Consider the following 127,418-nt stretch of genomic DNA (forward strand, 5'->3'; position numbering starts at 1 on the left):
CCAATAGGCCATCATGATAGGTCAATTCTGAAGAAAGTTATAGTCATAAATAACATCGCCGCCCATGGTTGCAGGTACAGGGTATTTAAGCGAGCTCGCTCGACTTTAGCATTCCTTTCTTGTTTCACATATACGATGCCGACTTTAAGCACGCCATTAAAACCAAATCAGTATAATGTAATCTGCATCATTCTATATATGGAAGTGTTCTTGAGAAATATTAACTTCAGAGCTTTCGCAAGAAATACAATTATAATAAAAAAAAAAGGCACCATCGATATTTATCAAAAAAGAAAACCACTCACAGGAAATGGTCGACATAAATCCCTTCAAATGTAATATACTATATAGCCTGGGAGTAAAGTAGCGCCAGATTTCGGAGTCTTTGAGTCACAGCATTATTAGCAAATATAATTCCAAGTCCTTATTAGCGGTCCAACTCCAACTAATAATATTTGAAATAAATGCAAACCACTTTGATTTATTTGTAGTTAATTAGTTCATATTTTTATTTTCATTAGCTTAAAAAAGTCAAAACAAAATATTAACATAGGATTCAAAACATTCACATTGACGAAAAATTCCTTAAGTTGTTCTTCACACACACATCAAACTAAATAAACCGCCTTTTATTGCTGCTGTTTACATTTTTTGCGCTTGTTTGTTGGTTTTTTTTTTGCATTCGTTAAAATAGACATTTAAAATGATTTATAAAACCCTTCAAATATAAAAATCCCTTATCTCTAATGCTTAGCGTGTTCACATCCATCCATACACGCACTGTCCCCGACCAGTACGTACCGTCGCCCTATTACTGCCATCCGGCTGACGGGCGATCTGAGGGTGCGGGTGGACGTGGACCCACACAGCGACTGCAGTTGGCCATACACAAAAAATGGATAAAAATTCAAGCGTTGCTTCAACTATTTACAAAAATACATATGTATGTATGCATGATTTACGTTTGTTGTTTTCGATTTAGTTTTAGTTGGTTGTTTTTTGTTTTGTTTCTTGGTTTCTTAAAGAGAACATCGAAAACTGGTTGAAGAGACAGTGTGGAACATCGGTAACACGTTAGAGTTTTCACAAACAGAATAAGCGAAAGGGGTTTTTGGGGCCAGGATGGGGACGAAACAGTAAAGTGTTTGAGCCTAACAATTGCAAAATAAAATATTTAAGCAATTAATCAAATAAATGCGAGAGATAAAATCATGAGTTACTATTGGGGTATGTTTACACTATCCTTTAAGCAAATATTAGACACTAATAATAATCGAAAATGGGACAGAATTTTGTCTCAAAGATGATATATGATGGCTTCGATTTGTATTTTTTCCGATATTTGCTATAAATATTGGTCTCCAACACAGTACTATCTTATAAATCCGACTCGTCTGTTGTTTTCTGTTGTAGACGACTATCAGACCTTTCACTTTCCGATATTCTTTGATTTCTACGTGAATTTGCGTATTTTGATATTATTTTGAAGATATGATCTTTCTTATGAGATTGTTGAATTTATGGATATTATGTTTTTATAATGGTGTTGTAAACAGAAAAAGTACCTGAAATAAAAACAATACTTTATGAAAATAGTTTAAAATGAATCTAGTTTTTCAAAAACCTATAAATTTATCACTGATAATTAAAATGTATTAAAAACGAATACACATCGGAAGTTCGCTAATAACACTTGTTAATTATTCTTCGGTCATTCGAACAGGGTCTTGTTTTTTAACTGTCGGAATTATATAGATAATACTGTATTTGCTTTAAAAATATGGTGTAAACACAACATAGCTTTTAAATGAACTGATTATGGAGGGGAGCTTGGCTTAATTTTTTTCGATTTTGTTAAAGAATATTGTTTGCAGTTTTGTTGTTAGTTTTGCTTTGTTTTATTCTGTTGTGTGGTTTTAAAATGCATTCTTGCGTTAATCGTTAGTTTTATTATTATTTAATTATTATTACATATTTACTTTTTAAAAGCTGACAACAAATTGAAATACTTATTTAAGAGAGGTACACTCAAAAAAATATGTTAGTTATCGGCTGCAACTGTTGCAACTGCTACGATTTGTTTTGTTGTTTTATCAATTCATGCACTCCAACATACAAATTACTTCTTCTTTGTTTTTTTTTCTTGCTTATTGATTTGTCTTGCCCCGGGCGCCTCAAATCTGTGCACGTGCCTACCCGCCCGTCCCCTGCTAAGTGCTGGAGTGCATGTTTCCGTTACCGTTTGCACTTCTTCTTCTATTTCTGTTACTATTTCTGCTTGGATTTTATGAGCTGGTTGAGTTCCGGTTTTGTTTGTGAGTTTGTCTTTTTGTCTTTTGTCTGGGTACGCCCCTAGCTGTCGTCTGCCGTCTGCTCTTCGAGTTTATATAATTTATGTTTATATATATAACTATATATTTGAAATATACATGTAGTACTTAAAAAGTAACTCTTATGTTCTTCTTAATTCTCGTTTTGTGTGCTCACCATCCTCTCTTCATATTTCCAGATCAAGTCATTGCACATGCGCTCAATCCTCACTCTCCCGCTCTCTGCCTTTCTCTCTTTTGCTAGCTAGCAGTACAGTTACAGTTACATACATTTGCATAAACGCTTTCAATTTAGTTGCTCAATTCGCACATCATTCGCTATTTACAGTGATTTTATTTTTGTGGGAACTCAAATGTTTCAAAGCTTCAAAAATTTCGACTAATTTTATTGAAAATGATTTACTTTTTATTCCTCTTACTTTGTCTACTCCTTGATGCAATTTTTTGCCTTTGCATATTACATGACGAGCTTGACATTTCTATTTAATACATTATTTAGTTTTCTCTTCATTGTGTTTAGTTTTGTTTGGTTTTGTGGGGAGTGGAGGGTTGGAAAAATGCTATTTTGTGTAATCCTTTGGATTCTCGCATACGGGTCTGGGTCTCCTTAATTGCAATTTCAATTTTAATTTTCCATTTAACTGGCCTACGAGTACAACTAAGCTGCAATATATGCTGTTGTTTTTCTTGTTCTTGTGGTTGTTGCTGTTGCTGTTCCTTTCCGCTGCATGTTGTTATTGCTGTTGTTGTGCTGCTGTTCATAAGAGTTCTACACAGTTGTTGTTGTTTATTCTAGACCTATATCACCGCTTAATTGTCTTAAACAATCTAATTATTATGCCATTTTGTTTCGTTTGTTTGTTTGTTTTGTTTAAATATTATGCAGCATTGTTGCGCAATTTGTTTTTGTTGTTGCCACTGGTTGTTGTGTTTAAAGAAAATGATTGATTCGATTACACAATATACATACATATGCATACATATATTGCGATGTCTTTGTGTGTGTGTGCTACTAATTAGATTTGCTCAAATGTTTTGCTCTGCTTTATTATTTTTACTTAATCTTTTTACGCTGTTTTGTTTTTATTAAATTATTATTATAACTATAATGATTTTTCGTACATATGTATGTGTGTGTGTGTTGGTGTTCATTTTGCAAGGTATTAATTATTATGAAACCAATGCGATCCTATGCAAAACATTATTTATATATACTATATATTCATACAATATATATATATGTATTTGTTGTTTAAATCTATGTACTATTTTGCATTTTGTACATAAAAATATATGTATATATGTATATGCCATGTATATATATATATATATATATATATATATATATAGCTTGAACGCATACATCTATTTAACATTGAAAACAGCGCCAAGTTTATTTTCTCTTTTTTTAGCTGCGTGCTTTGTAAGTTTTGTACATTTCAAAAAAAAAAAATATTTAATAAAATAAACAAAAAAATCGATAAACAATTCCAAAAACAAGCACAGAGTTTAATGTTTAAAATGTATAGTTGCTAAAAAACGTTTATAGTATTTGTGTGTAGGAAACATTTTGGAAATGATAAATATAGAAAAATAAATGCATTTAGTTATCGTAGACTTACACGAAAAATATTTTAATAAAAACAAACACCTTTTTCTTTCACTAAAAGTTGCATTTAAAACGAAAAAAGCTTATAGCTTATATTCGTATAGTTGGTTGTTTGTGTGTGTGTTTGCTTTTGCCTTACATTGTTATAAATAAATAGCATTTTTCCCATACATACTAGTATGCTTTCTTCTTTACACTAAATATATAACTGACGCGTTTCACTAAGTAGGCCTAAATACAAACAGCGCTTGCTCTAAGGCTTTATTGCAAACCATTTTCCTTCCATATTGTGAATGTATTTGTTATTCTCTCTTTTTCTTTGCATTTTACTTACACATATATATATTAATATATAAATCTCAAGTTTTATATTTAAGCACTTAAAACTAAACAAAATCGTTAAAGTAAAAGTGTGTTCTCACAATAAACAATAAATTATATACAGCAAAACAAAATAAATGTGTGTTGGTTGGTTGATTTCTTGGTTGGTTTCTTTCCTCCTTACATATACATATGCAATATACAATAAGTCTTAAATGTGTCTTGTATACATGTTCATCGTCTTTTGGGGGCTAGTGTAGCATTAAGAGTAGGGCTTGTTTGGCTCGCCAAGGGACGCTTTTGCAGCATTTATGTTTAGTTTATATATGAATTGTTGTTGTGCAGTCAAAAGTGTTAGCAGCGGCCAATTAAAGCAACCTCATCCATTTGCCCACTCAGCTGCGCAACGCCCTCCATGTCCCCAGACTGGCAACAGTCGCCATGACCAGCCAATTAGCCAAGTCTAAGTGCGTTTTTATGGCTCCCGAGCCCGTTTCACCGCATTTGCCTGTTGGGAAGCACAAGAATTCCAATTAGTGGCCAATTTTTTGCGCAATTGCAATCATTACTATACTTACCAAACACAGACAGATTGGCCACCAGATGGTGATCCGGCGGCTTTTGTGAGCCGCGGTAACAGGCATCGCCAACGACCAGCTTGGCGGCTGTACCCTCCGTGGGCCTATAACTGATGCACACCCCGTGCTTGGTGCTCTTGTGCCGTGCAATTATGTAGGTGGTGCCGTTCTCAGTCCAAGAACCGTGACAGGAATACTCTGAAACAAAGAATAACAAATTAATTAGTATTAGATTTATCGTTAAAACCGATTAGTCGTTCTCTTAAAACCGGCACGAATTTGTTACCAAATTTAAATGCCGTTAGAGGCGACACTATTTTTGTTATGAAAGAAGTGTCTAAAGTGTCATATACTTGGGAATTCATTTGCGGTTAAAAATCAGGAAGACATATTTAGTCTGATCGGAATTGTAATTTAAAAAATTAATATAAAAGTTAATGTTTTTTTAAATGCTTAAAATCTTCACCACTTTCTTTATATTCCGCAAACAACAATAGGAGATTGTTAGGCCCTAGACTAAGCCTAGGTATCATTTAATTGAATTGCTTACCTTCCTCACCATCTTCATTGCACTGCGGACGCACATCTATTAAATTTGGGGCGGTGCAGCCCACCCAGAGTTGGCGTTGCGCCTTATAGTTAGTCACACAGCCGGGCACGTCCCGTCTGTTGCGCGTGGCCACAAGGTCCACGTTCGTCTCGTTGACGGGACTCAGCAGAAGCGTCTGCTGAGTTGTATTGGCGGTGGATGCGGCTGAGGCGGGCACATTGCGTCGACTACGGACGGGCAGGCCTCTGGTGTTGGCACGCCAGGAGCCACGTTCGATGTGTTCGGCATTGCGAAAGCTTAAAGAGCTGTGCCTGCAACGAGAAAGGAGAAATGCTCGTTATTCGACAAAGGGGGGGCTTGAAAGTGGTCGCTATACCCTTTGTGGCCAAAACCGCCAGCATCTGCGCTCTCATGATGATGGTGTCCATGGCCCAGATGCGTTTTGCCATTGTGATTACGTTTGTGGCGTGTGGCCTGATAGGGTGGCCCAATGGCGCCGCGTAAATTGTACAAACCCTCCATGGGGCATATTTGTGGATCCGGATTGCTCGCTGTTGAATGAGAGAAATTGTTTCAATCATAGCTTCATAATACCCATAATAACTAGCATTATCAAATCTTTAGCTGCACAATGTAAAATTTTTCTTAGAAACTTGTACCTAATTATACCATTGCCATGATGAAAATAAATATAATATCTTATCAACTTTTATACTAGGTTTCAATTGTAAAAATCTGTAAAAATCTCCTGTTCCTTGACAAAATAAATATAAAAACTCGAACCGTAGAATCTTTATGGTGGGGAAACAAAACAGTCTTAATTTCAAGTTAATCTAATAATAACAAAAGCATAACATAACAATCAGAAAACTATATTTAAGAGCCGCAAACATATCCAATAAAAAGAACAATTAATAAGAAATTACTGCTTCATCAGACTTCCTACATATTCTCTTTTTTCTGTAATACTAATCATCTTTCAATTAATCCCATTAAGATTAACTCCACGTAAGTTTTATCTGATGTGTAAAAGATTTAAAATATATGTTATTGCTTTATTTGCGTTGAATATTTTAAACAGTTATTTAAGTCGCCAATTTGCTCAACTTAGCCCAAAACCTATCAGGACTTATACATTTCTTAGAGCTAAGTCGGAAATCAAATACACCATAAAATTATTTAAGTACTATATACGACTATCTATTTCTGGGAGTGAAATCATTTATTTTATGTACCATAAAATGGTTTAAGTATACTAAAAAAGCAAAAACATAAAACCGAATGTAGTTACCCTAAACGGTACTTGTAAACCGTCCGACATCGTCGATCCTAACATATTATCTGTGCCCTACAAATATAATTTTCGCTGTCAAAGTAAAACCGTGGGAAGAGTAGTGATCGAAACAAGTAAGTTTCGAAAACTGAATGCAAGACCTTTTTTATAGCAGAAAAGTCTACTAAAGTATAGAACTCGTATTGGTTTTAATTGAGTTAACATCATCTTCATAATATATGTGTGAACTTTGAGAAAATAGTTAGCTCTTTACTTTTAAATGCGGGGTCAAAATGTACGCACCTAACAACGTTATGTAGGCCATCTTATTGATATCAAAGTGATCCGGGGCACAGGCATCCTCCAAGCGTATGGCCGGTTTGCCCGTTTGTATCTCAATGACGTGCGTGTCACGACGATAGAACATCATGCACATGAAACCAGATTGACTGCAAAATTGAGTTTTGTTTAGATGTGAAATGTGGACCCATTTCAATTTCAGGCCACTTACCAGCCCGTTGTGTAGTGCACCACAGCCATCATTTCGGTTGCGGTCTGTTTGTTTATTTGCTCGCAGAACGCACGTGTCTCCATATAGCCGTTGGGCTTAATAATGTGCACGGACCCATCACTGCGGAAATCAAAAACAGGAGACAGGGAAGAGAATTAGAACAATTTTGTTAGCTGACAGTCTGGCCGGCGGCGACGGCAACGGCAACGGCAGCGACGAGTTGAGACGAAAGTGACGCGCTTACTCACTTGGAATGAAAATTGTAGACAGGATTGCCCATGAGAGCATGCCAGTGCCGTGGACCCTTAAACCAGGCTGGAAAATCACATCGTTCTGGGACCGGTGGTTTGCGCAGCGACATTATACGTGAGCCGACCTGCGCGATTCGCGATGCGAAAGGGCGAGAAAAAAGAGAGGGTTGGGGTCAGAAGTTAAGTGAAAATGATTTGGCCGGAAGGCGCGGATGGTTTGTCAGACAAAGTGCTTACATCGGCGCTGTCTAAGCCATTGCAAGTGGCGTCGCCGGATTGTGCGAGCTTATATTCGGCATCCTTGGAGGTTAGCATGCTGGGACCGCCTGCAAGTGCAAAGGATAAAAGGATGTTTAAAGTGTAAACAATACGCGGTTTGTTTGCAGCACTTGTTTCGCTCACTTACCCATCAAGGCGGATATTTTCTCGTAGACAAAGCAACGATAGCGCTCCTCATTCGAGATGGCATGATGATGCGAAACCAGGCCAACCAAATAGCGTGAGTTGCCATCCTTCCAAGTGGCCAGACAGGTTAATTCCTCGACTGCAAAAGGAAATAAAAAGATATGAGGGCGAGTGGTACAGAAAAATCATACGTTATTGTCAGGAAAGCAAAAGCAATAAAAAGTACAAACTTCAGAAATTCTTACTTATGGTACCATTATTTATGCTCTCATATAATTATAGTATAGAGTTTTAACTTACCGGTACTCTCGGTGGCCAGCACATCGGGACAGGCCTGAAAACTGAGCAGCAAGCGACTGTCTTCGGTGCAGCTCTCAATGTTGGATACAGGGAATTTGCACTCGCCATGACCACGATTGTAGGTGAAGATGAAGGGACCTAGAACAAATAAGCAGAACAGTTTGAAATTTTGGTCTTAAGATGAGGAGCTGAGAGTTATACGCACCTTTCAGAGGACATTTGACCGGTTCGGCGCTCTCTCGAAACAACGAGTATAGGAGCGCATCGCCCGGTATTTGATCGCAGAGATTCTGTAAAGTCTCACGGCCCTTGCAAAAGTCTGGGGGACATGATTATTTTAAAAGCACAAACAAAAATTCAATTAATGCAAATAGCAAATGATATGTCGTCGACAAACACATAGAAGTAGGAAGGAATAGTAGCAGTAGTAGAGTAGTATTGGTAGTAGTAGAAGTTGTGGTGGTAATAGTAGTAGTACAAGTACTAGTTGAAAAGGAAAGTAGTAGTAGTAATAGGCATTGGTTAGGTTAGTAGCAACACATTAAAGAAAGTTAGTCAAAGATTTCAACTAAAAGAAAATTGTAAGTAAACAATGTCTACAAAGGAGCTAAAAGATTTCCCTAGCATAGCAACCAAAGCTGCCGCTTTGAGGCACGGTTAGGCGGGCACAGTCGTGGTGCACAGTTCTGTGGCACAGTCGTGGTTTATTGACGACAATGCTGACCGCAAAGCATGCCACTGCAATTTAGCAGAGAAATTTGTTTAATTAAGTGGCGGCGGCTGCTTGTTGATGTGAAGAGAGAAAATTGCGGAAAATAAATGGCAATGTGCAGCTCTTTAAATCAGCAAAAATGTCGCGCGCACTTTGCCCGAACCGAGGTTACGGCCCCCAACGGCAGCTTCGAGTGCTACACAGGAGGAGAAACAACAACAATTTCTGTTGAATGTAATATAGTAGTAGTAGTAGTAAGTAAGTAAGTATGTTTAAAGCAGCGTTAAGAAATGAATCAAAAACAAAAGTTCAGTCTTTTCTTTTCATTTTTTTTTTTTTGTATGTATAGAAATATTTTTGTTGTATTTGGTTTGCCTTTACACGCAATGCCAAACTTTGTAGCCTTTTGAGTCGTCAGGGACTTTGGCAGCATTGTTTGGCCAACTTTAGAACTTAACTGAAAAGCACAACACGTTAAAAACTAAGAATGAGAATAACACAAATACATGGATTTTGACTGCTTGCTGCAGCCAAAAACAAAATGAGCATACCAGTTGAATAAAACAGAAATATTTTAAATTAAATTATGTTGTAAAGGAATAACTAGTATATTATACTTCTTTTTTTTTGCTTTCAAAGCAAACGCGCGCGTGGCACATATATATTATCGTACTTTTTTTTTCTGGTAAAGGGTCCTCTCTTTGTTTTCATACTTTTAAATGTAGAGTTGTGGTAAAAGTTAATTGTAACTAAAATGTTTTTATTTTCAAAATTTTTATAAACACATAACAACAACATACAGGCATATAATTGTAGTACAAAATGTGTACAGCTAAAAGGCACAACAAATAGGTTTTTCTTTTTTTTTTTTTTTTTTGGTTTCAACTACTAAATTAAAAAACAGGCGCCAAAATGTACAACAAACACGCGCAGATTTAAAGCGTTTGGGTGCGTTCAAAATAAATAACAACAACAAAAAAGTAAAGAGACTAAAATGAAAATGATGTACTGTGGAGAGTAGTTGTGGTGGTGGTAGTGTGTGTGGCCAAATGGCAGGAGAAGGACTCGCCAGGGAGTGGGAGTGTGGGTGGTAGTGGTAGTGGAGGGATAGGTGGTCAGGTTTTTGAATAATGGTTGTAATTAAGTAGCAACTACGCTTTATGAGTTGTACAAAGCATATCGCAAACATAGGTGTACTTAGCTGAGAGTGTATATGTATGTGTGTGTGTGTGTCTATGATGGATGGAGTTGTGTGTGTGTGTGTGGTCAGTTTGCAACTATTAAGCATTTGGAGCATATAGTAGTACGAGTACATATATCATGACAACAACAAAAAACGACACATATAAAAAGTAAATTATAATACTTTGTAGTTGGGGTTACATTTTTTTTTGTTTCTGTGTTTTCTGATATCAGTGCGCGCACACACACACACACACACACACACACACACATGTACATATATATATATATAAAACAGGCTATGTAAGATTAGTTGTAGCCCAAAACACACACAACATTTAGAACAGAGTATGAAAAATGACAGAGCTATATAAAAAGGAGTTAGAGAGCTTGTAAGTTAACCCGAAAACGACAAAATGAAAAAATACAACTGAGAGCAGAAATTGTTGAGTTTCATGTTTAAATTACATTAATTAAATTACACACACGTTAAAAGGTAACTCAAGAAACGGAAGAATGAAAAAATATGAACACGTAGGTACACACACACACACATATATACATATATACGTATATATATATATTTATTTATTTAAACGAAATGTAATGAGAAATGAAGAACATACAACATTGAAGTGAACATATACAGCAAATAGTAGTAGTAGTAGTAGAAGAGTAGTAGAAGTACGAATAGAGAGTAGTAGTAGTAGTAGGGTAGTAAGTTAAGTAAGTTAAGTAAAGTAGTAGTAGTGGTTAGGCAGTTGGGGTTAGGCAGTAAGTAGTAGTATTAAGAAGAAAGTACATAAGAGTAATTGTTAAATGAGACAATTATACTAGCGGTCACCGGGCAGCCCATCCCAACATTTCATCATCATATACAAATATGTATACAAAATATATATATATATATATATTTAAATCTTTTTTTGTAGTTGTTTTCATTTCAAATTCTCATTTGGCATGGCATAGCACTGCTTGTGCTGATGTACATTTAACATTTAACAAAATGTTGCTGATTTCCTTTGCATCTATTTTGTTTCTGTTATGTTTTTTTCTTGCTTTTTTTCGAAATTGAATTAGAAAAACAAAGTGTGACAGAGTAAGTAAAAAAGAAGTAATGAGCGTTCTGCTGTTTTTATTATTATACAAAATGTGTTGAATTTTGTTTTCAGGCTTTATACAAACAAATTAAATCTGTGTCTCGTTAATTAAAAGGAAAAATGTAAGGAAACAGGGATTGGGGGATTTGCTGGCGGACGACAAGCAATGGAAACTCAACAAACCGTTACGAGGATTTTAAGCCATTATGAAGTTTGATGGGCAAGAATACACTTTCCAAGATTTGCAAATGCATGGAGCTGACACCATAACACTTAATATAAAAATTGAGATCATAAACAATCCACGGAAAACGTTTACTTAAACGCCTACTCAGCCTAGAACTGCTGACATAAATGAGGTCTAGTCTATATTTGAGAAGTTTTCATTAATAAATAAATAAAGAAAAAAAATTATTATATTATTATTTTTATGAAAGAGTAAAATTTCTCATTAAAAATTCAAATTTCTAATTATTTATGAATTGAGGTTGAGGCTTTTATATCAGAAGAATAATAGTTATATTATTATTATAATAATAATAAATATTCTCCTACCAACAAATGGAGTGGCCATTTATGGTAAAAAATTGTACTGACAAAAATAGTGTTGCATACCCGCAAGGCGCACGAAACTGATTTCGAATTGGCAGGCACACATCAAGGCAATGCAATCTCTAATCAAACATTGTGGAACTCATTTAATGAACTAAAATTTTAACCTCGCACTACAAATGCATTAAAAATTTACTTTGTTTCATAATTAAATCAGTTTAAATATCACACTTGTATATTTTTAATACTCCACACATGCATTTTGGAAATTGTATTTTATCTTTCGACTATGCCGAAACATTGATTTTCACTCGCTGCTCGATTTACTGTACAAAATGTTCATTAATTTGTCTTTTTTTATGTTTGCTTTGGTATAATGATTTTGTTAGCATTTGAATTAATAAACATTGATAATCATCATAATCATGTACAAGAGGGTTATATTATGGAGAAATTTAAATTCAACTTAAACGATTCAATTGGTGACAACAGTAGTAAAGTTAAACAAAAGGTCAATGTATATGTAGGTATGTACTAACAAACAAACAAACAAACGAATACAATTAAGTTATTTTTGTTTTGTACAAGGAGTAGAAAAGAGTTATTTACAGCGTGTGTGGATAAATGAACTTACTTAGTTGAATTTTCATAATTTTAATATACAATTCATTAATGTTGTTTTTCTTTTCTGTACAATTTGTTAGACAAGAGAGGAAATGGATTGAACATAAACATAAATGTAATCATAAAAAAATAATAATATTAATATTATTATTATTATGTACGTGTATAAGTATACGAAACGACAAATGAAGGGAACAATGAAAACAAGGCATAAAAATCAAGACGAACGAGGTTTATGGCACACAACTTTTATGTACAATTGACAATCGCACTGAGCCGCAACAGCGCCAACAAATTAATAGAACAACCAACCGAATATAACAACAAGAACAACAATAACGAAATATCAACAAAAACAGCACATAAAATACTGCATAAATAAATGAAATAAATTGAAATGAAAATGGCAATGTGAAAATATATGCATACATATACCTATGTATAGCGAAAACATCAACAACAACAACAACAGAAAATCGAAAATAAAAGAAAACAACATCAGTAACAGAGACACGCAAAATTGGTTGACACCGAGCGAAATAAACCAAGCGCCGACATAAGGCCAGCTCAATATTTTTTCTTCCTCCTTTTTTCACGCTAGGTAAATACGCTTTTATATACCGACAGCACACAAAACTGTACCGTCACACGCAGCCCCCGAAAAAAAAAAAAAATAGTAAGTAGAATGGAAAAAGGGCATGAAAATGCCCAAAAACTATATAAAATAAAAGTGGAGTTGGCGGACTAACTGGCTGGATGGCTGGTTGGCTGGTTGGCTGACTGTCTGACACGTTGTTGGTACGACTAACAAATTACCCAGTCAACGTACCAAAAGCAGGTTGAACCTCACACACTCCCGCATCCCCACGCCCACACCCGCACATACAGCAAAGCACACACACACCCACACTTGCACGAAACGCCCACGCATGTACCCAGTAGGACCAAATACAATATTTATTTGTTTCTGCCAAAATAATTCGGTCTTTAAAAAGCCCTTTTTACAAAATGAAATATGCAAATATTACTTGAAAGAAGCTCTTTTTTCAGTAGCTACTGATTTTTGAGCCTTGAAAACTACTGAAAATTGAATCGTTTAGGCTTTTAATCTCATGACAAGCCTTTTCAAAAAGTATAATTGAATTATAAGCTCAAAGCTAAGCAGCTTCGTGTAAAACTACTAGCTAGAGAATATGATGGAAAAACAGAAAGTGTATATTAAGAAATTGCTGGAATTTCTGGGGTTGCGTTTGAAATTCGTTTGTGTGTCAGAAAAGTTTGAAGAAAGTAAATTGTAGAAAAAGCGCAGATAAGAAAAGTGACTTTTTCATCAAATGCCGATTTTTTTACCCTTAAAACTCGTTATGTGTTTCTTTTTCCCCATTTTCTTTTCTGAAATAAGTTTAGTAAAAGTAAAGATTTGAATCCTCACATCATTCTAAATTACAAATTAAAGGAACCTGTAGCAACCGAACAATTTGTTTTGGAAAACCAACTCCCTTTTCTTTGTACATATTTAGAAAAATATATACCATAACTACAATTTAAAGCTCAATTCTTTAAAAAGTGAGTAGTTAGGAAGTAATGTTTCTAAAACGACAAACAATCCATCACAGAATGCAGTTTTAAATCACTAAAACGTTTTATTTTTTTAAGCAATCAAAACCTTTTTTCTTGAAAATAGAGACGATATTTTAGATTTAGTCTCCTAAGAAAAGTGAGAACTACTGAAAATATAACTTGAAAATGTAACAAGTTACAGAAGTAACTTCCTTCCCAAAAGGAGCAAACAAATGACAAATTAAAATCCCTATGCAGTATTTAAAAAAAAAACAATCGTTACACGATCCTTTTTGCGTTTCTCCCTTTAAAAGAAGTATTTGCCTATTCAAAAATTGTTCAAGAGCATATGGACATTGTTTTCTTATAGAAATCAGCGTGGAAAAGGTCAGTTGGTGCTACTGGGTTGGGTCACTTGGGGATCTCAGGCAAACACCTACAACAACAACCAACACCCAACCATACATTACGCCCCAATGGAATTTTCGTAACGTTGCGTTGCTCGTGCTTGGTGTGTAGGAGTGGGTGAGTGTGTGTGTGTGGATTCGTATGTTTGTGGGTGTATGGATGGGTGTGTGGTTGTGCGCGCGTGTAGTTGGCAGGCATAAAAGGCATGGCAAACATTTTTACAGACATTTGATTAAATTTAAATATCCTTGTACCTAAATTGGCTAAGGTATGTTTGTTACGTTGCCAAAAAAAGGAAATAAAAATACAAGGTAATACAAGAAAAAAGAGAACAAAACGGGCATAAAAAAGAAGCCCAAGTGCTGTAGTAATAAAATATAAAGTCAGGACGCGTCTCAAAATTAACGCCAAAATTGCAATTGAAAAGAAAAGTGAACGGAACGAGCCGAACTATACTGAACTGAACAGAACGGAATAAAATGAAAATCAAATAAACGAATGAACGAAACATAAAAGCCAACGACGTAGTTTTGCTTAATTATTTTAATTATTTTAAATTCTACTTCCCAAAGCCAGCCCCCACTCCCACTCCCACTTCATTCCCACTTCCCAATTTTCTACAAAACACTCTATATTTCTGCACAGGTAGAGATTGCAATTAAAATGATGGCAGGGTTGCCATCATCATCTTCTTCATTGAATGCATCAGCATTCTCATCATCATTATCGCCATCATCCTCATCATCATCATCTTCATGGACATTGACTGCCTTTGCTTCTGGTTCTGACTCTGGCTCTGATGGCTCGACTGATGTTTTTCTGCTTTTTATGCAAAATGCAAATAAAAACCCGTCGTCGTCTCAGAAGCAATACGCAAAATGCTGGCGCTAAAGAGCGAACACAAAAAACTATACTATATACTCTAATATAATTAAGTAAGCAAGTAAATTCGCATATAAAAGGGTGAAAACTAGGGTTCGGTGGTGTCAAGTACATAGCAATGGCTAAAAGCAAAGTAAATGCCACCTAGCAAGTACTTACGGGTATGTACGCGTGTATGTATGTCCGTCTGTCTGTCTGTCTGTATGCATATCTGTACGTATGTGTGAAATTGAATTCTGCTGCTCTGTTTTTGTTGGAACATTGCAAATTATACGAAATGTTTAAGCGCAGTTCTGTGTTTTTTGGCTAATGTTCTTTTTTTTAGATTCTATTTTTGTTTGGAAGTTGTTTGTTTGTTTTGTTTTTATAAAGCATAACTTGGGATTTGATTCATTTTTAGTAGCTTTTTAGAAGTTGCGCTCTGGAGTAATTCTGAATTTTTAACATGGTGAATACCTGAATTAGTGAGATATTCGAAAGATTAGAAGCTGAGTTATAATCGTCAGTTCGGTTTGCTCTAATTTTTGATATAAAATATAATTTTATCATATGTCGACTATATTTTTATATTTGCAAGCATTATTTTATCACATTTGGAATGCTTTTATGGACATTCAAAAGATATGTAAAGATAAATAATGATGATCAGCAGTTGACAAAACTTACGAGTTATCTGCCCGAACTTACCAACTGAAGACTGGTCAGGCATGATTAAATGCTTCCAATCCGATAAAGAAACAAAGCGCAAAAATGATCTGATTATTAGATCTAAGTAATTAGAAGGTAACAATAAAAGCATGTTCGAGCTATCATGGTTCGGTTCAGATGGTGCCTAAAAAAGGGTTTATTAAGAGCCACTGAGTACGCTTCTATATTGCCTCTGTCTGTCTCTAATTAAATAAAAGACTTATAATGAAAAGTATATGTCTGTAGGCTCTGTTGAACCTATTCAAAATTAATAATATTGGTTTACAAAGGCCGAGTTACTCATCAGCAATAAAATGAATTTTATAAAGTTATTAAATTGTCAGTATATTTCGATTAGAAGCTTTTGTTGAAAATTGTGTTTGCTTGTATATTCCTAGTGTGTAATCGAGCTTCAGTGCATACGCCCATTACACACATTCTAAACATATTGTCAAGTCTGTAACACCATTAGAAAGCTCTTTTGTAATATATGCCGCCTAAATACCACCACCTAACACTAAAGCAGACATTGATCCTTTTTCTTGTTCCACACAAGTGAAAACGACACTCTGCATTAGACAAACAATTAACAAGGATTTAGTTGTTAATCCTATTCAAGTTTTAGTAATTTAAACTGTCTGCTGCCTAAGTCCAATTATGGGCAACCAATTTCTTTGCTTGGCATATGTGTGTGTGTGTGTGTGTCTGTCAGTGTATTTGACAGGACTTTGTGGCATTTAAACAAATAAAGTGTAAAATATAAAAGAGAAAAATATACTAATTTCATTGATTTCGCCACATTCGAGTATGTAGCTCAAAAATTCAATGCAAAGACTATTTAAAGAGCTATAAAATGTTTGCTTGCCTTTTCATGTCATACACACACACATACATAAACACACACACCAACACCCAACACCAACACGCACTTGTGTACTTGTGCGTATGACATTTGAATCAAATAATGACATAAACTATAATGCTTTTGTGCTATTGGAGCTTTTGTTTTACGGGCTGGTAATCAAAATAAACTGCCGCCCACCTCACGCCTGAAAGGCCCAGCCTTTTGAATAATGCATAAGACCTAAAACTCTCGTTTAATATTTAAACAAAATCAAATCAAAAAACAAGCAACGCACACAGCCAGCGCTGGAGATGAGCAAATGTCGTGAAATTCGATATTCTTGGAGTGAACAATCATCCTTGGTTGGCAGTTTTTAAAGTAATTTTGCTAAATATTTGGAATGTGAATCATTCTTAAATTATGAGATACAATCTCGAAGAATAATAGCACTTTAGGCGCTGCGGATTAAGCCCTAGAAATTTTGTGAGGGCTTGACATTTCACCGAAAACAAATACATTTTGGTTGATATCTATATTATTTTTAAATGGGTATCATTCTAAAGCTTCAAGCTTGTAAACAATTTTCAATCTACAATTTAATTAAAATATCCATGCTGCGCTAAAATCTTTTATTTAGATTTGGTTGGTTGACACCTACGTATTCGCCATTTCAAGCGACCAGCATTAACTTTAGGAATTGTCTACTTTATTCATATCAATGAGCATTATATTTAGGAAAGTGGCTCTTTCTTTATTTCCCAAATGCTATTAGTATTTATAATTTAGTGCATGATAACGGATTTACTTGTAATTACAAAGAGCCAAGCTGCGTTAACGTTAGAAAATATATTTAAAAGTCAATCGGAAACACCATATGTATAATAAGCATTTGATAAAGCTCATGTTAAACTGTTCGTTAAATAGCTGTCTTTGATCTCCAAAATTCGTCTCTTAGCTTATCAGAAATATTTTATTATACATACGAGTATTATAAAATTGATTAAATTTTGTAATCGCAGCTATTTGTGGCTCCCATCATGAAAAAAATGAAACCAACATCAACATTTGATTTTTCATCTATTCGGTACATGTAGCTTTTGAATTTTTAAAAGCTAACTATGCTCATCTCTATATCCAGTCACACAGCCAGTATGGCTCAAGTCGGAAATATCAAATTGGAGCAGAGTGGAGGGAGGCGCAAGGCTGTGGGGCGTACCACAAGCCGTCGCTCAGCCATGAGTTGGCATTCTATGGAGGCAAGTTGACTAGCTAACTGCCTGACTGACTGCCTGACTGACTGACTGACTGGCTGGTTGGCTAAGTGGGCGGCGGCTGATGGGCGGTATGTTGGCATACAATACTGTGCCACACCACTTAAACTAATTTGATTTCTATTGAAGTAAACAAATAATAAATAATGAATTTACATTTCTATACGTGCTTTAAAAGCAACGCCCCACAGACATGACGTTTGCAACGCGTATTGCCTCCGCTCCGGGTCCTTCTCTGACTGCACCTTTCCCAACATCCAAGTGGATACATCTGTCTGATATGCGGTTTAAATTCATGTATGCCTCTTAGTCTGTGCTACTTATATTACGTGCCATGTGAGATCATCATCGTCATCATCCTCACCAGCAGCATCATCATCGTCATCTACTTGTATGCAGTTGTTCTTGGCTTTAATTGCACTTGCCTCTCTGCGACTCTATAGTTCTATAGCTCTACGGCTCTATTGCTCTATGCTTCTGCTTATAATTAGGCAGAAATGAAAAGAAAATAACTCGACACTTCAGCGAAATGAAGAAATAAACGAACTAAAGCAACTGGTACTCAAAGAATGTGTTTGAAAATGAAATAGCGACGCCTCGCACTGTCCAACTCGCGACTTGAAAGCTATTTTTATATACCTACATACTACCCGTACATAGGTAAGTATATACACAAGTATGTACGCGCCCGACGCGCTTTATTTTTAGGCACAAGGATTGAACGATTCGGCAAGACACACAGGATACGAGCAGCTCACAGAATGAGACAAATTGTAATTCGAAAATAAAATGCATGAATACATACATACTTTCCATTTGAGAAATTATGCTCAAAAAATACTAAAAATATATATATTTTTAAACAAAGACTTAAACATTTTAGTCATTGCTGTTACTGCCGCCGTTGTTGCTTGAATTCTTATAAATAAATCATTATTAAAATGGCAAACAACCAAAAATTGTTGGGTAAAACAAACTAAAGAGCCTTAGGCGTGCAAATCAAACGTAAAGCTTAACATCATATTTCGTTAGTGCTTTTGGTCATTTTTCGGTTTATGGGTTTCGGGCTATAGCGAGAAGGAAATAAATATACATATAGTATGTATACAATATATATATACATTTATATCATTTACATGTTTGCTAACAAATTTTTAGTTTAATTCAATTTCAAAACGTCTCTGCGAAACAAAATGCTATTTACAGTGAGACCTCCATAGAAGTACGATGCTACTAATATCTTAGGTGCGGCATAATGCTAGGGGATGTGTTGCTGAAGCAATGATATAGAACATAGATTTCTTTCTCCAATCATGAGATAAATATGGTTTATTTTATTGCTAGAATCGCTCTAATGTTCTAATAAAAAGAACATAATATCCAGTGCATTGTAGTATTAGTTTTTTATAAACAGAACAATATTATTGTTCGTTAAATATCGAAATATACTTTTCTATATTGTGTCAGGGACACAAATGTAAAGCATTTTGTTTTCCATGTTGCAATACAAGTTTACAATTAATTAAGTCATTCATGCTTGTCAAAATCAATTTCAATACTCTTATAGTCTCTGACCTATAAATGTTTGTTCTTCTTACAAAATTTTACGTTATATTGTTTTCTTCGAATTCTCAGAGTAAAGTAACCCACCCTGCAATCCATTTCAAACGTTCAAATACGAATTCGTTCGATACTTTAAAAAAAATAGTCATTTAATTTCTTGAAATTCTCAAAGATCTAGTACCCAATTGAAGTATAGATGTTCTACATATAAATACAAATCGACCCTTTTCATACTTCTAAAATAAAATGGTTTTGGTACCTTTAAATACAAATAGATTTTATGGAAAAATATATTTGATTTAAATTGGTTGATATGAAATCTCGAGAGCCCTTTGATGGTATTTGATTGCGAGTGTATTTCTCAAGTTCGAAATTGCGAAATCGTAAATTTTATACTGACATCGATAGGTTATGCACATGACCGGATCTAACAAGAGGTGGCTAAATGCGCGTAAAATCGAAACATACTGATCTTGTTTTTGTGGATTCACATTAATTTGGTTGGGAATTAGAACTTTTTCTTTTTAATATTTTCCTTAAGGTAATGTTGATGTTGAAGAAATATCCTAATACCCATGAACGACTGGACAGATTCATAAACTTCTGTACGAAAACAGAATTTTATAAAACAAGGAAATTTGCGACAGCTTTCACAACTACATTTATTATCGTTATCGAAAACTTAATAACGAGGCCTCTTTCGTCGTTCTTTAATCAACTATCGCCTCCTTCATCTTACCAAAAACGTTTGTTGTATTTGTATACAGCTGTGGTAAAGCTAACTGCTATGTAACTTGAATAAGTACGGCAATTCTTTGGTAATCTAATTAGACAGGTCAACTATCGCTCCTCCATCTTCTCAAAGTTGTTGTTATATACAAGTACAGCTGTGGTAAAGCTTACTACTTTAATAACTTTAATAAGTACAGCAATTCTTCGTTAGGAATCTAATTGGACAGGTCAGTAAGTCTTAAATCCCTTACCTTTTAGTTGAAATTATTGTGTTACCGATATGATGTGTTGTCCAACTTAGTAGGGATTTCACTGTACATAAGCATTTGTTTGCAGTTGATATTCGTATCGTTGTACCGATTTATATTGTTGCTGTTCTTGTTGGTATTATTGTTGTTCTTTTTGTTCTGTTGTTGGCTATTAGTTTGTGTGTGTTATGCTATTATTATTATAGTGCGTGTGTCGGTCGTCGATGGTTTTGATTTCGCATGAATTTGGATGAATTTTATTTACAAATGAGTCGAAACGACGACATGAGCGACAACCACGCCCCGCCCAGCACCAAACCCCAATTATATGTATTTGTATGTTTCTATATTTATGGATAAAGTTGAATGTAAATACAAAAATGTTGGTTGGTGCGTATTATTTGTACACAAGAGAAAAAAAACATTGAAAATAATCAAAAAACTATACAAATTGAAACGCGTAGTGTAGAAAATTTGCTGCATGTGGCGGCCATTTGAAAAATGTACAAAATTTCATATGCAAATTTCAAAACCCAATCAAACTTATTTATACACGAGTGTTGTATATGTGTATGTATGTACATATGTATGCGATTCAACTGTACATAACACACACACACGGACACACATAAATATATATATAGATATAGTAGATGGGGAAACAAATATGGATATGCGTTGGTTTTGATTTGTTTTTTTTTTTTGTTGTTGTTGTTGTAGTAGTTGTAGTTGTTATTAATATTTATTATTGTTGTTGCTGTTGCTGTTGATGATGTGGAGTTGGAGTTGTTTAAAAATATTGAAGTAAAGAAAATATACATATCATATAAATATTGAATAGAGATTGCAAATATATAGATATATATATAAATGTTTCATAATAAAAATATATATGAACAAACAATTGGTTTTTTGTTAAGGAACATTGGTTTTATATATTTACAAAATTTGTTTTCATATTGTTGCTGTTGCTGTTAATTATTTACAGTTAAAGTGAAACGCAAAACGTTCGGTCGTTGGAACCAACAAATCAAAAATCAAACCAATAATCAAACCAAATACAAATAAAAATATGGATTATTGGTTTCTTCTTCTGCTTCTTCTTTTAATTCGTATTTATTTGGTTGGGTTTGCAATTCAAAATAGTTGTTTAATTTTTTTTTACTAACGCGCGCTATTTCGATTGTTAATTAAATATTTTTCCTTTTTCTTTGGCTCTAAAATTTTTGCTGATGTTTTTTTTGTTGCTGCTGTTGTGCTTGTTGTTGTTGTTGTTGTTGTTGGGACGGGTTAATCTGCTATTCCGCTAATACGTTTGAAAATCGCAACTAAGTAGCTTAATTGGATTGACACTAAGTTGATAATTTGATAGTAGTTTGTAGTTTGTTGTATCTTTTGGATAAATTGCAACGTGTGTATGTTGTTGTTGTTGTTGTTGAGAAAAATATACAATTTGTTTGTTATATATGCATATATTTTTGTTATTTAGTTGTATATATATACGTTTTGTTTGATTTTATTTGGATTTATTCATTTATTATCAAAGTAAGTGAGTTCAAGATATACATATATATATATATATATATATATATAGAGAGAGAGAGAGAGGACCCTTGCCATGACAAACGTAAACAAGTTTGTTTGTTTTTGTTTCGTATGCAGAGTATTTGTTGCTGTTGTTGAGACTATTTACAAGTTTGGTTTGGTTTTAATTTTTTTTTTTTTTTTTTTTTTTTAATATCAAAAAATTTGCATTAACGCCAACGCAAGTTGAAGAAATAACGAAATGAAATTAATTTGAAAATTAAATTATATTGAAAAAAATGATAAATGTAAGTTAACAAATTATAGATAATAATTAAATTTATAATAATAATGGGTAATTCAAATATAACCTGCTGTTTATGTGTTTTGAGTTTAAAACGTGTTGATTTACTTTTCAGTTTTTCAAAAGCATAAACTTTTGTTTTTTGTTTTGTTTTAATTAAAATAATTAGCGCTTAAATGATGAGTTAGAATGTTAGTCATGTTTGTTTAACTAAAGAGAGCATAAGATGTTAAATGTTAAAGAGGGAAAATGAATATGAATAACTGGTATTGTTGAAAATAGCGAGTTAAGAGAGATAGTTTCTTTGTATATTGCTTAGGGTTTTATGTTTTTTATAAATATATTGTATGTATAAAGTAAAAAATATAAAGTTAATGCTTACAATCATTCATATCGTCATTGGATCTCATTATGTACTGATCCGATGATGATAGTCTTGAATGCCCGTTCGTATTGGGATGAGCTCCCCCCCTATGATCACTTTGTTTTACAGAGCTACGCATCGCCAGTGCAGATGGATTCGACTGATGCATATACATACTATCACCTTCGCACTCACTTTCTTTATACTGGAGCACATTTTTATGCTTCTCATAGATAACCAGGCACCGATGACATCCTTTCCTAAAAAAGTTTTTGGTTGCAACGAAAAGTTTTGGTTGGTTGTATTGTATTTTGTATTTTGGTTTTGTATATATGGTATGGGTATGGATTTTCTTTTTCAGATTTATTTTTTTTTTAGTTTCGATTGGTTAGTTTTGTTCAGTGTACGTTGGCTTTTTTGCGAGGTTTTGCGATTTGAAGTCAAAACAAGAGGCTTGAAAATTAAAGATGTTTTTTTTTTTTTTGTTGTTTTTTAAGGCTTCTTAACTATAGTAGTAGTAGAGTAGAGTATTGGAAATGTTGCTAAATGTGGGCGTTGCTGATGTTTATTGTTAATTGGTTCGATAGATAATGACATGTATTGAAAATCAAAGACATAGTGCAAAATAACTGAAGAACACAAGGGGGCTCCCCCACGATTATGTCGCTCCGGTTCTTTTGGAACAAAAAAAAAAAACTAACAAACAAACAAATGTTTTGTTGATATGTAGTAGTAGTAGTTGGGTTCACTTTATAAGCGTAAAGTATATGCAAAAATCCCAAACTCAACTGAACAAACATGTAAGGCTATGAGGTACCACTTTGAACTCTGGTTTCGATATCATGTCTCATGAATCCAGTAGCATTAAATGAGCACATTTTTAATAAGCACTATCTATAGATACTATATTATCTAAAACCAGTTTCATGTGACACCGCAATTACTCCTTGAAGTTTAGCTTTATCTTTCAAAAATTAAAACTAAGTTTCTGTTATATATTTAGAGTAGAAGTAATTGAAAAAAAATATATTGGAACGAACTCAAAGGACGTTACACTCAATAAAGAACTGAAATTGTACAAACACAAGATATATATTATATTGATATATATTCTTTAAAAGTGATGTTAAAGAATGTTTAATAGACGAACGCAAGAGTTTAAATCAAAAAGTAATTTTGTTTTTTGTTTGTAGTTGTTGTTTTTTTTTTAAAGGGTTAGGCAAAATGTTAGGGTTTTGTTAGTTTCCTAGGCACATACGTTCATGTAGTACGATACTTGGACTCGTTTTGTTTTTAATAGTATGTTACGATATTTAATTAAAATGAGCGGAATACGACAAAAATTTGTACAAAAATAATTCATTATAAGCACATATGTAGGTACAAAAATGTATTTGAAAAAAGGTGGCAAGCGTCATTGAAAGTAAAATGGAATCAGAGCGCATTTATAATTAGCCATTGTTGTTGTTAAACAATTTTATCCATTTTACAATCAATTTCGTTATAGGTATAGAGTATTAGATTTAAAAAACAGTCTTCCTTTTGTTAGAAAGTAAATGAAAATCAAAAAGCATTTTCACATTTCAGCTACAAATCAAAAATCGTATCACTTAGCTTAATAGGCATAGGATTGATTATTCATAATATGTAATATACTTATAGATATAGTATATAAATATGTATATATTGTATGGAGGAACATGACAGAACGTAAAAGTTTACGGCACAAAAAACAAAAATTAAAACTGCACTTTGGTTAAATATTCGTTTGGTTTCATTTTTTTTATTTGATATTATTTGAGTTTTAGTAAAAAGCAGTCGAGTTTCATAAAACAGTTTTCGTTTTCTTTTGTTAACATTAAAAAACATTCATAGCACAAAAAAGTTTTTTTTTAGACTGCGAGTCTAAAATGAAACTGAAAAAAAAAATGGAACTATTTTTTGTATTTGTATTTCTTTTCTGTATATAGCACAAAAAAGCAAGTATTGTTAAAATTCTTTGGTTTAGTTTCTCGTAGACAACAAAAAACAAGAAATGTTGAAAAGGCACTCTGGAAAAATGGGTAACAATAAGCGGCGCGACAGAGAGGCGCGCGCGCGGCTGCGGAGTAGAGAGGCAGTTTAAATTATAAGTAGGTAGTAGAAGTTAAATAAAAAAAAAACACGAAAAAAAGTTTGATTTAGTTTGCAGTTTAGTTGTAGTTGTAAACTCTAGTCGAGCATGTAGTACAATGGACGTGTACATACACACAAGCATATAGATATTTATAGAGATGTTAGGTATAGTTGGAGGTATAGTTGTATTTTATAGTACACGACTGACTGTTGTCAAACATCAAAATTAACTTGCACACACACACACAGACACATATACACGTATATATGCATGTATATAGACAAGACAGAGTCACTGTTCTGGACAGACGGGCAGACAGATAGACAAACAAACTTGTTTCAAAGGCAGCTGGCAGACGACAACGTTGTCGACAGGTTTTGACTGCAACATCGCGTTCCACAGCTCGTAGCAAGCATACTATACTACAAGTATATATCTATCTATCTGTCTATCTGTCTATATATAACTATGTATGTGTTTGTGTTTGTGTGCGCAGTAAGTTGCGCCCAATCATCAAGTAACTTTGCCACGCTCATTTTAATGAGGTTAGTGCTTCATTTTCTCGCCGCTTGACACTTCCTTGCCTCTTTTTGGATTCTTGCCTTGCCATTCGACCTACCTTACCTTAAACATTACTCACACCTTTCACACTTTAGCCAACAGAAAAAAAAAACAAAACAAACTGCACACTTAATTAATTGCAAGTTTATGAGTAAGTTAAAAATAAAAAACAACATACGAGTACATAAAGTATGTTTCGGCCGAAGTGGAAAGGCTTCTCGAGTACTAAGTTCAAATTGTTAGCATATTGTTAGGCGCGGATTAACGGTAAACAATTTGAATACTTACTCATCCACTATCAAGAATTTGTTACCGTCCGAGGCGGTACACCTGCCCCGGTAGCTAAATTGTGAACCCTTGATGTGTATGGATTGTTGATAGCCCGATAGAAACCATGAGCCCTCCCAGCGTGCCGGAAACGAGCAATTTGTGGGCGCTGCAAAAAATATACAAAATGCAATAAGAAAATTTTTTATTAATAAAATTGTTAGCTGGCACGCATTATAGGTTAAGTATTATATACATATAATGTATGAAAAGAGCCACCAAAGCACGAGGCAACACTTAAATTGCAACTCAATTGCCCGCAGGGTGTCTCTGTCTGCCACAATACTCTCCCAGCCTGCCTGCCTGAATGCCTGCCTGCCTGCCAGCCTATAGATGTATGTATGTAGATATGTATACGAGTATGTGTGGATGCGACCTCAATTGCGGGCATTGTTCATTTAACGACAACAGCCAAAAATAAATAAAATACAAAATAAAGAACAAGAAATACAAGCGATATGATAAAAAGAGCAACAATAAACAGTCTCTTTACTTTTCCTCAATGAAAAATGCGCCCAAATATATATTCGTATACATTTTTTTTTTTTTTTTTTTTTTGTGAACTTTTCTTGCCTTGCTTGCCTCTTCTAATTGTGATGTCAATTTTTATGCCAAGATTTGTGGCTTTTTAATTTATAAATTGTTTCAATTATTATTATGATTGTATTTAAGTGTGCATGCACATAAGTGAGTATTTGTGAGTCTGTACGAGTATTGTATGTATGTATGTATGTATGTATTGGTGTGCGTCTATGGCGTACGACCAACAACAAAAATTTACGACCCTCTTCAGTAAGGGCGCATAAATAAGTTGAACAAGCAGCCCAACCAAAAACTGCTCGTAATAATAATAATGTCGCACACAAACACACACACACACGGACACACACACACACACAGACAGAAGCAAACACTCATGCTCGATGGCATAAAAACTACCGAAATGGCAATTGTGAATATTAAAAAAATAAAAAAGGCAGACAAGGCAAGGCAGGCAGGCAGGCAGGCAGGCAAGCAGCAAAAATTGCCAAAGTATAGAGAAAGAATGAACGTAATGGAACGAACGAATAACATAGCAAAAAAGAATGAGAGAAAGAAAGAAGGAAAAGCGCACAAACGCAATGGCAAAATGTTGAAATGTTAGAACACAAGCTAAAGGCACGCCAAGTCAGCCCAAGCCAGGACACGACAGGATGGGACGGCACGGGAAGACCCGAGCCGAGTCGAGCTGGGCTGGGCTGTGAAGGGCAGGGCAGCCAGCGGGCGCACATACAACAAAATATACAAAATGGTAAAACCACCCTCAGAAACATTCGTACACACACACATACATACTCATACTTAATGTTTGGGCACGATTGGCAGGGAGTTGGGCGTCCTGCGTCCTGAGTCCTGGCCCATAAGCAGCAAAGGCAACCAAGGCAGTAGTAAGCAAGGAGTAGGGGTAGGTAGGGTTCGCCAGCGCCCGCTGCGCTACGCATTCAAATATACAAAAGTCTCCAGTAAGTACAAGAGCATATCGTACAGTGGGACAGCATCCCAAAGAAATACTCGCTATCTAAGCATCCAGAAGAATTATTCTTTCAGCTTTAACCAAAATTCTTCGCCTTTTGTTTATATACATATCAGATGAATATTAAAGACAACTCCAAATCGCTGTTTGTCAAATTTTATACAATTTGGTACTAGTCTGCCCCATTTTTTCTCTCAAATCACTTCCAATTGCCTCACTTTGGAGGCCAATTTTCTATCGAAAGTTTTTCTCCCTAACTCGTGAGTAATGCAAATGAGAACAAATAGTTCATTAGTTGAGATCTAAACAAATTAATAGTATTTCGTAGTGACATTTTCATCCCAATTCAAGAAAAATGCAAATTTTTGGCTCCTTTTTAATGTACTTATTAGCAGCAGAAAAGGGTCATACAAAAATATTTTTTTAAAAGGAAAAGCGATTTTAAAGTTATTTAAGGTATTTGAAGTACCGGTCGCTTGGGAAAATTAATTTTTTGGTGGCCATTTAAGTTGTCATGGAATTACATACTACAGTAAATAATTTTTAAAAATATATTCTAAAATATCATTTTAAATGTTCTTCAATTTTCTTAAGTATTTGTGTATTTTCTTTAAGATTATTTGTGGATCTTTGAAGCAAAGAGTCATATAACAAATATTTCTATCAAATATTTAAGTACATTTTTAAATAACTGTGGAATTAATTTTATATTGCTCTAAGTAGAATTGCAGAATAGTTAATAGGACTGCTCTCACTCCATTTCATTTCATTTCGAATTTTGTCCGCTAAAGCAAATATTTGGGAACCACTGTACAGCGTAGAGACGAATGTTCACACGAACAGCGGCGGCAATGGCTGCACCGTGTGCTGTCTACTTCATGCACACAAACACACAGATACATATACACACGTACATATGTATATTTTATTATATTATTCCTTTCTCTTGCTTTTACATTTATTTTTTGTTTTTACATTTGTGGCAAACAAAAGGTACTCATGCGCAGGATCAGCGCGACGCAGCGGCAAGCTCTGAACTCTGAGCTGTTCATGACTTGTATTTTTTTTGTATTTTCGTTGGCTTGCTGCTGCTGCTGCCAATGCTGTTGTCATAATGCACACACATATATATATACACACACACACACACACACACACATAATCGCACGCACAGCGGGCGATGCGCAAAATGTAGCATACTTTGTGGCACTGCTGTATGAGTAAGCCGGCCATTGCCGTTGTTGTTCCTGCGCGTTATAATTGTTTCGCCAATTTCAAGTACCGTGCATAATTTTTCAACATGATTCAATACTTTTGCGTGAGTGCCGCGACCGCTGTCTGTACAACAAAAGCGTCCTTTCGTCCTTTTTTCGCTACCCCCGAAATGTGCAGCACAAAACACCCAACACACAAAACATACACAACTACAAGCTAAAAGCAAATATACTCGTACAACTACACACACATTTAAACAGGCAGACAGACAGGCAGACCGACAGACTAGGAGGCGAACGGGCAGATAGACAACCGTACAAATACGTATGACAGTTGAAATGATGGGCTTTATGGTTATTTTCGGTTTACGGATTAGAGTGGCTCAAATTTATAGAACTAAGCAGACAACAAAACAACTCAGTTATGATGAATATGCTACGATAAGCCTAAAAAGCATTGGCCATTCGTCCTCAACACATATAACAGCCACAACTCAACCATTACAGATAACTCTTCACAACATAATTGTGCAACTGCTGATATCCAACTTAACTGGAAACTTATAAACACAGATAGCCATTGTATTTCCATAATGATTCAGTGATTCATTTCTAGCATATTTTTATATTCCAGTGTGTTCAAAAGAAAATAATTTATTTTAAAACATTCTCTTAACTTACACTGCACATTGCATCCTAAAGTTGAAACATCCCTAAACAACTTATAAAGCGACGAATGAAAACTGTATATTTATATTTTACTTTTGTGGCAAAAATATTCGGCGTAGTATTCAAATTCTATATTGATTTCAATCTCTACAATTAAATTGATTTGAAAAATATGTAACTAAGTAATTGCAAATTAATTCTTATCTTTTGTGTGAGATTTATTTTGTATCAATTTTGTATTATTTGAAATCTACCTAATCTTATGTATAAAAGCATTAAAAGAGGAGAGAGGCTTTAGACAAGATTTAATAATATTAATCTTTTTGCTTGAGAGTCATTTAATCAGAAAATTCATTTTTAAAAACCGCATAAGTAATTCAAAGAAAAAAGTGTGTTTTTATGAAACAAAAAAATAAAATCTGCTCAGAAATATTGGCCCAACTACTAACAATTTTTTAAAGCTACTTGCAATATCATTTTAATCGGTCATTTAGAAATATTGGTTTTCAAACTTCATTTAATGTTGGTTCAGCTCAAGCATAAAGAATAAAGATTACGACTAAAAGTATGCCTTAGGGGCAGACAACACCACTAGCTTCTGATATTGAAAGAACATGTTGGAGCGGGGGAATTAAGTTGGGGAGCACAAATAGTTCAGTAGTATTCGTAGTTCGTAGTTACTGTCCAATTAGGCAAAGGTTTTCTCAACTTAATTATCAACCCATTACCGAGAAATATGCCAAATGAGAAACCGAAAATTGTTGACACTTTGACAAAAGAAATAGAAATAATAATTATGTACGATTTGTGTGAGAACTGGCTGCTTAAATTTGAATAATAATAATAAGTCGGAATATAATTGACATTCAATCGGCTTTTCTGGAGTTCTAGAGTTTGACCGAGGGACAGCCATTATCATTAATCTTTCTACAGCATTGGCAAGTGCTGTTGAGGTAAATAAGGCGTTTATCTGGCTAATGGCTACTTTCAACAGTGCGCCTTAACATAATTATAATGCACACTTAAGTGCTTATGGCAGGAACAGCAACCCTACACAGGACCACCCTTATCGATGTCCATACTCGTACTATACTATATACTGGTCGTATAGCTCAAAGAGCATGACGTACGTATCGCTTCAGACTCATTTGCGTTCGCGTTTGGATTTCCCGCTTGGACTTGTTTTTGGGTGCCCAGAATGCTTTTGTCTAACTTGAGTGAATTATGGCTGTTGGGATGGACGGTCCGGGACGGAAGGGACGCATGGTTGGTCGGCGGCGCTTAGTAGCATTCGGTGGCCGCTCGTTTCGGGCAATTTCAGAACAATTTGCCTTTGCCTTTGCCAGCGCTACAGTAGCGGCTGTTGCTGTTGTTATTTTCGCTTTCCTGCTCTGCTCGCTGCTTTTTTTGTTTTTTGGTGGAAATTTGGCTCTTGGAAAAACAGTTGAAACGCATTATTTGAACGCAGATCTGCGGTCACAAACTACTTATGGATTCAATTGAGCGTGACCGAGGGACGAAAGCAACAGACAAACAAACTGACAGCCTGCCGCCTGCCGCATGCCTCATCCCTCGCTGCTGATGGTGGAGATGGAGATGGAGGCGAAGGCGGAGGCGGAGGCGTCAGCAGCTGGCGCAACTTTCGCCACGGCCTACAGAAAAATTATGCTTAAAATTAAATGAAAACGCCGCAACAAAAACAAGCGCGAGAAAACCAACAGAATGAAAAATAATTATCTTTTGCCTCACCGAAGCTACTGTACCCTTCGTGGTAGCTTTGTGTTAGAACTGCATATAGAAACGAGGCGAGTTGGTTTAAATCAAATGTTTACAAATGGCTTTACGAGACTAGACTAGAAACAGGCCTTGAAGGCATATTTAAAAGTATATCTATTCAGCTGTCTACTCTCACGTTTTACCAATATCTTTTTCACAATCAAGCAACAGTTCTTGCCTAGAGTTTAGTAAAGTGTTGAAAGCAGTTGTTACTATTTTAAAATAAAATTTGAAGAAAACTAATTCTAAGAGTTATACTTTTAAGGATATTTGTACAGGTCCACACTTTGAAAATCATAATATATTCAAAATATGCTAAGTAAAGAAAAATGCGAACTATTTTCCTATTTGCTATATCAAAGTATGTATCAGGAGTAATTTTTTTTATTATCTAGTTATCCCTAAATTGAACTCATTTCATTTAGTGTAAGGTTTATCTGTAAATACAACTTATAAAGTTATATAAATTGAAAAGTCTATTTTATACTTATGCTTATTTTTTTGAAAAACCTTTTAGATACCTTATTACTGATATATCTTTCAAATTATAACTGAGGATAATTTTTCTCTATAAATACTTCAATTAAAAAAGTAATATAAATTGAAAGGTCTATTTTATAATTATGCCTACTTTGATGAAAACCCTTTTAGAGACCTTATTACTGATATATCTTTCAAATTATAACTGAGGATAATTTTTCTCTATAAAGACTTCATTTAAAAAAGTAATATAAATTGAAATTATAAAATAGACTTATATCCTTACTGACCTTATTACTGATATATCTTTCAAATTATAACTGAGGATAATTTTTCTCTATAAATACTTCAATTAAAAAAGTAATATAAATTGAAAGGTCTATTTTATACTTATGCCCATTTTGATGAAAAACCTTTTAGAGCCCTTATTACTTCATTTAAAATCGGGGCATTTACTTTGTCTTGCCTCTCTAAGATTTTATAGTAAGAGAAAATCTATTCTATTACTTTAAAATCTATAAGATCTTTCATTCTAATAATTTTCTCTATATATGTATATTTGTTCCTAAATGCCTTTTTTTAATGAAAATTCCTAGAGTTTTACTAGTATTACTCATACAAGTCTATTCTTCATATCTTTCAATTACTATTTTTAATGTTTTTCCTCAAAAATGAGGTGAAAATCGATTCATTCGGTTTCCAAAAACAACCTCCATAATTAGGAAAAACCAAAAATGTAACTTAACCTGTTCGGCCAAATTTTAAAATACTCTACTCCCATGTTAAAATATTCTCGTCCTTCTAATGCTTACTAACATTCAGGATACTTATACTCGCAGTATTTAAGAATCTTATCCAATGGGAAATCATGTTTTTTGGTAAGGGTATTAGATGTTGTGGCTGTTGTTTGGACACAACAAATTATAAATTCTTATCATAGCGCTACTTATCAGCATGCGTTGTGCCGAGACTTTTGTACTCACCATCTTGCCGGCCGCCCCAGCAGCTAACGGACGTGGTTAGCAGGAGCATCAGCAACAAGCCAAGCCAACTTTTTGTCGACGTCATTCTCAGTGTCGCGGCGTTGTTGTAGCTGGCATGTGTGGTTGTTGTTGTTGTTGTTTTTGTTTTCGTTGTCGCATTGGCGTTGGTGTTGGTGTTGGCGGAAAAATTGGAGTCGGAGCTAAAGTTGAAGCAATTGCCCTGAAGCAACAGCAGCTGCTGCCAGAATTTTAGCCACGTAATGTTGCCGCCATCGTTGCGGATGCGTCTAGGAAGCTGTTGTTGCTGTTGCTGATGTTGCTGATGTTGCTGCTTTTGTTGCTGTTCGTCGTCGACGTCTTTGGGCCAGGCCAATGTACTAATATCACCGTTATAGTTAAAGCACCTACATTCATCATCATTCTGATTCAGCAGCGGGACAGTTGTGAGCATTGCTCTTGCTGTTGCTGTTGCTGTTACTGTTGTTGTTGTAGTTGTCGTTGTTTGCGAATTGTTTATGGTTGCGCCGACATTGCTGATTGGATTTGCTGCGGCATTGTTTGGCGTCACTGACGCATGACTTGGTCGTCGCTCCCGTTCCCGTTCCCGCTCTCGTCGCACACGTCGCTGCCGCCGCTGGCATTCCATTCCACCGACAGCACCCTCTACAACAATTGGCATAACTAATTGTGCTCCATGAGGTGGCAATGGCTTCCTCGTCGCCGTCGTCGTATGCTGTTGCTGCTGCTGTCTGAGATCACTGCAAGTGCTGATGTTGCACGTGGAACTATGCGTTGTGCTGGCCAACATGGGTAACTGAATAATTCGTTGCAGGAAATTCTGCGCCATCGCATTCTCATCAGCGTGGCCGGGGACAACACCATCGCCAGCTCGGCTGACATTCGGTGTAATTCTATTTAACATTGTTCTTACTGTATTTGTTGTTTTTGTTGCTGTTGTTATTGTTGGTATTCTTGTTGCTGCTGTCAACGTTGCCGCTGTAGCATGTTTATCATAATTTTTATGTTCCCAACGCTGTTGACAACAACAACAGCTGCCATCGTATTGGTAGCAGAAGTGGTAGTGCTCTCTCCCCTCGCCTTTACCCTCACGGCTGCAACTGCTGCATCTCCTGCTGCTCAGGAGAGTGCTGGCCGCAGGCACATGCTTACATGGATAGCAAAAAGGCGGTAAATAGATTAACGACGTTGTTCTTGTCGCTGCCGCTGCTGCTGCTGTTGCTGCTCCTACTTCTGATCCTGTACTAGCCTTGAACGTGGCCGTTGCTGTTGTTGCTGCTGCTGTTTTTGTAGTCCTCGTCGTTGCTGTTGCCTGCATTTGTGTTTCGGCTGCCCTGCGCTGTTGCGTATTCTGTGGGGTAATAAACGTGTTGCAAAAGACAAGAGTGGAATATTTTATTATTTTATAAAGTACAAACATGGTAGGGCCAAGTAAATATTACGAAAATAAGGTGGCAAACAGTGGCGGCTGTCGCATTTGAATTTAAAATAAAGCGCCACCGCAACGCCAACGTCTGCAATATAAAATAAGCAACAACAACGCCGCTAGAGATGGGCGCGTGAGCATTGAGTAATGATATTTGTATAATATTAAACATTATTTTTAGTATTCTTTAATTTTGTATACATTTTCGCATTACTTAATAGCCCCAAAGTATGTATGTACAAGTATACTTATTTCATGGGAATTAAGTCACGAAATTATGCACATTCATTAATTTGATTGTTCTTTTCAAGTTCTTGTTCGTGCACCGCCAGGTCTGAGATTAGTTTCTATTCAATATCATTGTCATCTTTAACAATCCGCCTCCCGCTGCCCTCTTCATTCACAAGCAATGCCACGCATCTACACACAATACGAAATAATACAGCACACAAGTTCTTTTTTCTGTGCTGTCGCTTCGCATATCGCATAAATAATCCCACAAAATTCATTGTTCACAATCCACACGCACAGCGACAACAACAATGAGACAACAACAAGAACAACAACAACAACAACAATGACATTGCTAAGCTAGCAAACGGAAAACAAATGCAGTTCCAGTTCCCCAAAAATAAAACTTCCTCAGCCGCGCATTAAAAAGCAATAAAAATAAATATGGGCGCGGAAAAAACGAAGCGGCAATCGAAATAAAATGTCCAACGGCGCGTAAATCAAAAATCACGCGCTATAAAAAAAATTAGACAAAATATGCGTACAATACGTATACTATATAGTACGTATATAGATAGATAGATATCCCATAGCTAAAGTCGTAGCTGCCACTGCTCTTCCGTTCTGTTTTCATGCATTTAGCGCCTTCGGCCCGCCCATCAGCATAACAACAACGACAACAACAACAACAGCTACAACAACTTCTGGCACTTCAGCGATTTTTTCGACTTTCCGCTGCGGCTGCTGCCTTCGCATAGAAAAACAAAACAAGAACAACAAAAAAATTAAAACCAAAATTGAAAAACTCACGCAACGCTTCTGGTGGAATGGGTGCCGAGTGGCGGGGAGTGGAGTGGAGTGGAGTGGACGAGTAGGTTTGGGAGGGGGTGGGGCAAGATTAAGATTGGGGCATGACCACACAGTCAGAATGCGAGCTCGTGGCGTTCCGCTGTCCAATCTGCTGCGGCGTTTCGAGCATAGAAAATTGAAACTTTCCAAAAGTTTGTGCACCCAAAATTGAAATGTTCTTTAATTGAAACGCTTTACGTCCACAGAGGGGTGGAGGGGCTAGACGAACTGTAGAAAGCAAGCCGTTGAGTATAATTTGGTGCCAAGTTGTAGACATACGAAAAAAAATCAAATAATAAAGTGCAAGATTTCTATGGCTAATTCAACAAAGTTTTAGCAAGTTGTGCCAAAATAAATTCAAGTATAATATATAACCTGCCCCTTGCCCCTCCTCTTGTGAATTTAATAGCAAAACTGTTGCTCCAATTGTCTTACGAAAATAGACTTATCATCACGTATTACCTGAACTATGTACAAAGCCCACTCGAAGGTACGTTTTTTAAAGCGATTACGCTGTTTTAATAACATTTCCGGGCCCCAATTATGTTACGAAAAATAACGAATTAAGCAATTATTATAATTGGAATTTTGCAATCACAATGCAATTTTAACAACTATTAAATTATTGTAATTAATGTTCATGTATTCGACAAACTTATGTCCTCGAGTACCTCAAGTCAAATTTTTAATAATCTCTATTTAGAGCAGTTTTCTAAAGTGGTTCTCTTAAAATACATTTTAACTCGATTGTCGGAATTTTTAGCTGCCATAATAGCAGAGTCTAGCGACAGTTTTAGTCATTTCTATGGAGTCATGCCAAGTATTTCAAATATTTTTGTATAATTCCAACATTTTAGTAACACGATATTTTAGAGACATTAACATTTGGACGATATTTCACACTTTTAATAGTTTTATGCAACTTATGGGGCATTTGTATTTGTTGCTTGGCTGAGACTTTTCCTCTATGAAATCATATGTGAATTCTACTTATCTCTGAGTCTTAAACTGCAGTAGTTCTGTCGTAAATATGAAATGCTTAATTTTTTAAACGAACAAATATTATAATAAGTGCCATTATAAATCTGTATTTAAACAGCATTAAGCTTTTCACAGCTCAGAAGGTTGCATCAATCAAATGAAATACAATTGACTAAAAAGTTCGCTTTCAATTCAACACAGAACACGAACAACAAAGGTCTTATTGGACCATTGGAATTTTTTATAAAATACTCCATATTTTACTAAAATAGATCTACAAACATAAACTTTGAAATGAGAAACGCTATGTACTTCTGTTGAGATTGTGGGAGGAGATTAGATTAGAATTTCTTTCATTGTTGGATTAGTTTATTGCAACTAACGATTTGTCTTAAATGGCGTTTTATAAGTTTTTTTAAAAACCGAGCAAGTTCTTAAAGCGACGCCAAAGAATTAAAATAGGCCTAAAATCTAATTTAGTCTCGGTTTGAATAACCTTTCAAAAATCTCGCAAATTCATATTCTAAGCACTTTCCATACCAGAAATGTGGAAATGGGGCAAGAAAATCATTTCAAAAGTCAACTATTTATATATTTCTTTCAAATTGTTGAATGGAAAACGATAAAAATAAGAGATCCGGGAGTTGTCAATTGATCTATGGTATTATTTGTATTTTATTGAAGATATTTAAATTTTCTGACTGATTCTAAATGCTTTAACAAAAATACGTTCTACTCGCTGGTTACCAATACGATGTGAAAAAGTTGCTTTTCAAAATTCTTTCAATGGCAAGAGGCAGAATCCCTGAAATCCCTGGTGAGCACGTGAAGAAGAAAATCAAACAAAAGTCAAGTTGCCGAATGCGCGACCATAATGCAATTTTCATGTTTTTTTGTTGCTCTTCGACCGTCAGCAGCATCGTGGTCGTTAACGTTAACGTTATCGTGCTCATCGAGCATCTCCATCATCGTTATTATCATCATCATCGTCTATGCTAATTAAGTTAATTAAAAAGTACCAGCAAAGTATTTGCACTTAGCCAACTTCACGACACAATCAAAGAGCAGCACAGCGTATGGAAATGAAAATGAAACCCAAGTCATGTCAAAATGCTCTTAAAAAAGCTATAGCAGAGTAAGCCTGACAGCAACAAGAAAAGATATATATATATATATATATATATATATATATATATATATATATATATATATATATATAAGAAACGAGGCCAATTATAAGCTCCATCATTAATTTGAATAAAATTAATTTCTCATTTTACACAAACACTGCCAGCGCGCACATAAATACTCAGTTCATAGAGTGTGTGTGCCTCAAAAAAAAAAAGTCGCATATTAAAGAAAATGAGGCATTCAGTCAGACAGGCTGTCCGTCTGTCTGGCTGATGGACAGAGAAGGCGGAGAAATGACACGATGACTATAAAGATGATGGTGTGGTGTGGTGGTGGTGGTGGCAAATAAAACATTTAGGCTGAATTATAATTTTATTTTGCCTATTTATAATTTACGTTTAAAATGTGAAACACCTGACAGCTAAAAAGAATTTATGTTCGCATGTTTTCCATTAATTTATTTTTCCACAAAAAGAAGAAGCGCCTTGCCCTGCCTTGCCTTGCCTTGCCTGGCCAAGGAGGAGCCCAAAATGCCTAGACCATGTGTGAAACAAGCAACAACAACAACAACAACGACAGCGACAACAACAACAACAACTGGAACCAGTATATTATAAGGAAGACTGTAGAACGTTGCACGTTGAATGCACAGCAGGAAAAATGAATGTACGAGGCGCGAGCTGGCGCTGAAAAGGAAAATACGAGGCACATTTTGCTATCACGTTTGGACTATAAAACTGAACAGAAGAGGCAGACACGGCATGTGGAGAGGCAGGGCTGCCAGCCAGCCAGCCAGCCAGCCAGCCAGACCCTGCTCTGATGATGTTGTTGATGGCGTGGAGCGCTGGGTACGGCTGCCGAAATGGCAAGAAGACGTCCAAAACCAAAACCAAGACGACGATGTCTCGACGACGCAGTGTGCAAAAGTTGTCAAGTAAATACAAACGAAAATTGTAGGTACGACAACTATATGCTATATACAAGTATATACAGTATAATCTCAATAGTCTAGAGTCTAGACAATTGATAGTGTTCAGCCAATGTGCGAAATGGCCTCCGTTCCTAAGAATACTTTTTAAATACTATATTCACAATTTAAATCTGTCCAAAGATGCAGAATACAGGCTCTGCCAGAAATGCCATGATACTTAGCCTTAGTCTGAAATTGAAGAAAGCGGATTCATAAAGAAAGTTGAATCTTTGCATAAATTATGCATTTAGCAACGATATAATTGCTCTTCTTCATAAGGGAGTCGGATCTACCTAATCTTGTCCCTGTAGGGAGCACAAAAATTTAAGACATGGAGTAATTTCTCTTCTCTTCATCATAATAACAATCGGACAATTCGACTATTTCGGATTATCGAGACATTCAAAAAAAATGAACGACTTATTTTTATTGATTGATTTTTCATTTAATTCATCATTTTTTCATTTAATTCGCATGTAAACTTTTTTTCTTTTTGAAAATTTAAATATTTTTATCTAACACAAACAATTAAAATGTCGTCATTTGAGGAAAAGCCGAAATTGTTTTAAGATTGAGTGTATATTCTCAAGTAGAGCGCATAATCGGAAGAAGCAGATCATTCATCTGTTACCTATGAAATAAAATTAATTACTTAATTTTATTGATTGATTAGTTATTTAATTCATCATTTAATTTTTCATTTAATTCGCATGTAAACTTCTTTTTTATTTTTGAAATTTTAAATATCTTTTCTAACACAAACAATCATAATGTTATTTGACGAAAAACCGATATTGTTGTAATAATGTACACTCGCTTAAGTAGAGCGCAAAATCGGAAGAAGCAGAACATCATCTGTTACCTATTCTATACTACTGACACATTCCTATGTGATCTGCGAAGTGTCCAAACTATCGAGGTTATACTGTATATATATTTATATAAATGCATGCATAAAGACCGGTCCCGGCCAGCTCATGTCATGGCTTGCACTAGTTTTTTTTTCTTTCTTTTTGTTTCATTTTATTTCCATTTTATTATTGTTGCTGTTATTTTTGCCGCCATCGCCAGTTTCCATAAAAAATATTTTTATGCAACATTTTTATGATTTCCGTCTGCTGCGGCAAAGATGCAAGCGCCAGGTAGGGGCCCAAGACAGAGACAGTGGCTCTGGGACAGTCGCTGGGACTGTGGCTGTGGCTGTGGCAGATACCTTACCTTGCCTCAATTAAATGACACTTTTCTTTTATATGCCGGCTTATTTTTCATTACAATTGCAACGCTTTTCTTTTGTATATTTTAAACATTTTTCATATCTTCTCCCGCTCTGACAACACCGACTGGTATGGTGTTCCCGTTTCGGGTTTTGGGAGCCTGGGGTTGCTCTGTACTCGTCTCACTTCATCAATCATTAATTTCGTTTATTTTTAGTGAAAATAATCATTTTGCCAACATATGTGACCAAATGTTTCGCATGTGCTTGCTGTCCGGAACAAAGGGGGAAGTGGATAACGGAAAGTGGGGGCTGGGGGGTGGTGGTGTGGGGTCGAAGTGTCGACAGACTTTGAAACCACACAGACAAAGCGTAGCGAAATGTGTATGGGTTGTCCTCCTCGCAACTGCGTGCAATTATCAAATGGACAGACAACACGGGACTGGGGAGGGGGACTGGGATTGAGGGGTGACAGACGGTTGGCTGTGTGTGAAATAACTTTATTGGTTCCTGCAGACTCTTTTAAAGCTACTCGCACCCTTAAGGGTTGCGTACGGTTTCGTGAGAAAGTGCAGTTAAGGATCGGTATAAACTTAAGGAACAAGTTTACAGTTTGAAAATTTAGGGCAATCGTACTTAAGAACTTGACTCAGTAGCGCTATTGAAATTTCAATTACCTTTCCCATCTGGCACTTGCATGAATGGATGCTTAATTATGGAACGTTTTTAGGGGAATATTTTTTTATACCCTGTACCCGTAGGGTAAAAAGGGTATATTAGGTTTGTGCAAAGTATGTAACATGCAGAAGGAAGCATCTCCGACCCCATAAAGTATATATATTCTGAATCAGCATGACGAGAGAAATCGATCTAGACATGTCCGTCCGTCCGTCCGTCTGTCCGTCTGTCCGTCCGTCCGTCTGTCCGTCCGTCTGGATGAACGCAAGGATCTCAGAAACTATAAAAGCTAGAATAACCAAAGTTGGCATCCAGATTCTCCTAGGTCCGAGAAAGGACGAGTTTATTTTATTTTTTTTAATTTTCCCCCCCTTCCCCCGCTACAGAATTTCGTCAATAGCGTCCACATTTCAAATGCTACCTAAACCAAACTTCGCACACTTAATTTATATATAATTGTCTACTGTTGTTCATAATTTTATTCAATTCGGTCAATTCTAAGAAAAGTTATTAGCGAAACAAATTCTCGCCAGTACAACCCCAACAAACTGCAGCAACAAGTTCGCTCTTCTTCTTCCTCTTTTTGTTGCTGCTTTGGGCGCATATAACTCAGTGACGGAAGTTTACCTGGGTACAGGGTATTACACTGTCGGGCTTGCTCGACTGTAGCGTTCTCTCTTGTTTTTTTTTAGATTCATTTTTTGAGACGGTATTGAATTACTTGGGTAGGTTAAGATGTTTTTAGATACACGCTTATTTCTGTAAGTTTGTAAAGTGCACTGTTTTGAACAACTTTATAAAATGTAAGTTCTTTTCCATTTTAATTCTACAAACCGAATTTTATCACAAATATTTCTATGTCCAGCTGGCTTGTATAGAAATTTATTTTTTCAGTTTGAGAACAAAAACAAAATTAAGAAGTTAAGTGTCTTCGATTCTGATATTGACATGAAAATCGTCTCAAATCTTATTGGCTATTCTTTTTCATCGCAAATGAAGCCTGAGTTACGAACAATCTGTTTTCCGCCCTTGTCTCACAAATTTCAATTCAATAACATATAAATACAAGTATACTCTTATATGGAGATTTTAAAAGCTTGAAAGCTTTAAAATGCACAAGAATACCTTTAATATTCTATCCTATTGATTCGAACTCTGATTTCTTGATATTTTTATTTGATATTCGCTACGATAAGCGATTTGCGCTTATCTCCGCACAGAAAATGCAATAAAAATGTGCATTTAGAAGCAATTTGAATATCTGATATATGCTTTTTTTTTTTAAAATGATGATTAATCATTGATAATGTATAAGATAAATAAATAAAGCTCTCTTATCATCGTAAAATTTCTAACTTTTTGATGCAATATCTAGATTTTTATCGAGATTTGGTAGAAAGAAGAAAAACGGACTTGAATCTACATCTTATTTAATTGTATTGATAATATTAGCCATAACAATTTTAATCTGTAATTTGAATTAATTTTTGCTGACTCTACTGTATAAATAGTGTTGGAAATAAGCGTTGAACACAATTTTTGGCGGAGAGAAAAGTTTCTTAAATCAAGTTACAAGCATCTTTTTGTTAATATTGACCGTTTCAAACCTTTTTATGGCGTTTAAACAAATCTTGCTGATTCTAATATACATTTAGTTCAAGTTCCCAACGGCTTTCTCAATTGAATAATAAAAGACAAAATTTGTTTGTAGTTTCCCAAGCAGTTCTAAACGAAAATTAGACTTATCTCTAGATGATATTCTTGCGTCACAAAAGTACAAAGCAAGCTGCATTTAACATATTTTTGAAAATAAGACGCATTTTATTTTCTGTTTTGTCCTCAATCTATTTTCGGTATTGGTGGAAGCAAAGTCGAAATTTTTAAATGGCACTGCTTATCACTTAGATGACTTGACCATTTCCTCTCCCACCTATGACAAAGTCAAGCAATTAAGTCAAATAGAGGGAAAAAGTGACCAAAGCCAAACTGTTTATGATAATAGCCACCACCGCACATTATTGCTGAAGGCAAATGCCAGCACTTAGGGATCAGTTGTAGGGAACACGCAACGCAGACAGTTGCCCTCATGGCCGGGGCAGGCACAAGGCACAAGACACAAGGGAGTAGAAACAGTAACAACCACAGCCAATTAGTCAACGGGCATACGAAAAGGAACTGGGAATATACTTGTATGTACGTTTCCCAACTCTCGCAATGAAAGGCACTTCCGATTTACACTACGGATGGGGGTGGGGATTGGGGTGCGGGTACGAGGCGCGCTATCTAGGAACCCACACACACACTATATACATACGTGTATGTAGATGTGTGTACACAATGATTTTATCTATATCGATGGCGATAGTATAAATATGACGACTGACTGCAATTGCTGCAACCGCCGGACAGACAGAGGACAGACAAATGGACACATGGAGCGCACCTCATTGAACTTTTCAGACAAATACAATTTGTCCGATAAGAAAAACTCTACACGACATACGACACGACGGCGAACATGGGCATGAAACATAGAACGGAGATGGAGACGGTAACGGTAACATGGCGGGGGTGGTGGTGGGGGTGGAACGTTTGTTGAACGGGCGGCGCGCGCACTAATGGCCGCCATTAATAATTGAAAAACTGAAACAGTTGAAACATGCATATAGGTATATCGGGTTGGGGCTGGGATGGGGTGTTGTGGGGCGTGGAAGGGGTGACAAAAAATCTATAACCAAAAAGTTATGAATAAGCGAACGAGCCACAGCGAACAACGAGTAGCTGGCATCCAACATTCAACATCCAACCATCCGTGGCTGTGGCAGTGGCAGTGGCAGAGGAAAAGTCAAAGCGACAAACCTGTTCTATGTTGGCGTCGTTGTCGTGATTATTGTTGTTGTTGCTGCTGTTATTGCTGTTGTTGTTCTTGCTAGTGCTGTTGCTTTTGTTGTACATGGCGAGTTAAAATGACTGGCGATGCTGTGGCCGCGCACGACGACGACGGCTACGACGACGACGGCGACGACGACGGAGCTATTTGTTCTTGTTGTTGTTGGCAATGATGATGAAAATGCAGCAACAATGCCAGCAGTATCCAAAAAATGCAAACAAATCGCGTGCAAAACGCCAAACGGCATCACAATCAAAATTTGCAATTACTTTTGGTTGTTATTGTTGCTATTGCCAAAATAGTTTCATTTTTTTGTAAGCCGATATTTTTTTCACTGACTTTTCTTGCAGCGCAGCAGCTGAAGAAGAATCGCAATACGCGCACAAACCCGAAACTGAGACTGCGGCTGCGACGACTGTGGACTACTGAAGAGCTTAGTATGTAGTCGCCGCCATAGCCATCGCCATCGTCGTTGTCGCTGTCGTCGTAGCCGTCGTCGTCGTGGGCTGCGCACTGGGGGCAGGGGCGGCGCAGCAGCAGCAGCAAAAATATTGGAGCAAGGTGTTTCCGAACAAACCGACACAGAGACAGAGACCCGAGAATGAGCGACAGACTCTGCCTGCAAGCTAGAGATGGGCAAGGGCCGGCTTTTTTCACAAAACACGGAATAATGTTTTTGAAAAAGATTTATGAGCAGAAGAGGCAACACCGAAAAGTTTCTATCATTTTCACTTTTTAATATTTTTAAATACGCTGCTTTTTATATAAAATAATAGCGGCATCACTGTTTGAGAAGTTTATAAAAATTGAGCAACGATCAAAGGTACCGAGGGACCGAATATAAATAAATTCTAGGTGGTGTATGCCTCCATTCATGCCTTCAATTAAAATAGGTTTTCTTTAAGTACAAGAGAACATGAAACCATCTATCGCATTCTCTCTTTTTTATTTAAAATTTAGTATTATTTGTTTCAAGAAAATATATTTAAAAGTATTTTTAACTTTTAAATATAAGCCAGCACTATTATCAAGATTCATTCCATCTAGCATCGGTTTTTTAAAAATAGCACATACCTTTTTATCAAACAACAAAATCATGTCAACAAATGGTTGAAATTTTATGAAATATTTGATGATATCATCGAACAATTAATGGAACTTTACCAAATTTAGTCTTTTTGGTTCGTCATATGTTCGAAACTTTTTGTGCCTTTTTTCGTCACTCATGACACCGGAATATGAAACACAAACACTCGTGTATTCATCACGATGGGTCACGTAGAAAAACACGGCCCATGCACATCTCTACCTGCAAACACAATGACGGTGCGGCGAATTCACACGCACTGCTTCGGACTGCGCAAAAGCAGAGACGAGCAGCAGAGTGTGGAGCTGAGCTGAACTGCTGCTGCTGAGCCAAAGTTGCTACTGAGAAATGCTTTTTTGTTATAGTGTTGTTGCTGTTGTTGTTGTATGTATGTCTATGTCTCCACCACCGTTTGGCGCTTGGCTCCCGCTGACGCTGGCTGACTAGCCTGGCCGACTGGCTGGCTGCCTGACTTGCTGCCTGTTTGGCTGTTTTGCTGGCTAGATTACGCGACTTGTATATTTGGGGCTGCTTCTGCTTGCGCTCGCGCATACGCTTCGACTGCGCCGCTACTCTGCGTCTACTCTGCTGCTGCTGCCAACCAGCCAGCCAGCCTGCCTGCTGCTGCTGTGTCAATCGAATTAAACTGAGAGCAAACTGAGTAATTGGGTTTAGATATTTTTCAACAGATATCGAGACAAAGTATATATTGTACTTTTCTTTTGTCGTTGTCATTTCCATTTTTTGTGTGCCCACAATGCACATTTATTAATTGAATAATTGCTTTTAATTTAACAAATTGGTGTTGGTCGGTCAGCAGCAGCCACTCACAATCAATCACACACACACACACACTTGCACACACGCGACGCAGCGGGGTTTTAAGGGTATACAAAAATTGCACAGTTTTCCTTTCCAATTGAAAACTTCTTTGCAGTTTTGAACGATGGCTTGAAAGAAAACCTTGAACTTTATGTTCTTTGTTGCACAAGCAATCACAATTTTTTTTTCGTTTTTAATTCATATCGTTGGCTATTTGCTTTGTTTTTATTGAATTTTCTTTGCCGTCGTTAAACTTACACGAACTGTTTGTAGGCAGCGCAGCAAAACTTCTGCTGCAATACACAGATATATTTTCTTATTTCACAGAGGCGCACCAACAACGCACACCTACCACCACGGACTGAATTCAATGACTGATAGGGATGAAAGACAGCATGTAACTGTTACTTTTCCGTTGGTCACAAGTCACTATTGTGATCAAATTTGTATTAATGACAGAACTTAATTAAACAATTGAGTGCAAAGGTAAAACGAATTTTATAATAATTTACATTCAGATGAAGAAAAGGTCAATTTTTGATAGCACACGTAGCTTTGATTTACATTTTTCGCTTTTTAAACATTCGAGGCTCCACAAGTAACGGCCGAAAGGCACTGCCAACACAAAATAATTTGTACTTTGGCGCACAAATTGCTTTTAAATTCGAAATACGTAAATATTGTATTTAAAGCAAAATATTTTAAGTTTCAATGAATATAATACAGTATTTGTCAATAATTTAAATAATAAGAATTTTGAATTTAGTTTAAAATTATGTTATGTTAAATATGCAGAGTATATTTAAAATAAAGATTCGTAATGCAATATTTTTAATAAACGGATCAAAAGCGGAAGTTGAATCAAAATAAACAAAATGACGGTATCAGGAATGACAAATATTAGTTTTTGATGATTAATCCACAATTAGAATAAAATGGATATCCAAACAAGCACATTTCCGATCCATAGAGATTGCACTATAATAATAACTATATGAGCAATATGATAAATGAATATGCACAGTTGTTTTTTCTATTCAACATCAAACCTTAGTTTGTTTCTCCGGCACCTGTTTTTATGGCTCTAACGTCGTAAAAGCAACTACTAGTAGCCCCCGAACGTTATTACCTCTTATCAAGCCATTATCTTGCCACCACTCTTAGTCACGAATACGACGACTTTGGCGCAACGCAGTCTTATTCATGCATCTAGACATAAAATACTATAGTATATGCAATACTTGTTGGTAATCATACATATGTGTTCTGGGAATTTTTGAGGCACAATTCAAGTGACTTAAAACCTGAATCAGCCTCTGTTGTGTGTTGACACTTTGTTCTTTGACTTGCAAAGTAATTGTATAAACAAAACCTCCCAGAGTTTACACAAGAATTTAGCAGTCAAGTGTTTGTATCAATTTACGAGTTGTGTGTCGGTTGTGTGCGGAGCAGAACAATGGCGAGACAAAGCCAGAAGCAAAAGCTCCGTTCATTTACTTAATGCGATCGTTTCACTGAAACGCATTATTTACAAATAAGCTGAACATAATTCTCAACACATTCATCTGCAAGAGTTTGTTTATGAAAAAGACGATTGTGTCAGCCGAAAGGCAATTTATGAAGAAAGGCAAAATATACTTATAAGTAGTGGGACCCATATGCGATACGTTTCCGTGACTATTTGTCAGGTTTATGGTTTTCAATAAAATGCTTCAATTCCAGAATGGAATGCCAGAGATAAGCAGGCCTAACTCTCTTAAATAGTACTGTCAATGTATCGAAATTTAAATTAAAATCATTTTAGATTTTATGGAATTTAAAAAGTTAACAGTTAGTTAAGTTAAGTTAACTCCAATTTTAATAGAATCTTTTGAAAACTATTCAATCTATCGAAATTTAAAATTAAATAATTTTAGATTTTATTCGCTTTAATATATGCTGCTTCAAATACGTTTGAAAGTTCATAATCATCTCCTAAGAAAGTTTCCTTAATATTGCCATATTCAAAATTTATTTTTTGTAAGGTATACTTACATCTAAAAACACCCAAGCAAATATCAGCAATATCAGGACACTTTTTCTAAAACATTCGATCGGTGTATAAAGTAAAGTTTAAATATCCTCTTAAGCGAACACTCCACTTGTCCAGCCAAGACAGTTTTCACTGTACAACGTTAACGTCATATCCACACGTTTCCCTCCTAGTTGACTGACTGAGATATATACAAGTAACTTCAGATTATTATGATTCTTATTTACGTTTACCTAATAACAGAAAAGGTGGTTGGTACTATAAGATTGCTTATAGTACTACTGATCTATTATCTATCAGCTATATAATACGGTCAACCAATTTTGGAGACATTTTAATAATTAAAAAATGTATCCTAAGTAGATAGAGTTATTTACTTGTATTTTCTTTATATTAGATATATGTGGTAATAAACTTGCTTTGCGTATGGATAAGACAAAGTTTGGTGTGACTAGCTGTTTTGCTTTAACAAGAAAGGAATGCTAAAGTCAAGCAGGCTCAACTCTTAAATACCCTGTACCACCCCACAAAAAAGAAATTTAATTAATTAATTAATTTAATTAACTAAATTAATTTTAGTTCAAAATTCCAAGAATTACGGTAGTTATAAAAAATCGTTAATAGGGGGGGGGGGGGAGTGGGGGGTGGATCAGAAAAAATGAACAAACTCGTCCTTTCTCGGGAGAATCTGTATACCAAGTTTGGTTATTCTAGCTCTTATACTTTCTGAGATCCTTGCGTTCATACAGACAGACAGGCGGACAGACGGACATGGCTATATCGACTCGGCTTGTCATGCTGATCAAGAATATATATACTTTGTGGGGTCTACCAAGCCTCCTTCTGTGTGTTCCATGTGCACTCGCACAAAACTAATATACCCTTGTACCCTTTGGGTACAGAGTATAAAAATGATCGTCGTTCATACAGACGGAAAGGCAGACATGGCTACATCGATTCGAGTCGTCATGCTACTCATATACAGGGTGTCTGCTACACCTGCTAGTTACATAATTTTCAGCATACCCTTTCAACCTTAGAGTACAGAACATAAATACATATATCTTATCCATTGTGCTAAAAGGAATTTAATAATATGACAGCAAAGTGAATTTATAAAAATAAAGAATTGTTAAACATAATGTAGAATTACTTTTTTGAGCGAATGATATGAAAATATACATATCTTACCCGTATACTAAAAACATGAAATACATAATTGTATCTTACAGATTAAACAAAATATTTTAATTTTTTTTTGTAATTTAGAATGATAGTATGAATTGATTAGAGTATGTTTTCATACCCAAAATGTTATAAAATCAATTAAATTATTAATATATCTTACCCATTATGCTGGAACAATTAAATACCTTTTTCTTAGAAATTCTCTGTAAATTTTTTATATACACTTATGAAGGCTCCAGAACTTAAAAATAGAAAAGCGCTTAAGATAGAAATTATGGGTGATGGATGATCTCTGACTTAATTACTTTTTATTTACTACAAAAATGGCTCTATTGGAAGTTGATTTCTGTATCGTATGCTTTGGTTTTTTACGTCACAACTATTTTTCGCTGTCCACCGGCTGCTCCTTCGGTTCCGTCTTGACCCTTGAGGGATGGTTGTGGTGCTGGTTCTTCACAATCAGCTCCCCAGTGCTGGAGCAGGTAATAATGCGCGCAGCGCAGCGTAAGTAGCGGTTACGGGCACAGAGCCAGTAGGTTTTGGAGCCACGACTATTGTTTCGAAAATACTCGAAGCCACCCATAAGCAACTTTGGCTTACCCTTCGTGCCGCGCACAATCATAATTCCCTGTTTTCGGGCCAGCTCTGCAAAAAAAAAAAGCGTTAAACAAGCCATTGGTTAGTATTTGTGACGTAATTGGGGCGATTAACTTAAATAAAAGATCAATTATAAAGCCAACAAGAGTCTATGATTTTACTTTCTTTCAATTTTTATTTCTGATGTCGTAACAAACCTCAAAGGGTTTTAGTCAAATTTGGTGATTCTTCTTCTTCCTACAAAATCTACAAATTATTTAAAACATTCACAAAAAATTAAAGAATTTATACATTTTTTTTTATCGTTTTAACAATTTGTCAATTTGTTTAAAAAGCAAATATAAACAGTAATATTCTTGTAACTCTAGCTAATTTAAATAATATTGTTTTGTTTTTGTAAAATGCTCTCTAAAATAGCTTCTGCGTTTTGTAAAGAAACTTTGGAATAGATATACTATACTATATATAATATTTAGGCATTATCTTGCAAATTCTCGCTCTGAAAATGCAGAAAATTTGGAAATTTTGTCGTCTCACGCATGCGAGTGTTTGAAATATTTCAGTCGATACACCTCCTGGCCATTATCGAGACTTCGTGTTGTGGCCCGCGCCTTACACTGAGCGCTCCGATATCGCGCACAACGCCAATTAATGCTGCGCTTTAGCATCCGATCCATTACGAACTCATATCTGTCTATCAATAACTTGCGTTTGTTCTTCCTCGTCGAGCTAAATTGTGCAATGTTTAGATGATCTGCAAAGGAAGGCAAATATATTGATGTTAGTAAACTTTACAAGGTTTCTATTTAGCTTTAATGTAAAAATTATTGACCAGACATTGGTAGACATTGAACATTTATTAACACTTAAGATTATCATTTAATCATATACGTGACAAAAAATAAAATCCAATTTATTTCACCACACATAAGTAAATTCTAAAATTAATTATTTATGTTTGGTTTCTTCTAAATATTAACGGCAGTATCTTTGGGTTTAATATATAACAATACATAAATAGGTGTGCAAAAATTTTAAAAAAGGGGGTGATTGCATTTCTAGAAAATAACTTTTCTGCATGAACATTCATTTACAAAAAGTGGAATTTGTTACACAAAAATATTAACTATTCAATTTATGTGGACAGTAGAATCAATAAATTAAAAAAATATATATACGCGCTATACAACTTAGGAAAAAACATATTTCATTATAATTTAAACTAAAAAACAAATCTACTATTTTAATCTCTTGAGCTGAAGTTAGACAGAAATTAACTTTTAATTTACATTTAAATTGAAGGAACAAAAATTCTGCTCTTATCTAGGCACTACCAAAGTTTTTCGAATTTTAAAATAGGCATTATGAATTTTAATTAATGAAAAGAAAATTATTTCCTTATGTGCTATTCAAAATCACATTTTAAAACTATCACTTGTAAGCAACAGTAAACTATTCTCTAAATTACAAATTTAACATAAGCTGAGACGAATTCATCAATTTTCATTAAAATACACTAATGAGCAGGTTCTCGTTGATTACTTATAAAAAAATTTGCAATATTTTAAAGACGTTCGCACAAGCTTACTTGAAAAACTCATTAAAAATTTGAAATTTATAAATAGTTACTTTTTTCAATGTCACGTACGTTTAAAGTTCAAAGTTTTAATTATTCCCTTATTAGGAAACTCAAAACGGTGTACTGAACAATTAATAACAATTTATAAGTGAAAAATAATGAAAATTCAAACTTTCTGACTAAATAGAACCTATGATTAATAACTTCGAATTAAGTTATATGGGCAAATAGACCAACAATTTGCACACAAACTTGTTCAATACACCTCAGGTTCTTAAAATAAGTATCGTTATCTTTTTTTTAAAGTAATGTTGATAGATTTGTGTGCAAATTATTTGCATGTTTGACCATTACTTTCAAACTAATACAATAAATTAAAATTGTTCTTTTGTTTCTTTTCCTATAATTTTTACGCAAATTAAAAAAAAACCAAAGTCAGTGTGACCTTAACTTGCAAACCTTAATGACAAATTTAAAAGTAGAGAACTCATTGCTCTAGATGATCAATGGACTGTCTAAGCATTTTATTCTTTGTCCTGTGCTTGTTGCGATTCGGCAATCCTGTATGATTGTGCCGGCACTGATGGACAATGCGTCCCTTAATGGTGTGGAGCCGGCCATGGCATTTAACTGGTGTTGTGTATTGGGTGCAGCGCCAGTAAATTTTATCACTAATGATCTTCTCGCGGACGTAATAGAAGCCTTCGTGGACCAGCAACGAGCGTCCCTTCTGACTAGTCGAATAGCTAACTATGCAGGTGACTGGAATGGATAAAAATTGAGAGGTATTAGCGGTATTTGCATAAAATCTTGACAATTCTATAGATATTTTTTGGTGGCTGCTGGACGGGAAATGGCAAAACATCAGATTTTTTATTTGCCTTAAAATACTGTTTTTGCTTGTTTTATTCTGAATTAATAAAATTTTATGCGCCCCGAATCATTCAGCCTATATATACATGAATATGATAGTTCTTAGATATCGTCGCCCTTCAGTTCCTGAAACTCGGCGGCCTCCTCCTCCTGGTGGTGTTGTTCCTGCAGATGCTGTTGCTGCTGTTGGTGGTCGAGCAGCTCAAAGGTAACAGCGCCGTCGTTCATCGGCAATATCGGCGCCTTGCTAGAGCTATATTTGTTGCGTTTTAGCTCGGCATGCATGTGTTGGGCCTGGTTTATAATGAACTTTGGCGGCGTCCCCTTAATCATGGTTATACGCGCCGGACACTTTAGTTTTTTGGTGGCCATCGAACTGCAACGCCACAGAATTTTTGTCTTGTTCTCGCTCATGATCAGGAAACGTATGCCATTCGCCATAATCGCAGGACGTCCGCGCAGCGATTGTGTGAAGAATACAAGGACATCCTCAGGATTCGGCACCACATCATTCGCCACCACAACTGCAATGGAATTGAAGAAAAGAGAACACAAAATGTGTATGTTAGTAAAACGTCTGGGAATGGGGAAGCAAAGCAAGTCAGTTAAAAAAATTTAAGGGCGCTACTTTAGATGCGGTCTGTTGCTTATTTTTTATTATTATTATTTATTATTTACAAGCCAACAAAAATAAAATTAGCTAAGTATTTATTTATGATATATCAAAGATTTGTGCCTCGACTTCAACACTATTATCGGGCAACCTGGTTACGCTGGTGAATGTGGCGGTGGCGGTTGATGTCGCGGTGGTTTTGGTAGCCAGCGGAGCTTTATAATCGTACTTCTTTTTCTTGGATTTGCTGACCAGCTGAAGTTTTCCTTCCTGCTCTCCATATGTTAACGACTCCTGGTAGTCCTCGACGAGTGGTGGCTTCTCCTTTTTGTTCGCCTTCACGTGGCTGTGTTTGTGAATCTGTCGGAACTCGGCACAGTTGAATTTATTCATACATATCAGCACCGGACAGCGTACATTCCTGTAATACCAATGACAACGCCAGAAGATATTTGTGCGATTCTCATTGTTGCGAAAGTATTTCAGACCATCTAGCCAAAGTAATTGACCGCCACGTTTCGATACGGAGAACTGTATTTTGGGTTTATTGCCGCTATAGAGTCCATGATCTTGAATGAGAAAATTTTACCAGAGTTGTGGTTAGTAAGGATATAGCAAAGAATTAAGCTGAGGCCTAAATACAAGTCAGTTAGATGCATATTAGAAATGTTTGAAATTGTCATTAAATTTAATACAAAAATGTTATTTACACATTCAATTCATTTACGATATTTACAGACCACACACATTTGAAAGCTTATATGTTAAACGATTGATTGTTTTAAAATTCGAAACTTTGCTTCGGTTTGTACTCGACCAGTGGCGGCGGCAACGGCGCAAGTGCCGACGCATCCTGTGGTCCTTCCGCTGTCAGCGGCAACGCATCCAATTTAGCCGTACCCAACAACGGCTTGATTTCAATGTCATTGCTCTCGACGTGCTGATGCGGATGACAGAGTCGCAGGTTGAGGGTTCGTTCATCGTAAATGGCAATTGCCGGGCATTTGTCCTTATTGTAATAATGACTGCATTTCCAGTACTGACGCGAGCCTCGTCGCTTATTCCGGAAGAACCGAAATCCATTAATGACCAACAATTTGCCTCCATTCTTTTTCGAGTCAATGAAGTCGATGCGGAACGCTGCAAAAACGAAATAATAGAATGTATTAAAATAGTGGTCGTGTAATATATTTTTAAAATGCTATTCCGCGGCATAACACAGTGATTAAAGCTGGAAATGCGATGTGTAGATAGAACAGAACTAAAGCAATGTGTTTATTTTTTTGTCATCTTTTAAACAAAACTCTCATAATCTGTAATCTGTCTTATGGCTTAGGTACAAAGGAGTTATTGAGCATTGCAGCCCCTTAAAGCACTTCCAATTATTGCTAACAATTTGTGCTTAAGTATATGTGGCAGTGGCAGCGTCACCAGCAACAACAGCATCTAGACACTGCCTTTCTTCTCCTTGGCAGCTACATTCCCGTTGCCAGCGTCAATGAGGGACAGCTGCTGGGAGAAACGAGGACCTCCGCAGGGATACTTTCGTTTGTGGTTATGTTCAAAATTACGTTTGATGATGCGCGCTTTCCCAGAACTATCCAGCGCGGTCACGATACGTGCTCGACAAACGGTCACGTCCTGCAAAGGATAACAGAATGTTGTTAATAGAGAAGGCATAATGTCGATCCTACTGCAATGAAGCGAAAAACGTGATCATAATGGCACAAATGTACACACATATAAAATTCTATTTCACTTAAAACCAACAAAAAATCTTTACTAAAAACTTTTACTAGTAATAACAAAATTATTTGCAATTCTGACCGAACCTTGTTCTTCAGCCTGTATTTCACAAAAAATATTTAAATTTAAGAGCCAAAACGAAGCAAAAATCTGATATATCAAAAACACAAAGTCAATTGTACAATTATATTGAAATTGGTCCAAAATTGGAGTTCCAAAATTATAGTTCCATTATAGGATGCTCCAAAATTAAAATACAAAAGAAAGAAACAAAATATATGTTGTTATACAAAATTATTTCTCACTTGAAATAATTTCACTTCTAGCGCATTTTTAGAAATTTGCATCAACAAGTTTATGGAAAAATGTTAGTTCCCGAATTTCGACAACTAAATATTTACCTTGCGGGAGCATATCCAGTAGATGCGGGAGGCAGAGCTTCTATTTTTCACAAACTTCTCATCATTATGCAGCAGAACCGTGCGACCTCGTTGGCCTTTGCCGAAAACCGCCAGCTCTGTAAATGCAAAAATATGTTGAAAATATCATCATATACATATATAGAAAGAATAGAGAAGCTTTAACATATTTAATTTGGCACTCGTTGAATAGAACAAAAAAATATTTATAAATTATAGTTTCAAAATGAAATGCATATTTATTTGTGCAACGAACGTTAGGTGTGTGTGTATAAAAAGCTACGATATAGACGGCTAGACGTGATTGTGCACGCCCGATATGGCCACATAGGTCGGCTTTGTCTTATGGGTTATCATGTAGACATTGCACTGCAAGCGCTTCTTGCAGCAGCTCCAATAGATATTGTCATCATAGGTGGCCCGACGCATAAAACGATGTCCGTTGTACACCAGAATATCGCCCCTGGCCGTGCGTTCGAACCGTACGCGATCCCAATCATCCAGAGTACGGGTATTTGACTGAGTGCGGGCCAAGCCACAACGCACGTTTTGAGCACGGGTGCTGGACAATTTCGGCAAAAAGCTCTCATTGCCGAAATCGCCCAAAACATGTGGATCGATGTCAACTAGCTCTGCAAAGAAAGAATACAGTTCATTCAGTGAAAGGCATTATAATTAGCTATATAGAAAAATTATTATCAGTACATAAAAGCAAATGAAAAGCAGATTTAAGGATGGGTGTAAAAAACGAAAACATGTATTTAGTATTCTTTTTTTTTATATAGTTTAAAAGACAATTAAAGTCACAAACACAAAAGCCAAAGATGCAGAAAAATAAAAAAAGCTAGGGAAAAATAAATTATTTATTAGTAAGTTTCAAGAAAACTTTTACAACCAAAACTCACCTGTGTTTTGATGGAAATTTCCAATGTCTTGCAACAAAAATATCATGAAGTATAACTACTTTTTCCTTAGTTTAATTTAAAACGCTCATTTGTTCATTTTAATTAATTAGATATTAACAAATTGCTCTTTAAATTTATTCTAATTATTGCCTATGAGATTTAATTTTCAGCCTAAAAAGTGATTTCAAATTAAATATTTTAAAAAATTAGACTCCACACCTTAAATAGTAAAAAATTGGATGATCTTTTGAATAAATACTACTATGTATTTATAAAATATGATTAAATAAATATCATTAAATGCTTTTAATAAAGATTTCAGCTCTTCAAGTATGACAAAATCTGTTAAAATACGTACATTTTGTTTGTACACCAATTATTAATTTTACAAATAATTTTCTACTCATAACAAACATATAAACTGAAATTAAAAAAAAAAAAAAAGGTTATAAATGCGTTAGGCAGATGTTTTTCTTTTAAGAAAGCGGAAACCATTTTGGAACTTTACAAGACTACTACTTTTAAATAAATACATATTTCTAAAAAAATAAAATAAAAAAATACAAATTTTTAAAAACCAAAAATAATTTAAAAACTAAAGGAGCAAAATATCAGAGGAACTAAGCATTTAGTTACATAATTAATAAATATATAAAAGCGTTTAAGTGAAAATATTAGTTTCTCTGGCCTTCTTTAGCATTTTTTTCCATCGTCTGGTCATTCGATCTACATATGATTGTGTACACCACTAATAGCGTAACGGGGGGTCGTCGTTGCGGTGGTGTGTGTGATGACCCTTGCCCTACACTGCTTCCGCCACTTGCTACACTTCCAGTAGATCTTGTCCTTGTAGCAGGCATTGCGCAGATATCGATGTCCGGCGCAATGGAGAACACAGTTGCCGGATGGGGTTTTTATATAGCGGATTTCCTCCTCCATATTTTTTGCAAGGCACACACGTTTCATCAATGTTTTGGACGCTGCCGCCGGCCGATGGGCGTAGGTGATGACTTCGAAATGCACTAAAACCGCCGAAGAAATTATAAATTAGTGTTGTTTATGCTATGAATTGCAACCTAGATGTTATGGTTAGAGTGATAATGTCAAATTAGTTATATGTATGGCTTCACACGAGAGTACCCCAAATATTTTTATTTCATTTAAATAATATCGTTTTTTAAGTAATGCTAGCTTGTACTTTAGAAATAGATAAAGCAACGTGCTCTGACACTCTTTATTGCAGCTGCTGGAAGTCGTCTAAGCTGAGGTTCAGTGTACGCAGCTCAATGGGTATTATGAAATCATCATCCGTTTTGTCAAAGCTTTGCGTCCGCTGTGGTGTTTTCGGCCTTTTCGAACGCGACTTTGTCGTTGGATTGGACAATGGACTCCGTTTCTTGCGCTCAACATTCGGTGTGTGATTATGATGACAGGACTCGAGCACTATTTTCTGTACTCCGTTGATGACGTTTGTCACAACCCGTGCATTGCATTTGGTGCTGCCCTGTGAATTATATGAGGTTTGACGATTCTTAGTGGTTGACGAAATTTTTATTGCTGTTAATATGATATTAAAATGCTATTTTTAAATAATCGGTTAATGTGTATCTGTATGATTCTAAAAATCAAAGTTTTTAAGAATTTTAAGTATTTAATATTTAAAAAATTCCTGTTTTTAAAAATGATCTTTGCATCGATCGCTCGAATACTAGCTATGTTAAATATTGCTCCCTTTATGGATAAACCTTTTGTTTTCTAAGAGGCATGGCATAAGAAGAAATCTATTAAAAATTACGTTTGAATGCGATATCAAAATGGAATAAAATTTAATTCAGCTAGTTGCCTTGATTATGAGATCAGCTTCATAAAACAATAAGCTTCACATGTTTTTCATAAATTCTTTATGCGTATTAAAAAAGCAAGTCCACATGCAAAGTTAATCGTGCCCAGCTTTTGTAATTCAAAAGATATTGTGGCTCAGACGGACAAACAGGCACTCCTCACACCTTCTTATGTCAGTTACATACTTATATTTAAATCTAAGCATACACATTTAACTTAAATCTGAATTTCAAGCTCTTCTACGTACCTTTTTCGAGCATATCCAATAGGTTTTCAGACCACTGCGTCGATTTCGCACATAGTTGTGTCCATCGAAGAAGAGAAGCTTGGAGCCGCGCTGTCCCCTTGTAAACGAAAGCAGGCTGTGCTTGATGGAGCCGTTCATGTCATCGAAATCAGAATCCTCACAGTAGTCTGTGGATCAGCACAATATTGATTAGTTTATGTTTAGGTGAACTGACCCTATACTTTTTACATGGTATTTAGAGTTTAAAGTAAATAATTTGTGTCGAATGCAACGATGAGTATCAGACAAATATATTTAATTTCTTACTATAAAATTCACACGAAGAGCAAAAAATCCTAAATAAATATAGGAAACGTAACTAATAAACTAGCATACAAATTCATTCTAAAAGGGCGGATGATTGTGCTGTCCACACTTAATAATCACTTCATGGTCGTCGATGGTCACCACACGCGCCTTACATTTGTGGACGCCGGCCCGAGCACAGGACCAGTAGGTCTTGCTGCCCGTTGCCTTATTGCGGGTAAATGTAAACTCGCCGATCTTGAGTTTGCGGCTGCCCCGAAAGCCCGTAATGTACGAATAGTAGGCAATGGGATCTGTGAAGAAAGAAAAAGAGTTTATTAGTGAGTTAATCAAAAAAGGTCGCAAATAAATTGAAATGTAAAGGATTCACAAAAAAAGAGATGACATAATTAAAAGATTACTTTTATTTTCACAATAAACATGCATATCTAGCGAGAAAAAGCTGGCTAGGTGTAGATTTTGTTTATAACTAGCTCAATAATGTAGGGATGTTGATATAGATACAAATACATATCTACATCTAAATATATATCTCTTTATATATCGGCATTTTGAAATGTCTTCATAACAAATAACTGATAGTTATTATAAACTTATTATTGAATGCCAAATTACTCTGTTCGGCACTCTACAAATGTTAAAAATACAAAAAACTGCTTAATTAGCAAATATTTTGAATAATATAATCCTCAATATCAACATCCGTGCTTAATACTATGAACTATTTAATCCAAATCATGTGATTGTCTCTCCTTCATCTTTTGCTTTTTGGCTCGGCTTGACCGCAGCTCTGGCCGCTGCCTCGGCCCTCTGCCGCTTCAAAGAGCCATATTTGCGCGCCTTTGTGATCACCTCATGGTTGTGTTCACTGTTGAGTATGGTCAGGGTGCCGGATTTCGTCTTGAGGCGCGCTCGACACTTCAGCACTGCAAACTGACTGCAACGCCAATAGGTGACGTCCTCCCGAGTAATGTGACGATTAAAGGTGTGTTGTTTAAGCATTATCTGCTTGGTACCATATTTGCTGACTATAAAGAAAGGCGTGGTTGTGTCATCGCGTCGAGGATGATATTGCACCTGGGTGGCGGTACCATCAGTGCCTTCCACCTCGACGCTGATCTGATATTCGATTTTGGCTGCAATGAGGCAGGAAGAAAATGTGCGAAACGGTTAGTGGAAATATTCGCAGTAAAATTGTAAATTTCGCTCATTTATTTTATGAAAACACTTAAGAAATTTCGTTTATTTGACATACAAAATACCCTAGAATAGGATTTTTATTTAGAACTAGTTTTAGCTGACATACGAGTATATGTGTAAATGTATATCATACAAAGAAATTTGTTCCATGTGCCGAAAATGTGATGAAAGAATTAATCACAAAACAATTAGACATACGCTTTTTCTTACCGAAGTTTATAGAGAGAGGCTCTTCAACTAATACTATAAGTGTAATGCTATTCAATATTTAAATACGATTATTTTCTAATCATAAAATTTGGACTAATCCATTGTTTATTAAAATACTTATGAAATATAGTTAGTAAAAATATAAGATTAAAATTGTACACTTTAATTTATTTTCAAATATTACACATATTTTTGTAAAATTCATCTTATAGTCTAGAAAAAAACCCCGCAGTTGCAAAGTTAAAAGGGGTGGTAATTATATGTATATACAATATAATTTGTAAGATTTAATTTTACAATTTGGCAATTAGCGCTGCGGACAGTGGGACGCATGCTGGCGGTATTTGGTGAGGCGCTGCTTGCAACGCAGTTCGACGTAGGCATAATAAGCTGGACAGCAGGAGGTCGAGCAGTGATAGTAGCTGCGATATTGCAGCGATCTAGTTTTCTTGTAGGTGCGCGAGCCAATGAGTAAAAATTCGCCCTCCGGAGAGCGCCTTAATTTGACGACTGTAATAATGCCAGAAAGATGATACATACATATATAGACGGATATGGATGAGATGCAATAAAAAACACTACAATAAGCTAGCAATTGCAATTTAAAGTAAATTATGGTAAATCTATTGTTGCATTGGGCCCCCAGTTTTGAGTGATCCCGGCGATATTAGATTGTCGGGCACACTGTTGCCATGGAAGCGTGGCACATGGTTGTGTAGATTCTTTCCGAGCTTAATGCCACCATCGATTTTGGTGATTGCACGCGCCGAGCATTTGTTCTCGGAGAGTCGCTTGCCATTACCATCGGAGCATATCCAATTGACGGTAGCTCGAAAGCTGGCCTCTTTCTTGTACATATATCCGTTGAATATGAGATTATAACCCTGCTTCTGGTTTCGCATATAAAAGTATTTGCAACCATTTAACCAAACGCCAACCGGCTGATGACCTCTAAATTGGCCCATTTCAGCTGCAATGGAAAGAAGAGAAGAGATGGCGGAATAGAGTGTGGGCGGCCGGTTGTAGGCGTTGCGTACTTATGTCCTAAGGTAACGGTAACTAAAACTTAGAGCAAAACACAGAGACGAAGTGTCGGTACGGTAAAATTTTTATTTAATTCATTCATATTGCATTAATATTGATTGGGTACTAAGAAATTGTTGAGATGGAGAAATGTAAATAATTTGTCAGTTATATGCACTTACCAGTTGGTTTACGAGCTAAAAACAAATGGGCTGTAATTAAGACTCTACGAATATGGGAATATTTGCATTTGAATTGTAATTGTAACTGCCGTAATTGTTTTCATTTTTTTCGTCGGCGACCACCACTACGCCGCGCCGCCTGTCCAACCGAATCCCTTTCGATTGCTCAAAATATCAGATGTCACACAGAAAACACTCACCCACATTAGCCACACGCAAATGCATTGCTTTCTTTACCTTTAGAATTTGAACTGAATAGTTACTATTTAAAGCGCATTTTATTCATTTCTGTTTGGGTTTATATTTTTATACCCACGCCACTGCACACACAAACACAACCAAACGCTTCACATTCGAGAACCAAGAAATTTTCTATTTTGTCACAAAGCCTCCTGAACTTATGAATAATAAAACATTATTACTTTGCACTTTTGAGTTACACAGAAATCATTATTTTTTTAAGGTTTGAACAACAAATCAGTTTGCAATACCAAGCAAAGCGAACGCGGCGAAAAAAACTATACACTACAGAAAAATGGCGTGCAGCAACGAATATGGCAGCACTGCATCGGATGGCAGCATTGAGCTGATGTCAAACGTTGCCACCTCGCCAAGTTAGTACAGTTAGTGTTTTTTACAAGGCAGCATATTTTTTTACATTATTATTGCCTTGTTTTTTTTCGATTTAATTATGATTTAATAAAGCCTTGCATAGCAGAACCGTTTCACCTGTTGTTTTATTTTGTTGCTTGTTAAGTTTTCGCAAATTTAAGCAATGTTTTTAACCTGTTGCTTTGTTTTTTCTGCGCCTACCCATCTTTTATGCACATGCAGGTATTCTGCACGTAATTCCAATTCCACGTCGACGTAGGGGTCGTCCAAAAACTAAGATCGATGAGGCACCAAAACTGAAGCTTATCGACAGGTTGAAGGAAGCCGCCAAAAATGAAGCTGAAAGCGAGCCCGCGGTCTACGCTTCCACCACAAAAGGTGAGTGGTAAAGAAGAGTCATTCGGAATCAGTAATTATATTCCAACTCTTCCAATTACAAGGGGGCGTAAAACTGCTATACAATGGACACCATTTCAAGTTCTCGTTCCGAAAGTCGGCATATTCTGTATTCCAGTGCTGTTACAAGGAAAACCGTGAAGAGTGCAAAGTGCGTGTGGTGTGTGACCAAAAGCGTGTTTATCCTTTCGATGTATGTATAATTATTTGGGGAATGTAACTACAAGCTAAAATGTATATTGTCTGATTTTCAAAATAGGGTGAACATGTGCATTTTGTACAGGCGAGCGACAAGAGTGTGACCAGTTCACAGTTCATGCCAGGGGATGGGGAAGAATCACGAGTCCACGAGGACCGGGAAGAAGAGTTCATCGTGGAGACGCCGCAAGTGTTGCCGGAGGCACCGGCGGATGAGGAGGATGACCAAACAAGCTATGTTGAAATCGAAGATGCTGAGCTCGAGGAGCAAGTGGTGGAGTTGCTAATTAAGCCGGATCCGGATGATGCGGAAGACAAAGCAATCACAACAAGCGAAGATAATAATTCGATTACTAACCCTGCAGAAGTGGATCCCACGGATTTCCGCGAGAAAATAAGGCGTCGCCTTCAGAAGGCGCTAGAGAACAAGAAATAGCTGCCTTCCTGTAAATGGGCTAAGCACTATAGTGCCGACATACATATATACATACATACATATGTATTATTTTTGCATAAATTAATTACCTTTTTCTATTCATTTTGCGTATAAATAATTATGTTTCATTAGAAACAAATTTAGCATAGTTTTTTTAAATGAAAGTGAAGACAATAAATCACAATCAAAGCAAAAAAGTCTTTAGCTATAGTTCGTAGAAATAAGCTGTTCAATTTTGTAATACCTTCCAACAAATTCTATTGATTAATGTGAGTTCTATTGGACTTGGCCTTTTTTTTCTTCTCTTCTAGTCACTCAACATGTACGCAACTGTGGCCCCCAACTATTTCTAATAAGCCGAAAAGGAGGAACCCTTTTAACGGTAAACAATTTCATCTACAGATCGAATTTGAAATTCTTTGGCAAACAGAACAACATACTGTATTGGGAGTGTGTGCAGAATCGTTCGCTAAAATGCCGTAGTCGACTCAAAACAATTGGTGACGATCTCTATGTAACAAATGGTGTGTGGAGTAACCTTTTCTTGTCATTGAACAAATCTTAAATGTATTTTTTGTCTATGCTAACAGATGTCCACAATCACGAAGGTGATGTGCAACGCATCGATGCTGCGAAGCGCGCCGGCATGCTGATCCTCAAGAAACTTAGTTCGCTCACATCCGCCGACAGCAAGATGGTAAAAATTGATCATACATTTTGTACATAAATAGGTATAGCTTTTTAAGTGTGCAATTCAGCACCCATTCCCTAATTAATAAGCGCTTAGTAAAGACACGTTCATAGCTATACATATGTATGGCTAGCACGAATAAATATTCATTAGAACTTGCTAGGATCTTACACTACGCTTGTACAGAAGAGAAGGTACACCTTTTAGTTGATTTGACAACTTCCACAGTATTTTGATTCAGAAAGAAAATAATATTTTAATTGTGTTATCTCTGTTCATTCTCCATCAAATCAAAAATGCTGCAAAGTTTTCCAACGGCACTTTAAAAGATCAGATTGGACTTTATCTTTCATACTAATGCAAAGGAACTTCAAATAAATCAGCATCGTGGGAGAGTCTTGAAGAGAGACGAAATCCAAAGAGCTTACAAAGTTTATATCGCGGTTAATACATATATGTTTATGCTAAATCAATTGCTAAATCTTATTTAACTTAAAGCAACACCCCAACGGCAATTTATTATATTATAGAAAATCATTCCCATTAACATGAATATACATTTTTTGTAATATGCCATTATCCATTTATTTATAATATTTAATTATTTAAGGAACTAGGAATTCGGGTTTTACCTCAATATTATCAAAACTTTTCCTAGACACGTTCTTATGAAAGTGTGAGGCGCAGGTTAGACGATATTTAATATCCGAGCCCACCAAAAAGGTTCTGGCACGCGCCTTACAACCCTTATGATGGTTTCGACAACGCCACGTACCGACTCGAATATTATCCGGATCATGTGGACGGTGCAAGATAAATTGTTCGATGCCAACAACCAACTTCGGACGATTAGTTATGGAGGTGTTAAACACTGCAGAACCGTCAAATTCCTTGTCTTTTCTTTTGTAGCGCCGATACCGTACTGAAAAAAGTAAAGTTTTAAAAATTAGTAAACAATTCGTAACTTAATAGGTTTCGCAACGAAAGTTTAAAAAAATAATAATAATCGCTCGATAACCTTTTTATTACCATACTATAATATTTATTTTTGATTTAATATGCGGTATTTTTTTTGAACAAAAAACTTAGAAATTGTATAATTAAAACTAATATGAGTTCTTGTGAAAATGTAAGGGATACGTTAAGAGATATTTAATATCAAATTTCCCGAACGAGCCTTGCATCCTTTGCGATGATATCGACAACGCCAACTGCCAATTTTGTTATTGTATGGATCGTTGCGATGCGAGATGAATTGTTCGTTGCCAACGATTAACTTGGGGATTTGTCCTTGATTTGTTGAATATTGCAGGGCCGTCAAAATGTATGTGTTTGATTCTATGTATTTGATTCTCAATCTCATCTGGTGGATCGTAGACTGAAAAGCAAGAAACAGACAATCAGTAAAATGAGTTTTGTAAATTGCAATTTAAATTGGCTCCGTTTTTAATGAATAACTAGTAGAACTTTTAAAATTTGCGTTCATTTATGTACATGTATTGTACATACAGGACATGAATTGAACATTTTATTGAGAACTTTCACACATACATATGTATGTTTATACTAAACTTACAAAAATGTACACTTAAGACTAGGAAACTTATCTACAGTCATACATACAATATATTCAAACACACAACAAACGTAATTCCCATCTGAGTCTGAATTTTGCCAAAGCGCATTTAACTTAGGAGGGGGCGACATTTCTTCAGGGGCAGGTCTTAAGTACTTATGACCTAAGCAACAATTAATTCAGCATTTGTAACGCCGTCAAGGCGTTATTTATAAATAGAAAATGGATTTAATTTTGAATGAGTAAGCTACAATCACAATTTACTATTTCATCGTAGACGTACTTTGTTCAAAACCCATAAATTAGCGCTCGCTTAAACGAAAAGTGCATTCTTGTTTTCGTCTATCACTTGACTTAAAAATTCCAGTTACTAAAGCAAACATTACCATTTCACTTATACAAGTATAATGGTCCATTTAAATTGAATATGTAATGAAATTTTATCAACCAATTGCCTTTAATATGTTCAGAAATTAGGTACGCTTTCCATTTAAAAAGTTAAATAACAAATACTATATATGAGAGTGTTTCCGGCAAATGGTTTTGAAATAAAGATTGTAGTCTGCATGAATTCTTTTAAATACTTCTTCCAAGAAAACTGAATGTTTCAACTTTACAAAAACCACAAGTATTTACAATTTTTTTTGAATTTCTAAAATAACAAATGGTACGTAAAAAGGTACTTAGAAGTTGGATTTTGTACATAGAATAGACTGGCTAGAATAAAAATCACTACTTTATAAACCATTATTTGAAAAAAGGTACGTTTGCTGCGTACAAAGGTATTTTCGAACCCTTCCCTTAATAGTAAGTCTCTTTACTATTGCCACGATAGGAGTAATAAGATACTACCCAGAATATTACTTTCAGCCGAGAATTGCCGTCAACTTTTTAGGAACGCAACCGGAAAGAAACACACAAACTTAAACTAGTAGTCCTTATTTAAAAACATCGCTCCGTGCGTCTGTCCCAACGATTGTAATTGTGGCAGTTGCTCCGACGATGGCTGTTGCCGCTGCTGGTGTTGTTGCTGCTGCTGCTGCATAAAGGCCATCACTTGAGAGGCTGTAGTGGCTTGTACTGTCACTGGCATGGACAGCGGAATGGGCAGTGGCACTGTCAGATGGTGGGTGGAGTATGGCGCCGCCAGCTGTGATATGTTGGACGCCAGCTCTAGTCCCGTAGAGGCTATGGCGTTAATATTTGATACTTTATTGCCGCTGTTGACATTACCATTACTCTTGGCCTGGCAGTACCGCTGACAGAGAGGCAACAATTCTTTGTGGCGTCGCTTGATGTGGCTTAGGAAATTGCCTGTTGATTTGTGTGTGCCTGAGATAAGGCCGTAGCAGGTGGTGCAGGTGGCTTGAATGCCACCAGGCGTCTTCTGATTTGGTTGTATATTCTTATAAAACTTACCATCTAGTATTTTGGGCAGAGTAAAAGGCTTACGGAAGGACTCATCGTCGCTTAGACACGTGGCAGAGAGGACATCGGTGGGTGTAGACGTGGTGGAGTGCGGCTCCAACTTCACCTCGGCTTTAAGCTCACCTGTAAATCAGAGAGTAGTAAAAAAATTATGATTAGTAAGACGGATAAATGCACTTAAGACAGACCTATGCTTACGAACAAAAACGCGTTTGCTTAAAAATCACAAGAATTCAATTATTAAGATTAATTTAATTTATTTCAATTAAACTAGGTGTTTATGGCCTAAGCATAAATTCTGACTAAGCGATTGCGTGCGATATCGTAATAAACTATAATTGCTGCTCCTCAGGCTGCCAAGTATCGTCCAGCAATCCTGGCAAGTCAATGGAATTATCCGTTCCTACTTCCGGGCCATGGGTGTGCGGGGCACCCGCAATGCGTAAAGCCATATCATCGTTTACCTTGGAAGTCACCAAGGTGGCTCGACAGCAAAACTTCACATAGCGAGAGCATCGCCAGAATACATTCTTAAGACTCTGGCGGTTCACAACATAACGATAACCATTGTATATTAGCATGATCCGCCCTCGTTGCGTGGTTGTGTAGCGTATATTGGAACTCGTCGCCTTATCCTCGAACAGCGCCTTAATCGATTGCATGACGCCTGCAAGATAGAGAAAGTACCGGTGTTAGTTTAAAGTTAAACACATATTAGTATAGATTGGCAAGGACAGACAGCATTTTTCGATTAGGGTCTCACATTTTAATTAGGCTACAGTTTTCTCTTTTATTTCATTTTACAGTTAATAAAAATATGCTCGATAATATATTTTTGATTTATGTTTATTATTATGCAGGTTTCATGTTTGCTATCTTGTGTTCTATATATTGTTGAACAATGGTATCCTGAAGCTTCTCGCCGCGCATTTCAAACACCTGGCATACATGCGCTGCAATAAAAATAAATATTGTTATCTAAAATCATTTTTTGTTAGTATATTTAAATTATTACTTATAATGGCCTTTAGTAAGTGTTCCTCAAGTTCTGCTTCTTTTTTGGCCACAAGTTCCAATTTTTTACGACCAATAACCAAATCCGTAACCCGCGAAGTGTAGATGCACGGCATTACAATGAAGGCTTTCGCCAAATCCTTTTTTGAAACCAAGACGTTGCTGCCCGCATACAATGGAATGGCGTCGTTATCCTTGTTCACTGCCTCTGCAATATTTAGCTGGGCTGCTAAAACATATATTGAAATTCACCGTTAATAAGGCGTATACTGTAACCAATATTATTGATATATAAATAAATCAAATTCATTAAATCAAAAATAAAACACACTATAATGCTTGTGGAGGAGTCTTTATTTTGCATATTAAAAGGACTGCTTAAAAAAGCATGTTGCGGTTGCATCGTGTGGTGGCACGTCGGCCACATATATATTTCACAGTTAATACGTGCACAACTTATAATAACACAAGTCATTGGAGAATGATAAACAACACAGCTTTACAAATAAATACACCAATTTTTTATTAAAAATAAACACTATTCACAAATATCAGTAAACAGCAAGCACTGCACGCAAGTGGCACAAAACAAATGCGGAAATGGCAGCGCGCAGTGTTGCATTTCAGTGCAACCATCCGGCAACACCAGTTTTCGCCGAGTGAAATAAAGAAAAAGCAGCAAAACTGACTGTGGCGAGGTGGAATTTATTTTATTTGTTATTCCAAACACAGGGCAAACAAAAGTATTGCATATAAAAATAACTCGCGTAGATAATGTGCTTGTGCGGGAATTGTTAAACTAAATGATTATTGTGTATTGACGCCACCAGCAAGAGAAGAGAAAAAATGCACGGAACGACGCACTCCCGCTCCCGCCATTAAGCAGTCAAGTAAGAACTGTAAAAAGTTTTAAAATAATACTTTAAAAATTATTGTCGGCTGTAGGTTTAATTTTGCGTTTAAAAATCAAATTGTAACAATAAAGGTGTTTGTGTATGCAAACAAAAACAAAACCCGTTTCTTTCTTAGTAGTGCCAACAACTACAGTAAAAAGATTTAAGTGTGCAAAGCCAAGAGTTCAGTGTATTCTAATCGATGCAAAAAAACATTTCCTCTTTATAGAGTACAAGTACCAGAAACAACAACTTCACCTGCCAAAACTGAAACGCAAGAGCAATCAATGCTTCGATCATCTAAACGTGTCCTTCACGCGCAGCAATCGCGGCAATGCTTTGCTAACCATCGATGGCAAACCCTTTACACTAAATCGAAGGATCAAAGACGCGTGCTACTGGGAGTGCGTAAAGATGCGATCTAAATATATTAAGTGTACAGCTCGTGTGGTTACCAAATATAATCAGGTCTCTGCGCTGCGCGGCCAGCACAATCATCCTTAAGCTGTTAGTATTTAAGTCATCAAATTAAATAAATAGCAAAAGATTCATTAACTAGTATTAACATTTTGTTGTAGTGGAAGTTTTCGAATGTTGTTTCTCGGTCAATTTTGAATTAATGCCATGTTATCTTTGTAATTTATTGCAGGAGGCGTTTGGATACAGCGTCGCTACAGACTGATGCGGAATCGTCGGGGAGGCCACAATCTTGTCTATAATGGACATATGTATACAATAGAGCGCAAATACCACAGCACTATTAACTGGGTATGTTGTAAGAGCAGCAAGGTGATGCGCTGTCCTGCACGTTGCACCACGAAGATCAATAGCGAAAATAACACTGTCAAGTTCGGCCATCGTTCCCACAATCATGCCCCCAACCAGTTCAAATACCACGATTTGAATAGAGGACGAGGGCGTGGGCGTCGTCCTCAAAAATATTAGTATTGTGTTCACCAATAAAATCATGCCTCACTAGTTAATGTACGTGTGTCTCTCTATCTTATAGTAGCTAACATTTTAACACACATACACACATCCTGCTGTTCATTGCACTAATCTCGAAACTAATCCCTCATCTCTTGTGTACTCGCTTCTATTTCTCTTCTCGTGCAGCAGTGCCACGATTAAAATGTCAGCCCAACTCTGTGTGCATGCGCGATGGCTATGTCCTAATCGACGATTATCGTTTTGTGATCGGTTCCCAACAGGAGCAGCGTTGTTATTTAAAATGCGCCAACTTTCGCAGCCAGTGTCGCGCACGTGCCGTCCAAAACAAGCTGACGGGCTCGGTCCAGTTGCGCCGAGTGGCGCATAATCATAGTCGGCAGCAGCAGCTGCGTCGCAGATACTCAAAATGTTGAGCAAGTACAAACACCAAATAAACAACAAAAAATGCAACATTTATGCCTCTGCTTTTCACTAGTCCTTATACATATCAACAATAACAATACAGTCATCAAGTTCATAAAATCTTTGTTTTACAAGCAAACTAATCGTATGATCTCTCCACATTATTTTCCAGCCAACGATGCCTTAGCCAGCATGCCAATCGCTGAATATGTATCATCCAATCGTGGCACCAATCTAGTTTTCTTTGAGGGCAACACCTACACACCCAATGCGAAGCTGCGTGAGGGACAAAGTTCGCGAGACTTCAAATGTTCCATGTACTATAAGGCACGGTGTCGTGCCCGGCTAACCATAAAGATTACACGTGTGGGCGATCGCATTAACGTGATCAGCAATTGGCACACCCACGCGCCCATGTACACGCAACAGAAGAGCGAGGAGATGGGCGAGAGCGCGCCTGCTTGGCGACTAGTCCGCAATCCACTTTGCTTATCAACGCGAAAAATACAACAGGAAAAAAAATCGTGAGTTGAATTAACTAAATCACAGTGCGAGTGTCGGCGAAAAATTAGTTAAATTTCCCAGTATAAACATTATTAATGAACTTATTTGTGATATTCTTAAGAAGTTCATTGAGATGCAATTGTAAAATTTAAAAGATCCTCACTAATTGTCTAATATGACAAATTAGACATCATCTTGACTAGAGAAAGATTTCGAACATGTTACCCTTACTAGTTTTAGCTTTAAGCTAACATTATAAGATAATAATAACTATCGATTCGGATAGAAACTTTATAAAAACTGCAAATTACATTATAATTAATATTCTGAATCATTATTATCTACACCAGTTAAAAGAATTGCGTTGGAAAAAGGGTCTGCCAATTCACAAAGTTCTTGTTAAATGCGTAGTGCAATTAATTAATTAAAATGACAACATTAATTCATTCGATAACGTAGGTCCTTTCAAACAAACATAAGCTAACAACTTATTTGTGATATTCTTTTAAATTGAACAGTTTATTTGAAATGTTATTAAGAAGTTGAGCAGATTCTCCGAAAGGTATAAATAAACTCAAAATCGAAATCAAAATATTTAATTATTCATCTACTATCGGATAGATGTTAATTATTTCTTAACTAACACTGATTTAAGGTATATTTACATCATGATAAGTTAATAGGAAAAAACCATTGAATAAAATTAAACACAATATCGGAGCTCTCCTTTTACTAAACAGTAACATGTAATAATATAAAAATAAAATTTGGTAATACAATATGTATATAAATACTATTAAAGATACAGTCAGAGTTCGAATACGAACGAAATTAAAGAATAATTAAGAAGAGAAGAGCCTAAGGAAATCAAAAACGTAATTTACATTTTACTGACACTTTTCATTTTCTTTTCTTTCAGTGCTTGATCGTTTCACAAGAGAGCTAAAAGTTGATAGCGTTACGGATGAGCATGGCAAGCCATTAGCACGACATCAGTTGCCCATTTTACGGCTTATTGAAGGTCAGCGAAGAACGCCACAACTGGTGTACGAGAACTATGCCTATGCAAAAAATAATACTCATCGTCGAACGACATATTGGAACTGCCGAAGTCGTCGCATTGGAGCGCCGCCTTGCAATGCTCGGCTCAGCACATCATTGCTGAAAAATGGAAGTTTTCAGGTCTGCCTGAAGCGTCCCGTACATAATCATGAGCCGTCTGCTCGCATTGTGCGGATGCTAAGTCTATATAATGATGCTCTAGATGATAAGTAGCAAATATATGCGAAAATTGCGCCAAACAAAAACTGCCTACTACTCTCTCCTCTAAATAATTATTTAAGTTAGCTAAGATAGATCTAAACTGCAAGCAATGAACTTAAGTTCCAGCACTAAAATTTTTTTATTTATTGTCCATTTCATTTCGTTTACAATAGAAAGCAGCCAAGCCATCTACACAGCCACCTCGCGAGGTCGAATGCAATTAATCTATGGCGGACAGCCCTTCATTTTTGAGAAGACGCTAAAACTGTCGACGGGCGAGGAGAAGCGCTATTGGCGTTGCAATCAATGGTGGAATCAGAAATGTCGGTCGCGCGTCTTTACCATCAATGATGTTGTAATGCCGCTCAATCGTTATCACACGCACGAAGAGATAGTGCGACGCAAGAAGCGGGTGCGTCGTGTACCGCCTGTCACCGCTCCCCCTCCAGAAACGGCTTCCAAAGTTAAACGGGAACAGGAAGTAACCACTGATGCCATGCTAAACACTGCACTTGAGGATGAAACGCCTGCGAGCATTGATATCTCCGAGCTAGGCATGCATCTGAAATATGAAGAGATTGTGGCCGATGTTACGGGCATTGTTGACTCGCATTCGCGGGTTGTAGTGCGCAAGAAGTGAAGATAAGGAAGGAGGAGCTCTTAGTTTTCTTTGTCTTTTAACAATACATTCAGCTTATACATAAACAGAATTATATATATACATATATGCATAGATCGTGTACCGAGAAAGTAAATCTAATAAACTATTCGTAACGTAAGACCTAGACATTGATAACAATTCATCATTCGAACTATCAAGCAAAGGAGGATCCACACTTCTAGCATCCCTTTATAAATAATTCTGCCCTCCATTCCAGGCTATCACTTCACCAAGGGGCAGCGCGATTCAGTCAAATTGGTCTATTTGGGTCATAGCTTTGTGAAGTTCATGGAAAATAGTCGCGGCACCAAATGGATTTGTTCCACACGCTCGACAACGAAGTGCCGGGCCCGTCTGCGCATTAAGAACAAAAGGCTGGAGGTGCTTCAGGGAAAACACAATCATGAGTTGGTTTTAAGACGGCTGAGCAATAGACTTTAAGACGAATAGGAACTCTACATATGTAATTTAATTTGTTTTACAAGTTTCTTAGAATAACTCACAACTGCTTGAAAGTATTCAAATTTTCATATCAACTTTATTGTACAAATACAGATTAATTTTATAAAATGTAAGTTCTGTTTTATTTTTAGAAAAAAAAATCTGTGTATATCTAATTTATACAAAATGTGATTTCGTTTCAGATTGTTTCCTCTTTTTTTTTCAGGTACTAAAGAGAATGTGAGTCCACTGGAACCAAATATAAGACCTCGTCAACATTATACTCAACAATGTTTACGAATTTCTCGATTATTTTTTTAAAATCTTTTTTTTTAAGTTTCTATAATTGTTTTATATGCTAAGCTTTTGCACCTCTGGAGGAAAAAGATCTTTGTGTTTACTTGTTCTTATCATTTTAGTTTTGTTATTTAATTTATAACATTAATTTTAATCATTTATTTAATAATTGTGTTTTTTTTTTTGCCCATTTATTGTAAGAAAAAGTAAACTATTTTCAAAATATATGAATTTTGATTCAATTCTGAACTTCGTCGTTTTTAAATACAAGAAAATTCTGCACTTTTTAAAATTGAAAGCCCAGTTTTTTGAACACTAATCTTTTATGTATTATGTATATTTGTTTTCTAGTTTCAACGATACAAAAATATCAGCGACCCTCATATAAGGACTCACAATTCTTGACGGTGGCACAGTTTGGTGTTACGACTATGAATCGACCCACATTGATAATCGATAATCGCAGATATTTTGGAAAGAAGGGAAATTTGGAGGACACTTGGCGATGCTACATGGAAAAGAAGAAGAACACGATTCAGAAGTGCAAGGCACGCGCAATTACACGTAAAATTGGCTCCAAAATCATGTATTATGAGATTCATGCACACCATAATCATTCTTAAATTGTATATAACTAGGCTTTACCTTAGTTGGGAAATATATAGTACATATGAACTACTTACATTTATTTTATAGTAATAAACTAACATTTCCATATTATATTCAAAATATTATGAAATTTTGTAATCTTTTTCTATATTTATTTTTAGAAACCTCATTTGCAAATAAAACGAAAAGTGTCAGCCACAGTTACCGATACCACAATCCCTATCCGGATTCAAAATTCTCGAATATAGCACAATTCGGACTCTCCAGGCAGAATCGCCCCACATTGTTGATTGGGGACTATACATTTGTTGCTATGACAAAAAGCAAAAATAGGTTAGAGGGCACCTGGCGGTGCTCTAAGAAAGGAATTACCAAGTCCTTAAATCGGTGTAAGGCGCGCGCTCTTACACGCAAAATTGGCTCCGATATCATGTATTTTGAGAATCGGACGGGTCATAATCACTAAACTATTATAGATAAGACATAATATATCTTTGGAAATAACTAAGAATTTTTTTGAATACAGTGTTATACGTGAGTGGAGGGTCAGACAGGCAAATGAATTGCAAAACTCATTTAAATTAAATTTTAAGTAAGCCCTGAATTCCAAAAAGCTTTGCTATAATAGAAAAGTTTAGACTTTGAAAACGTAGTCTTAGTTTGTCTAACAAAAAAGACGCAGAGAATTTTTTTTTTAGTAACAAAAAATTTTTGCAATTAGTTTGTGTATAAATTATTTGCGTGCTTGAACACAAATTTTGGTTTATTTTTTCGATTTCTTGGATGTGAAATAGTCGGACTAAGTCCAGGAAAAGCATGCCTCAACTGTTTATAGTACAATCTCAAAACAAATCGTTTTGGCTAACTTTGATAAATAAAAAAAAAATTATTAGGTTTAATATCTTAAGACTACAAAAAAAAACACCCGAAATTTAAAATAATTTTATGCATTAAGTTTATAATCAGCAGAAGTTGCATGCAACAAGATTAAAATCGTTCGATTTTTTAAGTATTATTATTGAGTAAGAAACAACATTCAAATGAAAGATTGCCAAAAGTATTTTGCTGTATTTATAGTGCAGATTAAAATGTTATGTTTGACGGATCGAGTATGACTCGAATATTATTGTTTTTGGTTATTTTAAGTAATAAGCAACTTTTATTGTAGCTTTTAGATAAAATAATATAAGAATGCAAATGAAGAAAACAGACTAAAAAAGGACCAGTATTTAAATTTCAAACATTTACAAAGAAATAAAGTAGGTTATAATTGAAAGAAAAACATATAAACTGCCCATCGATTCTGAAGATCATGAGGGAGAGGTAATTATAAAATTAAACACTCCATAAACCTTTGTATTTATACCAAAAGATTTGGATGCTAAATCGACCGATTTCAATGCCATATATATTTTTCATAAAATAGTATGTATAGTCATAACATACATATAAGTATATCTTAATACAATTACACTAGGCAAATGATTGGTATTACAGAAATTTGTTATTTGTCAATTCTGGAATATAGATTTAGTATAAACAATTGCTGCATTTAAAATGTTAAAGCTTATTCGGAAATGATATTGGCACTTATTTCAAAAAATATTGCAGTAATTGGGTTTCAAAAGCCTTGTCCTAAAATTATTGTTTCCATACTACTCCAACATTTCGATATTTGGAAAAAAATGTATTTCTCAACAATATGATCGAATTCGTGAGGAATGCGAATTGGCTTGCTTATGTTTATACTATATGCGAAATATTGCAAAAGCGGTTTCTTTTTGTTTTGTTTGTTTATGCTTCCATTTAATTTTGTAATGTAAATATTATCTCTAGATAGTTTTAAGTTTTCACTAAGATTCATGTTTTTTGTAATAACCATAAAAGATTTTAATGCAATTTTTTGTTTTTGTTTTTAAGAACGAAATAATGTAAGGTAATGATTTACAATTTCAAAATATATGAATTAAACCTGAAAATTAGTTAACCTGACCAACCCTTTTAATAGGGTTGGTTTAATGTTAAAATTTGAAAATTGGAAAACTTCTCCATTTACAGAGCGGATTATGTCACAGTTATTAGCTCTATAAACACCAATAAAATACTTAAGTAATTAGTTAAAATATATTTTTCTTCTTCCGCTGAGATAATACAAGAGAAATTTATTAAATATACATAAATATGTGGTTTAAAATTTTTTCGATATACGATGCATATGTGTGGGTTAAAATGTTTGAATTAAAGTTGAATATTATAAAATTCGAGAGCAACTAGGCGTGAAGCTCATCGAAGCAATTGGTGCACATCCAGTTTCCGCCCGGACAGCTGCCACAGAATGTGTTGATCTTCTCCAGATCGCTTTTGCCACGCTTCAGGCAATTGACGCACTTCCCCTTGACACGCGGCAGATTGACGAAAACGAAATTGTGTCCGGAACTGGAAATGCGCAACACATTCTCGGGTTTGTTCAGATTTATGGTGTTGCGTATGGTTTGGATAGGAACGGCTGCAGCTTCGACGGTGCTCGCAGGAAGTGAGGGGGCGCGTGTTTCCTTTTTATTCAGCTTGATATCCTTTTGACGCGATCGCATCTTGGGCATGGCCACGACCAAAGGTTCACATTTCAGACCCGATTTGGATAGGACGGTCATAACTCTGGGTTTGGTTGAGCGTGGCGCTGTAAATATAAAATAAAATAGTGTTATAACTAAATGTTTATTATTAAGATTTGAAATCTTTAAAGTAAATAAAAACACTCTTTTTTTTATTAATTTTTATATTCAAGCTAAAACAAAAATTCATGATTGTAACAAGATGAAAATAGTTAGGTTTAGGTTTAATAGCGAATGGATTGTTTATTAAAATCATCAGAAGACTTCATTGGAAACGATGTGAAAAGTTGTCCATTAACTGTAAATTAAAAAGTTATAGAATTATCATCATAATCATAAGCAAAGGACTTACACAACTGACTCTCCTATATCATTAGCGAATGGATTGTTTAATAAAATCATCAGAATACTTCATTTAGGGCTCACATAGCCTTTCATAAAAAATTCACAAGAAAACATTCAGTAGAAGTTGTCCCATCAACTGTAAATTAAAAAGTTATAAAATATCAAAGGCAAAATAATTAAAAATTCGAGGAACTTACACAAACAGCTCTCGTAGCGAGTAGATTATTGAATAAAATCATCAGAAGACTTCAACTTTGATTTGAAAATGATTTCCATTAACTTAAAACTAAAAATTGATAGAATTATCATCATAGTCATGCCTAAATAAACTCATAAGACTTACATAACTGGCTCTCAATAGAGCTTTAATGATTATGTTCGCAATATGTTAAAAAATACTTAAAAGTTGATCCGAATTTGCGCGTCACTGCACGAGCTTTGCATAATTTTGTCAAATGTTTGCAGCAACGCCACGTGCCTTCCATTTCACCGCCTTTGTAATAGGATACAAATTTATAATTATCGATCATCAATGTGATTTGATTCTTATTTGAAAGACCGAAGTGGGCAGTTTTTTTAAATTTGCTGTCAGGCAGCTTTTTGCGTCGCCGACTCGCTTTTTTCGCTCTCTGGCAGTTGAAGCATTTGCATTTTTCGGACAATGTGCACGGATCCGGATCGGGTTTTATCACATCTAATTCCTGTTTGATAGGCAAAGTGGTGTCTACTAGAGGTTTCGGCATGGCCACGATCACAGGATCGACTTTACGACCGGATTTGTCAAAAACTGTCATCACTTTTGGAGCGCGCAACGACAGAGCCCCTGCAAATATAGTATTTATAATATTATTAATTGAATGAGCATTATTTGAGTGCATGTGAAATATGAATTAAAAATGCAATGAAAGTACAAAACAAGTCTTGTATTTTACTTTATTTAATGAATAGTTATGAAATGGTATACACATAATTCTGTTTTTACTCGGTTGATTGGTTCCTGAAAAAGTCGTGTAATTGGTTCCTTATCTCTGATACCAATTAAAATTAGTAAAAAATCAAGAATTTTTAAAGAACAATATCATTTTATAAAACTTTAATGCTTGCTGTTTGATATTGTTTCCGTCTACGGGAATTCGTTTTTGTGCATTGTCCTCAAGCCATACAAGTATTACAAGTGCTTTTTCCATTATATATTTAGTCGCATTTCTAATGTATGATGAAGATTTAGCAGCTAGTTTCGTCTTTTTTTCTTTTTTTTTATAGTTCTTACTGTGGCTTCGAGTAAACCGAACATTTAGCCAAGAAATGTTGAGCCTTCTCCAATTTGAAGGCGATCTAAAATTCCAATTATGGTTTCCAAAGAAATGGCTTTACGTTTTACTTTTCTATTTGTAGTTTCCGACATTTTCTTTAAGGGTTACATAAAATTTTTAACGAAATTAAAAAATATATAAATAACTGAATGAATATAAAATATTTTGTTGCTTACCTTTTATCTGTATGCGTTAAAATCTAATTTAATTTGCCTATAAAAAACCTCTTTATCAAACACGTCCGGTTGCATTGATAGTACGGAAAATACTAACACATTAAAATCGCTCTGACAAGTAAATATGCTTGTATGCACAAAAAGGGAATTCCCCTATACTTTTTTCCTCTTTACAATTGCTCTGAGCATATATTCCGTGTTAAAACGAAACCGTGTCAAAACAGAATTAGGTGTACAGTTTAAGAATAAAAATGAAAAATATGCGCCCGAAAACCTCATCCAGCTGCAAACCAAAAAAGCAAAACATGCAAGTATGTACATATCACCAAAAATAATATCAAATGGATTGATAAAACTCACATGAGTGATTCGTGGTTTTGTTGGGTGTCATAATACATACATATGTATGTATGTACATAATATCGCATTGAAATTGTCGAGTGAATCCGCGTGCCGTGTAGAAGTCAATGAGTATGTTGAGGATGTGTCACAACATACTTAAAAGTTGATCCGAATTTGCGCGTCACTGCACGAGCTTTGCATAATTTTGTCAAATGTTTGCAGCAACGCCACGTGCCTTCCACTTCTCCGTCCTTTGTATAGGATATAAATTTGTTATTATTGATCAGCAATGTGATTTGATTCTTATTTGAAAGACCGAAGTGGGCAGTTTTTTTAAATTTGCTGTCAGGCAGCTTTTTGCGTCGCCGACTCGCTTTTTTCGCTCTCTGGCAGTTGAAGCATTTGCATTTTTCGGACAATGTGCACGGATCCGGATCGGGTTTTATCACATCTAATTCCTGTTTGATAGGCAAAGTGGTGTCTACTAGAGGTTTCGGCATGGCCACGATCACAGGATCGACTTTACGACCAGATTTGTCAAATACTGTCATCACTTTTGGAGCGCGCAACGACAGAGACCCTGCGAGTATAGTATTTATAATATTATTAATTAAATGAACATTATTTGAGTGCATGTGAAATATGAATTAAAAATGCAATGAATGTACAAAACAAGACTTGTATTTTACTTTATGTAATGAATAATTATAATATTGCATACAATTTAAAAATCATAAAATGTCACAAAGGCACAAAGGTGTGAGTTTAAAAATAATAATATCAACTAAGCGCTCAAAAACCTCATCCAACTGCAAAACAAAAAACCATAAAAAGACCATAAAAAACACATTTTACCAAAAATAATATAAATGGAATGTTAAAACTCACATGAGAGGCGATGGCTTAGCATATGTACATGTATGATTTTTGGTTGGGTCTCATAATGTATAATATCGCATTGTAAGTCAATGAGTATGTTGAGGATGTGTTACAATATACTTAAATGTTGATCCGAATTTTCGTGTTACTGCACGAGCTTTGCAATAATTTGTCGTCTGTTTGGAGCAACGCCACGTTCCTTCCATTTCACCTTCCTTGATATGGGATATAAATGTATTATTATCGATCAGCAATGTGATTTGATTCTTATTTGAAATCCCGAAGCTTGCAGTTTTTGTAAATTTGCTATCAGGCAGCTTTTTGCGTCGTCGTTTTTCTCTATTCGCCTTCTGGCAGTTGGAGCATTTGCATTTCTTCAAGAGTGTGCATGGATCCGGATCGGGTTCTGATTTATTTAATTCCTGTTTGAAACCCAAAGTGTTTACCGGTTTCGGCATAGCAACGATCAGAGAATCGGCTTTCTGACCTGATTCGTGTAAAATTGTCATCACTTTTGGAGCGTGGGAGAACGAAAACCCTGCAAGTACATTATAAATATTATTAATTGAATGAATATTACTTAAGCGCATGAATTAAAAATGCATATATGTACAAAACAAATTGTATTTATTTAACGAAAATTATATACATTTTACATTTAATTGAATAACGAAAAGGCACAAAGATCCAAGTTTCGAAAATAAAAAAGCCAACATAACGTAAGATAGCTTCAAGCCTGCAAACCAAGAAAAACATACAAAAATCACATAAAACCCAACAATTAAATGAAATGTTAAAACTCATACATATTCATATGTGTTCGCTCGGCGTTAATGATTGTGGAATGAAGATAGCTTCAAGCCTGGAAACCAAGAAAAACATACAAAAGTCACATAAAACCCAACAATCAAATGAAATGTTTAAACTCACATATGTGTTCGTTCGCTCAGCGTTAATGATTGTGGAATGGTTCGAACTCATAATACATAATATCACTTCCAAATTTTCGTGTGACTGCGCGTGCGCTGCAGTTATCTTGTCGGTGTCTGGAACAGCGCCATGAGCCCTCCAAGCCTTCGGTCTTCGACACAGATATATACGAGTAGTTACCCGATAGCAGTAGACTGCGATTTCTCATCGACAGACCAAAATTGGCAACTTTTTTGAAGTTGGAATCCGGAAACTTGAGGCGTTGTTTTTCCTTTCGCAGCTCAATGTTCTGGCGTTTTAGCTCATTGTTAAAGTTAAATTCATCATCAGCCTCCAATTTGAGTATAACATTATGGGGAATGGGCGATAATCTGCATCTCAGCAGCATTGCGGGATCGTCACACGGCTCAAGTTCGTGCTCTGAAAGAAGGATATAAGGATATATTAATGAAATTAAAAAATTGTAAACAATATATAATAAAAATACTTTTCTTTTGCTTGCATTAAAAATATAATAATTTAAATTAACAACAATTTAACAATTTATTCTTAATTAATTTGAATACTTATAACAATTATAATAATAGAATTGGAGACATGCCAGCAGGGTAATGGAGAGTTGTTGGGGGTGGGAGAGGTGGATGGACTGAGCCAGCACAAACATTATCATGTTGGTGTTTGGGAATTACATATTTCAGTTCATCTCTAAAGCCGGTGCCTTGATCTGAACTTTATCATGCTTCTTATTGTAAGTTTAAAAAAAATTAATTAAATCCTTTCTGTTAATTAAGACAAATTAAGGAAGGGGTCCTATTTCCAATAGAAATCTACAAATTAAAAAGATAAATTAGTGAAAGGAAAAAGTTTGTAATCAAATTATAAAACATACATTTAAAAGCGCCTTTAACTAATAGTACTATTACTTTTTATTTCCTGAAAATGTTGCTTATGCAATTAATCCATTCTATAGTTCGCTCTGCTTTCATCTGTAAAATAAATAAAGAACTTAATTTTAAACATTAGTTGGCAACCAAGTTATAAAACGTACATTTCAAGCAGCACAATATTATTATCATTTAATGGCTGTTATCCGATTGTATTAGATAAAACTTAGTTTTATGTGAGCCATCAGCTAAAGAAACGCACAAACTTTAAAATTGTTGGAGCAGCCGCAGTACAGTCTCTGTGATTCTTATTTCTGTGTCCCGGTAATTCCGTCATTATATTGATCTTTTACATAGAAAGTATTTAAAACCATACATTTTTATTTGATACGATAGTGTTGCACTTTAACTTTCGTATTTGCGGGAACACCATTTAGTAGACGACAGCTCGGCTTGTGCTGATCGTTCACGAGCATTAACTGTTTGTTTAGCGTGGCTACCATTCCAGGACATTTGTTCTTTTTGCTCGCAGCACAGGGCCAAATAACCTTTCCCTTGCGCGCATAGCCATAGGCATAGACGTGGCCCTGATAGAGCAGCTGGCGATGCGCATTAAAACTGTAGCTAGCTGAAAAATAAGAAAACGAATTAGTGATGAAAAACAAGAGATTAAAAAGTTCTTATAGCTTGACTGGGAATCAATAAAAAAAACAATAGGCACAAATGTTTACTGCCGCTTTGGCACATTACAGAGGAAAAATAAAAGCTCTAGGCTTACATTAAAGGAAGTCAACATCTAAACTACCTCTTGAAAAAAAGAGAGTTGGTTTGGCAGTTTTTAAGAAGTCTCTATTTCTAAGCTTCGCTCGAAGTCAATGAAACACTCTAGGCACAAAGGTTTTCTGCCGCTTTGGTGCCGGATGATTGTGTCGCTGACGCACGCAGACAATTTCCTTATGCCGTGTGGTCAGAGTGGCGGGGCAACGCAACTTATTGTAGAGCGCACAACGCCAGAAAACCGTGCATTTGGGTCCATTGCGTGTGTGGCAGCTGTAGGCGAAGCGTTCGTGCACCAATTGGCCCCGATAGTTGTAGGTAAGCACGCCAGCTGTAAGAAACAATAGGCATGTTAGTGGCAAATCAAATCAAATAAAATTCAATTGCATACGAACCTAATTATATGAAATTAATTACAGATACTGTATCAATTATAAAACACTGATTTGTTTTATATAACAATTTTTGTTTAATTTTCTAAACCTAAGAGCGAATTACTTACTTTTTCGACAATATTTACTTTACAGAACGTACAAATCAAGACATATATGTACATAACTAGTCAAATTGTAAGCTGCGTCTCTGACTTAGCTGTTTCACTCAGCGAAACAGCGACAAAAAAGTGTACATTAAATATGATATTTACTTAGAAAATAAATTGCACTATTTTAGACAGGCGCCCTCCGCCTTTGCCGCCCTCTTCACTCCTCCATTTAGTCGTGAATGAGCATCAGAGAGGTGTGCATCAGTTCGTGCTCTGCTAGTTGCAAGGATGCGGCATCGGCGGCCACAGTGCCAGCTGTTAGTTGCATGTGTTGATGCAACTCTACCAATTGAGTGTGCTCCTGTTCCTGCTGCTGTTGTTCCTGTTGGTGGATTTGTGTTATCACTGGCTGGCGTCCCAGTTTGGTGCGACCAGTGCTGAGGGCAGCCAAACGATTGCGTTGTATCATTTTGTCGATCTTTTCCGTGTGCGGCAAATGGTTGTGAAGTCCACCCGTAATGTTCTTCAGCTTACCATTCTCGAGCACGCAGCGGGAGCGACAACGCTGTTCGTGCACCTTCTTCGAGTAGTTGTGACAGCGCCAATATTCCTTATTGCTCTTCCGACTGTGGCAGTTGTACATGTAACCATTCAGCACCAGGCATGGTGTAGCCCAAGGACTCTCGATGAATAGCAGCTCGCCGCCATCTTGGATTTCATTTTAATGTAAAAAGAAAAAAACAAAGAAAGTTTGTTTAGAATTAATGATTGTGTGGTGAGGTCAATAGCTTAAGTTTTACGCTGAGCTTATGGATCTACAGTGAGTTTTAGGCTACGCGTACTTGTCGGGATTGAAGCTTTATTAATTTAAGGTTTGGATACAAACAAGTGTTGAATATTGGCCTTAAATTATCCATTGTGTACGACTGAATAGCCTCCTTCATGGCAATGTGCTCTTAATGGGGAGCTTGTGGACAATATTTTCGATGATCGTTGCTGTTGATATTCCATCGTCCATATCATCCTCGTCTTTTTCATCATCCACCAATGCGCGCATTTCAATCTCATTGGCCTCGGAAGCGGGCACAAACAATTTGCATTCCTTGCCATCCTTGGCCGTCATAATGCTGATGTTGCTGCTGCTCAGGTATTGTGTTATCTTTGGATTCGATGTGCATATCTCAATGTACTCCTCCAGTTCCTCCTCCTGGTTGTAGAGCTGGCGTGCCCCAATCCGACCTCTGTGATCCTCATGGTTGTGCTGCCGTCTCGCATCCACAAATTCTCCATTTTTATTGGTAATTACAACAGCCTTGCAACGCAATTTCAAAACATCGACACATCGCCAGGTAGTCTGACCATTTGCCTGCGTCAGCTTCTTGTTGTATATGTAATCCTTGTAGACTAGTTGTGCATTTTTCTTTTGGCTGCGTATGAATTGGATTTTTCCTGCATTTTTCGCGATTTTGGAATGAATACACAAAAACAACGATTGACAAATGTAAGTAAATGCTGCAAATGCTTTACATTGTATGTAGGGTTTTAAGGCTAGAGATTCTTAGGCGGTAAAGCTTGGCTAAATAAAACAACGCTTCTTCACACTTTGGCGTACAGAAAATTTATTAATGGCAATTGATAAGCTTGTAGGCGTGTTCTTTTTCCTCCAGCTCGGAGATACTCACAAAATGACAGCGTTACTGTACCAACATGGATTTCATATAAATTTAAAGATAAAACATACAGTTGCAGACTCCCTCATCCATTTCTAGTGTTTTGTTATACACACACTGCACAACACAACACTCGTCTAGCACTTAAACAAAACAATTTGTAGCATCTCGGCATTAGAAATACAACTACGCCATAGTGCCTAAGTGTTGCCGTGCAGCATTGCCAACATTCAAAGCAACCCTGGTGTTGCCTTTTTACGGACATTGCGCAGTTTCGTATTTTTTGCAGAGTTGGCAGCACCAATTAAAAAAGCATAAAAATTTCATAGCGATTCGCCTTTATTTTCAATCAAACGGGTTTATAACTACGCACAATCGAAAGGCTAAAAACTATGAACACAGGCATTATAAACTACGCATACAACATACAAGTCGTTATAACGCCACAAAAGTATATACATATATAGATACCAACGCAGTAGCCATTTTACAGGCTTCCTGTCAAATTAACTTGCCCCCAATAACAACTCGTAATCCATTTGGAAGGATTAATCTAACCCTCAATATTAAAATTGATCAAATACATAGTTGAAAAAAAAAAACCCTGAGACTGCCTAAAAATAGACGCAAGACTCGGCAATAAATGCCGTTGTTTTTACTCATCGAACGCAAGCTTTTATGTTGCTTCCAATGGGCAAAACAACATCCTCGTGTTAGTAATGTAAACAACAGAATTCAGCATTGCATGTGTATATGTATATAGGCAACAGTACACCCCAACCAAAGATTTATTATATCAGCGATAAAGCGCACTTCACAAATATAATCTAACTTTGGCATGGTGTGAAGTCAAACGAAAAGAAAGCAACAACTAAAACACTGCAATACGAACTGATACCCACTTCCGCCCATATGCTGTAAAAATGACAAATGATAATGTATAAACAGTATTTTACAAACTTTACCTTCATGGTTACATAGTTACGTCAAGCCAGATATCCTCAAAGCAGCTGCAGTTCCTCGATTCCTCTTCCTTAGTTTGGTTACCAGCCAGTAAAAAAAAATAGCACTCTACTTACCTTTAACTTTGAATATAACTTTTGAAAATCGCGTGAGCAGCCGCTGCGGCATTCATAGATTGCCTTCAGCAGCCGCTCGGCCAAATGCTCTTTTGCGGATTTAGGAATAGAGCAAAGGCACCAACTAATCTACTTAATATTTTAGGTTGTGTGCAATAAATGGCAGCGCTTAAATGTGCATAGATTATTACTTTTGGTTTTACTTTGTCTGGAAAGCGAAGACATCGCTGACAAAACGCTGGAAAACATTTAAACGCTGCCATTAACAACCTGGGTAGTAAACAGTCTGTTTTTGAACTGCACACACAATACGTATAAAACAAATAATTGTGATGGCTCAGATGCTCATCTCGCGTGGCTAATTTAGAGGTGCAACTCACAAACGACTGCCACACCCTTTGGTATAGACTATTTTAGCTTATTCTAGAGACCCATTGGACCCAACGCTCACAATGGAGTGTCGGTCCCACTGGATCAGCATATTGAAAATGCAACCAACCTTGTGCCTCAGCGCTGCCCTGCTCACCGCCGGTGTCGACAAACGATGATTCACTGTAGCTCTGTGATGTTTGTTGCTGTTTGATAACTGCCTTTGATGTGGTAGCTGCAACATTACCACCACTACTCGTGTTCGCCGCCGCTTGAGCACCGCTCGCATCCTCGTTTTCCGTAAAGTAACTATCGTCGTAGCGCATATCGCCATAGGTATCATCCTCAACATAACTAGCCTCGCCATCACCAGCCACTTCACCATGCTCCTCAGTGTAATCGGGTTCCGATTTCGTGGGCAATTCCATAGGGAGATCAATGTATTCCGGTTCAGAGGCGGCTGTTTGCTGTGTTTGTTGGCGGGTTACTTGCTTATCGGCAGCCACTACAGTAGTTTGCACTGTAATCTGTTGTGGTTGTGCGGTCGCAGTCTCAGGGTTCGAATCCAAGGGGTCAATAACGTTGGAGGCGGCGGCGATGCTGGTCTTCGAACGCTTTACAGCTCCGGTGCCAGTTAGGCTGCTACGTTGCGCAGACCGTTTGTTTGTCGACACCAACGTGGCGGTTGTTGTTGTGCCCGCCTGTAGCTGTTGCGTTTGGATATGCTGTGTTGGTTGCTGCTGTTGAACAATTGTTGCTTGAGGGGCGCTCGTCGTCTGTATGACTATTTGGGTGGTGCCCTTCTCATCACCCAGCACATCCTCCATGGTCTCGATTTTGTAGCGCGCCGAGGTGCGCGGCTGTTGGCGCTGAACGCGTTGGGCTGGTACTTGTTGCTGCTGCTGTTGTTGTTGTACGTGAGGTGCGGGTGGTGTTGGGGCAGGCTCCGGTGGGGCCTGAGGCGCTGGATCGTTCTGCAAGTAGGGAAAATATTTTAAGGGTAAGTGGATTTTAGCATATTTACGTTGTAGTTGTCAAGCTGCGTTGTTGCTCAAAAACAAAAAAACAACCACCAGAGCGCGCGAAAATGTAGCGTATAAAAGCGAGACAGCTATATCGCAGAGCGTGCATCACGATCTCGCCGTCTCTGTCCAGCAAATGCATTTTGTATACAAACGAGTGCGGCGTGGGTTCGAGATTTTTCTCTGGTACAGTTATCAAGACAGCTCTTATACCGCCGGTGCTATTTTATATATTACACATACATATATGCATGTATAGTTGTCTGTATGTATTACGCGCGCTTTGGTTGCTTGCTATGGCTTTGGGATACTCACATCGGTTAGCCCCTTAATTTGTAGCGACTCTGCTGTGCTGATGAAAGCTGGTAGAGCATCTTGTTTTACATTAACCTCACCGCAGTACATAAACTGTATGAGGTCCTTCAAAGCCGAATGGCTTACATTGTTTAGAAAAACTGTAAATAAGAGAAAAATACATATTAATTTGCACTACTTATCGTCACTTGGGCGGTTCGACGTCACTTACCGATAGCGTGGGTATTCGATGGCATTTGGGTAAACATTTTGCGGAAAAAAGGCGAGCAGACAGACAACACCAGGCGATGTGCCTTCACGATTTGTCCTTCCGCCGCCAATGAGACATCCACAAGATCGCCACGACATAATGATTCGTGAAAACCAGCGGACAAATTTGTGTTGAAATTATTCCAACACAAACTAAATTGCTCGTCGTCCGCCATCTTGGACGAGAGTAGAAAATCGATATTTGTCTGTATCTGTTTGACGCTAGTGCTGAAAAGAAAAAAGCAAATTAAAACGCAAAATTAAATGTTACTTGTTTATAATGGGTAACAGAGCTGAAATGTCCAAATTGTTGGATATTGTTTGTTTACAATTTGCAGCGTATAGCAGAATAACCAGCAAATGTGCAAACACATCTAAAAAACTGGGAAATTTTTTTCGGTGTTGCCAAAGAAAAAAATTTTGGCTGCCAAATTTGGTCATTTGCTTGCTGCGCCCGTAATATATTTAAATTATATTACGTAGGTTAGATGTTTTACTTACTTTTCTAATATTTTTTATAATAAAATACTGAATTGTGGTCAATCTTAAATTAAAAATTCTTTCTTCGGCGCTGATGACGCGCTGCGAAATGCGTCCAACTTTTTCAACGAGTTATACAGAAATAATGTGTGTGTATTCGGCAACCAGCCCAGGTTCAGCGAGCGATTTGTCGATGCGATACCTTTAGCGTACTCGATATATTGGCGCTGCCGTACTGTTAAATAGTGCTGTTTTGGAGATGCCATGTAGTTGGGAATACGAAATGGCTAATATTGCGGTTTAGTTTAAATAATAAATAATAACTTAAAACTGAAACAAAATACTTAATGCACAATTGAAATGTAAATGGAAGGGAAAGGGATATAACCCTTTACACTACACAAAATATTCATTATTCATGACTTCAATTATAGAAATAAAACAATATTTCGCTCAGAATATAGAATGTACGGTTTCAAATTAGTCAGAAATCTTTTTGAATAACTCAAATTAATTAAGATAAATGTTATTGACTACCGGAAATGAATTTCTCAAGCAAATTAAATTCGTTAATCAAAGTTTATTTCTGAACAGCTTTGCATTGAAAACATTTCATCAATTTATTGAACATTACTTAAATTCATAAAATCCTGCAGCACTGCCTAGAATGGGGATTATATAAAATAATATTCTTGTAAATCCAAGAGTTTTCATTATGCATAAGTTAAAACAGTTATGTTGAAAACATTTTTCTGTTTTTTTTTTGTTGACTAAAATGGATTGTTCTTCGAAAAATGATAAGAACACTTTTCCTTTCTAATTTAATATAAGGCATCAACTAGGTGACAAATGGGTTTGACTATAGAAAAATATATGAATGTATATATGTGTGTATGTATTTAAGTAAGTGTATAAAGTGCATAATCATTTGCTGAGCTGATTTGTTTATTTAGTACCCCCATAAACGTAAAGTCAAGTGCGCGAAATTCTTCACTTGAGCGCCACTTGAAAATCTGCTACTGGTACTGTCGCACTACAGAATTCAGCACACAATTGATACGTGTATGGTGTGTGTGGAGAGTAAAACTTAAGGATTTTATAATAATAAATACTTAAGCTCAAGTAGCGAAACAAAATCTGCATAAAGTGGCTGCGAACAAATAGAGAGTAGACACAAACAACAAGAGCCACCTAATCTTGCAAGTGGCTGCGAAGGAGACAAAAATCAAATCTCTATTCAACAACATTCTATTGAGGAATGTTTGTAACAAAGCGGCTTAACGTGAGAGCTCTCGCTCGCACCCACTGACAAATGCCCACGCATTTCTGTGATTGGTTGTGCGGCGGCCATTTTCGAATGATGAGAACGAATAGCAATGAATGCCGTTACTTTGTCTTGTGTGTGTGTTTGGCAGGAGAGTGTTGGAATCTGCAGATATTCGATTCAGTACAAAAAACGCGCTGACAAATTGAAGACATACACGCTCGAGTGAGCAGCGGATCGGCGCGACAATTACAGTTACGTGCTACTTATAACGGTGTCTAAGGGGGTATGTTATGGAAGCCGTCAAGTGCCGGTCGATGGTAAAGTTCAAGTGCGTTTTGGCCAACTGTCGTCGTTTGCGTTGTTGCAACAATTACATACATATATACATACGTACATATATAAATATAAGTATATTGATTTAAAGTGTTCGCTCAAGTGTGTCTGTGATTTAAATTGCACTCCGAAATGTTGCAACATCATCAACAGCAATCACAGGTGCCACAATCTAGTGGCTATTATGACTACAATCATACGCCTAGTCCGGGCAGCATGACAAATGCGGATGCCATGAACACAACGCCCTTCTCCGTTAAGGATATACTGAATATGGTTAATCAGACGGAATCATATGAGGGGCCCTATGGCCATATCGAGAGGTGAGTGGTTGGTGATTGGCTTTTGATTTAAGAAAGCAGTACGAATTTAGGAATGTATGGAATTTGTAAAATTATTGTCACAGATTTCTAAGAGCTTTATAAAGAGATGTATTAATTAATAGTTGGCGAAAAGAAATATGTTGTTTGGGCCTATTTTATATAGTTATTGCCTTTTTTTTTGACGAAAATCAAAAGTTTTTATTCAAATTTCAAACTTCAAATGTTTTGTAACACAATAATCTTAATCGTAATTTCTCAGTCATTTAAATGAATACAAAAGCAATAGATCTGAAATCTACTTAAACGTCTTGTGAGCTTAATATATTAATAAATAACTAGATCGAAAAAACCGTAAATAAATAAATTGGTGTCTGTTCAAATGTTTGCAATAGATTTTGATATCCTCCCAGAATATGGTTACATTACTTAGAGGTAATTTAATAGGCAATGTCTCTATGATGTTTATAAGACTCGAGTTCGGGGAAATAATAATTGAGGGGGACGTTTTTCTATGTTAACATATAAGTATACATATTTCAAATATTTATATAGTTATTTCCTGCACTAGTGTTCTAAGCGAGGCTTATCTATAAAAGGCAACATATATCGCGACTTAAATAAAATAGAATTCATTACAATTATTTCTCTTAACAGCAGCTTAGAGCAATAAGTTAGTGGGGTATTTCTAAACTTCAATGCAGCAATGAGACGCAAAAACATATTATTGTATTTGATGGGCAAGTTATATTTTTGTTATTTCAAGAGAGCATTTACAACTAAATAAAGAGTTAAAATTTCAAGTAAATATTCAGACAACAAATTCCTTCGCACTCACCTTCTTAGTTACAACATTATTTTAAAGTCGTTATTGAGACCTTTTTAAAGCAAAGTAAACCTGTTGACTTCGCATAATCTTGTTCTTAATCACAATCTTTAAATTTACCTGCCCGAGAGTAATTTTTGCCTTTTCTGTTTCAAAGAAAAAGAAAAAAACCCAACCACTGTCGATTTATTTATTTTTAATAAGGGTCCCATATGAAAATTAATTTCTACCAATTTTCCACTAAAAAACAATATTATTGTAACATTCGGCTGAGACGGCAGGCGACGGCAGAAGAAATCCTATAAAAACATCCACATAGTGAGCATGAATTGCAAATAGAGTTGAAACGAGGGGTCCCTCCCAGTAGTCAGCTAGCGCTAGAGACTAGGAGACTAGAGATCGTTGGCTGCACTTTTCACGAATCATCCTTATTTGTATAAGCAGCCGCACACACACACAGACACAGACAGACAGACAGACAGACAGAGAGACAAAGTGTTAACAATAAGAAAAACAAAGTCAAAGGACGAAGGAAGGCAAACAGGCAGGCAGGCAGCCAGGCAGGCGGTCAGTTGGTTAGGCAGGCTGGCAGGCAGGCAGTCGGCCCAGGAGGACTTCAGAAATCGCCGGGCTGGTCAACATATGTGATTCGCATGTGTGTGGACATGCGCAGCGCCTCTAGTTGCCACACCAGGGGTGTCCTTAATTCTGATGAGGCATGAAATGATGTCACCAAAGAGGTCCGGAAGTAGGCAGCGCGTCCTTTTCGTTTCATTTTCTATATTTTGCAATTTACAAAATTGGACGTCTTGCTGCTTTTATATGCAACATGTGCTGCACATTAACGTGTTGCAGCAGCAGCAGCAGCAACAACAACAATAATCGTTAACGGATTTTTCTGCTTGCAGCGCAGCGACGGCAGCAGCGCTTTACGGCGCCACTGAGTACCACCAATCTCAGTCGCATTCTCAGCAGCAACAACAACAAGCACAGCAACAACAACAACAATTGCAACACATGCCGGAGCATCAGCAGGACACAACAATATTGTCGCCTATCCTGGCGCCACATGGTCACCATCAGCTTTATGCCGCAGGCTATCAGGACTACGGCTATCAGCCCGCCTACAATATGGCGCCCCAGTTCTATGCGGGCCCCACGTCGGGCGCCTATCAGAACACCAGCTACGGCAACTACGGCTATACACCGCCTACGGACGCCTATGTCGCACCCATGCCCGCCATTCCCCACATCAAGAGCGAGTATATACCCACGCCCTATGTCACGCCCTCGCCAACCCTAGATCTGAACAGCTCCGCGGAGGTGGAAACCCACCATACGCCGGCCTACAAGCTCAACCCTGCTGGCATCGGCTCTGGCGTAGGGATGTCGCAGGGTCTGTTGGAGTCTGCCGGTACTTCGACAGCCCTACGCAACATAACCGGCGCTATACCTTCCATGCAAATCGGCGGTTCCGTTGAGTGCGCCAAGCGAAGTAAGTCAAACTTTTTAATAATAATTCAATTATTATATCTGGAGAGGTCGTTAAAATGTTAGGCATTTATAGATTTTGTATAGATTGTATTGGTTATTGGTAAAAATAACATCCCAACACTATATTTTGCTATCTAATATTATTGACTGAATATAGAATTAATAGCACATTCCAAATATGGAACCAATCTGTACCTAGTTCCTTTGGAATTAAGCGTTCATACAGCGATGTCCGATGTGATTGATTCCTTTATATAATTTGCAAGCCAGAAGAATTCTCGATGTAATTTCATTTTGATTTCATAACAGAATACTTGTACATTGGAAAGATGGGGATATTTAAAAATATTAAGCAATCTTTAGAGGTTTGGTGGGAATTTTAACTGGATTACAAAAAATACTGAACTAATCATTTTAAAGGCAAGAAAACCTAACTGTAAACGTTTACTTTCTTATACAGAAAGATGCAATTTCGAGCTAGAATTCATGCTATTGATACTATGGTCAGACATGCAAATAAATTGCACTAGGCTTTTAAAAAACTATAAAAAATATATACCTAAGATGTTTGTTATACAGAAAGCAATATCTTCCCATAAAGTATATATACCAGGTATAATCTTCTTAAGACCTTTCAGTTTATTTTCGAAATTGCATATTAATATGAGAACTATGTACGTCGATTCCAATGTCCATTCGAATGCCTATTATATAGTAATGTCTCTTTGAGAGCATGTTCTAATATCTATTATAATGTCTTATACGGCTCTGATTCAGGAGATCTACTCATCTCTTAAGTGCAGCTGTACTGATCTCCTCGGGCAGGTATTATAGATTAAAATAGTCTTTAAAATAATACCATTCAGCATTCGAAAGAACTAAAATAATTTGTAAAGTAGAATGTTATCATGTTCTGTATTCGTAGATGAAAGTTCTTGAAAAATTTTTACTATCCTAATTAGTATTTATAGAGTTACATAGATTAAAGTTTTTCATATTTTTTTCAAATTCACAAAAAAGCATAAGGAAACCTTTTTTCTTTTGTTTCTCCTCTGAAAACAGAGAAATTTGTGTGCAAATAATTTGCCTGTCTGACCATTATTTTATTTCTTCTTTATTTTCCTCTATGACTAACCTCAACTAAAAATGATCTTTACTCTTTCAGAGGAAACTGTTCAAGTGACCAGTTCTCGGTCCGAGCTGCGCAAAAGCAACAACAACTCCAACAACAATAACAGCAGCAGCAACAACAACAACAACAACAGCAATCCCTCCAAGCCGCGCATGAAACGCAAACCGCGGGTGCTCTTCTCCCAGGCCCAGGTTCTGGAACTGGAGTGCCGTTTTCGACTCAAGAAATATTTAACTGGCGCCGAACGTGAAATTATTGCTCAGAAGCTAAATCTGTCGGCCACACAAGTGAAGATTTGGTTTCAGAATCGTCGCTACAAGTCGAAGCGCGGCGATATTGATGGCGAGGGAGCCGTCAAGCTTTTCAAAATCAAATCGGAACCAAACACCTTGCCTCCACCCCCGCACATGTTGTGGGGAGCAACCGCCTCGCAACAGCAACATCAGCAGCAACAGCAACAGCAACAACAATTGCACTTGCAGTGACAAAAATGTTTGCTTTTATTTCTAATTTATTGCAATTTTACACACAAATCTCTAATATTTAGTTAAAGCATAAACGCCTCATAACTCTAGTACCTTGTTGTATCGTATTGTATCTTATTTGTACATAAAATTGGACAATAAATCAAATTTAAGCAACACACTACAAGGTGCTTTTTATTGTCGTCTTGAATGATCATGAATGATCTTGAATAATTAAGCTTCTGAAGATCTTACATTCTAAAAACTAAGACTTCTATCTTTTTCGGCAGAAGTCGAATCCAAAACGCGATTTATAAAAGATAGAAGTTTTTTAAAACTTGTCAGTCTAAGTCAGCCAGAAGTGAAATTTATAAATTGCTTTGTTTTTTATTTTAGTTTGAAAATTTTGTTTGATAAATGTTTCGATAAGAAACTAAAAGACACTCTTTTAAGGCTCTGATTTTTTAATTTAAGATCGACCTTTGCGATTTTGGATTTGAAGAAATTTGTGATTGACACAGAATATACAGAACTGTTGGGTATATTTGGTTTAAAAGGGTCATTAAAATCTGGCACAGCTATTTAAAATTTTATCTATATATATTTCGATAAATATTTAGTGGTTTTTTTTTCGTAACATTTCTGATTGATGCCCATATTTGATATGTAAACAGAACTACTTATAATTAAGTCTATACTTATCAAAAATCCATCTCTCTTTAATTCATATATACAGATCAAGATCGTCATACTGATCGTCATACTGATTAATATTATTTCCAGAAAAAACCCATGATCATCAATTGAGAAACAAAAATGGGAACTTTCTGGCTCCCATAATTTTCAAGACTCTTCGATTCATATATACAGATCTAGATCGTCTTACTGGTCCTCATTTATTATTAGCTAGCTGAGCATAAAGTTCGTTTACTATCCATCAATAAATATAATATTATTTCAATAAATATAATATTATTTCACGAAAAAACATATGATTATCAATTGAAAAACAAAAATGAGAACTTTCTGGCTCCCATAATATTCTAGACTCTTCGTTCCATATATACAGATCTAGATCGTCTTACTGATCCGAATTTTATTCGCTAGCTGAGCACAAAGTTCCTCTACTATCGATCAATAAATATAATATTATTTCTAAAAAAAAACACATGATCATCAATTGAGAAACAAAAATGGGAACTTTCTGGCTCCCATAATTTTCAAGACTCTTTGATTCATATGTACAGATCTAGATCGTCTTACTGATCCGAATTTTATTCGCTAGCTGAGAACAAAGTTCCTATACTATCGATCAATAAATATAATAATATTTCTAGAAAAAACCCATGATCATCAATTGAGAAACAGAAATTTGAACTTTCTGGCTCCTATAGTTTTTAAGACTCTTCGATTCATATATACAGATCTAGACCGTCTTACTGATTCTCATTCATTATTCGCTAGCTGAGCACAAAGTTCCTATGCTATCGATTAATAAATATAATATTATTTCTAAAAAAAAACACATGATCATCAATTGAGAAACAAAAATGGGAACTTTCTGGCTCCCATAATTTTCAAGACTCTTTGATTCATATGTACAGATCTAGATCGTCTTACTGATCCGAATTTTATTCGCTAGCTGAGAACAAAGTTCCTATACTATCGATCAATAAATATAATAATATTTCTAGAAAAAACCCATGATCATCAATTGAGAAACAGAAATTTGAACTTTCTGGCTCCTATAGTTTTTAAGACTCTTCGATTCATATATACAGATCTAGACCGTCTTACTGATTCTCATTCATTATTCGCTAGCTGAGCACAAAGTTCCTATGCTATCGATTAATAAATATAATATTATTTCTAAAAAAAACACATGATCATCAATTGAGAAACAAAAATGGGAACTTTCTGGCTCCCATAATTTTCAAGACTCTTTGATTCATATGTACAGATCTAGATCGTCTTACTGATCCGAATTTTATTCGCTAGCTGAGAACAAAGTTCCTATACTATCGATCAATAAATATAATAATATTTCTAGAAAAAACCCATGATCATCAATTGAGAAACATAAATGGGAACTTTCTGGCTCCCATAATTTTCAAGACTCTTCGATTCATATATACAGATCTAGACCGTCTTACTGATTCTCATTCATTATTCGCTAGCTGAGCACAAAGTTCCTCTCCTATCAATCAATAAATATAATAATATTTCTAGAAAATTTGTGTGTGAGTTATGCCATAGCCACTGTACCTATATTTCGCCCATTAATATATATGTGTATGTTTGAATACGTATATATCAGACATAGCCACCGATCCATTAGCCACCGCATCTGCGTATAATTGTTGTCGATCGGCGCATAAATCAATTTTATCAAAACCAAACGATCAGTTTTATGAAAAATGGAAAGGCAGCAAACAACAATTTCCGTTTTTATTCCACAGGCGTATTTCTTTTTCCTATTTTCTTCATCTTTTTTGCTTTTGCCTTTGCATTTGCCCCTCCAATTGGGGTTAAGGGGGTGAAGAGTGTGAGCGGTGGCTGCGACTGTGGCTGCAGTTTCGTCGGTGGCTCTGGTGGCGGCGCAGATATTACAAAGGTTGCTTTTATGGAAACGTTTAAGTGGCTCGACAGGGCAGGACAGGGCAGGGCTACTCGCAAATGCAACTGTAAAATGTTTTCCAATGCTCGGGCCAGGGCAACAGCAACTCATTGGACTCGACATTTATGACAGCCAGGGAATGTGGAAGCAGGGGAGTGGTGGAGTGGGGGAGTGGGGGAGTGTTGTGGCTGCTGCCGGAGTGGCATATCAATTACTCCACAAACATATGCCAGGCGCGGGCAGCAAGTGCAGCTGAGATCACACTCTGGGGTCGCGTTTTGAGTTTCAGAAGTTTTGACAGCATGAACTTGTTCCTATCACGAATAACTATGTGTGTGTGTGTGGGTGAAATGTCAATCACAGCGATCACGCTTATAGTACGATAAAATGGGACAATTAAATAGATATTGTCAAAACGGGTATTTCCTAATAAAAAATATAGAAAATTGCCCTCAAAAACAACTCCGCCACAATAGTCCTCTTTTGCGATATTTTCTAAAAACCATTGCCCTTTTTTAACCGACTCAAAAAAAAAGAGGACGCTTTTTTTTATTTTTTTATTTTTTATGAAATATGTATCTTTGTCGTGGATATTAATAATATAATTTATAATTCGAAAAACCTATGTCATGGATATTCGGAAACTAAACACCCTTAAAAACAACTACAGCGTATTATATAATTCATAATATGAAATAAATTTGTCATCGATATTAGCAAACTATTTAAAAACCCCTTAAAAATAACTACAGCTTAGAATAAAATTCATAATATGATATAGTGTTGTCGTGGATATTAGGAAACTATTTCTTAAAAAAAAGTTAGTTAATTGTTTAATTCGCCCTATACTTTAATTTTTTTGTTAGTTTTCTAAATGAATTTTATAGTATTTTTATGAGCCATAAGATTGGAATTTATGAATAAATGTAGAAACAATAGTTTCCAGATTTGTAGAAAATTTCACCTAAAAACTAGAAATATCCAATTGACTTAATCGCCCTAAATTTGCACAAAAACCTGTTTCCAGTTTCCTTAAATTAAAAAAATCATGTATTTTTTTAAATGATTTAATGAAAAACCATTTTTTTTTAATTTTTTAAGTCTAGAGAAGGCGAACTTTAACCAACAAAATACTGAAAGAAGTATGTCAATAAATGTAGAAACAATAGTTTCCAGGTTCCTGATTTGTAGAAATTTTGTCCTAAAAACTATAAATATCCAATTGACTTAATCGCCCTAAATGTGCACGAAAATCCATATTTCCAGTTTCAATTTAAAAAAATCATGTATTAAAAAAATCAATTAAAAAAATCATGTATTTTTTAAAAATTATTTAATGATGATAAATATTTTTTTAAATTTTTTAAGTCTACAGAAGTCATTTTTCTGAGCGAACTTTAATCAAATATTGCCAAATAGTGAAAAAAGGGTGACAAAATATTTTCTTTAATCTCTAAACTGTTTATATGTAGACCGGCTTAATCCTTCTGGATGGATATAAAATATCTTTTAAAAATGTTGCTAAAAATGCCGATTCATCCCATGGAAATGAAAGACTATATAAATGGTATAATCAAAATTGCGAAAAACGGAAATAAAGCTAATAAAGTAGTTTACAAATTGAAGAACAATATCTGGGGCAGGCGAAAAATTTTTATTGAAGGTGGAAAAGAAATAGTTAAATTTTATTAATTAATTTTAATTTTTTGTTCATCAAAGGCTTATTTAACAAATTTCTGAAAATCAATAAAAACTTTATAGGAATGTAAACAGGACTATGGCATAGTTTAGAATTCAAATTTTGCGCTAATTTAGAGTCAACTCCCATTGAAGACTTTAATAGATCGAAGATATAGAATTAAAACAAAACTCAATCGAAACTGGATTGAAAGAGCAAAGTAGAGTGGTTTGTTAATAGGAGAGGCTTTCAAAAGAAAGAGAGTTTCATCAAAATACAGTGGTTAAGATAAAAAGTGATTAACGATAAAGATAGCTAATCGATCAGTCGATCGATTCATGTAATAAAGTTAATTAGTAGGAAAAAAATATTTAGTTTCACAAAAGTATTAACATACTTATTACAATAAAAAGAATTTAAAAGACAAATGTTTCATATTTTAATGGCAACTCACTTTTTCGTTTTAATAGTATTCGTAAATTATATCTTAAAAGTTATAATTTTTTGATAATTAATTGATTTCTTAATTTGTTGACTGTCTTTTCACAAATGCTAAAATGCTTTTCTTGGAACATATTTACATATTTACGTACTTATAAGCTTTTATTTGAGAAATATTTAACTATCTAAGAGGCAGTCCTAATCAGCATCCTAGGGCTATGACTTCCCAGTTGGTAGTACATCCGGTCATGGGCGTAGTCAGAATTTAGTCCAGGAGGTCAAGATTTCTTTGCACCACACAAAAAACACATGAACAATTTGGAAAAATAGGGAAAAATAAATTCAAAATAATAAAAATGTGTTCATCTAAAGATTTCGAATGCAATAAAATTTAAAAAAAAACTTGCTAAAAAAGAAGAAGATTTGTGATCGTGGAACTAATATAAAGGTGGGCCCGGGAAATATCGAGAGTGTAAAATTAAACAATTTGAAATTTTGTTTTCTTACATAAATGATAAGTTTTTATATACTGATACATTTTTATATATACTTCACAATTATTGAAATCTAGATGAATGTTAAAGGCGGCGAAAAAAAACGAAGAGGCGTGCAAACGGAGACAAAATATATCATTTTTCTAATGGGTGCTGCTCTCAGTTTGAGAACCAATTTATAGTACCAAGTCTAGTTAATTTTCTAAAAAGAATACGCAAGCTTCTCAGTTAAATAAATTTTTTTTAAAGTTAACATGGGAGTTGTATCTGGAGTCGGGGCAGTTATGAAAATGAAGTTATGGCAGATAAAGAAATCTAAAATCATTTTGTTTCGACAGTTCAGAACTGAAACTGCATTTTCTGAAAAAAAAAATATTTAATTTTACTATTTTTTATTTTATTCGCATTAAAATCTATTTTTGTTTATTACATTTATATTTATTTATTTAAATGACATAAAGATTGTTCGTTTGATATGAAGTTAAGTCTGATATTATAAGTATGAAAATAAAAAATATTGAATGTTTCTGTTAAGCCAAAACTATTTTTAAGAGACAACAACGTTTTAAAATTCACCTAAAAACTTTTTACACAGTATTTTTTTGTACCGTTGCCCCAAATCAACCTTAGAATTAAATATAGAAAAAAGCTTATAATTAGAGTTATAAGTTAAGCCAATAAAAATTCGTTTCCATGCCCATACAAGTATATAGGTATATATTCTGAAGATTGTATTAATCATATGCATAAGTTATTTTTTAAATGCATCGTGCATTATTTAATCAAGATTTTAATTTTTTGGCCCCACCCTTTGGTAAAAGCTGCCTACGCCCTTGCCTCCTGCCATCCAACAAGGCTGGGTCTCATGTAGGTGAGAAGTCTCTATAGAACATCCAGCTCATCAAGCTCAGGATAATGTACAGAGGACTCACCTATATCAGCTGACTAAGGAGTTTCAGTCCTGACTTTATTTCAGTATTTACGAATTAAATATTCCACAAATATTCGCCAAGCTGCTGGCGGCTTTTAAGCCAGTCTATTGGATATTAGCTTCTAAATCACTTATTTTAGATTAAAATATAAAGCTAATATAGCTAAAAATTTATTTTGAACTGCTATTTAAATTCAAAGAAAAGAGTCACTGTTTTACAAATCATTACGAACGAATTTGGTCGCAAATTATTAGCCTGCCTGATCGCAGTCTAATTCCAAGAACTGTCTAAAATGTTGTCCAACAAAAAATGAGAATAAATAAATTCGAATATAAATATTCAATGGTCGTCTCGGGGCAGTTGACAGGCCGGTCAAACAAACCGCCCCCAAAAAGGAAGGGCGTCTCATAGGGAACTCGAATGGATAATGCATTTCAAGTGCCGCTAAATGTCATCTAATGGACCACAGTGACCAGACCAGACCAGACCAGAGCAGCCAGGATCGGGATCGGGATCGAGCCACAGGGTTTCGTCTTACAGTGTCGTCGGCGGCAATGTTGCGGCGTCTAGACTCTAGACTTTGGCAGTGCGCCGGCAACTCAAGTGGAAAATTTGTCATTTTCCCATATATCACGGGTCGTGGCGTGGCGATAAGCAAGGATCCGAGCCTAGAGACAGCCTCATAGCGCCGTTTAATTCATGTTGCGTCAAAGGATCAAAGGCGCCACAAGCCGCACAGCTGCAGCATTAAATCTATCTCTCTCTCTCTCTCTCTCTCTCTCTCTCTCTCCCCCTCACTCTCTCCCTTTCTGTTTGCTTTCATTTGCATTTCCTCAATTAAGGAGGAGAAAGGGAATTACAAATTGGCCGCCGATGTGCGAAGCCGCCAAAGTGAGAGCGAGGTTGAGATTTATTAACAAACAATAAATAAACAATATGACGAACGTAAGCAATATTTCCGATTTTCCCATTTCCTATTGCCGTCGCTATTGTTTCACTTTTCGCCTTTCCCTTCTTGCTGCCATAATTTTTTTCTCTTTTTTAAATCCCAACCAATGCCAGCGTTGTCAAGTGGCTTGTCTCCCCCCTCTCCCCGCCACCCCCTCCTCTATTGACATTTGCTATTAAAACCTTTGACATTTTATCAAAAAAACAAGGAAAAAACAATTGACTTTTCTTGCTTTCCCTCTTTGTCCCTTGTTTTCAATTTCCATTTCATGTGCTGCTCATAAAACCGGCGCTCATTTGAATATTTTCTCTCCAAATTGTTGTTGTTTTTTTTTTTTTAGTTGTTCGTTTAGTTGTTTGTGTGGCTTTTCAAGTGGAAAATTGTGACAATTATATTCAAATTAATTGAGTAATTGCATTGGAATCGGATGCGCTATCGTTCTGAAGCATTTGATTTATAGCCTGTGGAAAACTGCACTCGACAGTAATCGTAAGAAAATGATTCCAAGTTCGTTATTGACACAGACATCCGGAAAGAGATATATAGGCATTGTTTTTCGTACTTAAAAGATTTAGATATTCTCCAAAATAATGTCAAGCGTAGATTTTTATTTAAGCTGTTTTATCGAAAAAGTATATTTAATCTCAATTGGTTGTATTATTATTGATAAATTATATAAACATAGAGAATTTTTTGCTAATATTAAATGTCAATTTAAACTAAATTAAACCTGTAATTAAATTAACAATTAACTGAATGAAATCGAAATGAATATGTAATGACTAGCGTAATAACTAAAAAGTAATCTCGTACTTGTAACGCTAGGATAAGTTAATAAATAAATAAATAAATATTGCTCGACTTTCTCATTTTCTGGAATATTTAATTCGGTTATTTCTCCTAACCTTCTCTTGAAAATTCTTGCTCATCTACACCTTTTAAATCCAACAAACAAATCTAAATCTAAACAAACGTAGTCCCAAAGAATTTTTATTTTTTATCATTGCTGAATTAAAAGATTAGTTTTGATTTCTGTACAGTTAAGTCTTTCATTTATTTATTATTAGTTCCTAGTGCAACAAGAAAGATTCTTATAAATTAATGCACTAGCCACAAAAATTAAATTTCCTTAGATAATAAAGGCAAAAATGAAAATTAACTCTGTACATGCAATAAAATCTCCTAAATAGCAAGAGGATGTGCAGGATTCTTTTCACACAACACCTAGAAATCTTCTAAAACAATATATTTGTAAAGTTTCAAATAAATTCCAATAAATTTATAATATACATAAATACTACACATATAGTGAGCTGGGTTAGAATTCGAATGAAAATGTTGTTGAGTGAATTTATATCTTTAATCAAATGACATTTGTCTTTGATACAGAATCTATATATAATAATAGTTCGCCAATCGACTATCTTAATAACCGTATGTCCGAGAATTGGAGACCCAATTTGTCCTAGAGATATCTTAATTCCCATTGAATTTGTTAGCGTTTTATTCTCCATGGCAGTCGTTCATTTATCAATATCATTCTTTTACTCTTTTTCCAGTTATTATTTCAATATTTATTTCTTCTTCCCTAAGTTTGACTTTTGAATTAACGAATCAGAGTGATCTTGGGTTTTGATGTTATTTTTCTACGTTTGAACGAATATTTTTTAAATGCATATTTTAATTGCTATTAAAAGAAGCTCTTTATTTCGTTTACTCGGCAAATTTATTAATGCAACATTTAGTTATGTGCTGAATTTGTCTGTCATCATTTAAGGTATTGCAAATTTTTATCAAATTTAAGCAGAATTCAAATATTCCTTTTGATTGATTTACTTTCTTAAGATTTCATAAGAAAAGTATTTCATTTATTTGGTTTTTGAAAAATGCACTGCTTCACAACGCACTGCTTCTAACATGTAACTCACCTTTTGAAACTAGTTCACCATATGGTAAGTTTCAGCTACCACTCGAGTGAGTGAGGTAAATCAAAGCAGTGATTCAAGCAGTGCAGTTAAATTTGAAATGTAGAAAATTAGTTTAAACAGTCGAGTTTTGTTGTGTAAATTAGCGTATAGCTACGCTGTTTATTCAAAAAATACAAAAAATGAGCACAAATGGCGACAATCGAAGGTTTTTTTCATAGATTCGGCAAATAATTGTTTGTTTTACAACAGTGCACCAAACAAAAAAAAATGAAAAAAAATCCGATAACTGATGTTAATGTTTAAATTTTGAGGAATACAGATATGTAGATAGCCGACTGACAATGGCTTACTGATTTACTTTCACGCACATTGAGAAATATAAGTAAATTTAAGTATTTATAGTATTGAAGCTCCACCAACTCACAGCAGAGCCAACCCCCCTTAAACGCCCTTAAAACACACAAAAATCAATGAATCTATCACTTTCGAAAGTACACTTTGTACAGCAAACAAACAAGTGGCACAGGCACACTTGCTCATAGGATTCAAATGCTTAAAAGGATCAAATTTCATATCGCAGCAATGAATGATAATGCAATGGAAAGCAAACATTTGAAGTGGTTTTTGATAAACCATTAAAGTGAACTCAATACCACAAGAACAACAACAACAAGAGCCCAGAGAGGGGTGGTTGGCATTTAATTGAAAATGGCAATTCATCATCATTGCAGCAAGCAAAGCCCCATGTAATTGAATACCCGCCAGTTTCCAAAAAAAAGGGAGAGAAGAGGGGGACACTATTTACGGGATAATCACATCAGGAGCGAACGGGCTGCAAAATTAGCGACGGCATTCATAGAACGTCGCGTGGCAAGCCTCATTATACTAATTACTCAAGTATTATTGAAATGCATTCAATTGGAAACGTAACGTGTGTCCATTGCTGCCACACTTTGAGCGCACTTCAAAAATTGGTTACATGAATCTGACCGCAAACCAGCCTAACAAGCGCCCAACTACCATTGTCCTACCATTGTCCTTCGCATTGTTGTTGCCAGTGTGTTGGGTTGACTTTTGCGCCTCCGGCGACCCCTTCCACACTTTTCCCATTAAGAGTCATTCAATTGGCAATAAAAAGATTATAGCCCGAAGGTGTGAACTCTAGCGAGGCAGCGCGCAACACAGCGGGGGTTGGAGGCACAACTCTCATCTCATCTCCCTCCACTCACGACGCCCTCACTCACTCAGTCACGCACTCAGCTGCGCAGCCATTTTACGGCAACGGCCAATCAGCTGGCTTCGCTCAAGTGGCTCTCCGCCAATGGCAGAGAGCGCTCTCATCACATTTACTCAAAGACGTTCGTTCAGCATCTGATTGTTGCTCTCAAGGGTAGTTGGGACTTTGTCGAGTGAGTCTGCTGAAGACTCTTCATTCCCACTCATAGGAAAACTCTATGGGGGGTCTACCCAGTCAGCTGGGAAATCCATTGCTACTTGAGTGAAGTTTTTGTTGTTGTATGAGCGGCTTATTGTTCCTCCAACTTGTGGAACTGGCCTGAAGCCGATCGCCTGTAATCGTTCAGGTTGATAACTCCACCCTAAAATTAAAATTAATTAATTATGTTGGAATTAATCTTCTTCCAAAAAATAAATAACATAAATAAATTTCTTCTACTAAATGTTAAAACTAATAACAATAATATTATAGCAATAATCCATAAAAACAAATTTCTATAATTATTATATTTAACAACTCTTTCACTTGCTAATAATATTAAAGAACATATTCACAATCTTAAAATAATTAATCCATAAGAAAGTATATCACATCCTAAAAGATAAGAAATATTTGATCGCCGCAGGAAAAAATTTTACAATACAAAGTCAACCATACATTCATTATAAATTCGCCTTAAAATGGAACTGAGTTGGAATTGTTTAAGTTTTTTATACCCTGTACCCGTAGGGTAAAAAGGGTATATTAGGTTTGTGCAAAGTATGTAACATACAGAAGGAAGCATCTCCGACCCCATAAAGTATATATATTCTTGATCAGCATGACGAGAGAAATCGATCTAGACATGTCCGTCCGTCTGTCCGTCCGTCTGGATGAACGCGAGGATCTCAGAAACTATAAAAGCTAGAATAACCAAAGTTGGCATCCAGGTTCTCCTAGGTCCGAGTAAGGACGAGTTTATGTTTTTTTTTTTAATTTTCCTCCCCTTCCCCCGCTACAGAATTTCGTCAATAGCGTCCACATTTCAAATGCTACCTAAACCAAACTTTGCACACATAATTAATATATAATTGTCTACTGTTGTATAATCGGTATATGTCGGTCAATTCTAAGAAAAGTTATTAGCAAAACAAATCCTCGCCAGTACAACCCCACCAAACTGCAGCAACAAGTTCGCTCTTCTTCTTCCTCTTTTTGCTGCTGCTATGGGCGCATATAACTCAGTGACGGAAGTTTACCTGGGTACAGGGTATTACACTGTCGGGCTTGCTCGACTGTAGCGTTCTCTCTTGTTTTTTTTAATTATTATTCAAGCGCATGTTTGGCCTTCCCTCTCCAAAAAGCTGCGTACTCTCCTGCCTGAAGCTTTAAATACTTCTCAAAATGTAGGCATGATTACCAAAAAATGTCAAAGCTATCATAAAATTGTATAATTGTTCAACCTAGTACAGATCTTAAATAAAGAATAAACATAAAAATCAAAAAAATGTTTAGCACAAACATGCATTTAGTATAGAACAGATATTCAAAAATGAACTCCACACGAAAATAGTAAACATATTATAAATTAATTAAATTTAAATGTGTATTTAAATGCCATTAAAAAATATTATACAAATATCGCTATAAGTTGTAGTTTTAATAGCTTTTATTATTGCATCGGGAAATATATTTCAATATACAACTAATTCTGTTTTTACACGGTTCTAATTTAACACGGTTTGAAAATTAAAAATTTTATATAAAATTATTATTATTATTTTTTTTTAGTAGAGTGTTTTTATTTAAAACTGTCCATTGTAAAATAACATATAATCAATGTCTTTTTCTACACGATTTTTTCTGGAACCAATCTACCGTGTAAAAACAGAACAGGTGTACATGGATACATACTTATGTGTATAGATATTTTAATACTGACATGCATAGGAGGGATATTCAAAAAATTAACTCAACACAAAAATAGCAAAAAAAATTTTTTAAGACCGTATTTTTATACATATATTTAAATATATCTCAAGTAAAATACATTTAATTATATCTCAAGTAAAATAAATTTAAACATATCTCAAGTAAATTAAATTTGCTAGAGAAATTGTCTATTTGTCAGAAATTGTTTTCAATTTCCAATTAGGGTTGCGCTCAAATTTGTAATTATTTAATCTTAATCTTATGTTGAATATCCAAAAATCGAAGTTTTAAATAGAAAATTTTAGTAAAAACTGGTACATATGTACAATTAGGAAAAGTAAATAAAACTTTAGCAACAGTTTGTAAGGTGTGCTTATTTTCTATTTAAATTTTTTATTTACATTCTTATTTAATTTAATTCATATTTCCACTTCAAATTTTGTTCTATGTTTATTTTTGTTTCTCATTCTATTTCTGCTTCTGGTTCTTTTTCTTTCAATGGAAATTGGTTCTGTACTCATTATATGAATACTAAAAACATTAAAAAGAAAGATAAAGATAATGAATGCATGTGTTATATTGATAACAAAGGCCAAAAAAAGCCCCAATTATCTAAGAAAAATTTTTTGAACGCAATCAAATTATTTGGCAAAAAGCCTTTACTTTGCAGACCTGATAACAATACTTTCTTACAAGGGCGTAGGCAGCTTTTGCAAAAGGGGGGGCCAAAAAATTGAAATTTGTATTAAATAATGCACGATGCATTTTAAAAATAACTTATGCATATGATCAATGAAAAAACTGCAACAAATCCACTCCAACTCCATTTTAAGGCGAAATAGTGTCGAAAATTTGCCAACTTTATATAGCAAAATTTTTTTTAGGGAGGGAGGGGGGGCAACGGTCTCCCCTGCCTACACCCTTGCTTTCTTATCAGTCAGCTAAGTAGCTTAACAGAAAGTGCCATTAAATTACATTTACTTAGAATTGTCTTTCAATAACATATAGAATTTGGGTATTTTGACCATAAAACATAATTAACAATTTAGATTGATAAATAACATTTTTTAATTAAAACAATTGTTATTGATTTCAACTACTTGTACTTGTATGCATATATCAAAATCTGATAAGGCTTATAGTCGCACTTAAATTTCCAGCAAGTTGAGAGAAATATAATAATTTTTCTGTTTTCATTATATTTATCTTAACATTAAGATATCCTTACCTCACTTTTTAATTCGTAATGTTTTTAAGAAATGTGAATAAATTGAAATTGAAATTGAATAAGAAAAATATGCCAGATTAGTAAATATGTTTTTCCTTTGTTATTATTATAAAAAATCATAGAAAAACGAATACATTTACAACAAAAAAATATTCTAGAGTGTTATGCACAAAGTCGTTCAAAACTACATATTTTTTTAAAGAAAAACAATTACAACATTAAAGTTATGCCCGTTCGACTCTTAAATACCCTGTACCGCCGTTTTCGCCGCTAGCGCCTTTCAATTAAGATAAATTTATTATGCCAATCATTCCTATATTCCTATATTAATAAAACTGATTATGATGATTCAATTAAAATTAAATTTATTATGCCAATCATTCCTATGACAGCTATATGATATAGGGAAGCTATATTGACAAAATTTCTGATTATGATGAGGCATTATAGAAAACGCTTTAATACCAAATTTTCACCAATCGTTTCTATGACAGCTATATACATCGATTTAAATAAGACTTTAGAACACCATCAGGAAAAACATACAAATTTTAAAAAACATATCTTTGAAAACAAAAAAATTGTTGTTTTCAAATAGATTGATTTCCGCACCAAGGCAGCTACATATAGCATATGATATAGTGAGTCCATTTTCGATATAATATTTTTTTTTCGAACATTTTTATAAAAAAAACGTATAATAATAAAAGTGATTTTAAAACCAATCGATTCTATAGAAGCTATATAAAATAATGAGATTACATCAGGTTTGGTCCAGCTATAATGGCTCCAAAGTTCTCGACGTTCATAAGGACAGAGAGACATATACAAGTATATAACAGATAGAAGAGGTAGTTTACTATAAAATGGGCCCTTTATCGATATAACAGATATAATAGGTAGTTATCTATAAAATGGGGCCTTTATCGATATAACAGATATAATAGGTAGTTATCTATAAAATGGGGCCTATATCGATATAACAGATAGAAGAGGTAGTTCCCTATAAAATGGGGCCTGCTACCCCTTCAGCTGTCTGTTACATACTTTTAGACTTTCGATTATACCCTTTCAATATACATGAATTTTATGATAAACACATGTGGGTATATTTATTTAAAATAAAGTGCGAGTCTTGCTTCTGGTGACCCAAAAATAAAATCATCTATTTGTGCAATGCTCTGTAAGGTTGCTTAATCCAAATAAATACAGGACATAAACAAACTCGCTCGTCAAGTCTCTGAAGTTGTTTACTAGTGAGTGTGTCAGGCAGGACTGTACCCATTAGCATTGGCTCCTTAAGACTCGCATCCCAAGTCAACAGCGGGAGATGGAACCCAAAAAACTCAGAGCAGAGAATAAACAATAAACAGGATGCATGCACTTCCAAAAATAACGCAGTCTCGCTAATGTGACGGAAATTATGGCTATGGGGTTGGGGTGCCTTGTTTACGCACTCGGACGAATCACTTGAGAGCAACTCAGAGCCATTGACCAATAAGCAGAGGCCGCAGGCACTAGAGAGCTCAACAGATCTCAGGGCGTGCATTTAAAATAGCGCGGAAGCCACCACCAAGAGCAGGCAGAGCAGCCAGAGCACTGGCTGAGTGAGTCTCTCCGGAACGGCGCAGCTATTTAAAGAACCCGCACGACGCTCAAAAGGCACACATTCAATCCGGCCGAGCAAGAAACTAGACCGTAAACGTGTTACGGCAAGTGTGCTAAGAAGTGTTGAATATATATTTGAAAGAGATATGTTGAATATGGAAAGCGCGGGTGGTGGCTCTGCCCTGGCGGGTCTGAGCAAGACCCTAACAACACCCTTCTCCATCAACGATATACTGACGCGCAGCAAGCTGGCGCCGCAGCCGCCGTCGGGAACGCGTCGCGACTCCGATTCGGAACTAAGTGCGGGTGCCACGAAACCGGAGTCGGAGCGGGCCACGAAATCCCCGCCTCCGCTCTGTTGTCGCGACCTCAGTATCTATAAGTTGGCGCAGTGTAAATTGGTGGGGGATTCCCCCACAGTCGGCAATAATTATCTGCAATATTATGCGGCAGCAGCGGCGCTCGATAATAATAATCAGAGTGGAGGCGTGGGCGGTGCAGGAGGCGTGGCAGGCAACAACAACAATGGCAGCAAGCTGAGCTACTTTGCTGGCGCTGTCGGTCTACCCCTAGACATGCGACGCTGCACCAGCAACGATTCCGGTAAGTTCCCAACCCTAATGGGCACTAATGGCTGCCTCATTGTGTTAACTTTTTGGCTAATTTGCGCGCTATTTTCTGCACTTCTTCTTCTTCCCTTAGACTGCGATTCGCCGCCACCTCTGAGCAGTTCACCCTCTTCGTCGGCGGCTGGCTATGCCACCACCACCTCGCCCCTCTCGCACGACGACAGTCTGAGTGGCGCACTGAGTCGCAAGAAACGTTCGCGTGCCGCCTTCAGCCACGCCCAGGTATTTGAGTTGGAACGCCGTTTCGCCCAGCAGCGTTATCTCAGCGGACCGGAGCGCTCCGAAATGGCCAAAACCTTGCGCCTCACCGAGACGCAGGTGAAGATCTGGTTCCAGAACCGACGCTACAAGACGAAACGCAAACAGATTCAGCAACACGAGGCGGCTCTACTCAGTGCCACAAAGCGTGTGCCCGTACAGGTGTTGGTCCGGGAGGATGGCACTACGGCCTATGCTCACCTGACTCCGGGATCCACCTCCTCGGGCTATTCGCATGGGCTCGATCCGGCGCTACTGAGCATCTACAGGCATCAGCTGCAGTTGGCCTACGGCGGTCTGCCGCTCCCTCAGATGCACTTTCCGTACTTCTACCCGCAGCCGAAGGTGCCGCAACCCATTCCCCCGCCGAGTCAACAGTCCGCGCAGCCCTCAAACTTCATGGGCATCAAGGCCTTGGACTACGCCGCTAAGCCCAGCTTTGTGCACAACTCATCGGCCTCCTCATCGCCGGCACGCAATCAACACAGTCCTTGCCAGAGTCCCGGCAATGTGCTGAGCGTGGAGAGCGGGGCGGAGAGTCAATCGGCGGCGGAAGATGGCGAAGAGAATGTGGAAATAGATTAGAAGGAGGGACGCGGGGTAAGCGTTTGTGATAGCGGCAGAATGAAAGTTAAGTAGTGCTAGAAAAATAGAGGAAATCATCAGTTTTGGGGTGCACATAGCTTTAGTAGTTCTAAGCATTAGTTCTGTAAAATAAATTGAATAAAACACTAAATGAAGAGCAAATTTTAAACGAGTTTTTGTTAAGTTCCCTTGATAAAACTTATTTTATAGATTCATAACTTTAAATACCCCTGGAAAGGGTATTACACGATGAAGACAATAAGTTGATATTTGGTTATTAGATGCAGCTTCTCTGGCCATGAAATTCCAATTCTACGAAGAACCCTCTCAGAATTTTATTGTTTCGGATGATGCATCCGGATGTTTTATGACCCATACATATGTTTATAGAAGATGAATATCTTTGCAAAGGTTATGCCTTCAACTATTAATGACTTGTGTTCAGTTTTAACTAAAGACTTTATGATGGTAGAAGCAAGTGATTTTTTGGCTTCTTATCAAATTGATTGGACTGAAAGATATGTTTCATATTATACTTGTATATATATGTAGAATATAAATATTTGTGCAAAGGCATAAGCGACTATTAATGACTTGTGGTCAGCTTAAAAGATCTAGCTAAAGCCTCCATGATTGCAAAATCACTACCAAGTGTTCTTTCGGCTTCTTATAGAATTAATTGCACATCAAAATATTGCTCTATTTATTTCATTATATATATTCATTGACAAACATAGGATGTGGACATACGAGTCGATCTATGTCTGTCTGTCTGTTCGTCCGTCCGTCCGTATGAACACCTGGATCTCAGAGACTATAAGAGCTAGAGACACCAAATTTTGCACAAAGATGCCTTATGTGTGACGCTATATGAGTTTGTTTTATTTTTTTTGATTTCCCCCCACTTCCCTCCTATGGGGGTTTTTCCGTAACGCCTATATCTCGGAGACTATAAGACCTAGGGACATCAAATTTGAAGTACAAGATGCCGTATGTGAATATGCTGTGTTTTTTGGAATTCCCCTGCACCCCCACCCTTCTCCACCGAAAATCGTGATTTTCTCTAACTCCCGTAATTCTTGGAATTTCGAACTCAAATTTTGCAAATACAATTAATTCTGTTTTACGCGGTAGATTGGTTCCTAAAAAAGGTGTGTAAAAAAATATGCATAATAATTCGTGCTAATGAAATAAAGTCGTGTAACCATATACACCTAATTCTGTTTTAGATCGTCTTTTTTTACCCGATTTTGATATAACACGGTTTGAAAATTAAAAATTTCATATACTATTTCTTTAGAGATACTATAAGGAACCAAATACCTATTTTTGTTTCTGGAACCAATCTACCGTGTATAAACAGAATTAAGTGTATACAATTTTTAATTTTAAAAACGTGTTAAATCAAAACCGTGTAAAAACAGAATATACAATAATATCTAATAGTTAGCTAGTATAACAATATATTTGAAATGTTTTTCCGACACTGTTATATAGTATTCTTGAACTATGGTCAAAACATTTAATAATGTGTCACTTTTTTACATTTCGGACATATGTGTCCAGGTCTGGAGATCCACTACTGTTTATGAGGATTAATTGGGACTCTTTGAAGGCAATAATATTCATCGATCGGTTTGAGAAAAGTTGCAGAATATGGCCTTCAAATACATAACTGCTGAAGCTAAATTTTCAGTGCTCGACAACGCAAATATATGAGCATAAAACAAACTCTATAGATATTCAGATGTTCATAAGTATGTACATCTGTACAGATCCCATCAAAAGTCTTACTTATCGGTTGCATCTGAAATATATACATATATGTATTAAAAGCATTCTGCATTTCTTAAACGAAAATTTATGAAAAGTTTCGGCTCGGATTCTTATTGATTTATATTGAAATGCAAATCCTAAACAGATACATTTAAAAGTATTCTAACTTATAGCTAGACCCATGCGCTCATTGCGTGACCTCATTTGGCAGTCCAGTCGCCTGCGGGGCACTTCAAATGGGAAATGACAGCGATCAAGTCTAAAGTGGTCGGATTTTTGGAGTGGTGGCCCACACGCATGGCTAGCGAGCGAGTCTTTGCAAAATCTCTGATGAGGACGCTGATGATGACGATGACGACGACGAGCACTCAATGTCGGCATAGAAGTGCTTCAATATGTCAGCTCAGACGGGGTTGGGCTGAACTGAGCTGGTCTCTTCAGACTGACCCACTAACCACTGACTTATATACGACTAGTGTAGTAGAGTAGTTGGCCAGGCTTTTGCACAAGATCATCTGTCCAAGGAGGCGCAATTAGGCGCACAGTTGGTGGCGGATGACGACAGGACTCAAGTGTGGCGATGGCGACAAATTCAACGGTTCCATGTTTATAAACAAACAAACAGACAGATAGACAGACAGAAAGACATACAGACAGAGTAACTGTCTCTTCAAACAGTAGGCATGCAGGACAGGACAGGACAGGAGAGGAACAGGACAATTGCATGATCGAGCACTTCACTTCAGGCTGGCGCCAGGAAGCACAAATCGTCGCACTCATATTACAAATAGGCATCAATACGAACTGTACGATCAGTCGAAACCCTTTCAAAATGTTTTCCCCCTATTTGTACAAGTGGCGCGAGTGGCAACTGAAAAAATAAAAGCACGCCGCATTTCTGTATCAGCGGGACTCTGCGCTAAAAGCCAAAAGTCTTGACAAATTTGGGACACTAAAATCGATTGACAGCAGTAATTACTTATAACAACAAGAATGTCTTCGGCTATACGAGTATCTGGGACAATAGCTCTGAGTACATTAGCTCGTCATACTTTAGTTTTCACACACAAATCGAATACTATTCTTGGAATGCTAAAATAATCGAAATTCTGCGAAATATGAATATGAGTGTTACATTTGCTCTAAATTTGGATTCCATTAAATAAACACTGTGCATATTATATATATCAGACATAATCTTAATTGTATATTAGTATTTTAAAATGAATATTGAAGTTCGTTGCTCAGTATATGGCTCTGTTTAATGTACAAGTGTTCTTCAACATTGTTGTGGTTCAACTAACTATATATTTTCATTTTTTTGTACGCGATTAACATTTACTAATAGCTAAATAATATAATACTAATCGGGTAAATAAAATTCTTATATTATCTCCAAGAAAAATATAATTCAATGCAAGAAACTACTTTTTTGTTTATTGACTGAATTAGATATTTTTTATTTGCTTTTAAAATGTTTAAAGTTTTGAAAACATTTCTAATATTATTGTTTTCAATATACAAAATTATCAAACGATCCCAAAAAAGGATGAAATCTATTTCTGTATTTTATAATTTTAATAATAATTTTAAAATGTTTAAAGTCTTGAAAATATTCCTAAGATTTTTGTTTTTAATACAAAATTACCAAACAAAGTTAAAAAAGGGTGAAAGCTATTTCTAATTTTACTATTTATTTATTAGTTGGATTGAAATTGAGCTGAGAACAATTGGAAATTAGTTTAAATGTTTTTAAATATTGAAAACCATCTTCATATATTTAAATATTAATTTATTTTTTTTTAATTCTTTTCCTTTATTATTCGGTTAGTTGCTAAAAGAAAAGAAACCCGTAAAGAAATTGAAAATCTATTTTTAGAAATCCTAAAAAGTAATTTAATAATAAGCCATACACATAAAACAGTCACCTGAGGAATTGTTTTCACTATTTTTAAAATACAGTATTATTTAATGTTACTTCCATCTCTGAGACTCAAAATAAGGGTTTAAATCTTAAATCTTATGTTAAATTATGGTATATATGTATATGTTGCTTAGATCAGGTACTGGATTTAAGCATCGTCAAACATCATTAAACACTTCGCTGCGTCCAGACGACTTAATAGAGGTGTTATATACATAGAGATTATAAGACTTTATATTCCAATTTCTTTTCTATTTTGTCAAAAAAAAAAAAAAAAAAAAAATACCGTAGCTATTTATCACTTTTATTTCGCCGTCCCAGCAAATCAGTAAAGCGAAAACTGACTCTGAGAATCCCATAACAATATCTCAAATCTCAGATACAATTTGGACAGAGGCAGTTACAAGTTGTAGGGTTAAACTCGGCATGTGGTCCTTGTTGTTGTTGTAGCTGCCTGCTTGCGAGTCCTGCGGGTCGGCAGCCACTAATTTGTTTATATGTTCGCTGTCTTTGGATTTGTTTATGCAACCTTTTTTTATGACACATGCTCATGACGCCTCACTACTTGACGGCAATCCTTTTAAGAGAGGCCGCCAGTGTGAGGCCGTCCTATGTTTGGGTTGTAATTAATATGCAAATTAGTCATGACTTGCAGTGACGTATTTAGTGCGCAATCTCGACATGTCTCTGGTTGCCACAGGGGCAGCATGGGATGCGAGAGGGAGGGGAAAAGCTTAGAGTAAACAAATATGCATTTGCATTATATTGAATGTTGGGTCTCTTGTGTGCGCTGTTTGTTTAAACATTTTTGCCTGCGTTTTTAAGCGGCTTTTGAGAGCACATTTAATGGCAAATGGCCGTTGCGAAAAATCAAAAGGAAAAACATTTTCGGACAGCTCACGTATAAAGTGTAAACAAATTTTTACTTAAAATGCAAATGATTTTCGCCTTGTTTTTAGTCCATTTTAATGCACTTGGTTCACTGCGTGGCTGCCATCGTCACTCGATGTTCGATCTACCGATCTTCGCTATATAGTACTTGTTCAAGTATAGTGTTTGGCGGGTCTGTTGCACACATGTGCGCCATAAAAGGAGACTGAGGCTGAGACTCTGCTACACTACAATTAGTGCGGCGGTCGCACTTGGATTTGGATTTACAGCTACCGATGATGTTGAGGCTGCCGCTGCTGTTGCCGCTGTTGTTGTTGCACGTGTTGTCGGCCACTTGTGTTTATCCAACAGCCTAACAGTTCTTGGTAGGAAAAACTCACGACAATTTCATCAGGCGTGCGCTTTCCTTTTACTCTACTCCGCAAACAGAAAGTATTTGCATTTTATAATTGTCTTTGTCCGTGGAAAGTGAGGTGAGAGAGAATTGAGAGAACTATAATCGTTGCTCAGCCGATATACGAGTATTGTGCTAATATCGATTAATAATTAAGAAAGTGTGTCGAATATTTATTCTCTAATTAGGGACACACTGATCTTGGATGGAAAAACTAAATTGAAACGTAAAGTTTAAAAAAATAAATAGTCAGGAAACTTTGTTAAATATCACAATTATTATTGTTTTAGTAATTGTGTTATTGTTTCAAAGAAGTACAAAATAGGAATCACTATAACTTTAGGTGAATTTATTTTTGAAAAAAAAAGTTAACCCGAAAGCGAACACGTCTTTAAATTAGTTGGTACGAGTATTAAAATTTAATACAAAAATTGTTAAAATTTTACAGTGTTTTTTCGCATATCTAACAAATTAAATATAAAAAGGGCAGTTAAATTATAGTGCACTTTTGTACATCAGTAAATATCGTATTTTGATACATTCTCTATAATAAATTTTTAATATTGAGGCTTTAGTTGGGTTACATAGTACATACTGCAAAAAAATAGCAATAATAAAACAAGTACCACTGAATATAAAATATTTGGACATTCCTTGTCTCATGACAGATGAAATCATCGAGGATTTGAAGAGCAACTTCTTTTCATCGTAGTTCAAATTCTGTAGGTATGTGTAGTCACTCAGCTCTATTTATCCACTTGTATATAGCCGACCCTACCAATGAGAAAGGGTATTGGGCTTGCGCTGCATAAACAAATCGGATCTTTTTAGTTCGTGTTTTGTTATTGAAGTTGTGCTCTTTGTTTTATGATGGGGTCGATCGAAGGAGTTGTGCGTTGATGCAGTCTAGCTGGCGGGGCAAACGACATTGCCTAATTGCCTGTTTGCCTATTGGGCTGGCTATACCAGCCACTGCCAATATGCAGTATGACGAGATCGGTAAGTAATGGAAATGTTCGTCGGACGTAAACAAAATACAAAGGCAAAGTAGAATGTAGAATTTTTGAATGATGCGTTGTTCTATTTATGTTTATTTTGTTTGAAAATTGTGCGTTTAATTTATAGTTAATTGTTTTTCAGTTTTTTTTTCGCTTTGTTTTTTTCATTAACCAACCCCAATTCTGAAACGTTTGTGAATGACTGTGTGAGGTCCAAAAATTCATAGGAAGCAGAAGCTGGCATCCCACACCAGTCTGCCCTGAGCTTATAAATTTCTACAAATTGTTGATGGTGCTATTTGCGCAAGTTGTTGTTGATTGTGCGTCCATGCAGCCGCACACCCACACACCCACACACCTACACACACACTCACGACCACCAGCACCACCGCCAATGGCACACTAACAGTTCAACAACAAAATGGCCACCCACCTTAACGGCAGCTGCTGTTGAAATCTCTACGCAATTGCTTAATGCCCTCACCCCTCCCCCCCTCCCCACATCCATCAAAACCACCCACAATCTCTCACTCGTAATACCCGAATGCGCCACTCCTTTGCTTATTTTGCTTCAAATAAAAAAGCATTTAAATGATTTAGACTCTCGCCTCAACAGCAATGTTGGGCCAACACGAAAAAAAGAACAAAATTAAATGATAAATGTTTTGGTTTTTGTGATTTTGTTTATTGTTCAAATTTCGCCAAAAAAAAAGGAAAATTGTGTTCAATTTTACCGCATGGATGGCACGAGGTTTTCAACATTTTTTTTTTTATAGGCACATCGTTCGTGGTACGGCAAATTTTGAATGAAGTCCGAGTTCAGCGATTTGCCAGCATTGCTGCTATTCTCGGGCTGTTTAGATAAAAATTTGTGGTGTGGCAGCCAGAAGCACACATAAAGCACACATGTGTGTGTCCAACTGAATGAAGGCAACTTAATTAGCATTTTTAATGGACCTGCCGACTCGTAATGCTCGACAATTAAAAACGCAATACGTTCCTGCCTACGAACATTATTTCAATGGAAGTGAGCGTGAGATTTTGTTGTTGTTTTTGTTGTTTTAGTTATTGGTTGCACAATTACATGCGTACGTAGGAATCATAGTATTTCTCTTATCACTTGCCAGAGCGATACTAATGGCCAAAAAAAAAAAACCAAAGCCACTTGAATCCATTCGATAAGCATTTGAAGTAGGCGTAGGGTCTGTGAAAAATATTAGCAGGAGTTTGAATTTTCTCGTTGCCTCAGTCAAAAAAAAAATAATCAAATTTTGGCAACGCCAAGTGTTTAGCTACATATATCTACAGAAACATTCTATACAAACACTTGATGGGTCAGTTGCTTTTTATACAAACATATGCGGATGTCCATGACGCGTGTAATTAGCCAAATAATATTGGGTCTGGCGCGCTGCCTTGTCGAGTCGAGCAGCTGCAACACACTTTGCCCAAACAGTTGGCTTTTGTTGTTTTTTATATATTTGAAAATATCTACTTATTTATATTGTAGGTATGTATTTACGTATTTTAGAAGATCATAAAAAGCAAAGCGCTTAAATCTGTTTAAGAGTCCATTTCTCTGTGTAAACAAATCATTTTAACAAGGTACATACATAAGAGTGTGGGTGTTAAGTACAGTGAGTGCTCACTAGAAATTATTCAATAATGAAAATTTAAATTTACTAGTCCAAAATGATTAAAGATATCTTTAATTTGTATTAACTTTTCTATATTAATTATTCTTTACAGCTTACATATCAGCTTTTGCTTTAAATTTCTGACAAGTCTAAAATGATCAAATTTGTATTTTTCTCCTCACCACATTAAATTTATCTCAAGGCAAATATAATTTTATATCTATAAACATAAATAAATAAATAAAAATATTTGTTGCGTCCGCAATGATAGCGTAATAGAAAAATACCGCATTGTTTCAAATTGGGAGTTTGGCGCCTGAAACTTATCGAAAAGAGGTTATCGATACTCTCATTAATTACTGACAGCAACGAATAGATAACTGTTGCTTCTTCTTATTCACGCAGTTTGCCTTTTCTGCTCCTATTCGTTGCACGTTTCGCAAACGTTTAAGTGCATTTATTAATTGTTTCGTTTTTTTTTGCAGTTTTATTGTTTTAAAGTGAATTAAAGTGAATAATATTTAAATAAAATTGTGCGTTGCGTTCTTTTTAAAGCCGCGATCGTTTTGCATTTGTTCGAGCATTAAAATATGCGCCTCCGTGAAAATTTTCTGTTGCCAGTGCGGCTGGAGCCTTGCTACCGACGCGGGTGCCGTACATTCTAGTTTAAACGTTTACCGAAGTAATTTTAACGATTCAATATCTTGTGATATCTATGTGCTCGACGTAAATTAAGATAAATTACATATAGTGCTTGATTTTTATCCGCCAAGCGGTTTATATAAACGCATCATACGTGTGCTGCTAATACGAGTGGTGTTGTCCGCCATTTTGATTGACTAAGGTAAGTCAATATTGAAGAATATAACATTTTTCACATTTTTTTACTATTAGTAAATAATTTAACAAGTGCAGAATAATTTATTATATTTTCATATTTTTTGTTAAATTTTTTTCTTCACATATGTATATAACTTTTTATTGTTAAATATATTTATTTGATATATACCTAGTTTCAAGGACAAATAACCAAAATCAAATAAAATACGCAAATTCCCAATAATTTATGACCGATTACGATTTATTGCTTGCTTTACTGACCAGAAAACTATTCAGAGCCTACCATATAAAAACGAAATGAGAAAAGATTACAGAAAAAGTTAATAAAATGTTCAATCCCGAACATCTGACAGTTACGAATAGTTACGAAAGATATAAAAAGCAAAGTCCCAAAAAATTATTACATCAAAAGGCATCTTAAAAATGAAAATATCTCTGGTAAGGGATTGTCTCTATCGTTTTGGAAAGTCTGTTGAAATTACCTTTAATGGTATATATAAAAATATATTTTTGTATTGCATATTGAAATCAGATGTGCTTACAATAATAAAATAATTTACATTTGTTTTGTAGTGTAATAAATGTTAAAAAAGGTATTGGCCTGCAGTATGTCAGCCGTTTTCAAAAATTCCCCAAATAAAGTCAGTCAGATGTGTTCATATAAATTCGTTTCGATTTTATTAAAACTCACCTTTACTTTTAATAAACGACTCATGTTCAGTGGAGGGGGCAAACAATATACACCTGCCATGATTCATTAGACAAAACAACGCCCACGAGCCCAGCCTCTAGAAAAATGCTAAAACTAATTGCCACCTCATAGGAAAAAGAATTTCGCCGTACGCCTAATTGGGCTTTAAGGAATCAACTTATTGGCTGCTCTCATATGGCAAATGCTTCGTTAGCTGTTAAGTTAAGCAGCACAATTTACGTTGGCAATGAATTCCGCCCACTTTTTCTTAGAGCCAATTTTTTTTCGTCCGTTCATAATCATTATACAGACTTTCTTTCATTTTGGTTGGCATCTTTTTTTCGTTCTTACGTTTTCTTATACAATGGCCCCACCCACCAGGCACCAGGCATCAACCATTAGCAGCAATTTTCAATTTCCTTTCTGATGAAGCACATGGCAAGAGCAAATTACATGGCAGAGAAGACAAGATGAGACGAGTTGAGACGAGACTTTTTTTCAGCTTAGTCCTGGCATACACGTACACGTACGCAATTGTCCTGGGCGCCTGACTTCGATTCGAAAAGACACGAACCAGGAGATTTTTCTTGCAATTTCTTTGTGCTACTCTCCTTGGACCGACCGGTGGTGGCGGCGCAAATGAACGGCCATTATGTTTATCTCAAGTGAAAGCAACGGCTGAAGTGAATTTTTAACGAGCTGACTTGCTCCTGAATTGCACTGAGTTGACTCTAAATGCGTGCAAAGGACATGCTTCAATAGAATAAGAAGAAAATTACACTTAAACGCTGCGGCGTGCGATGCTACCAAGAGCCAAGTCCTAGTGGTTGGGATGTCTTGGTACGGCTGGCTGAAGGAATTTTGGACATGGCCTGGTCATTTAAGCTTTCAGCTTTTCAATTGTCCAAGACATTTATTTTATTATTCTTGTAGCTATGTGTATGTAGCTAGAGGGTGAATTGCTTCCACCGGTTGGTTGTCTTTTGTTCTCAGGGCAGTTGATTGGATTGCATTCAGACTAAAGGTGTGTCGGCATAGACTAAGGCGAATAGGAAACCAGTCGGCTATATAAGCGTATATTTATTTATACTTAATGCTTAAGGAAACTTTCTAAGAATTCTTTCTCTACTTCTTTGAGGCAATTTCTGCTTGTTGGGGCTTTTTCGTAGATATGGGTAGTTTCCGTTTAGTAGGTAGAAAATCCATTGAGTTATTGAGTTGGCAGCTTTCTGATCAAATAAAGTTAATTAAAGGTATATATGATAGAAAATTAAATAAATAGCTTTCCACTTTGGGAAAGGACTTCTTATACTAGATGAGAGAGAATTTCTCTTTATAACATTACTGAGATAAATGTGAAAAATTAATTAATTCTGTAATAATCTAACAACTAATCGCAAATTGATTTTAACAGGTTTGATCGAATCGAAACAGACACCTAATATAAAATATTAGGAGTCTTTGAATTGGTCTGAAAGGATTTATCATCCAGTAGATGATATGATTAGTAGACTTCTTATAAGATGAGAGAGAATTTCTCTTTATAACATTACTGAAATAAATTTGAGAAATTTATGAATTCTTTAATAATCTAACAACTAATCGCAAATTGATTTTAACAAGTTTGATCGAATCGAAACATACTCCTAATATAAAATATCTGGAGTCTTTGACTCGGTCTGAAATGATTTATCATTTAGTCTGGCAAATTTTTACTTTATAGAAACGGAAAATGTTTAAACGTAATTTTCTTATTTTAGATATTATTTTCATTTGTTTTTGGAAGGTTTCTAAAAAAAACTCATAACTTAAAAATTTGTTTAAAATATAGTACCGTATAATATTGCTAAGACATGGTATTGTTGTTACTATTATTTAGATGATAAAACAGGCGAGTCGAGAATAAAAAGAGGTCTTCTATGGCTAGAGTCTTTGAAGGGAATAACAATTGCATATTAAATATAAAACCGCATACCTAGAACGGAGAGAGAACGACATTAGGTTAAGACTGATAGGAAGTGAAATAGAATCTGATTAATCGTTGAATTGATATTATAAATACGTGTATATACCAACAATTGAACATCTATTCTATCCATTACTGCAATCACCCTTTAATGTGATTCTTAACTAAATTAAATTAAAATCTGCAATTAACAAACTCCGTTTATTCAGTTCTATCGATGAGTTGCATGCCACACCTTCCGGCGCACTTTATTAACAAGAGCGCCTGCCTCGATTTGTTTACAGCGCCGGCGTTCATTGAGAAAACATTCCAACAACAACAGCGACAAATAATCCGAAACTGAAGTTTATTTGCTGAATCCGTTGACAGACAAACAGTTTCACTTGCCGCCTCATCGTTTGCTCAAATAGCATAGCCCTAATAGTATCTACAACACTCATACGCACTGTGGGCCGTCGTCAGTGCATTAACATATCATTAGTAGCTTGTGTGTGTGTGTGTGTGTGTGTCTGTGTGTGTTTGTCTGTTTACCGGCGCTTTTGTTTACAATAAAGCGTAATCATGTGTTACTAATACCAACAATAAAGCCAATGGGCAATGTAACCCTAACAGCAGTCGAACTCAGAGTCGCAGTCGCCTGAACTTTCCCATATGACGCGCCAACTCTTTCGCTGCTAATGCACACTGGCCTGAAATGTATTTGCTTCTGGCGCCATTTCTAATGTTTAATAATAATAGTTTGAAACAAAAATAATACAGTGACTAAATTTTTTAATGATCAACTAACTACGATGGGATAAGCTGTCCTGTATTTTCAATTTTCAATACTATTAGGTACATCAATTGAGTTTGCTCAATCAAACATTTATGTCAGTAAAGTTAAAGCCCATCTATTTTGAGTTAAAATATTTAGAGATATATTTCACATAAATAGCAAGATCTCAGGCAATATAGATGGAATTGTGAACAATTTTAATACATTGCCTGTTTTGTTCTTACTCTAAAATATCTTAAGAGTTTTGATTCTTTTTTGTGGTGACTTATTTTATTAATAGCAGTGCTTTTTATAACCTGTACCCAAAGGGTATACTAGTTTTTTTTTATAGTTTTTATATTTTTCCTATGTCGACAGTCAATGTTTGTTGACATAAATAAATAAATAAAAAAAATAAAATAAAATTTAACACACAGAAGGAGGCGTGGCAGACCCCACAAAGTATATATATTCTAGATCAAGACGAGTTGATATAGCCATGTCCGTCTGTATGAACGCAAGGATCTCAGAAAGTACAAGAGCTAGAATAACCAAACTTGGTATCCACATTCTCCTAAGTCCGACAAAGGACGAGTTTGTGTTTCTTTTCTGATGATTTCCCCCACTCCCCCACTTTATTTGATATTTTTCCATAACTCCCGCAATTCTTGGAATTTTTAACTATAATTTTGTAGTGTCGTTAGTGATAATGTGCCCGTATGGCCAGTTTCATCATGATAGGTCAATTATTAAGAAAGTTATAGGATTCCTTATAATCTCTGTCCAGATTTAAATTAATTTTTTTTTATTTTTATTTTTTTTTTTGTGGGGTGGTACAGGTTACTTAAGAGTTAAGCTCGCTCGTAAAAAAAACCTTTTTTTTTAATTTATATATCTTTTTTCGAGATTTTTTCCAATAACGACAAGAAACTTAGTTCGGATCAGTGTGCTCTACCACAGCCTCCGCCTCTATCGCGCTCTCTGTCCGTGCCTCTGCCGCTGCCTGTGCCGCACCCACTTCAATGTCAGTTCGTGCATGCATAATGAGCGCCTGGAGCCCGGAGTGAACGTGTCCGGGCGCACTCGTTCGCCTCAAGTGCACTTGCAGGGACTCCAAACGAGAGCCGTGCCTCCCATTGCCGTTTGGAATGTGTAAACAGAAGAAGCAAAAAATTGTTGGCGGCGCTTCGCATAGAGATTGTGGAGGCACTCAGGAAGCAACTGTCTTTTTGTGCCACATTATTGTTTACAACGCCATGTTTTACAATTAAAAGGCATTTGATTTGGCAAATTACACATAAATATATGCCCAGACATATGCGTATTTATAATTCCAGATCGGGCTAGACACTTGGCAGTGAAGTGGCGATGTGGTAAGCGCTCACTTAACTTATTGAGCAATAAAAATTGAAAATCCTAACATGTTGAAATCCATTTAATTCGTGATGAATATGCTTCTTACGCTAAGAGATTTCCTCTCTTTTTCGTGAAATTTTTGATTTGATTTTTGCTTAATAACCGAATGTTTGTTGTTGCTAGGAAAACACTCGGCATGGCACTCTGGCGCCTTAAGTAGATTTTAAATTATTTTCTGCTTCAAATATATTCCATATACATACAATTGTATATGCATTCTGATTCATAAAATACTTAAGTAGACGGCTCAAGTGCTAAAGTTTAAGTGTTTTTTTAATATTGCAAAAATGAAGAAGAGGAAGAGATAAAGCGGCTTTAAATACGACAGACAGATGCAATACATAGTATTTGGCCCTGAAATTGAAAAAAAGTATATATAAAAAATATGTGAGAGAAAGAGATTGCAGAGATAACATCTTTTAGAGTTGAGCTATCGCTATGAAAATTGTGAATCGGACTTAGAAGAACCTGGTTAACAAGCTTGGATTTACTATATATTTTTTTATTTCTTTTTACTCCACTTGGGAACTTCTACAAGAGCATTTTTCCATATAACTCTCTATTTCTAGCCGCCTGTCTGTCTTGGCTGTATCCCATGTGGTGTTTCTGGGTAATTCCTGATTTTCTATATAGCATGGAAATATACTTTGTGGTATCTGCCACATCTCCTAAACTACAGTCTCACATAATCAGTGTTGGCTTAATAAATATGCCTATATCTAAAAATTAATTCCAACAAACACAAACTTCTGATTGCCTCATTTCCTCAGTGGCTCTTAAATATATCCTGCTTCTGCCATCCATTATTCTTCAATGCCACAATCTGAAGTCCGTATATTACTAGCTTAACATAAATCATTGGGCATTTGTCTAAATAAAATATTTGTTTGCCGGTTGCTGTAAAAATTGTGGCCTGCACTCTCAGCCAATAGCTGGAATCATTCGTAATCTCTCTCAGTCCAAAACTTCCTGTCTCTGTACTTCGGTTGTTTAACTTTTAGTTTTGTTCATTTTTGCGCTGCTCTGCCAAGGCATATTTTTAAATTGCAATAAAATTCTACGCGCCAATTTGTAGGCAATTAAATTTTATATTCGTATTGGAATTTTGATTCGACGGCGTCGGCAATGACGCTCCGACATGGGCTCGTCAATTTGGCAGGCAGTGAGTTTTCAGTTGCCAGTTGTTTTTGTTTACTTTGTCATATTTTTCTTTTGTGTTTTTATTGTTCTTGTACGGCGTGGAAAATGTTGCCGCCAATCCGCCATATTTTCATAGCCAATTTGCCGATCTACAATGAGTATATGTATATATGTACATATATTCGTATATGTATGTTTTTCTTTTGTCTGTTTGTTGCTCTTCGCCTGCTCAACGCCTATTTGGCCAGAAATGATACTTTGTTTATTGCCACGGCCTTTCCAAATAAATCGTTCAGCATTTTGTGGTAATCAATTGATTGGATCAACTTGTTGTGGCAAGGGAGCGGTGGCAAGGGACGGGGGCCTGGGTAAGGAGCCATAGGGGACCTTGAACCATCAGCGACGTCGTCTCACTTTTGTGCGGCTCAAGTGGACTTACAAACATAAATCAGAGGCAATGCACATTTGCATTTTTCTAATCGCACAACAAAATCTTGCGGCTGGCTCCACTTTAGACGCCCCATTACGGAACAATCGTTGCAATAATCTCCATCTATATATACATGCATACATATACACTAAGAAAAAGAAATGCCACAAATCAACCGAAAGGCTGCTATTGCTTGAAACTAGAAATCACATTTTTAAATCACTATAATACATAATTTCAATATTTTCTATACGATGGAATGTATTTTCTTGACAATATATATTGATTTCTTCTTGTTGAAAAGGATAAAAACATTTATCTTCAGATTTGGTTGACATGAGTCTTTTTTCGTCCACGTTTTAGAAAATCCCTAATAGAATACGCCTCTTCAAGTTAAGTAATAATATTTTTGAACTTGTAGCGTTTCCACATCGCAAAAACTAGAATCCGAATTAGACTTTTTAATTGTACCTGTACCCAGTTAGAAATTTCGCCCTAATTTTAAGCACAAATTTATGATTTTTGCCAAATAGGTTAAGAAAAGCATTTGCTAAATATTTTATAATAGAAACTTCTTTTAAAATTAGTTGCGTTTTGAAAAACTAGTTTTTTTGTTGAGTGTATGATGAAGAACAATTTATGATTTTTGCCACATAGATTAGGAAAAGCATTTGCTTAACATTTCAAAACAGATATTTCTTTTAAAATTTGGTGCGTTTTGAAAAACTACAATTTTTCTGAGTATATGATGAACGAAAATTTATGATTTTTGCCTAATATTTGTAGTTTAAGAAAAGCATTCGCCTAACATTTCAAAAAAGATATTTCTTTTAAAATTATTTGCGTTTTGAAAAACTAGATTTTTTCTGACTGTATGATGAACAAAAATTCATGATTTTTGCCAAATAGGTTAAGAAAAGCATTTGCTAAATTTTGTTTAATAGAGACTCCTTTTAAAATTTGGTGCGTTTTGAAAAACTAGATTTTTTCTGAGTGTATGATGAACAATCAAATGCAATATCTATAAATTCTGTGTGTGTTGTGGTCGGCACAAGTGTGCCGGCAGCCTCGGCCTCAGACTCAGAGTCCCAGCATTTGGTTCGGAATCATCATCATCAAAGCTTTTAAGTAACATTTTGTTATGGTCTGAAGTGTTTTGTTCTAATTTACGCGCATTGCCGATGCTGGGCATTAAAGCCACCAAATGCGCAATTAGCCACTATTACAATAATAATACTTCTAGTACACACACACACACATAGCAGCAGTAGCAGCAGATATAATTGAACAAAATAATCCCTATATATGCGAGTACTTGTATTTTGGAAATGGAAATTGAATTGAAAAGCGATCGGCGAGCATTTTGCAAAAGTAAATCGCCAGCACTTAAGAGCTTAAAAGTGTAGCAATGGAAATGTCCAAACATTCTTCAGCCTTCAGCCTTCAGTTCGGGCAGGCTTTAGAACATCAATCCCCATATTTGTGGTGCATTGAAACTCCTAATCGCTTTCGTATATTCCTTATGATATGTTCATTATCAGTAGCTATAGTGACATAAGTTTGGTTCGGCGCGGCTCTCATATACACACTAGTATAATAGAGTTCCGAAATGGAATATTACTTTCTGTGTTAAAAATTATTCACTAGACAACATATATTTACTTCTATTCAGTTGCAATACAACTTTGAGATAATAATATATATAATTCTTTGTTTTGTTTCAGAATTAGAGAGATATATGTATTCGAGAGATATTTGTATTTGAAATAGTTTTAAAAATGCTATGCCGTGTTTAAAAACAATTGTCGAAAAAAAACTCTTTTATAAATTAGTTACAATTGATAGTGGAAAGAGAATAGGTTTCGGATAACCAAAAAACCTTGAAAATAATAAAATTGTGGGTTTTCTTTACAACTTAATGAAAAAAAAATAAATAAAAAAAAATTATAAAATTTGTAAGACTATATGAAAACAAGGACTCCCCGCAGAAACGTTTATATGTACATTGATTAGACCAATATCTAAAACATAGTTTTGGATGCTCTGCATTAAGAACTATTAACGTAAGAAGCAATGAAGGGAACATTAAATTAAATTTTTTTAGGAGTGTGATAAAAGCTTCCCCCTTAAAAAAAAAAACAAAAATAATTAGGATATGGGTAAGAAAGAGCGTAAAAATCTTTTCAATCCAGTTTTTCATGCGACAGAAGATCTCACCGGCCAGGTGTTGTGTTGGCGCTTGTATTGCTGTTTTTAAGGCCATATGTGCAAGAGTTTTAAAATTGATTAGACCCTCGCCAAAAAAATTTATTTTCCATATTCCGACAAATAGTCCAGAAAAAATCGCTCAATAATAATAGTTAGCCGAAGTGATTAGCAAATGAGAGCCACCGATGTAGCTATAAAATAATAACTGCTGACTCTTTTTAATCAAATATTTTTAGTCAATAGTCTGTAATATTTCAAATCAAATGTGTTACACTTGTAACTGGAGACCTGTGGCTGGAGATCCTGCGCCAGGCTGCCGCCGCGTCGAACAGTTTGTTAGCCACTTGACTCCTGCGTCCTGCGCTGATCATCTAATTTGCGTGTGGTTCGCATGGCATTTGTTTATAAGTCACGCCCGCTACTTGTCGCCGCCGTTGGATTTGAATTTGTTGTCGAGACGCCGCACTTGAGCGTGTCGTCATTGTCGTCCTAATCCTCGCCCCTGTCAAAGGACACTGGCGCTGTGAAATATGTGTGAATTTACAGACGCGGTCGCGCCTCAAGTGGCTTGTGGCAGACATTAAATGTTGCAATGTTGTGACCAGCATTTCAAGTGCTCGCCCTAACGTGTGTGGCCGTGTCTAGAACGAGAAATAATTAGATGGCCAAAGCTAGAAGAAGTTCTAATCAAATTACAGGATTACAAGATCGAAAAATTATTGGTTAAATACCTAGCGTTGTGTTTAAAAGACATAATCGTAGGATACCGTCAGAGTTTTGCTGATTGCTGTGCTCCTAGGTATTATCCCATATGTTTACGCACACGATAAATCGCCTATGGTTGGGGTTTCTTGATGATTTTGTTATTTGCTTGTCAGTTAACAAACATTACTTAGAAATCAGAGCTTTCTTTAAAGCTGGAAAGGGTGCCAAAATAGAGAATATATAATAATAACATTCTAAATAATAATAATATTTTAATATTAACTTATATGCTTATTTTATTTTAAATAAAACATTTAAATTCTTTGAGAACTTTGAACTTCTATTAGATCTATAAAGATTGCATAGAAAAAGTTGAAATCGTAAAAATTTGTATTAAATTTAACCACCGAGGGTTTATGAGATATAACTTATTGCTTGTCCATCGATCCTTTATAAACAACAGGATTCATCCGAAGAAAACATGTTTTCATTTGTTAACAGATTTGATTCAAACAATCGGATCCCAAAATCAATTTCTTTTAAGTTCGAATAGCAGTTTAAGAGTTTAATCCGAAAGCTCGCATAAGAAAACATAACAGTTTTGGACATAACATTTCAATTTCAATTTATTCAGATTTCTTAAAAACATTATGAATTAACAAGTGAGATAAGGATATGTTAATTAAAAAAATCGAGAAATAAAAATGGTTGACAACAATCGACAGTGTAAAGCGAAGGAAGGAAAAATTAAACAAAAAACCCATAAAGCTGAATAACTTAAACCTAACTTAATAATAAACTAACTCATACAAGTTTTTAATGACATAACATTAAATTAGGAATATCCTTTGGAACTTTGTCCAGTCTTCAGAAAAGCTATTTCCTATTTCAAAATTTACTTTAAAAGAAGAAATGTTTCCCACCAACCAGTGTCCAGTTTCTAAAAAAAATTGTCACAGATGTCGTTTGTGGCCGCCAAGTGGTTTATTTTGATTTGCGCCACAGGACACAATTGTTGACAATTGTGTGGCACATTAGCATTTGTTTGGCAACAAATTAGACGTCACAAGTTGCTGCGCGTCGCGACACGGCGCGTCTGAGTGGTCTCCGGCAGTCGTTCCTAGGACCACACAGCGGCGGCCGCAAAAACCGTACTTCAAATAAGCAAAACGTGCAGCGACAACAAACAGTGGGAAAGAGGGAGAGGAGAGTGAGAGAGAGGGGAAGGGAGGGGGAAGAGAGATGCAGGGCAGATTTAATGCACTCCAAATGGAGGCAATAGCTCCGACATCAGCATATATTGTACTATATATCCACATACTCGTATTCACATATCCATCAGGTGTGTGGTGGCGTTGGCGTTGGCTTTGTGGATGGAAGAAGCCGCCGCCATTGCCATTAGAACGGGCACGACCCGCGAATTGTTTATGCTACTTG

General features: G+C 35.9%; 4 protein-coding genes across 35 annotated transcripts; 2 read left to right on the top strand and 2 right to left on the bottom strand.

Annotated features, from left to right (window-relative positions):
- Positions 1–3,843: 3,843 nt before the first annotated feature.
- LOC115623902 lies at positions 3,844–44,988 on the bottom strand. Of its 3 annotated transcripts, none has more exons than XM_030518457.1 (15): positions 44,879–44,988; positions 32,325–33,693; positions 25,651–25,798; positions 22,704–22,945; positions 8,334–8,456; positions 8,129–8,266; positions 7,830–7,967; positions 7,661–7,749; positions 7,421–7,548; positions 7,173–7,292; positions 6,965–7,110; positions 5,765–5,939; positions 5,389–5,699; positions 4,839–5,036; positions 3,844–4,768 (listed from the first exon to the last, which is right to left on the bottom strand). In XM_030518457.1, the coding sequence occupies exons 2-15, from the start codon at positions 33,658–33,660 to the stop codon at positions 4,656–4,658; spliced, it is 3,405 nt and encodes a 1,134-aa protein (XP_030374317.1). In that variant the 5' UTR covers positions 33,661–33,693; positions 44,879–44,988; the 3' UTR covers positions 3,844–4,655. The 3 variants fall into 3 exon arrangements, with proteins under 3 accessions (XP_030374317.1, XP_030374319.1, XP_030374318.1); XM_030518459.1 differs by having other exon boundaries at positions 4,656–4,768; positions 8,334–8,447; positions 22,881–22,945; XM_030518458.1 differs by having other exon boundaries at positions 4,656–4,768; positions 8,334–8,447.
- Positions 44,989–48,131: 3,143 nt separating this feature from the next.
- On the bottom strand, positions 48,132–86,022 carry LOC115624374 (modifier of mdg4-like). 30 transcript variants are annotated; one of them, XR_003995461.1, is made up of 8 exons: positions 85,902–86,022; positions 85,363–85,628; positions 85,152–85,291; positions 83,945–84,788; positions 79,812–80,063; positions 79,600–79,749; positions 79,441–79,537; positions 79,070–79,378 (listed from the first exon to the last, which is right to left on the bottom strand). XR_003995461.1 is itself a non-coding variant. In XM_030519066.1 (6 exons), the coding sequence occupies exons 2-6, from the start codon at positions 85,574–85,576 to the stop codon at positions 52,949–52,951; spliced, it is 1,509 nt and encodes a 502-aa protein (XP_030374926.1). In that variant the 5' UTR covers positions 85,577–85,628; positions 85,902–86,022; the 3' UTR covers positions 52,797–52,948. The 30 variants fall into 30 exon arrangements, 24 of the variants coding, with proteins under 24 accessions (XP_030374930.1, XP_030374933.1, XP_030374929.1 ...); XR_003995457.1 differs by lacking the exons at positions 79,070–79,378; positions 79,441–79,537; positions 79,600–79,749; positions 79,812–80,063 and adding exons at positions 74,924–75,047; positions 75,109–75,197; positions 75,255–75,734; XR_003995459.1 differs by lacking the exons at positions 79,070–79,378; positions 79,441–79,537; positions 79,600–79,749; positions 79,812–80,063 and adding exons at positions 78,232–78,357; positions 78,428–78,483; positions 78,552–78,971.
- A 1,590-nt stretch (positions 86,023–87,612) lies between these two features.
- On the top strand, positions 87,613–91,737 carry LOC115623876 (muscle-specific homeobox protein tinman). Its single transcript, XM_030518424.1, has 3 exons — positions 87,613–87,803; positions 89,535–90,121; positions 91,286–91,737. Exons 1-3 carry the CDS (start codon positions 87,613–87,615, stop codon positions 91,735–91,737), a joined length of 1,230 nt encoding a protein of 409 aa, XP_030374284.1.
- Positions 91,738–106,885: 15,148 nt separating this feature from the next.
- On the top strand, positions 106,886–108,211 carry LOC115624106 (homeobox protein bagpipe). The gene is made up of 3 exons (XM_030518698.1): positions 106,886–107,342; positions 107,442–108,009; positions 108,064–108,211. Exons 1-3 carry the CDS (start codon positions 106,886–106,888, stop codon positions 108,209–108,211), a joined length of 1,173 nt encoding a protein of 390 aa, XP_030374558.1.
- Positions 108,212–127,418: the final 19,207 nt, after the last annotated feature.

The sequence above is a fragment of the Scaptodrosophila lebanonensis genome, unplaced genomic scaffold, assembly GCF_003285725.1.
Source record: "Scaptodrosophila lebanonensis strain 11010-0011.00,11010-0021.00 unplaced genomic scaffold, SlebRS2 tig00000053-arrow-pilon, whole genome shotgun sequence".
Taxonomy (NCBI): Eukaryota; Metazoa; Arthropoda; class Insecta; order Diptera; family Drosophilidae; genus Scaptodrosophila; species Scaptodrosophila lebanonensis.

Excerpts from the sequence above, each read along its gene's own strand:
- LOC115623902 (XM_030518457.1), bottom strand. The coding sequence starts at position 33,660 with ATGCAGGCAACAGCAACGACGAGGACTACAAAAACAGCAGCAGCAACA. Across the intron at positions 8,457-22,703 it reads CAATGACGATATGAATGATT|GTCCCCCAGACTTTTGCAAG; the intron begins GTAAGCATTAAC and ends TAAAATAATCAT. Across the intron at positions 5,940-6,964 it reads GGCCTACATAACGTTGTTAG|CGAGCAATCCGGATCCACAA; the intron begins GTGCGTACATTT and ends CTCATTCAACAG.
- LOC115624106 (XM_030518698.1), top strand. The coding sequence starts at position 106,886 with ATGTTGAATATGGAAAGCGCGGGTGGTGGCTCTGCCCTGGCGGGTCTG. Across the intron at positions 107,343-107,441 it reads CTGCACCAGCAACGATTCCG|ACTGCGATTCGCCGCCACCT; the intron begins GTAAGTTCCCAA and ends TTCTTCCCTTAG. Across the intron at positions 108,010-108,063 it reads CCGCCGAGTCAACAGTCCGC|CTTTGTGCACAACTCATCGG; the intron begins GCAGCCCTCAAA and ends CGCTAAGCCCAG.
- LOC115623876 (XM_030518424.1), top strand. The coding sequence starts at position 87,613 with ATGTTGCAACATCATCAACAGCAATCACAGGTGCCACAATCTAGTGGC. Across the intron at positions 87,804-89,534 it reads CCCTATGGCCATATCGAGAG|CGCAGCGACGGCAGCAGCGC; the intron begins GTGAGTGGTTGG and ends TTCTGCTTGCAG. Across the intron at positions 90,122-91,285 it reads CGTTGAGTGCGCCAAGCGAA|AGGAAACTGTTCAAGTGACC; the intron begins GTAAGTCAAACT and ends TTACTCTTTCAG.
- LOC115624374 (XM_030519048.1), bottom strand. The coding sequence starts at position 85,576 with ATGGCGGACGACGAGCAATTTAGTTTGTGTTGGAATAATTTCAACACA. Across the intron at positions 85,292-85,362 it reads ATCGAATACCCACGCTATCG|TTTTTCTAAACAATGTAAGC; the intron begins GTAAGTGACGTC and ends TCTTATTTACAG. Across the intron at positions 84,789-85,151 it reads AAATTAAGGGGCTAACCGAT|AACGATCCAGCGCCTCAGGC; the intron begins GTGAGTATCCCA and ends CCCTACTTGCAG.